Raw genomic sequence first — 144,179 nt, forward strand, 5'->3', positions numbered from 1 at the left:
AAGGTTTTGATGCTTAGCAGCTCTTCGACCCATTTCCTTATATTTCTCCTCCCGCTCTACATCACCCTGAAGCTTTTCATCTATAAAGCTGTGTCCACAGTTGCAGAAATGTCGACGAACACTAATGGCATTACTGCAGATGGGACAACACTGCTGGAAAGGTTTCTTCTGGCCTGTAAATAAAGGTAATCTGGGCAATCATAAAAAAGAGTAAAATGTTTAAAATGTAATACAGTGGTACAAAAAACACAGTAGCAGCATAATGAAAGACCACAAAGCAGTACAGTGCTACAGAAGACTGAGCGGAGAATTGTGATTGTATTATTGAGAACCTGTACAGCACCAGATTTTATTAATTACACAAGTAAACCAAATTTAATATGTTTAATTAAGAGAAGAATAATCTGGAATTTTCAATGTAAATCAAAATTGCAATTTGTGAACTGCAAATAATTGAATTGGGACTCAAATACTTATTTGACTAAGTTTTTTGATCTTCCAATAATATTAAATTAATATTCAACTTAACTAACATTTTGTGGTATTAATAAAGTTTGAAATAGATATGCAATTCTAACAGACAAAATTGACAAAACAAAATTAAGATTTTATACTCTATATCTAATGATAATATGAACTTACACCCAAATAAAATTAATAACATACAAAAATAAAATTTAAAGTATATATTATAAACAAATCACAATTATAATGTAACTTACTTGAATTACTGGAAGCCATTGCTGTAATGTTCTCTCAGATAGAATTGTTGACAATGTTGTAATGTTGCAATTGATAATGTTGTCTGATTTAAATTTTACCTAAAAAAAACAAAAATAAATTATTAACAGATATACAATAGCATCAGTTTAGATTAATTATAAAAAACAAAAATGCATATTTTTCATATATATTTTTTCATGCATATTTTTCTACCTTGCATATAAATGCAAGGTGGAATGCATATATGCACCACTAAGATGGTGGTGCATGTATTTTATAACACATTTGAACAATGAAACTCTACAGATGATACAGAAGACACAAGAAAATTGGCACTGTAGGAGACATTGAAAAAAACAGAAATAACATGATTTTAACAGTGATAAGTTACTGGTGCTGAAGTATGGTAGAAACGAGGAAATTAAATGAAACAAGGAACACAGGACAATCAGACCTACTCTAAGAAGGAAAAAACATGCAACAGATCTGAGAATTACGACGTCTGACGACCTCACACTTTGTGAACATAACCGAGCAAATATAGTGGTGGCCAGAAAAATAATGGAATGGTTTATGAGAATGTTAAAATTCAAAGACCCCACCCACAGTAATGCTAATACTATTCAAATAACTGGTGCTGTCCCATCTTGAGTATTGCTCGGTACTGACTCCCACTTTCTGAACAGGAGAAATCTCTGAATTAGAGGAAATAAAGAGACCATAAACAGCAAACATATAAATGATAAAACATCTAAATAATTGAGACCGTCTCAAAGCTCTCAAAATGTACTCTCTGGACAGGAGACAAGAATGGTATCAAATAATACATATATGTAAGATACTAGAGGGCCAGGTCCCAAATTTGCACAGCATAATATAACAACATACTGGAGCAAAAGATACAGAAGGAAATTAATAATAGGTGTCATAGGTACAATCAGAGAGCAGAGTCTTAACAGTAGGGGGTTCAAGGGCTGTTTGCTAGGCTAGGCAAGGGTAGACTAGGCTTGGCTAGTGTTGGCTAGGTTATGCTAGGAAGAAGTAGGCTAGGCTGATTTACTCCATCAGTAATTGGCGGTCTGTCTAATTACAAGCTACCACAAGCTACACAAGCTTCACATAGCTTCCTGGCAATATGTTAGTAATGAATAAATAAGATATATTTACTCATTATAATGTTGGTACTGAATGTACAACACGAAAAAACATAATTTTAATCTGAAAAAGTATCTCTTTATAAAGAAATTAGACGAAAATAAAGAAATGGTGACACCAAATCAAGTCGACGATCCAAGCATCGGTTAGGTTAGGTTAGGTTTGGTTTGGTTAAGCTAGGTTAGATTTGGTTAGGTTAGATTTGGTTAGGTTTGATTTGGTTAGGTTATATTTGGTTAGGTTAGATTTGGTTAGGTTTGATTAGGTTAGGTTAGGTTAGGTCAGGTCAGCCTAACATCATATTTATTCATTACTAACGTATTGCCAGGAAGCTTTGTGAAGCTTGTGTAGCTTGTGGTAGCTTGTGGTAATTAGACAGACCTGTAATTGGGGGGAAAGGGGGGAGGGGGGAACCTCAATATAAGCCTAATTTGTAGCTTCCTGTTCTCCGACACAATGATTTATTTTACGTCAGGCTTTCAGCGCAGCCGCATAAAAAAACCTGGTTATTTATTTATTAATATACGAGATGGTACACTGGGGGTTAAGAGAGAAAATAGGAATAATGATGATTTTACAATCTTGCCCGAAACGCTATGCGTACTAGTGGCTTTAGGTATTGTATGTACTACCTCTATATATAAATCAAACAGAATGTTTGTACTGTAACTCTGCATCTATGTATATATTTTTCCTAAATAAATTATTATTATTATTGTAAAGCCACTAGCACGCATAGCGTTTCGGGCAAAGATCCCGTACCCAGAAGCTGGGTATCTTTGGTTGCCCTGTGACTACTCTTATGACATTCCCTAACTCTTATGACATTCCATAACAGTATTGTTAAACTAATAACAATGAACAGTAGTTCAATATTACCGGAATAATCCAACTCATGTGGCCATGTTTTTGTTGTGAAGCCCGGTCGATCAGTTCGTATACATCATACCTTCTTACGAAGGTTAGAGTCTTAAAAATGTCTTACCATTGCTGAGAAATCATAAGATATAATTATTTACAATAATACACTGGTTGTTTTTGTTGATTTAGGGGCGATGACATGAGTAAACTGGTTATGTTGTGATGATTTAGGGGCAACGAACTGTGGTTATTAGACTATGTTTTGTACATAAGCAAAAAACAAGATGTAATTCTTTTAATTATAACAATAATAACGACAAAAAGTTAATAATTAATGTACTTGTTAAGAAAAATTATCTTATCATATCTTAGTTTTATCAATATCTTAGTTTTCTTTAGGAAAAAAAAAAAAGACATCTGGAAAAAGATCTGCATACTATGTCTTACATTTTATTCCGTTATTTACACTAAAAGAACAATTAAACGTACACTATCGCACGTGCCTGGTGCACGAGCACCAGGCACGGGCACCGGGAGCATCCCAAACACTGACTTAATCGACTGAGATTAAGGCAGTGTTATTTTCATTCCTTTAGAACAAGGAAATCTCATTCTTAAACTGTATAATATGAGCTGCGCAGTAATTTTTTGCTGATCTTCAATAAAGAAATTCTGGAGGGCTTGTGCAAGGATTAGGGCTTGTGCAAGGATTTGCCTAGTTTTTACTGTATATCCGTTTCTGGTTACTCAAGGGTGACAGTGGCGGGCAACACGAGAATAAATATTTGTATAAATTCCAATTTCGATCAGAATCTACTTGGGGATAGTTTACAAATGTTCGCCATGAAATTTACGTTTTCTCTAATAGCCGAAGAGCTTATTTGAGAAAACAGTATGGCATTGAATCAGCGTGGTAAAACAATTGTATTATTGACACGACGAGTATAATCGACGTAGTTTTTATATATGTTGCCGGTCGAACACATCCTTATGTGACGTTTTATACTTATGTTCTTCTAGAACATTCTATTGCGAACACATTGGTACAAAAATGAAATACGTACATCGAAAACTAATGTCAGAACAGTGACAAGAGTATACACTTTTAAATATGGCCGCTCGATCGCCGATACACTAATTTCATTTGGGGAAATTTATTTTTTCATACGCCGTTTCGCGACAATTATTTATAACTGATATAAATGTTGCAAAAGAAGTTTAGGATTAAGTAACATATTACACATTAAAAAAAATGAATACATTAATACCTAAACAGTTTGTAAATACAGTGATAAATTGTGCCAAACATTACACAATATTATTTACTTATGAAGCGTATGACAACTCAAAACGGCATGATTTCAACAGGATTTTTTATAGTTGTCAAAAAACTCTGATTTTAATTATCAAGTATTTGTCACAATGTATTTTATATAATTATGAGGCAGTGGAACGACCAAATTGTTCTGTATTATAAATGCATAATGCTAAATTTCTATATACATAACAGTAAAATAATGACCACCCACATTTAAGGATAACTAGGAAATAGTAACTGGAAACTTTATTTGAACGAAAATTCAATACCAAATTTCTTAGATGTTTTTCTTAATATAAAGATCAACAGTAACGAATCTTATTCATTATGGACAAATTAACAAAAAAAAACATAATTTTCATTGAGGACCATGTATTAGAGCATACTTAGTCACTTATATATTAAAAGTATTGTGTTTTTTGAAACATTGGGGTTGTAAACAAACAGAACGGCCTACCCGAAAAGTCGTAACATAAGAAGTTGTACATGTTTGCTAATTTATTATTTGAAAAATGATTATTACTAATTTACGACGACTATAAAGGTTTCCCATTAGTTACATTACTGTAGTGTGACTAAATGCTACTACAAAACATAAATAAATCCTGGGAAAGTCACAATGACCAGCGACATTAAAGCATAAAAGACTAAATAGTAACAGGAAACTGTCGGCGAACGATAAATTCATTTCCAAATTTATTAGATGTTTTCCTAAATATAAAGATCGATGGGCTGGAATTTTCTGGATTATGTCCTAATTAAGGCAAAAATATATGTATTTTTTTTACTTGAAGAACAAGAGATAGTCCATGGAAGCGAAAATAGACGTAGTTTAAGACAAAATAACGTCCAAAAACAGCCGTAGAGTCAAACGGCAACAGTTGACGTTCTTTTTAAGAGGACAGGTTGCTCAGACAGCAGGATACCCGTGCGGAAAATGACAGCGACACCGAGTCTACCCTATATATATCGAATACGTTAAGGTGATGTAGTTACATCGTTCAAATGAGTTTCAAATCGTCGCCCAATAAGCACCCTGCTCTGAACATATAAAGAACACTTAGTAAGCCAACGAGAGGCTTAGGGCCCGCGCAGGAATATCCCTCCTAAAAAAATTCTTTTAATAAAGCACAGTACTTCAGCTTTGCAGCTTACATGTGCATACCTCACCGATTGCAATTCATCCACTTTTCATGGTGTTGTATTCAGTGTATTTTGAATTTTGTATTTGAAGTCTTTAAATCTTTGCGCTGCATAAGATTTAATGAGGCATTAATGATTCAACAAATTTTACTCCATTAAACATTGGATGAGGGAAGTTTTTACTCAGTCTAAGCATACTCCATTGTTAATTGTGTTAAGAACATTTATATTGCGACATGGAATTGATAAGCTCTTTATTTTGAGGATGGGATGCAAACATAGTGTATAATATAGTTTATGTTTGAATTGAGATTCCCACCAAAGTTTCCCACAACGAGACAAATGTTGCCAATACGCCAATATCCGTCAGAAGGCTCCCTCGCATGGTTCTCTCAGACAGCAGGTTACCCGTGCGGAAAATGGCAGCGACACCGAGTCTACCCTATATATATCTAATACGTGAAGGTGATGTCGTTACATCGTTCAAATTAGTTTCAAATGGTCCGTCAGAAGGCTCTCTTGCATGGTTCTCTAAAACAGCAGATTACCCATGAGGAATGTGCAAAAAAACACCGAGTCTACCCTATATGTATCGATTACGTTAAGGTCATGACAATAAATCGTTCATTTGAGTTTCAAATGTTCGGCCAGTAAGCACCCTGCTCAGAACATATAACGAAAAAGTGTGATGTACCACATTCGATTTCTGGAGAAAGGTAAATTTTTCGGCTCGATTTCCTCCAGAATAAGCACATCTAAGTGAGGTGAGCACATGATCGCGAATGCACCGTAACCGAGAACAAACACCTTGCATTAAGGGAAAATACTGGAGCCAAAAAAACGAAAATTGAAACATTTGCTCCTTTTCTCTCGAAACAACGAGCCACTATGTCGAAAATTCGTCAATACTCGTCTGTAGGCTCTTCCCATGGTTCTCTAAAGCAGCAGATTACCCATGAGGAATGTGCAAAAAACACCGAGTCTACCCTATATGTATCGAATACGTTAAGGTGATGTCATTACATCGTTCATTTGAGTTTCAAATGTTCGGCCAGGATGGGATGCAAACATAGTGTATAATATAGTTTATGTTTGAATTGAGATTCCCACCAAAGTTTACCACAACTAAACAAATGTTGCCAATACGCTAGTATCCGTCAGAAGGCTCCCTCGCATGGTTCTCTCAGACAGCAGGTTACCCGTGCGGAAAATGACACCAACACCGAGTCTACCCTATATAAATCGAATAAGTTAAGGTGATGTCGTTACATCGTTCAAATGAGTTTCAAATGGTCGCCCAATATGCACCCTGCTCTGAACATATAAAGAACACTTAGTAAGCCAACCAGAGGCTTAGGGCCCGCGCAGGAATATCCCTCCAAAAAAAAATTCTTTTAATAGAGCACAGTACTTCAGCTTTGTAGCTTACATGTGCATACCTCACCGATTGCAATTCATCCACTTTTCATGGTGTTGTATTCAGTGTATTTTGAATTTTGTATTTGAAGTCTTTAAATCTTTGCGCTGCATAAGATTTAATGAGGCATTAATGATTCAACAAATTTTACTCCATTAAACGTTGGATGAGGGAAGTTTTTACTCAGTCTAAGCATACTCCATTGTTAATTGTGTTAAGAACATTTATATTGCGACATGGAATTGATAAGCTCTTTATTTTGAGGATGGGATGCAAACATAGTGTATAATATAGTTTATGTTTGAATTGAGATTCCCACCAAAGTTTCCCACGAGACAAATGTTGCCAATACGCCAATATCCGTCAGAAGGCTCCCTCGCATGGTTCTCTCAGACAGCAGGTTACCCGTGCGGAAAATGGCAGCGACACCGAGTCTACCCTATATATATCTAATACGTTAAGGTGATGTCGTTACATCGTTCAAATTAGTTTCAAATGGTCCGTCAGAAGGCTCCCTCGCATGGTTCTCTCAGACAGCAGGTTACCCGTGCGGAAAATGACAGTGACACCGAGTCTACCCTATATATATCTAATACGTTAAGGTGATGTCGTTACATCGTTCAAATTAGTTTCAATTAGGTCGCCCAATAAGCACCCTGCTCTGAACATATAAAGAAAAAGACTGATGTACCACACCCGATTTCTGCAGAAAGGTAAATTTTTCCGCTCGATTTTCTCCAGAATATGCACATCTTAGTGAGGTGAGCACATGATCGCGAATGCACCGTAACCGAGAACAAACACCTTGCATTAAGGGAAAATACTGGAGCCAAAAAACGAAAATTGAAACATTTGCTCCTTTTCTCTCGAAACAACGAGACACTATGTCGACAATTCGTCAATACTCGTCTGTAGGCTCCTTCGCACGGTTCTCTAAAACAGCAGATTACCCATGAGGAATGTGCAAAAAACACCGAGTCTACCCTATATGTATCGATTACGTTAAGGTCATGACATTAAATCGTTCATTTGAGTTTCAAATGTTCGGCCAGGATGGGATGCAAACATAGTGTATAATATAGTTTATGTTTGAATTGAGATTCCCACCAAAGTTTACCACAACGAGACATATGTTGCCAATACGCGAATATCCGTCAGAAGGCTCCCTCGCATGGTTCTCTCAGACAGTAGGTTACCCGTGCGGAAAATGACAGCGACACCGAGTCTACCCTATATATATCTAATACGTTAAGGTGATGTCGTTACATCGTTCAAATTAGTTTCAAATGGTCCATCAGAAGGCTCCCTCGCATGGTTCTCTCAGACAGCAGGTTACCCGTGCGGAAAATGACAGCGACACCGAGTCTACCCTATATATATCTAATACGTTAAGGTGATGTCGTTACATCGTTCAAATTAGTTTCAAATGGTAAGTCAGAAGGCTCCCTCGCATGGTTCTCTCAGACAGCAGGATACCCGTGCGGAAATAGACAGCGACAACGAGTCTTCCCTATATATATCTAATACGTTAAGGTGATGTCGTTACATCGTTCAAATTAGTTTCAAATGGTCCGTCAGAAGGCTCCCTCGCATGGTTCTCTCAGACAGCAGGTTACCCGTGAGGAAATGACAACGACACTGAGTCTACCCTATATATATCTAATAAGTTAAGGTGATGTCGTTACATCGTTCAAATGAGTTTCAAATGGTCGCCCAATATGCACCCTGCTCTGAACATATAAAGAACACTTAGTAAGCCAACCAGAGGCTTAGGGCCTGCACAGGAATATCCCTAGCAATAAAATTCTTTTAATAAAGCACAGTACTTCAGCTTTGCAGCTTACATGTGCATACCTCACCGATTGCAATTCATCCACTTTTCATGGTGTTGTATTCAGTGTATTTTGAATTTTGTATTTGAAGTCTTTAAATCTTTGCGCTGCATAAGATTTAATGAGGCATTAATGATTCAACAAATTTTACTCCATTAAACGTTGGATGAGGGAAGTTTTTACTCAGTCTAAGCATACTCCATTGTTAATTGTGTTAAGAACATTTATATTGCGACATGGAATTGATAAGCTCTTTATTTTGAGGATGGGATGCAAACATAGTGTATAATATAGTTTATGTTTGAATTGAGATTCCCACCAAAGTTTCCCACGAGACAAATGTTGCCAATACGCCAATATCCGTCAGAAGGCTCCCTCGCATGGTTCTCTCAGACAGCAGGTTACCCGTGCGGAAAATGGCAGCGACACCGAGTCTACCCTATATATATCTAATACGTTAAGGTGATGTCGTTACATCGTTCAAATGAGTTTCAAATGGTCGCCCAATATGCACCCTGCTCTGAACATATAAAGAACACTTAGTAAGCCAACCAGAGGCTTAGGGCCTGCACAGGAATATCCCTAGCAATAAAATTCTTTTAATAAAGCACAGTACTTCAGCTTTGCAGCTTACATGTGCATACCTCACCGATTGCAATTCATCCACTTTTCATGGTGTTGTATTCAGTGTATTTTGAACTTTGTATTTGAAGTCTTTAATGCTTTGCGCTGCATAAGATTTAATGAGGCATTAATGATTCAACAAATTTTACTCCACTGAACATTGGATGAGGGAAGTTTTTACTCAGTCTAAGCATACTCCATTGTGAATTGTGTTAAGAACATTTATAATGCGACATGGAATTGATAAGCTCTTTATTTTGAGGATGGGATGCAAACATAGTATATAGTATAGTTAATGTTTGAATTCAGATTCCCACCAAATTTTCCTACGACGAGACAAATGTTGCCAATACGCCAATATCCGTCAGAAGGCTCCCTGGCATGGTTCTCTCAGACAGCAGGTTACCCGTGCGGAAAATGACACCGACACCGAGTCTACCCTATATATATCTAATACGTTAAGGTGATGTCGTTACATCGTTCAAATGAGTTTCAAATGGTCGCCCAATAAGCACCCTGCTCTGAACATATAAAGAACACTTAGTAGCCAACCAGAGGCTTTGGGCCCACGCAGGAATATCCCTCCCAAAAAAATTCATTTAATAAAGCACAGTACTTCAGCTTTGCAGCTTACATGTGTATACCTCACCGATTGCAATTCATCCTTTTTTCATGGTGTTGTATTCAGAGTATTTTGAACTTTGTATTTGAAGTATTTATATCTTTGCGCTGCATAAGATTTAATGAGGCATTAATGATTCAACAAATTTAACTCCATTAAACATTGGATGAGGGAAGATTTTATTCAGTCTAAGCATACTCCATTGTGTGTTAAGAACATTTATATTGCGACATGGAATTGATAAGCTCTTTATTTTGAGGATGGGATGCAAACATAGTGTATAATATAGTTAATGTTTGAATTGAGATTCCCACCAAAGTTTCCCACAACGAGATAAATGTTGCCAATACGCCAATATCCGTCAGAAGGCTCCCTCGCATGGTTCTCTCAGACAGCAGGTTACCCGTGCGGAAAATGACAGCGACACCGAGTCTACCCTATATATATCTAATACGTTAAGGTGATGTCGTTACATCGTTCAAATTAGTTTCAAATGGTCGCCCAATAAGCACCCTGCTCTGAACATATAAAGAAAAAGACTGATGTACCACACCCGATTTCTGCAGAAAGGTAAATTTTTCCGCTCGATTTTCTCCAGAATATGCACATCTTAGTGAGGTGAGCACATGATCGCGAATGCACCGTAACCGAGAACAAACACCTTGCATTAAGGGAAAATACTGGAGCCAAAAAACGAAAATTGAAACATTTGCTCCTTTTCTCTCGAAACAACGAGACACTATGTCGACAATTCGTCAATACTCGTCTGTAGGCTCCTTCGCACGGTTCTCTAAAACAGCAGATTACCCATGAGGAATGTGCAAAAAACACCGAGTCTACCCTATATGTATCGATTACGTTAAGGTCATGACATTAAATCGTTCATTTGAGTTTCAAATGTTCGGCCAGGATGGGATGCAAACATAGTGTATAATATAGTTTATGTTTGAATTGAGATTCCCACCAAAGTTTACCACAACGAGACATATGTTGCCAATACGCGAATATCCGTCAGAAGGCTCCCTCGCATGGTTCTCTCAGACAGTAGGTTACCCGTGCGGAAAATGACAGCGACACCGAGTCTACCCTATATATATCTAATACGTTAAGGTGATGTCGTTACATCGTTCAAATTAGTTTCAAATGGTCCATCAGAAGGCTCCCTCGCATGGTTCTCTCAGACAGCAGGTTACCCGTGCGGAAAATGACAGCGACACCGAGTCTACCCTATATATATCTAATACGTTAAGGTGATGTCGTTACATCGTTCAAATTAGTTTCAAATGGTAAGTCAGAAGGCTCCCTCGCATGGTTCTCTCAGACAGCAGGATACCCGTGCGGAAATAGACAGCGACAACGAGTCTACCCTATATATATCTAATACGTTAAGGTGATGTCGTTACATCGTTCAAATTAGTTTCAAATGGTCCGTCAGAAGGCTCCCTCGCATGGTTCTCTCAGACAGCAGGTTACCCGTGAGGAAATGACAACGACACTGAGTCTACCCTATATATATCTAATAAGTTAAGGTGATGTCGTTACATCGTTCAAATGAGTTTCAAATGGTCGCCCAATATGCACCCTGCTCTGAACATATAAAGAACACTTAGTAAGCCAACCAGAGGCTTAGGGCCTGCACAGGAATATCCCTAGCAATAAAATTCTTTTAATAAAGCACAGTACTTCAGCTTTGCAGCTTACATGTGCATACCTCACCGATTGCAATTCATCCACTTTTCATGGTGTTGTATTCAGTGTATTTTGAATTTTGTATTTGAAGTCTTTAAATCTTTGCGCTGCATAAGATTTAATGAGGCATTAATGATTCAACAAATTTTACTCCATTAAACGTTGGATGAGGGAAGTTTTTACTCAGTCTAAGCATACTCCATTGTTAATTGTTTTAAGAACATTTATATTGCGACATGGAATTGATAAGCTCTTTATTTTGAGGATGGGATGCAAACATAGTGTATAATATAGTTTATGTTTGAATTGAGATTCCCACCAAAGTTTCCCACGAGACAAATGTTGCCAATACGCCAATATCCGTCAGAAGGCTCCCTCGCATGGTTCTCTCAGACAGCAGGTTACCCGTGCGGAAAATGGCAGCGACACCGAGTCTACCCTATATATATCTAATACGTTAAGGTGATGTCGTTACATCGTTCAAATTAGTTTCAAATGGTCCGTCAGAAGGCTCCCTCGCATGGTTCTCTCAGACAGCAGGTTACCCGTGCGGAAAATGACAGTGACACCGAGTCTACCCTATATATATCTAATACGTTAAGGTGATGTCGTTACATCGTTCAAATTAGTTTCAAATGGTCGCCCAATAAGCACCCTGCTCTGAACATATAAAGAAAAAGACTGATGTACCACACCCGATTTCTGCAGAAAGGTAAATTTTTCCGCTCGATTTTCTCCAGAATATGCACATCTTAGTGAGGTGAGCACATGATCGCGAATGCACCGTAACCGAGAACAAACACCTTGCATTAAGGGAAAATACTGGAGCCAAAAAACGAAAATTGAAACATTTGCTCCTTTTCTCTCGAAACAACGAGACACTATGTCGACAATTCGTCAATACTCGTCTGTAGGCTCCTTCGCACGGTTCTCTAAAACAGCAGATTACCCATGAGGAATGTGCAAAAAACACCGAGTCTACCCTATATGTATCGATTACGTTAAGGTCATGACATTAAATCGTTCATTTGAGTTTCAAATGTTCGGCCAGGATGGGATGCAAACATAGTGTATAATATAGTTTATGTTTGAATTGAGATTCCCACCAAAGTTTACCACAACGAGACATATGTTGCCAATACGCGAATATCCGTCAGAAGGCTCCCTCGCATGGTTCTCTCAGACAGTAGGTTACCCGTGCGGAAAATGACAGCGACACCGAGTCTACCCTATATATATCTAATACGTTAAGGTGATGTCGTTACATCGTTCAAATTAGTTTCAAATGGTAAGTCAGAAGGCTCCCTCGCATGGTTCTCTCAGACAGCAGGATACCCGTGCGGAAATAGACAGCGACAACGAGTCTACCCTATATATATCTAATACGTTAAGGTGATGTCGTTACATCGTTCAAATTAGTTTCAAATGGTCCGTCAGAAGGCTCCCTCGCATGGTTCTCTCAGACAGCAGGTTACCCGTGAGGAAATGACAACGACACCGAGTCTACCCTATATATATCTAATACGTTAAGGTGATGTCGTTACATCGTTCAAATGAGTTTCAAATGGTCGCCCAATATGCACCCTGCTCTGAACATATAAAGAACACTTAGTAAGCCAACCAGAGACTTAGGGCCTGCACAGGAATATCCCTAGCAATAAAATTCTTTTAATAAAGCACAGTACTTCAGCTTTGCAGCTTACATGTGCATACCTCACCGATTGCAATTCATCCACTTTTCATGGTGTTGTATTCAGTGTATTTTGAACTTTGTATTTGAAGTCTTTAATGCTTTGCGCTGCATAAGATTTAATGAGGCATTAATGATTCAACAAATTTTACTCCACTGAACATTGGATGAGGGAAGTTTTTACTCAGTCTAAGCATACTCCATTGTGAATTGTGTTAAGAACATTTATAATGCGACATGGAATTGATAAGCTCTTTATTTTGAGGATGGGATGCAAACATAGTATATAGTATAGTTAATGTTTGAATTCAGATTCCCACCAAATTTTCCTACGACGAGACAAATGTTGCCAATACGCCAATATCCGTCAGAAGGCTCCCTGGCATGGTTCTCTCAGACAGCAGGTTACCCGTGCGGAAAATGACACCGACACCGAGTCTACCCTATATATATCTAATACGTTAAGGTGATGTCGTTACATCGTTCAAATGAGTTTCAAATGGTCGCCCAATATGCACCCTGCTCTGAACATATAAAGAACACTTAGTAAGCCAACCAGAGGCTTAGGGCCTGCACAGGAATATCCCTAGCAATAAAATTCTTTTAATAAAGCACAGTACTTCAGCTTTGCAGCTTACATGTGCATACCTCACCGATTGCAATTCATCCACTTTTCATGGTGTTGTATTCAGTGTATTTTGAACTTTGTATTTGAAGTCTTTAATGCTTTGCGCTGCATAAGATTTAATGAGGCATTAATGATTCAACAAATTTTACTCCACTGAACATTGGATGAGGGAAGTTTTTACTCAGTCTAAGCATACTCCATTGTGAATTGTGTTAAGAACATTTATAATGCGACATGGAATTGATAAGCTCTTTATTTTGAGGATGGGATGCAAACATAGTATATAGTATAGTTAATGTTTGAATTCAGATTCCCACCAAATTTTCCTACGACGAGACAAATGTTGCCAATACGCCAATATCCGTCAGAAGGCTCCCTGGCATGGTTCTCTCAGACAGCAGGTTACCCGTGCGGAAAATGACACCGACACCGAGTCTACCCTATATATATCTAATACGTTAAGGTGATGTCGTTACATCGTTCAAATGAGTTTCAAATGGTCGCCCAATAAGCACCCTGCTCTGAACATATAAAGAACACTTAGTAGCCAACCAGAGGCTTTGGGCCCACGCAGGAATATCCCTCCCAAAAAAATTCATTTAATAAAGCACAGTACTTCAGCTTTGCAGCTTACATGTGTATACCTCACCGATTGCAATTCATCCTTTTTTCATGGTGTTGTATTCAGAGTATTTTGAACTTTGTATTTGAAGTATTTATATCTTTGCGCTGCATAAGATTTAATGAGGCATTAATGATTCAACAAATTTAACTCCATTAAACATTGGATGAGGGAAGATTTTATTCAGTCTAAGCATACTCCATTGTGTGTTAAGAACATTTATATTGCGACATGGAATTGATAAGCTCTTTATTTTGAGGATGGGATGCAAACATAGTGTATAATATAGTTAATGTTTGAATTGAGATTCCCACCAAAGTTTCCCACAACGAGATAAATGTTGCCAATACGCCAATATCCGTCAGAAGGCTCCCTCGCATGGTTCTCTCAGACAGCAGGTTACCCGTGCGGAAAATGACAGCGACACCGAGTCTACCCTATATATATCTAATACGTTAAGGTGATGTCGTTACATCGTTCAAATTAGTTTCAAATGGTCGCCCAATAAGCACCCTGCTCTGAACATATAAAGAAAAAGACTGATGTACCACACCCGATTTCTGCAGAAAGGTAAATTTTTCCGCTCGATTTTCTCCAGAATATGCACATCTTAGTGAGGTGAGCACATGATCGCGAATGCACCGTAACCGAGAACAAACACCTTGCATTAAGGGAAAATACTGGAGCCAAAAAACGAAAATTGAAACATTTGCTCCTTTTCTCTCGAAACAACGAGACACTATGTCGACAATTCGTCAATACTCGTCTGTAGGCTCCTTCGCACGGTTCTCTAAAACAGCAGATTACCCATGAGGAATGTGCAAAAAACACCGAGTCTACCCTATATGTATCGATTACGTTAAGGTCATGACATTAAATCGTTCATTTGAGTTTCAAATGTTCGGCCAGGATGGGATGCAAACATAGTGTATAATATAGTTTATGTTTGAATTGAGATTCCCACCAAAGTTTACCACAACGAGACATATGTTGCCAATACGCGAATATCCGTCAGAAGGCTCCCTCGCATGGTTCTCTCAGACAGTAGGTTACCCGTGCGGAAAATGACAGCGACACCGAGTCTACCCTATATATATCTAATACGTTAAGGTGATGTCGTTACATCGTTCAAATTAGTTTCAAATGGTCCATCAGAAGGCTCCCTCGCATGGTTCTCTCAGACAGCAGGTTACCCGTGCGGAAAATGACAGCGACACCGAGTCTACCCTATATATATCTAATACGTTAAGGTGATGTCGTTACATCGTTCAAATTAGTTTCAAATGGTAAGTCAGAAGGCTCCCTCGCATGGTTCTCTCAGACAGCAGGATACCCGTGCGGAAATAGACAGCGACAACGAGTCTACCCTATATATATCTAATACGTTAAGGTGATGTCGTTACATCGTTCAAATTAGTTTCAAATGGTCCGTCAGAAGGCTCCCTCGCATGGTTCTCTCAGACAGCAGGTTACCCGTGAGGAAATGACAACGACACTGAGTCTACCCTATATATATCTAATAAGTTAAGGTGATGTCGTTACATCGTTCAAATGAGTTTCAAATGGTCGCCCAATATGCACCCTGCTCTGAACATATAAAGAACACTTAGTAAGCCAACCAGAGGCTTAGGGCCTGCACAGGAATATCCCTAGCAATAAAATTCTTTTAATAAAGCACAGTACTTCAGCTTTGCAGCTTACATGTGCATACCTCACCGATTGCAATTCATCCACTTTTCATGGTGTTGTATTCAGTGTATTTTGAATTTTGTATTTGAAGTCTTTAAATCTTTGCGCTGCATAAGATTTAATGAGGCATTAATGATTCAACAAATTTTACTCCATTAAACGTTGGATGAGGGAAGTTTTTACTCAGTCTAAGCATACTCCATTGTTAATTGTTTTAAGAACATTTATATTGCGACATGGAATTGATAAGCTCTTTATTTTGAGGATGGGATGCAAACATAGTGTATAATATAGTTTATGTTTGAATTGAGATTCCCACCAAAGTTTCCCACGAGACAAATGTTGCCAATACGCCAATATCCGTCAGAAGGCTCCCTCGCATGGTTCTCTCAGACAGCAGGTTACCCGTGCGGAAAATGGCAGCGACACCGAGTCTACCCTATATATATCTAATACGTTAAGGTGATGTCGTTACATCGTTCAAATTAGTTTCAAATGGTCCGTCAGAAGGCTCCCTCGCATGGTTCTCTCAGACAGCAGGTTACCCGTGCGGAAAATGACAGTGACACCGAGTCTACCCTATATATATCTAATACGTTAAGGTGATGTCGTTACATCGTTCAAATTAGTTTCAAATGGTCGCCCAATAAGCACCCTGCTCTGAACATATAAAGAAAAAGACTGATGTACCACACCCGATTTCTGCAGAAAGGTAAATTTTTCCGCTCGATTTTCTCCAGAATATGCACATCTTAGTGAGGTGAGCACATGATCGCGAATGCACCGTAACCGAGAACAAACACCTTGCATTAAGGGAAAATACTGGAGCCAAAAAACGAAAATTGAAACATTTGCTCCTTTTCTCTCGAAACAACGAGACACTATGTCGACAATTCGTCAATACTCGTCTGTAGGCTCCTTCGCACGGTTCTCTAAAACAGCAGATTACCCATGAGGAATGTGCAAAAAACACCGAGTCTACCCTATATGTATCGATTACGTTAAGGTCATGACATTAAATCGTTCATTTGAGTTTCAAATGTTCGGCCAGGATGGGATGCAAACATAGTGTATAATATAGTTTATGTTTGAATTGAGATTCCCACCAAAGTTTACCACAACGAGACATATGTTGCCAATACGCGAATATCCGTCAGAAGGCTCCCTCGCATGGTTCTCTCAGACAGTAGGTTACCCGTGCGGAAAATGACAGCGACACCGAGTCTACCCTATATATATCTAATACGTTAAGGTGATGTCGTTACATCGTTCAAATTAGTTTCAAATGGTAAGTCAGAAGGCTCCCTCGCATGGTTCTCTCAGACAGCAGGATACCCGTGCGGAAATAGACAGCGACAACGAGTCTACCCTATATATATCTAATACGTTAAGGTGATGTCGTTACATCGTTCAAATTAGTTTCAAATGGTCCGTCAGAAGGCTCCCTCGCATGGTTCTCTCAGACAGCAGGTTACCCGTGAGGAAATGACAACGACACCGAGTCTACCCTATATATATCTAATACGTTAAGGTGATGTCGTTACATCGTTCAAATGAGTTTCAAATGGTCGCCCAATATGCACCCTGCTCTGAACATATAAAGAACACTTAGTAAGCCAACCAGAGGCTTAGGGCCTGCACAGGAATATCCCTAGCAATAAAATTCTTTTAATAAAGCACAGTACTTCAGCTTTGCAGCTTACATGTGCATACCTCACCGATTGCAATTCATCCACTTTTCATGGTGTTGTATTCAGTGTATTTTGAATTTTGTATTTGAAGTCTTTAAATCTTTGCGCTGCATAAGATTTAATGAGGCATTAATGATTCAACAAATTTTACTCCATTAAACGTTGGATGAGGGAAGTTTTTACTCAGTCTAAGCATACTCCATTGTTAATTGTTTTAAGAACATTTATATTGCGACATGGAATTGATAAGCTCTTTATTTTGAGGATGGGATGCAAACATAGTGTATAATATAGTTTATGTTTGAATTGAGATTCCCACCAAAGTTTCCCACGAGACAAATGTTGCCAATACGCCAATATCCGTCAGAAGGCTCCCTCACATGGTTCTCTCAGACAGCAGGTTACCCGTGCGGAAAATGGCAGCGACACCGAGTCTACCCTATATATATCTAATACGTTAAGGTGATGTCGTTACATCGTTCAAATTAGTTTCAAATGGTCCGTCAGAAGGCTCCCTCGCATGGTTCTCTCAGACAGCAGGTTACCCGTGCGGAAAATGACAGTGACACCGAGTCTACCCTATATATATCTAATACGTTAAGGTGATGTCGTTACATCGTTCAAATTAGTTTCAAATGGTCGCCCAATAAGCACCCTGCTCTGAACATATAAAGAAAAAGACTGATGTACCACACCCGATTTCTGCAGAAAGGTAAATTTTTCCGCTCGATTTTCTCCAGAATATGCACATCTTAGTGAGGTGAGCACATGATCGCGAATGCACCGTAACCGAGAACAAACACCTTGCATTAAGGGAAAATACTGGAGCCAAAAAACGAAAATTGAAACATTTGCTCCTTTTCTCTCGAAACAACGAGACACTATGTCGACAATTCGTCAATACTCGTCTGTAGGCTCCTTCGCACGGTTCTCTAAAACAGCAGATTACCCATGAGGAATGTGCAAAAAACACCGAGTCTACCCTATATGTATCGATTACGTTAAGGTCATGACATTAAATCGTTCATTTGAGTTTCAAATGTTCGGCCAGGATGGGATGCAAACATAGTGTATAATATAGTTTATGTTTGAATTGAGATTCCCACCAAAGTTTACCACAACGAGACATATGTTGCCAATACGCGAATATCCGTCAGAAGGCTCCCTCGCATGGTTCTCTCAGACAGTAGGTTACCCGTGCGGAAAATGACAGCGACACCGAGTCTACCCTATATATATCTAATACGTTAAGGTGATGTCGTTACATCGTTCAAATTAGTTTCAAATGGTCCATCAGAAGGCTCCCTCGCATGGTTCTCTCAGACAGCAGGTTACCCGTGCGGAAAATGACAGCGACACCGAGTCTACCCTATATATATCTAATACGTTAAGGTGATGTCGTTACATCGTTCAAATTAGTTTCAAATGGTAAGTCAGAAGGCTCCCTCGCATGGTTCTCTCAGACAGCAGGATACCCGTGCGGAAATAGACAGCGACAACGAGTCTACCCTATATATATCTAATACGTTAAGGTGATGTCGTTACATCGTTCAAATTAGTTTCAAATGGTCCGTCAGAAGGCTCCCTCGCATGGTTCTCTCAGACAGCAGGTTACCCGTGAGGAAATGACAACGACACTGAGTCTACCCTATATATATCTAATAAGTTAAGGTGATGTCGTTACATCGTTCAAATGAGTTTCAAATGGTCGCCCAATATGCACCCTGCTCTGAACATATAAAGAACACTTAGTAAGCCAACCAGAGGCTTAGGGCCTGCACAGGAATATCCCTAGCAATAAAATTCTTTTAATAAAGCACAGTACTTCAGCTTTGCAGCTTACATGTGCATACCTCACCGATTGCAATTCATCCACTTTTCATGGTGTTGTATTCAGTGTATTTTGAATTTTGTATTTGAAGTCTTTAAATCTTTGCGCTGCATAAGATTTAATGAGGCATTAATGATTCAACAAATTTTACTCCATTAAACGTTGGATGAGGGAAGTTTTTACTCAGTCTAAGCATACTCCATTGTTAATTGTTTTAAGAACATTTATATTGCGACATGGAATTGATAAGCTCTTTATTTTGAGGATGGGATGCAAACATAGTGTATAATATAGTTTATGTTTGAATTGAGATTCCCACCAAAGTTTCCCACGAGACAAATGTTGCCAATACGCCAATATCCGTCAGAAGGCTCCCTCGCATGGTTCTCTCAGACAGCAGGTTACCCGTGCGGAAAATGGCAGCGACACCGAGTCTACCCTATATATATCTAATACGTTAAGGTGATGTCGTTACATCGTTCAAATTAGTTTCAAATGGTCCGTCAGAAGGCTCCCTCGCATGGTTCTCTCAGACAGCAGGTTACCCGTGCGGAAAATGACAGTGACACCGAGTCTACCCTATATATATCTAATACGTTAAGGTGATGTCGTTACATCGTTCAAATTAGTTTCAAATGGTCGCCCAATAAGCACCCTGCTCTGAACATATAAAGAAAAAGACTGATGTACCACACCCGATTTCTGCAGAAAGGTAAATTTTTCCGCTCGATTTTCTCCAGAATATGCACATCTTAGTGAGGTGAGCACATGATCGCGAATGCACCGTAACCGAGAACAAACACCTTGCATTAAGGGAAAATACTGGAGCCAAAAAACGAAAATTGAAACATTTGCTCCTTTTCTCTCGAAACAACGAGACACTATGTCGACAATTCGTCAATACTCGTCTGTAGGCTCCTTCGCACGGTTCTCTAAAACAGCAGATTACCCATGAGGAATGTGCAAAAAACACCGAGTCTACCCTATATGTATCGATTACGTTAAGGTCATGACATTAAATCGTTCATTTGAGTTTCAAATGTTCGGCCAGGATGGGATGCAAACATAGTGTATAATATAGTTTATGTTTGAATTGAGATTCCCACCAAAGTTTACCACAACGAGACATATGTTGCCAATACGCGAATATCCGTCAGAAGGCTCCCTCGCATGGTTCTCTCAGACAGTAGGTTACCCGTGCGGAAAATGACAGCGACACCGAGTCTACCCTATATATATCTAATACGTTAAGGTGATGTCGTTACATCGTTCAAATGAGTTTCAAATGGTCGCCCAATAAGCACCCTGCTCTGAACATATAAAGAACACTTAGTAGCCAACCAGAGGCTTTGGGCCCACGCAGGAATATCCCTCCCAAAAAAATTCATTTAATAAAGCACAGTACTTCAGCTTTGCAGCTTACATGTGTATACCTCACCGATTGCAATTCATCCTTTTTTCATGGTGTTGTATTCAGAGTATTTTGAACTTTGTATTTGAAGTATTTATATCTTTGCGCTGCATAAGATTTAATGAGGCATTAATGATTCAACAAATTTAACTCCATTAAACATTGGATGAGGGAAGATTTTATTCAGTCTAAGCATACTCCATTGTGAATTGTGTTAAGAACATTTATATTGCGACATGGAATTGATAAGCTCTTTATTTTGAGGATGGGATGCAAACATAGTGTATAATATAGTTAATGTTTGAATTGAGATTCCCACCAAAGTTTCCCACAACGAGATAAATGTTGCCAATACGCCAATATCCGTCAGAAGGCTCCCTCGCATGGTTCTCTCAGACAGCAGGTTACCCGTGCGGAAAATGACAGCGACACCGAGTCTACCCTATATATATCTAATACGTTAAGGTGATGTCGTTACATCGTTCAAATTAGTTTCAAATGATCCGTCAGAAGGCTCCCTCGCATGGTTCTCTCAGACAGCAGGTTACCCGTGCGGAAAATGACAGCGACACCGAGTCTACCCTATATATATCTAATACGTTAAGGTGATATCGTTACATCGTTCAAATTAGTTTCAAATGGTAAGTCAGAAGGCTCCCTCGCATGGTTCTCTCAGACAGCAGGATACCCGTGCGGAAATAGACAGCGACAACGAGTCTACCCTATATATATCTAATACGTTAAGGTGATGTCGTTACATCGTTCAAATTAGTTTCAAATGGTCCGTCAGAAGGCTCCCTCGCATGGTTCTCTCAGACAGCAGGTTACCCGTGAGGAAATGACAACGACACCGAGTCTACCCTATATATATCTAATACGTTAAGGTGATGTCGTTACATCGTTCAAATGAGTTTCAAATGGTCGCCCAATATGCACCCTGCTCTGAACATATAAAGAACACTTAGTAAGCCAACCAGAGGCTTAGGGCCTGCACAGGAATATCCCTAGCAATAAAATTCTTTTAATAAAGCACAGTACTTCAGCTTTGCAGCTTACATGTGCATACCTCACCGATTGCAATTCTTCCACTTTTAATGGTGTTGTATTCAGTGTATTTTGAACTTTGTATTTGAAGTCTTTAAATCTTTGCGCTGCATAAGATTTAATAAGGCATTAATGATTCAACAAATTTTACTCCATTAAACATTGGATGAGGGAAGTTTTTACTCAGTCTAAGCAGACTCCATTGTGAATTGTGTTAAGAACATTTATATTGCGACATGGAATTGATAAGCTCTTTATTTTGAGGATGGGATGCAAACATAGTGTATAATATAGTTAATGTTTGAATTGAGATTCCCACCAAAGTTTCCCACAACGAGACAAATGTTGCTAATACGCCAATATCCGTCAGAATGCTCCGGGCATGGTTCTCTCAGACAGCAGGTTACCCGTGCGGAAAATGACACCAACACCGAGTCTACCCTATATATATCGAATACGTTAAGGTGATGTCGTTACATCGTTCAAATGAGTTTCAAATGGTCGCCCAATAAGCACCCTGCTCTGAACATATAAAGAAAACGTCTGATGCACCAAACCCGATTTCTGGAGAAAGGTAAATTTTTCGGCTCGATTTTCTCCAGAATAAGCACATCTAAGTGAGGTGAGCACATGATCGCGAATGCACGGTAACCGAGAACAAACACCTTGCATTAAGGGAAAATACTGGAGCCAAAAAACGAAAATTGAAACATTTGCTCCTTTTCTCTCGAAACAACGAGTAACTATGTCGACAATTCGTCAATACTCGTCTGTAGGCTCCTTCCCATGGTTCTCTAAAACAGCAGATTACCCATGAGGAATGTGCAAAAAACACCGAGTCTACCCTATATGTATCGATTACGTTAAGGTCATGTCATTAAATCGTTCATTTGAGTTTCAAATGTTCGGCCAGTAAGCACCCTGCTCTGAACATACAACGAAAAGTGTGATGTACCACATCCGATTTCTGGACAAAGGTAAATTTTTCGGCTCGATTTCCTCCATCTAAGTGAGGTTAGGACATGATCGCGACCGCACCGGAAGCGAGAACTAGCACCTTGCATTGAGGGAAAAGACTGGAGCCTAAAAACAAATAATGGGAAACATTTGCTCCTTTTCTCTGTCAACGAGACACTATGTCGACAATTCGTCAATACTCGTCTGTAGGCTCTTTCGCATGGTTCTCTAAAACAGCAGATTACCCATGAGGAATGTGCAAAAAACACCGAGTCTACCCTATATGTATCGAATACGTTAAGGTGATGTCATTACATCGTTCATTTGAGTTTCAAATGTTCAGCCAGGATGGGATGCAAACATAGTGTATAATATAGTTTATGTTTGAATTGAGATTCCCACCAAAGTTTACCACAACTAGACAAATGTTGCCAATACGCTAGTATCCGTCAGAAGGCTCCCTCGCATGGTTCTCTCAGATAGCAGGTTACCCGTGCGGAAAATGACACCAACACCGAGTCTACCCTATATAAATCGAATAAGTTAAGGTGATGTCGTTACATCGTTCAAATGAGTTTCAAATGGTCGCCCAATATGCACCCTGCTCTGAACATATAAAGAACACTTAGTAAGCCAACCAGAGGCTTAGGGCCTGCACAGGAATATCCCTCACAAAAAAATTCTTTTAATAAAGCACAGTACTTCAGCTTTGCAGCTTACATGTGCATACCTCACCTATTGCAATTCATCCATTTTTCATGATGTTGTATTCAGTGTATTTTGAACTTTGTATTTGAAGTCTTTAAATCTTTGCGCTGCATAAGATTTAATAAGGCATTAATGATTCAACAAATTTTACTCCATTAAACATTGGATGAGGGAAGTTTTTACTCAGTCTAAGCAGACTCCATTGTGAATTGTGTTAAGAACATTTACATTGCGACATGGAATTGATAAGCTCTTTATTTTGAGGATGGGATGCAAACATAGTGTATAATATAGTTAATGTTTGAATTGAGATTCCCACCAAAGTTTCCCACAACGAGACAAATGTTGCCAATACGCCAATATCCGTCAGAATGCTCCGGGCATGGTTCTCTCAGACAGCAGGTTACCCTTGCGGAAAATGACACCAACACCGAGTCTACCCTATATATATCGAATACGTTAAGGTGATGTCGTTACATCGTTCAAATGAGTTTCAAATGGTCGCCCAATAAGCACCCTGCTCTGAACATATAAAGAAAACGTCTGATGCACCAAACCCGATTTCTGGAGAAAGGTAAATTTTTCGGCTCGATTTTCTCCAGAATAAGCACATCTAAGTGAGGTGAGCACATGATCGCGAATGCACCGTAACCGAGAACAAACACCTAGCATTAAGGGAAAATATTGGAGCCAAAAAACGAAAATTGAAACATTTCCTCCTTTTCTCTCGAAACAACGAGACACTATGTCGAAAATTCGTCAATACTCGTCTGTAGGCTCTTCCCATGGTTCTCTAAAGCAGCAGATTACCCATGAGGAATGTGCAAAAAACACCGAGTCTACCCTATATGTATCGAATACGTTAAGGTGATGTCATTACATCGTTCATTTGAGTTTCAAATGTTCGGCCAGGATGGGATGCAAACATAGTGTATAATATAGCTTATGTTTGAATTGAGATTCCCACCAAAGTTTACCACAACGAGACATATGTTGCCAATACGCGATTATCCGTCAGAAGGCTCCCTCGCATGGTTCTCTCAGACAGTAGGTTACCCGTGCGGAAAATGACAGCGACACCGAGTCTACCCTATATATATCTAATACGTTAAGGTGATGTCGTTACATCGTTCAAATTAGTTTCAAATGGTCCATCAGAAGGCTCCCTCGCATGGTTCTCTCAGACAGCAGGTTACCCGTGCGGAAAATGACAGCGACACCGAGTCTACCCTATATATATCTAATACGTTAAGGTGATGTCGTTACATCGTTCAAATTAGTTTCAAATGGTAAGTCAGAAGGCTCCCTCGCATGGTTCTCTCAGACAGCAGGATACCCGTGCGGAAATAGACAGCGACAACGAGTCTACCCTATATATATCTAATACGTTAAGGTGATGTCGTTACATCGTTCAAATTAGTTTCAAATGGTCCGTCAGAAGGCTCCCTCGCATGGTTCTCTCAGACAGCAGGTTACCCGTGAGGAAATGACAACGACACTGAGTCTACCCTATATATATCTAATAAGTTAAGGTGATGTCGTTACATCGTTCAAATGAGTTTCAAATGGTCGCCCAATATGCACCCTGCTCTGAACATATAAAGAACACTTAGTAAGCCAACCAGAGGCTTAGGGCCTGCACAGGAATATCCCTAGCAATAAAATTCTTTTAATAAAGCACAGTACTTCAGCTTTGCAGCTTACATGTGCATACCTCACCGATTGCAATTCATCCACTTTTCATGGTGTTGTATTCAGTGTATTTTGAATTTTGTATTTGAAGTCTTTAAATCTTTGCGCTGCATAAGATTTAATGAGGCATTAATGATTCAACAAATTTTACTCCATTAAACGTTGGATGAGGGAAGTTTTTACTCAGTCTAAGCATACTCCATTGTTAATTGTTTTAAGAACATTTATATTGCGACATGGAATTGATAAGCTCTTTATTTTGAGGATGGGATGCAAACATAGTGTATAATATAGTTTATGTTTGAATTGAGATTCCCACCAAAGTTTCCCACGAGACAAATGTTGCCAATACGCCTATATCCGTCAGAAGGCTCCCTCGCATGGTTCTCTCAGACAGCAGGTTACCCGTGCGGAAAATGGCAGCGACACCGAGTCTACCCTATATATATCTAATACGTTAAGGTGATGTCGTTACATCGTTCAAATTAGTTTCAAATGGTCCGTCAGAAGGCTCCCTCGCATGGTTCTCTCAGACAGCAGGTTACCCGTGCGGAAAATGACAGTGACACCGAGTCTACCCTATATATATCTAATACGTTAAGGTGATGTCGTTACATCGTTCAAATTAGTTTCAAATGGTCGCCCAATAAGCACCCTGCTCTGAACATATAAAGAAAAAGACTGATGTACCACACCCGATTTCTGCAGAAAGGTAAATTTTTCCGCTCGATTTTCTCCAGAATATGCACATCTTAGTGAGGTGAGCACATGATCGCGAATGCACCGTAACCGAGAACAAACACCTTGCATTAAGGGAAAATACTGGAGCCAAAAAACGAAAATTGAAACATTTGCTCCTTTTCTCTCGAAACAACGAGACACTATGTCGACAATTCGTCAATACTCGTCTGTAGGCTCCTTCGCACGGTTCTCTAAAACAGCAGATTACCCATGAGGAATGTGCAAAAAACACCGAGTCTACCCTATATGTATCGATTACGTTAAGGTCATGACATTAAATCGTTCATTTGAGTTTCAAATGTTCGGCCAGGATGGGATGCAAACATAGTGTATAATATAGTTTATGTTTGAATTGAGATTCCCACCAAAGTTTACCACAACGAGACATATGTTGCCAATACGCGAATATCCGTCAGAAGGCTCCCTCGCATGGTTCTCTCAGACAGTAGGTTACCCGTGCGGAAAATGACAGCGACACCGAGTCTACCCTATATATATCTAATACGTTAAGGTGATGTCGTTACATCGTTCAAATTAGTTTCAAATGGTCCATCAGAAGGCTCCCTCGCATGGTTCTCTCAGACAGCAGGTTACCCGTGCGGAAAATGACAGCGACACCGAGTCTACCCTATATATATCTAATACGTTAAGGTGATGTCGTTACATCGTTCAAATTAGTTTCAAATGGTAAGTCAGAAGGCTCCCTCGCATGGTTCTCTCAGACAGCAGGATACCCGTGCGGAAATAGACAGCGACAACGAGTCTACCCTATATATATCTAATACGTTAAGGTGATGTCGTTACATCGTTCAAATTAGTTTCAAATGGTCCGTCAGAAGGCTCCCTCGCATGGTTCTCTCAGACAGCAGGTTACCCGTGAGGAAATGACAACGACACTGAGTCTACCCTATATATATCTAATAAGTTAAGGTGATGTCGTTACATCGTTCAAATGAGTTTCAAATGGTCGCCCAATATGCACCCTGCTCTGAACATATAAAGAACACTTAGTAAGCCAACCAGAGGCTTAGGGCCTGCACAGGAATATCCCTAGCAATAAAATTCTTTTAATAAAGCACAGTACTTCAGCTTTGCAGCTTACATGTGCATACCTCACCGATTGCAATTCATCCACTTTTCATGGTGTTGTATTCAGTGTATTTTGAATTTTGTATTTGAAGTCTTTAAATCTTTGCGCTGCATAAGATTTAATGAGGCATTAATGATTCAACAAATTTTACTCCATTAAACGTTGGATGAGGGAAGTTTTTACTCAGTCTAAGCATACTCCATTGTTAATTGTTTTAAGAACATTTATATTGCGACATGGAATTGATAAGCTCTTTATTTTGAGGATGGGATGCAAACATAGTGTATAATATAGTTTATGTTTGAATTGAGATTCCCACCAAAGTTTCCCACGAGACAAATGTTGCCAATACGCCAATATCCGTCAGAAGGCTCCCTCGCATGGTTCTCTCAGACAGCAGGTTACCCGTGCGGAAAATGGCAGCGACACCGAGTCTACCCTATATATATCTAATACGTTAAGGTGATGTCGTTACATCGTTCAAATTAGTTTCAAATGGTCCGTCAGAAGGCTCCCTCGCATGGTTCTCTCAGACAGCAGGTTACCCGTGCGGAAAATGACAGTGACACCGAGTCTACCCTATATATATCTAATACGTTAAGGTGATGTCGTTACATCGTTCAAATTAGTTTCAAATGGTCGCCCAATAAGCACCCTGCTCTGAACATATAAAGAAAAAGACTGATGTACCACACCCGATTTCTGCAGAAAGGTAAATTTTTCCGCTCGATTTTCTCCAGAATATGCACATCTTAGTGAGGTGAGCACATGATCGCGAATGCACCGTAACCGAGAACAAACACCTTGCATTAAGGGAAAATACTGGAGCCAAAAAACGAAAATTGAAACATTTGCTCCTTTTCTCTCGAAACAACGAGACACTATGTCGACAATTCGTCAATACTCGTCTGTAGGCTCCTTCGCACGGTTCTCTAAAACAGCAGATTACCCATGAGGAATGTGCAAAAAACACCGAGTCTACCCTATATGTATCGATTACGTTAAGGTCATGACATTAAATCGTTCATTTGAGTTTCAAATGTTCGGCCAGGATGGGATGCAAACATAGTGTATAATATAGTTTATGTTTGAATTGAGATTCCCACCAAAGTTTACCACAACGAGACATATGTTGCCAATACGCGAATATCCGTCAGAAGGCTCCCTCGCATGGTTCTCTCAGACAGTAGGTTACCCGTGCGGAAAATGACAGCGACACCGAGTCTACCCTATATATATCTAATACGTTAAGGTGATGTCGTTACATCGTTCAAATTAGTTTCAAATGGTAAGTCAGAAGGCTCCCTCGCATGGTTCTCTCAGACAGCAGGATACCCGTGCGGAAATAGACAGCGACAACGAGTCTACCCTATATATATCTAATACGTTAAGGTGATGTCGTTACATCGTTCAAATTAGTTTCAAATGGTCCGTCAGAAGGCTCCCTCGCATGGTTCTCTCAGACAGCAGGTTACCCGTGAGGAAATGACAACGACACCGAGTCTACCCTATATATATCTAATACGTTAAGGTGATGTCGTTACATCGTTCAAATGAGTTTCAAATGGTCGCCCAATATGCACCCTGCTCTGAACATATAAAGAACACTTAGTAAGCCAACCAGAGGCTTAGGGCCTGCACAGGAATATCCCTAGCAATAAAATTCTTTTAATAAAGCACAGTACTTCAGCTTTGCAGCTTACATGTGCATACCTCACCGATTGCAATTCATCCACTTTTCATGGTGTTGTATTCAGTGTATTTTGAATTTTGTATTTGAAGTCTTTAAATCTTTGCGCTGCATAAGATTTAATGAGGCATTAATGATTCAACAAATTTTACTCCATTAAACGTTGGATGAGGGAAGTTTTTACTCAGTCTAAGCATACTCCATTGTGAATTGTGTTAAGAACATTTATAATGCGACATGGAATTGATAAGCTCTTTATTTTGAGGATGGGATGCAAACATAGTATATAGTATAGTTAATGTTTCAATTCAGATTCCCACCAAATTTTCCTACGACGAGACAAATGTTGCCAATACGCCAATATCCGTCAGAAGGCTCCCTGGCATGGTTCTCTCAGACAGCAGGTTACCCGTGCGGAAAATGACACCGACACCGAGTCTACCCTATATATATCTAATACGTTAAGGTGATGTCGTTACATCGTTCAAATGAGTTTCAAATGGTCGCCCAATAAGCACCCTGCTCTGAACATATAAAGAACACTTAGTAGCCAACCAGAGGCTTTGGGCCCACGCAGGAATATCCCTCCCAAAAAAATTCATTTAATAAAGCACAGTACTTCAGCTTTGCAGCTTACATGTGTATACCTCACCGATTGCAATTCATCCTTTTTTCATGGTGTTGTATTCAGAGTATTTTGAACTTTGTATTTGAAGTATTTATATCTTTGCGCTGCATAAGATTTAATGAGGCATTAATGATTCAACAAATTTAACTCCATTAAACATTGGATGAGGGAAGATTTTATTCAGTCTAAGCATACTCCATTGTGAATTGTGTTAAGAACATTTATATTGCGACATGGAATTGATAAGCTCTTTATTTTGAGGATGGGATGCAAACATAGTGTATAATATAGTTAATGTTTGAATTGAGATTCCCACCAAAGTTTCCCACAACGAGATAAATGTTGCCAATACGCCAATATCCGTCAGAAGGCTCCCTCGCATGGTTCTCTCAGACAGCAGGTTACCCGTGCGGAAAATGACAGCGACACCGAGTCTACCCTATATATATCTAATACGTTAAGGTGATGTCGTTACATCGTTCAAATTAGTTTCAAATGATCCGTCAGAAGGCTCCCTCGCATGGTTCTCTCAGACAGCAGGTTACCCGTGCGGAAAATGACAGCGACACCGAGTCTACCCTATATATATCTAATACGTTAAGGTGATGTCGTTACATCGTTCAAATTAGTTTCAAATGGTAAGTCAGAAGGCTCCCTCGCATGGTTCTCTCAGACAGCAGGATACCCGTGCGGAAATAGACAGCGACAACGAGTCTACCCTATATATATCTAATACGTTAAGGTGATGTCGTTACATCGTTCAAATTAGTTTCAAATGGTCCGTCAGAAGGCTCCCTCGCATGGTTCTCTCAGACAGCAGGTTACCCGTGAGGAAATGACAACGACACCGAGTCTACCCTATATATATCTAATACGTTAAGGTGATGTCGTTACATCGTTCAAATGAGTTTCAAATGGTCGCCCAATATGCACCCTGCTCTGAACATATAAAGAACACTTAGTAAGCCAACCAGAGGCTTAGGGCCTGCACAGGAATATCCCTAGCAATAAAATTCTTTTAATAAAGCACAGTACTTCAGCTTTGCAGCTTACATGTGCATACCTCACCGATTGCAATTCATCCACTTTTCATGGTGTTGTATTCAGTGTATTTTGAACTTTGTATTTGAAGTCTTTAATGCTTTGCGCTGCATAAGATTTAATGAGGCATTAATGATTCAACAAATTTTACTCCACTGAACATTGGATGAGGGAAGTTTTTACTCAGTCTAAGCATACTCCATTGTGAATTGTGTTAAGAACATTTATATTGCGACATGGAATTGATAAGCTCTTTATTTTGAGGATGGGATGCAAACATAGTATATAGTATAGTTAATGTTTGAATTCAGATTCCCACCAAATTTTCCTACGACGAGACAAATGTTGCCAATACGCTAATATCCGTCAGAAGGCTCCCTGGCATGGTTCTCTCAGACAGCAGGTTACCCGTGCGGAAAATGACACCAACACCGAGTCTACCCTATATATATCTAATACGTTAAGGTGATGTCGTTACATCGTTCAAGTGAGTTTCAAATGGTCGCCCAATATGCACCCTGCTCTGAACATATAAAGAACACTTAGTAAGCCAACCAGAGGCTTAGGGCCTGCACAGGAATATCCCTAGCAATAAAATTCTTTTAATAAAGCACAGTACTTCAGCTTTGCAGCTTACATGTGCATACCTCACCGATTGCAATTCATCCACTTTTCATGGTGTTGTATTCAGTGTATTTTGAACTTTGTATTTGAAGTCTTTAATGCTTTGCTCTGCATAAGATTTAATGAGGCATTAATGATTCAACAAATTTTACTCCACTGAACATTGGATGAGGGAAGTTTTTACTCAGTCTAAGCATACTCCATTGTGAATTGTGTTAAGAACATTTATAATGCGACATGGAATTGATAAGCTCTTTAATTTGAGGATGGGATGCAAACATAGTATATAGTATAGTTAATGTTTGAATTCAGATTCCCACCAAATTTTCCTACGACAAGACAAATGTTGCCAATACGCCAATATCCGTCAGAAGGCTCCCTGGCATGGTTCTCTCAGACAGCAGGTTACCCGTGCGGAAAATGACACCAACACCGAGTCTACCCTATATATATCTAATACGTTAAGGTGATGTCGTTACATCGTTCAAATGAGTTTCAAATGGTCGCCCAATAAGCACCCTGCTCTGAACATATAAAGAACACTTAGTAGCCAACCAGAGGCTTTGGGCCCACGCAGGAATATCCCTCCCAAAAAAATTCATTTAATAAAGCACAGTACTTCAGCTTTGCAGCTTACATGTGTATACCTCACCGATTGCAATTCATCCTTTTTTCATGGTGTTGTATTCAGAGTATTTTGAACTTTGTATTTGAAGTATTTATATCTTTGCGCTGCATAAGATTTATTGAGGCATTAATGATTCAACAAATTTAACTCCATTAAACATTGGATGAGGGAAGATTTTATTCAGTCTAAGCATACTCCATTGTGAATTGTGTTAAGAACATTTATATTGCGACATGGAATTGATAAGCTCTTTATTTTGAGGATGGGATGCAAACATAGTGTATAATATAGTTAATGTTTGAATTGAGATTCCCACCAAAGTTTCCCACAACGAGACAAATGTTGCCAATACGCGAATATCCGTCAGAAGGCTCCCTCGCATGGTTCTCTCAGACAGTAGGTTACCCGTGCGGAAAATGACAGCGACACCGAGTCTACCCTATATATATCTAATACGTTAAGGTGATGTCGTTACATCGTTCAAATTAGTTTCAAATGGTCCATCAGAAGGCTCCCTCGCATGGTTCTCTCAGACAGCAGGTTACCCGTGCGGAAAATGACAGCGACACCGAGTCTACCCTATATATATCTAATACGTTAAGGTGATGTCGTTACATCGTTCAAATTAGTTTCAAATGGTAAGTCAGAAGGCTCCCTCGCATGGTTCTCTCAGACAGCAGGATACCCGTGCGGAAATAGACAGCGACAACGAGTCTACCCTATATATATCTAATACGTTAAGGTGATGTCGTTACATCGTTCAAATTAGTTTCAAATGGTCCGTCAGAAGGCTCCCTCGCATGGTTCTCTCAGACAGCAGGTTACCCGTGAGGAAATGACAACGACACTGAGTCTACCCTATATATAACTAATAAGTTAAGGTGATGTCGTTACATCGTTCAAATGAGTTTCAAATGGTCGCCCAATATGCACCCTGCTCTGAACATATAAAGAACACTTAGTAAGCCAACCAGAGGCTTAGGGCCTGCACAGGAATATCCCTAGCAATAAAATTCTTTTAATAAAGCACAGTACTTCAGCTTTGCAGCTTACATGTGCATACCTCACCGATTGCAATTCATCCACTTTTCATGGTGTTGTATTCAGTGTATTTTGAATTTTGTATTTGAAGTCTTTAAATCTTTGCGCTGCATAAGATTTAATGAGGCATTAATGATTCAACAAATTTTACTCCATTAAACGTTGGATGAGGGAAGTTTTTACTCAGTCTAAGCATACTCCATTGTTAATTGTTTTAAGAACATTTATATTGCGACATGGAATTGATAAGCTCTTTATTTTGAGGATGGGATGCAAACATAGTGTATAATATAGTTTATGTTTGAATTGAGATTCCCACCAAAGTTTCCCACGAGACAAATGTTGCCAATACGCCAATATCCGTCAGAAGGCTCCCTCGCATGGTTCTCTCAGACAGCAGGTTACCCGTGCGGAAAATGGCAGCGACACCGAGTCTACCCTATATATATCTAATACGTTAAGGTGATGTCGTTACATCGTTCAAATTAGTTTCAAATGGTCCGTCAGAAGGCTCCCTCGCATGGTTCTCTCAGACAGCAGGTTACCCGTGCGGAAAATGACAGTGACACCGAGTCTACCCTATATATATCTAATACGTTAAGGTGATGTCGTTACATCGTTCAAATTAGTTTCAAATGGTCGCCCAATAAGCACCCTGCTCTGAACATATAAAGAAAAAGACTGATGTACCACACCCGATTTCTGCAGAAAGGTAAATTTTTCCGCTCGATTTTCTCCAGAATATGCACATCTTAGTGAGGTGAGCACATGATCGCGAATGCACCGTAACCGAGAACAAACACCTTGCATTAAGGGAAAATACTGGAGCCAAAAAACGAAAATTGAAACATTTGCTCCTTTTCTCTCGAAACAACGAGACACTATGTCGACAATTCGTCAATACTCGTCTGTAGGCTCCTTCGCACGGTTCTCTAAAACAGCAGATTACCCATGAGGAATGTGCAAAAAACACCGAGTCTACCCTATATGTATCGATTACGTTAAGGTCATGACATTAAATCGTTCATTTGAGTTTCAAATGTTCGGCCAGGATGGGATGCAAACATAGTGTATAATATAGTTTATGTTTGAATTGAGATTCCCACCAAAGTTTACCACAACGAGACATATGTTGCCAATACGCGAATATCCGTCAGAAGGCTCCCTCGCATGGTTCTCTCAGACAGTAGGTTACCCGTGCGGAAAATGACAGCGACACCGAGTCTACCCTATATATATCTAATACGTTAAGGTGATGTCGTTACATCGTTCAAATTAGTTTCAAATGGTAAGTCAGAAGGCTCCCTCGCATGGTTCTCTCAGACAGCAGGATACCCGTGCGGAAATAGACAGCGACAACGAGTCTACCCTATATATATCTAATACGTTAAGGTGATGTCGTTACATCGTTCAAATTAGTTTCAAATGGTCCGTCAGAAGGCTCCCTCGCATGGTTCTCTCAGACAGCAGGTTACCCGTGAGGAAATGACAACGACACCGAGTCTACCCTATATATATCTAATACGTTAAGGTGATGTCGTTACATCGTTCAAATGAGTTTCAAATGGTCGCCCAATATGCACCCTGCTCTGAACATATAAAGAACACTTAGTAAGCCAACCAGAGACTTAGGGCCTGCACAGGAATATCCCTAGCAATAAAATTCTTTTAATAAAGCACAGTACTTCAGCTTTGCAGCTTACATGTGCATACCTCACCGATTGCAATTCATCCACTTTTCATGGTGTTGTATTCAGTGTATTTTGAACTTTGTATTTGAAGTCTTTAATGCTTTGCGCTGCATAAGATTTAATGAGGCATTAATGATTCAACAAATTTTACTCCATTAAACGTTGGATGAGGGAAGTTTTTACTCAGTCTAAGCATACTCCATTGTTAATTGTGTTAAGAACATTTATATTGCGACATGGAATTGATAAGCTCTTTATTTTGAGGATGGGATGCAAACATAGTGTATAATATAGTTTATGTTTGAATTGAGATTCCCACCAAAGTTTCCCACGAGACAAATGTTGCCAATACGCCTATATCCGTCAGAAGGCTCCCTCGCATGGTTCTCTCAGACAGCAGGTTACCCGTGCGGAAAATGGCAGCGACACCGAGTCTACCCTATATATATCTAATACGTTAAGGTGATGTCGTTACATCGTTCAAATTAGTTTCAAATGGTCCGTCAGAAGGCTCCCTCGCATGGTTCTCTCAGACAGCAGGATACCCGTGCGGAAATAGACAGCGACAACGAGTCTACCCTATATATATCTAATACGTTAAGGTGATGTCGTTACATCGTTCAAATTAGTTTCAAATGGTCCGTCAGAAGGCTCCCTCGCATGGTTCTCTCAGACAGCAGGTTACCCGTGAGGAAATGACAACGACACCGAGTCTACCCTATATATATCTAATACGTTAAGGTGATGTCGTTTCATCGTTCAAATGAGTTTCAAATGGTCGCCCAATATGCACCCTGCTCTGAACATATAAAGAACACTTAGTAAGCCAACCAGAGACTTAGGGCCTGCACAGGAATATCCCTAGCAATAAAATTCTTTTAATAAAGCACAGTACTTCAGCTTTGCAGCTTACATGTGCATACCTCACCGATTGCAATTCATCCACTTTTCATGGTGTTGTATTCAGTGTATTTTGAACTTTGTATTTGAAGTCTTTAATGCTTTGCGCTGCATAAGATTTAATGAGGCATTAATGATTCAACAAATTTTACTCCATTAAACGTTGGATGAGGGAAGTTTTTACTCAGTCTAAGCATACTCCATTGTTAATTGTGTTAAGAACATTTATATTGCGACATGGAATTGATAAGCTCTTTATTTTGAGGATGGGATGCAAACATAGTGTATAATATAGTTTATGTTTGAATTGAGATTCCCACCAAAGTTTCCCACGAGACAAATGTTGCCAATACGCCTATATCCGTCAGAAGGCTCCCTCGCATGGTTCTCTCAGACAGCAGGTTACCCGTGCGGAAAATGACAGTGACACCGAGTCTACCCTATATATATCTAATACGTTAAGGTGATGTCGTTACATCGTTCAAATTAGTTTCAAATGGTCGCCCAATAAGCACCCTGCTCTGAACATATAAAGAAAAAGACTGATGTACCACACCCGATTTCTGCAGAAAGGTAAATTTTTCCGCTCGATTTTCTCCAGAATATGCACATCTTAGTGAGGTGAGCACATGATCGCGAATGCACCGTAACCGAGAACAAACACCTTGCATTAAGGGAAAATACTGGAGCCAAAAAACGAAAATTGAAACATTTGCTCCTTTTCTCTCGAAACAACGAGACACTATGTCGACAATTCGTCAATACTCGTCTGTAGGCTCCTTCGCACGGTTCTCTAAAACAGCAGATTACCCATGAGGAATGTGCAAAAAACACCGAGTCTACCCTATATGTATCGATTACGTTAAGGTCATGACATTAAATCGTTCATTTGAGTTTCAAATGTTCGGCCAGGATGGGATGCAAACATAGTGTATAATATAGTTTATGTTTGAATTGAGATTCCCACCAAAGTTTACCACAACGAGACATATGTTGCCAATACGCGAATATCCGTCAGAAGGCTCCCTCGCATGGTTCTCTCAGACAGTAGGTTACCCGTGCGGAAAATGACAGCGACACCGAGTCTACCCTATATATATCTAATACGTTAAGGTGATGTCGTTACATCGTTCAAATTAGTTTCAAATGGTAAGTCAGAAGGCTCCCTCGCATGGTTCTCTCAGACAGCAGGATACCCGTGCGGAAATAGACAGCGACAACGAGTCTACCCTATATATATCTAATACGTTAAGGTGATGTCGTTACATCGTTCAAATTAGTTTCAAATGGTCCGTCAGAAGGCTCCCTCGCATGGTTCTCTCAGACAGCAGGATACCCGTGCGGAAATAGACAGCGACAACGAGTCTACCCTATATATATCTAATACGTTAAGGTGATGTCGTTACATCGTTCAAATTAGTTTCAAATGGTCCGTCAGAAGGCTCCCTCGCATGGTTCTCTCAGACAGCAGGTTACCCGTGAGGAAATGACAACGACACTGAGTCTACCCTATATATAACTAATAAGTTAAGGTGATGTCGTTACATCGTTCAAATGAGTTTCAAATGGTCGCCCAATATGCACCCTGCTCTGAACATATAAAGAACACTTAGTAAGCCAACCAGAGGCTTAGGGCCTGCACAGGAATATCCCTAGCAATAAAATTCTTTTAATAAAGCACAGTACTTCAGCTTTGCAGCTTACATGTGCATACCTCACCGATTGCAATTCATCCACTTTTCATGGTGTTGTATTCAGTGTATTTTGAATTTTGTATTTGAAGTCTTTAAATCTTTGCGCTGCATAAGATTTAATGAGGCATTAATGATTCAACAAATTTTACTCCATTAAACGTTGGATGAGGGAAGTTTTTACTCAGTCTAAGCATACTCCATTGTTAATTGTTTTAAGAACATTTATATTGCGACATGGAATTGATAAGCTCTTTATTTTGAGGATGGGATGCAAACATAGTGTATAATATAGTTTATGTTTGAATTGAGATTCCCACCAAAGTTTCCCACGAGACAAATGTTGCCAATACGCCAATATCCGTCAGAAGGCTCCCTCGCATGGTTCTCTCAGACAGCAGGTTACCCGTGCGGAAAATGGCAGCGACACCGAGTCTACCCTATATATATCTAATACGTTAAGGTGATGTCGTTACATCGTTCAAATTAGTTTCAAATGGTCCGTCAGAAGGCTCCCTCGCATGGTTCTCTCAGACAGCAGGTTACCCGTGCGGAAAATGACAGTGACACCGAGTCTACCCTATATATATCTAATACGTTAAGGTGATGTCGTTACATCGTTCAAATTAGTTTCAAATGGTCGCCCAATAAGCACCCTGCTCTGAACATATAAAGAAAAAGACTGATGTACCACACCCGATTTCTGCAGAAAGGTAAATTTTTCCGCTCGATTTTCTCCAGAATATGCACATCTTAGTGAGGTGAGCACATGATCGCGAATGCACCGTAACCGAGAACAAACACCTTGCATTAAGGGAAAATACTGGAGCCAAAAAACGAAAATTGAAACATTTGCTCCTTTTCTCTCGAAACAACGAGACACTATGTCGACAATTCGTCAATACTCGTCTGTAGGCTCCTTCGCACGGTTCTCTAAAACAGCAGATTACCCATGAGGAATGTGCAAAAAACACCGAGTCTACCCTATATGTATCGATTACGTTAAGGTCATGACATTAAATCGTTCATTTGAGTTTCAAATGTTCGGCCAGGATGGGATGCAAACATAGTGTATAATATAGTTTATGTTTGAATTGAGATTCCCACCAAAGTTTACCACAACGAGACATATGTTGCCAATACGCGAATATCCGTCAGAAGGCTCCCTCGCATGGTTCTCTCAGACAGTAGGTTACCCGTGCGGAAAATGACAGCGACACCGAGTCTACCCTATATATATCTAATACGTTAAGGTGATGTCGTTACATCGTTCAAATTAGTTTCAAATGGTAAGTCAGAAGGCTCCCTCGCATGGTTCTCTCAGACAGCAGGATACCCGTGCGGAAATAGACAGCGACAACGAGTCTACCCTATATATATCTAATACGTTAAGGTGATGTCGTTACATCGTTCAAATTAGTTTCAAATGGTCCGTCAGAAGGCTCCCTCGCATGGTTCTCTCAGACAGCAGGTTACCCGTGAGGAAATGACAACGACACCGAGTCTACCCTATATATATCTAATACGTTAAGGTGATGTCGTTACATCGTTCAAATGAGTTTCAAATGGTCGCCCAATATGCACCCTGCTCTGAACATATAAAGAACACTTAGTAAGCCAACCAGAGACTTAGGGCCTGCACAGGAATATCCCTAGCAATAAAATTCTTTTAATAAAGCACAGTACTTCAGCTTTGCAGCTTACATGTGCATACCTCACCGATTGCAATTCATCCACTTTTCATGGTGTTGTATTCAGTGTATTTTGAACTTTGTATTTGAAGTCTTTAATGCTTTGCGCTGCATAAGATTTAATGAGGCATTAATGATTCAACAAATTTTACTCCACTGAACATTGGATGAGGGAAGTTTTTACTCAGTCTAAGCATACTCCATTGTGAATTGTGTTAAGAACATTTATAATGCGACATGGAATTGATAAGCTCTTTATTTTGAGGATGGGATGCAAACATAGTATATAGTATAGTTAATGTTTGAATTCAGATTCCCACCAAATTTTCCTACGACGAGACAAATGTTGCCAATACGCCAATATCCGTCAGAAGGCTCCCTGGCATGGTTCTCTCAGACAGCAGGTTACCCGTGCGGAAAATGACACCGACACCGAGTCTACCCTATATATATCTAATACGTTAAGGTGATGTCGTTACATCGTTCAAATGAGTTTCAAATGGTCGCCCAATAAGCACCCTGCTCTGAACATATAAAGAACACTTAGTAGCCAACCAGAGGCTTTGGGCCCACGCAGGAATATCCCTCCCAAAAAAATTCATTTAATAAAGCACAGTACTTCAGCTTTGCAGCTTACATGTGTATACCTCACCGATTGCAATTCATCCTTTTTTCATGGTGTTGTATTCAGAGTATTTTGAACTTTGTATTTGAAGTATTTATATCTTTGCGCTGCATAAGATTTATTGAGGCATTAATGATTCAACAAATTTAACTCCATTAAACATTGGATGAGGGAAGATTTTATTCAGTCTAAGCATACTCCATTGTGAATTGTGTTAAGAACATTTATATTGCGACATGGAATTGATAAGCTCTTTATTTTGAGGATGGGATGCAAACATAGTGTATAATATAGTTAATGTTTGAATTGAGATTCCCACCAAAGTTTCCCACAACGAGACAAATGTTGCCAATACGCCAATATCCGTCAGAAGGCTCCCTCGCATGGTTCTCTCAGACAGCAGGTTACCCGTGCGGAAAATGACAGCGACACAGAGTCTACCCTATATATATCTAATACGTTAAGGTGATGTCGTTACATCGTTCAAATTAGTTTCAAATGGTCCGTCAGAAGGCTCCCTCGCATGGTTCTCTCAGACAGCAGGATACCCGTGCGGAAATAGACAGCGACAACGAGTCTACCCTATATATATCTAATACGTTAAGGTGATGTCGTTACATCGTTCAAATTAGTTTCAAATGGTCCGTCAGAAGGCTCCCTCGCATGGTTCTCTCAGACAGCAGGTTACCCGTGAGGAAATGACAACGACACCGAGTCTACCCTATATATATCTAATACGTTAAGGTGATGTCGTTTCATCGTTCAAATGAGTTTCAAATGGTCGCCCAATATGCACCCTGCTCTGAACATATAAAGAACACTTAGTAAGCCAACCAGAGACTTAGGGCCTGCACAGGAATATCCCTAGCAATAAAATTCTTTTAATAAAGCACAGTACTTCAGCTTTGCAGCTTACATGTGCATACCTCACCGATTGCAATTCATCCACTTTTCATGGTGTTGTATTCAGTGTATTTTGAACTTTGTATTTGAAGTCTTTAATGCTTTGCGCTGCATAAGATTTAATGAGGCATTAATGATTCAACAAATTTTACTCCATTAAACGTTGGATGAGGGAAGTTTTTACTCAGTCTAAGCATACTCCATTGTTAATTGTGTTAAGAACATTTATATTGCGACATGGAATTGATAAGCTCTTTATTTTGAGGATGGGATGCAAACATAGTGTATAATATAGTTTATGTTTGAATTGAGATTCCCACCAAAGTTTCCCACAACGAGATAAATGTTGCCAATACGCCAATATCCGTCAGAAGGCTCCCTCGCATGGTTCTCTCAGACAGCAGGTTACCCGTGAGGAAATGACAACGACACCGAGTCTACCCTATATATATCTAATACGTTAAGGTGATGTCGTTACATCGTTCAAATGAGTTTCAAATGGTCGCCCAATATGCACCCTGCTCTGAACATATAAAGAACACTTAGTAAGCCAACCAGAGGCTTAGGGCCTGCACAGGAATATCCCTAGCAATAAAATTCTTTTAATAAAGCACAGTACTTCAGCTTTGCAGCTTACATGTGCATACCTCACCGATTGCAATTCATCCACTTTTCATGGTGTTGTATTCAGTGTATTTTGAACTTTGTATTTGAAGTCTTTAATGCTTTGCGCTGCATAAGATTTAATGAGGCATTAATGATTCAACAAATTTTACTCCACTGAACATTGGATGAGGGAAGTTTTTACTCAGTCTAAGCATACTCCATTGTGAATTGTGTTAAGAACATTTATAATGCGACATGGAATTGATAAGCTCTTTAATTTGAGGATGGGATGCAAACATAGTATATAGTATAGTTAATGTTTGAATTCAGATTCCCACCAAATTTTCCTACGACAAGACAAATGTTGCCAATACGCCAATATCCGTCAGAAGGCTCCCTGGCATGGTTCTCTCAGACAGCAGGTTACCCGTGCGGAAAATGACACCAACACCGAGTCTACCCTATATATATCTAATACGTTAAGGTGATGTCGTTACATCGTTCAAATGAGTTTCAAATGGTCGCCCAATAAGCACCCTGCTCTGAACATATAAAGAACACTTAGTAGCCAACCAGAGGCTTTGGGCCCACGCAGGAATATCCCTCCCAAAAAAATTCATTTAATAAAGCACAGTACTTCAGCTTTGCAGCTTACATGTGTATACCTCACCGATTGCAATTCATCCTTTTTTCATGGTGTTGTATTCAGAGTATTTTGAACTTTGTATTTGAAGTATTTATATCTTTGCGCTGCATAAGATTTATTGAGGCATTAATGATTCAACAAATTTAACTCCATTAAACATTGGATGAGGGAAGATTTTATTCAGTCTAAGCATACTCCATTGTGAATTGTGTTAAGAACATTTATATTGCGACATGGAATTGATAAGCTCTTTATTTTGAGGATGGGATGCAAACATAGTGTATAATATAGTTAATGTTTGAATTGAGATTCCCACCAAAGTTTCCCACAACGAGACAAATGTTGCCAATACGCCAATATCCGTCAGAAGGCTCCCTCGCATGGTTCTCTCAGACAGCAGGTTACCCGTGCGGAAAATGACAGCGACACAGAGTCTACCCTATATATATCTAATACGTTAAGGTGATGTCGTTACATCGTTCAAATTAGTTTCAAATGGTCCGTCAGAAGGCTCCCTCGCATGGTTCTCTCAGACAGCAGGATACCCGTGCGGAAATAGACAGCGACAACGAGTCTACCCTATATATATCTAATACGTTAAGGTGATGTCGTTACATCGTTCAAATTAGTTTCAAATGGTCCGTCAGAAGGCTCCCTCGCATGGTTCTCTCAGACAGCAGGTTACCCGTGCGGAAAATGACAGTGACACCGAGTCTACCCTATATATATCTAATACGTTAAGGTGATGTCGTTACATCGTTCAAATTAGTTTCAAATGGTCGCCCAATAAGCACCCTGCTCTGAACATATAAAGAAAAAGACTGATGTACCACACCCGATTTCTGCAGAAAGGTAAATTTTTCCGCTCGATTTTCTCCAGAATATGCACATCTTAGTGAGGTGAGCACATGATCGCGAATGCACCGTAACCGAGAACAAACACCTTGCATTAAGGGAAAATACTGGAGCCAAAAAACGAAAATTGAAACATTTGCTCCTTTTCTCTCGAAACAACGAGACACTATGTCGACAATTCGTCAATACTCGTCTGTAGGCTCCTTCGCACGGTTCTCTAAAACAGCAGATTACCCATGAGGAATGTGCAAAAAACACCGAGTCTACCCTATATGTATCGATTACGTTAAGGTCATGACATTAAATCGTTCATTTGAGTTTCAAATGTTCGGCCAGGATGGGATGCAAACATAGTGTATAATATAGTTTATGTTTGAATTGAGATTCCCACCAAAGTTTACCACAACGAGACATATGTTGCCAATACGCGAATATCCGTCAGAAGGCTCCCTCGCATGGTTCTCTCAGACAGTAGGTTACCCGTGCGGAAAATGACAGCGACACCGAGTCTACCCTATATATATCTAATACGTTAAGGTGATGTCGTTACATCGTTCAAATTAGTTTCAAATGGTCCATCAGAAGGCTCCCTCGCATGGTTCTCTCAGACAGCAGGTTACCCGTGCGGAAAATGACAGCGACACCGAGTCTACCCTATATATATCTAATACGTTAAGGTGATGTCGTTACATCGTTCAAATTAGTTTCAAATGGTAAGTCAGAAGGCTCCCTCGCATGGTTCTCTCAGACAGCAGGATACCCGTGCGGAAATAGACAGCGACAACGAGTCTACCCTATATATATCTAATACGTTAAGGTGATGTCGTTACATCGTTCAAATTAGTTTCAAATGGTCCGTCAGAAGGCTCCCTCGCATGGTTCTCTCAGACAGCAGGTTACCCGTGAGGAAATGACAACGACACTGAGTCTACCCTATATATATCTAATAAGTTAAGGTGATGTCGTTACATCGTTCAAATGAGTTTCAAATGGTCGCCCAATATGCACCCTGCTCTGAACATATAAAGAACACTTAGTAAGCCAACCAGAGGCTTAGGGCCTGCACAGGAATATCCCTAGCAATAAAATTCTTTTAATAAATCACAGTACTTCAGCTTTGCAGCTTACATGTGCATACCTCACCGATTGCAATTCATCCACTTTTCATGGTGTTGTATTCAGTGTATTTTGAATTTTGTATTTGAAGTCTTTAAATCTTTGCGCTGCATAAGATTTAATGAGGCATTAATGATTCAACAAATTTTACTCCATTAAACGTTGGATGAGGGAAGTTTTTACTCAGTCTAAGCATACTCCATTGTTAATTGTTTTAAGAACATTTATATTGCGACATGGAATTGATAAGCTCTTTATTTTGAGGATGGGATGCAAACATAGTGTATAATATAGTTTATGTTTGAATTGAGATTCCCACCAAAGTTTCCCACGAGACAAATGTTGCCAATACGCCAATATCCGTCAGAAGGCTCCCTCGCATGGTTCTCTCAGACAGCAGGTTACCCGTGCGGAAAATGGCAGCGACACCGAGTCTACCCTATATATATCTAATACGTTAAGGTGATGTCGTTACATCGTTCAAATTAGTTTCAAATGGTCCGTCAGAAGGCTCCCTCGCATGGTTCTCTCAGACAGCAGGTTACCCGTGCGGAAAATGACAGTGACACCGAGTCTACCCTATATATATCTAATACGTTAAGGTGATGTCGTTACATCGTTCAAATTAGTTTCAAATGGTCGCCCAATAAGCACCCTGCTCTGAACATATAAAGAAAAAGACTGATGTACCACACCCGATTTCTGCAGAAAGGTAAATTTTTCCGCTCGATTTTCTCCAGAATATGCACATCTTAGTGAGGTGAGCACATGATCGCGAATGCACCGTAACCGAGAACAAACACCTTGCATTAAGGGAAAATACTGGAGCCAAAAAACGAAAATTGAAACATTTGCTCCTTTTCTCTCGAAACAACGAGACACTATGTCGACAATTCGTCAATACTCGTCTGTAGGCTCCTTCGCACGGTTCTCTAAAACAGCAGATTACCCATGAGGAATGTGCAAAAAACACCGAGTCTACCCTATATGTATCGATTACGTTAAGGTCATGACATTAAATCGTTCATTTGAGTTTCAAATGTTCGGCCAGGATGGGATGCAAACATAGTGTATAATATAGTTTATGTTTGAATTGAGATTCCCACCAAAGTTTACCACAACGAGACATATGTTGCCAATACGCGAATATCCGTCAGAAGGCTCCCTCGCATGGTTCTCTCAGACAGTAGGTTACCCGTGCGGAAAATGACAGCGACACCGAGTCTACCCTATATATATCTAATACGTTAAGGTGATGTCGTTACATCGTTCAAATTAGTTTCAAATGGTAAGTCAGAAGGCTCCCTCGCATGGTTCTCTCAGACAGCAGGATACCCGTGCGGAAATAGACAGCGACAACGAGTCTACCCTATATATATCTAATACGTTAAGGTGATGTCGTTACATCGTTCAAATTAGTTTCAAATGGTCCGTCAGAAGGCTCCCTCGCATGGTTCTCTCAGACAGCAGGTTACCCGTGAGGAAATGACAACGACACCGAGTCTACCCTATATATATCTAATACGTTAAGGTGATGTCGTTACATCGTTCAAATGAGTTTCAAATGGTCGCCCAATATGCACCCTGCTCTGAACATATAAAGAACACTTAGTAAGCCAACCAGAGACTTAGGGCCTGCACAGGAATATCCCTAGCAATAAAATTCTTTTAATAAAGCACAGTACTTCAGCTTTGCAGCTTACATGTGCATACCTCACCGATTGCAATTCATCCACTTTTCATGGTGTTGTATTCAGTGTATTTTGAACTTTGTATTTGAAGTCTTTAATGCTTTGCGCTGCATAAGATTTAATGAGGCATTAATGATTCAACAAATTTTACTCCATTAAACGTTGGATGAGGGAAGTTTTTACTCAGTCTAAGCATACTCCATTGTTAATTGTGTTAAGAACATTTATATTGCGACATGGAATTGATAAGCTCTTTATTTTGAGGATGGGATGCAAACATAGTGTATAATATAGTTTATGTTTGAATTGAGATTCCCACCAAAGTTTCCCACGAGACAAATGTTGCCAATACGCCTATATCCGTCAGAAGGCTCCCTCGCATGGTTCTCTCAGACAGCAGGTTACCCGTGCGGAAAATGGCAGCGACACCGAGTCTACCCTATATATATCTAATACGTTAAGGTGATGTCGTTACATCGTTCAAATTAGTTTCAAATGGTCCGTCAGAAGGCTCCCTCGCATGGTTCTCTCAGACAGCAGGATACCCGTGCGGAAATAGACAGCGACAACGAGTCTACCCTATATATATCTAATACGTTAAGGTGATGTCGTTACATCGTTCAAATTAGTTTCAAATGGTCCGTCAGAAGGCTCCCTCGCATGGTTCTCTCAGACAGCAGGTTACCCGTGAGGAAATGACAACGACACCGAGTCTACCCTATATATATCTAATACGTTAAGGTGATGTCGTTTCATCGTTCAAATGAGTTTCAAATGGTCGCCCAATATGCACCCTGCTCTGAACATATAAAGAACACTTAGTAAGCCAACCAGAGACTTAGGGCCTGCACAGGAATATCCCTAGCAATAAAATTCTTTTAATAAAGCACAGTACTTCAGCTTTGCAGCTTACATGTGCATACCTCACCGATTGCAATTCATCCACTTTTCATGGTGTTGTATTCAGTGTATTTTGAACTTTGTATTTGAAGTCTTTAATGCTTTGCGCTGCATAAGATTTAATGAGGCATTAATGATTCAACAAATTTTACTCCATTAAACGTTGGATGAGGGAAGTTTTTACTCAGTCTAAGCATACTCCATTGTTAATTGTGTTAAGAACATTTATATTGCGACATGGAATTGATAAGCTCTTTATTTTGAGGATGGGATGCAAACATAGTGTATAATATAGTTTATGTTTGAATTGAGATTCCCACCAAAGTTTCCCACGAGACAAATGTTGCCAATACGCCTATATCCGTCAGAAGGCTCCCTCGCATGGTTCTCTCAGACAGCAGGTTACCCGTGCGGAAAATGGCAGCGACACCGAGTCTACCCTATATATATCTAATACGTTAAGGTGATGTCGTTACATCGTTCAAATTAGTTTCAAATGGTCCGTCAGAAGGCTCCCTCGCATGGTTCTCTCAGACAGCAGGTTACCCGTGCGGAAAATGACAGTGACACCGAGTCTACCCTATATATATCTAATACGTTAAGGTGATGTCGTTACATCGTTCAAATTAGTTTCAAATGGTCGCCCAATAAGCACCCTGCTCTGAACATATAAAGAAAAAGACTGATGTACCACACCCGATTTCTGCAGAAAGGTAAATTTTTCCGCTCGATTTTCTCCAGAATATGCACATCTTAGTGAGGTGAGCACATGATCGCGAATGCACCGTAACCGAGAACAAACACCTTGCATTAAGGGAAAATACTGGAGCCAAAAAACGAAAATTGAAACATTTGCTCCTTTTCTCTCGAAACAACGAGACACTATGTCGACAATTCGTCAATACTCGTCTGTAGGCTCCTTCGCACGGTTCTCTAAAACAGCAGATTACCCATGAGGAATGTGCAAAAAACACCGAGTCTACCCTATATGTATCGATTACGTTAAGGTCATGACATTAAATCGTTCATTTGAGTTTCAAATGTTCGGCCAGGATGGGATGCAAACATAGTGTATAATATAGTTTATGTTTGAATTGAGATTCCCACCAAAGTTTACCACAACGAGACATATGTTGCCAATACGCGAATATCCGTCAGAAGGCTCCCTCGCATGGTTCTCTCAGACAGTAGGTTACCCGTGCGGAAAATGACAGCGACACCGAGTCTACCCTATATATATCTAATACGTTAAGGTGATGTCGTTACATCGTTCAAATTAGTTTCAAATGGTAAGTCAGAAGGCTCCCTCGCATGGTTCTCTCAGACAGCAGGATACCCGTGCGGAAATAGACAGCGACAACGAGTCTACCCTATATATATCTAATACGTTAAGGTGATGTCGTTACATCGTTCAAATTAGTTTCAAATGGTCCGTCAGAAGGCTCCCTCGCATGGTTCTCTCAGACAGCAGGTTACCCGTGAGGAAATGACAACGACACCGAGTCTACCCTATATATATCTAATACGTTAAGGTGATGTCGTTACATCGTTCAAATGAGTTTCAAATGGTCGCCCAATATGCACCCTGCTCTGAACATATAAAGAACACTTAGTAAGCCAACCAGAGACTTAGGGCCTGCACAGGAATATCCCTAGCAATAAAATTCTTTTAATAAAGCACAGTACTTCAGCTTTGCAGCTTACATGTGCATACCTCACCGATTGCAATTCATCCACTTTTCATGGTGTTGTATTCAGTGTATTTTGAACTTTGTATTTGAAGTCTTTAATGCTTTGCGCTGCATAAGATTTAATGAGGCATTAATGATTCAACAAATTTTACTCCACTGAACATTGGATGAGGGAAGTTTTTACTCAGTCTAAGCATACTCCATTGTGAATTGTGTTAAGAACATTTATAATGCGACATGGAATTGATAAGCTCTTTATTTTGAGGATGGGATGCAAACATAGTATATAGTATAGTTAATGTTTGAATTCAGATTCCCACCAAATTTTCCTACGACGAGACAAATGTTGCCAATACGCCAATATCCGTCAGAAGGCTCCCTGGCATGGTTCTCTCAGACAGCAGGTTACCCGTGCGGAAAATGACACCGACACCGAGTCTACCCTATATATATCTAATACGTTAAGGTGATGTCGTTACATCGTTCAAATGAGTTTCAAATGGTCGCCCAATAAGCACCCTGCTCTGAACATATAAAGAACACTTAGTAGCCAACCAGAGGCTTTGGGCCCACGCAGGAATATCCCTCCCAAAAAAATTCATTTAATAAAGCACAGTACTTCAGCTTTGCAGCTTACATGTGTATACCTCACCGATTGCAATTCATCCTTTTTTCATGGTGTTGTATTCAGAGTATTTTGAACTTTGTATTTGAAGTATTTATATCTTTGCGCTGCATAAGATTTATTGAGGCATTAATGATTCAACAAATTTAACTCCATTAAACATTGGATGAGGGAAGATTTTATTCAGTCTAAGCATACTCCATTGTGAATTGTGTTAAGAACATTTATATTGCGACATGGAATTGATAAGCTCTTTATTTTGAGGATGGGATGCAAACATAGTGTATAATATAGTTAATGTTTGAATTGAGATTCCCACCAAAGTTTCCCACAACGAGACAAATGTTGCCAATACGCCAATATCCGTCAGAAGGCTCCCTCGCATGGTTCTCTCAGACAGCAGGTTACCCGTGCGGAAAATGACAGCGACACAGAGTCTACCCTATATATATCTAATACGTTAAGGTGATGTCGTTACATCGTTCAAATTAGTTTCAAATGGTCCGTCAGAAGGCTCCCTCGCATGGTTCTCTCAGACAGCAGGATACCCGTGCGGAAATAGACAGCGACAACGAGTCTACCCTATATATATCTAATACGTTAAGGTGATGTCGTTACATCGTTCAAATTAGTTTCAAATGGTCCGTCAGAAGGCTCCCTCGCATGGTTCTCTCAGACAGCAGGTTACCCGTGAGGAAATGACAACGACACCGAGTCTACCCTATATATATCTAATACGTTAAGGTGATGTCGTTTCATCGTTCAAATGAGTTTCAAATGGTCGCCCAATATGCACCCTGCTCTGAACATATAAAGAACACTTAGTAAGCCAACCAGAGACTTAGGGCCTGCACAGGAATATCCCTAGCAATAAAATTCTTTTAATAAAGCACAGTACTTCAGCTTTGCAGCTTACATGTGCATACCTCACCGATTGCAATTCATCCACTTTTCATGGTGTTGTATTCAGTGTATTTTGAACTTTGTATTTGAAGTCTTTAATGCTTTGCGCTGCATAAGATTTAATGAGGCATTAATGATTCAACAAATTTTACTCCATTAAACGTTGGATGAGGGAAGTTTTTACTCAGTCTAAGCATACTCCATTGTTAATTGTGTTAAGAACATTTATATTGCGACATGGAATTGATAAGCTCTTTATTTTGAGGATGGGATGCAAACATAGTGTATAATATAGTTTATGTTTGAATTGAGATTCCCACCAAAGTTTCCCACAACGAGATAAATGTTGCCAATACGCCAATATCCGTCAGAAGGCTCCCTCGCATGGTTCTCTCAGACAGCAGGTTACCCGTGAGGAAATGACAACGACACCGAGTCTACCCTATATATATCTAATACGTTAAGGTGATGTCGTTACATCGTTCAAATGAGTTTCAAATGGTCGCCCAATATGCACCCTGCTCTGAACATATAAAGAACACTTAGTAAGCCAACCAGAGGCTTAGGGCCTGCACAGGAATATCCCTAGCAATAAAATTCTTTTAATAAAGCACAGTACTTCAGCTTTGCAGCTTACATGTGCATACCTCACCGATTGCAATTCATCCACTTTTCATGGTGTTGTATTCAGTGTATTTTGAACTTTGTATTTGAAGTCTTTAATGCTTTGCGCTGCATAAGATTTAATGAGGCATTAATGATTCAACAAATTTTACTCCACTGAACATTGGATGAGGGAAGTTTTTACTCAGTCTAAGCATACTCCATTGTGAATTGTGTTAAGAACATTTATAATGCGACATGGAATTGATAAGCTCTTTAATTTGAGGATGGGATGCAAACATAGTATATAGTATAGTTAATGTTTGAATTCAGATTCCCACCAAATTTTCCTACGACAAGACAAATGTTGCCAATACGCCAATATCCGTCAGAAGGCTCCCTGGCATGGTTCTCTCAGACAGCAGGTTACCCGTGCGGAAAATGACACCAACACCGAGTCTACCCTATATATATCTAATACGTTAAGGTGATGTCGTTACATCGTTCAAATGAGTTTCAAATGGTCGCCCAATAAGCACCCTGCTCTGAACATATAAAGAACACTTAGTAGCCAACCAGAGGCTTTGGGCCCACGCAGGAATATCCCTCCCAAAAAAATTCATTTAATAAAGCACAGTACTTCAGCTTTGCAGCTTACATGTGTATACCTCACCGATTGCAATTCATCCTTTTTTCATGGTGTTGTATTCAGAGTATTTTGAACTTTGTATTTGAAGTATTTATATCTTTGCGCTGCATAAGATTTATTGAGGCATTAATGATTCAACAAATTTAACTCCATTAAACATTGGATGAGGGAAGATTTTATTCAGTCTAAGCATACTCCATTGTGAATTGTGTTAAGAACATTTATATTGCGACATGGAATTGATAAGCTCTTTATTTTGAGGATGGGATGCAAACATAGTGTATAATATAGTTAATGTTTGAATTGAGATTCCCACCAAAGTTTCCCACAACGAGACAAATGTTGCCAATACGCCAATATCCGTCAGAAGGCTCCCTCGCATGGTTCTCTCAGACAGCAGGTTACCCGTGCGGAAAATGACAGCGACACAGAGTCTACCCTATATATATCTAATACGTTAAGGTGATGTCGTTACATCGTTCAAATTAGTTTCAAATGGTCCGTCAGAAGGCTCCCTCGCATGGTTCTCTCAGACAGCAGGATACCCGTGCGGAAATAGACAGCGACAACGAGTCTACCCTATATATATCTAATACGTTAAGGTGATGTCGTTACATCGTTCAAATTAGTTTCAAATGGTCCGTCAGAAGGCTCCCTCGCATGGTTCTCTCAGACAGCAGGTTACCCGTGCGGAAAATGACAGTGACACCGAGTCTACCCTATATATATCTAATACGTTAAGGTGATGTCGTTACATCGTTCAAATTAGTTTCAAATGGTCGCCCAATAAGCACCCTGCTCTGAACATATAAAGAAAAAGACTGATGTACCACACCCGATTTCTGCAGAAAGGTAAATTTTTCCGCTCGATTTTCTCCAGAATATGCACATCTTAGTGAGGTGAGCACATGATCGCGAATGCACCGTAACCGAGAACAAACACCTTGCATTAAGGGAAAATACTGGAGCCAAAAAACGAAAATTGAAACATTTGCTCCTTTTCTCTCGAAACAACGAGACACTATGTCGACAATTCGTCAATACTCGTCTGTAGGCTCCTTCGCACGGTTCTCTAAAACAGCAGATTACCCATGAGGAATGTGCAAAAAACACCGAGTCTACCCTATATGTATCGATTACGTTAAGGTCATGACATTAAATCGTTCATTTGAGTTTCAAATGTTCGGCCAGGATGGGATGCAAACATAGTGTATAATATAGTTTATGTTTGAATTGAGATTCCCACCAAAGTTTACCACAACGAGACATATGTTGCCAATACGCGAATATCCGTCAGAAGGCTCCCTCGCATGGTTCTCTCAGACAGTAGGTTACCCGTGCGGAAAATGACAGCGACACCGAGTCTACCCTATATATATCTAATACGTTAAGGTGATGTCGTTACATCGTTCAAATTAGTTTCAAATGGTCCATCAGAAGGCTCCCTCGCATGGTTCTCTCAGACAGCAGGTTACCCGTGCGGAAAATGACAGCGACACCGAGTCTACCCTATATATATCTAATACGTTAAGGTGATGTCGTTACATCGTTCAAATTAGTTTCAAATGGTAAGTCAGAAGGCTCCCTCGCATGGTTCTCTCAGACAGCAGGATACCCGTGCGGAAATAGACAGCGACAACGAGTCTACCCTATATATATCTAATACGTTAAGGTGATGTCGTTACATCGTTCAAATTAGTTTCAAATGGTCCGTCAGAAGGCTCCCTCGCATGGTTCTCTCAGACAGCAGGTTACCCGTGAGGAAATGACAACGACACTGAGTCTACCCTATATATATCTAATAAGTTAAGGTGATGTCGTTACATCGTTCAAATGAGTTTCAAATGGTCGCCCAATATGCACCCTGCTCTGAACATATAAAGAACACTTAGTAAGCCAACCAGAGGCTTAGGGCCTGCACAGGAATATCCCTAGCAATAAAATTCTTTTAATAAATCACAGTACTTCAGCTTTGCAGCTTACATGTGCATACCTCACCGATTGCAATTCATCCACTTTTCATGGTGTTGTATTCAGTGTATTTTGAATTTTGTATTTGAAGTCTTTAAATCTTTGCGCTGCATAAGATTTAATGAGGCATTAATGATTCAACAAATTTTACTCCATTAAACGTTGGATGAGGGAAGTTTTTACTCAGTCTAAGCATACTCCATTGTTAATTGTTTTAAGAACATTTATATTGCGACATGGAATTGATAAGCTCTTTATTTTGAGGATGGGATGCAAACATAGTGTATAATATAGTTTATGTTTGAATTGAGATTCCCACCAAAGTTTCCCACGAGACAAATGTTGCCAATACGCCAATATCCGTCAGAAGGCTCCCTCGCATGGTTCTCTCAGACAGCAGGTTACCCGTGCGGAAAATGGCAGCGACACCGAGTCTACCCTATATATATCTAATACGTTAAGGTGATGTCGTTACATCGTTCAAATTAGTTTCAAATGGTCCGTCAGAAGGCTCCCTCGCATGGTTCTCTCAGACAGCAGGTTACCCGTGCGGAAAATGACAGTGACACCGAGTCTACCCTATATATATCTAATACGTTAAGGTGATGTCGTTACATCGTTCAAATTAGTTTCAAATGGTCGCCCAATAAGCACCCTGCTCTGAACATATAAAGAAAAAGACTGATGTACCACACCCGATTTCTGCAGAAAGGTAAATTTTTCCGCTCGATTTTCTCCAGAATATGCACATCTTAGTGAGGTGAGCACATGATCGCGAATGCACCGTAACCGAGAACAAACACCTTGCATTAAGGGAAAATACTGGAGCCAAAAAACGAAAATTGAAACATTTGCTCCTTTTCTCTCGAAACAACGAGACACTATGTCGACAATTCGTCAATACTCGTCTGTAGGCTCCTTCGCACGGTTCTCTAAAACAGCAGATTACCCATGAGGAATGTGCAAAAAACACCGAGTCTACCCTATATGTATCGATTACGTTAAGGTCATGACATTAAATCGTTCATTTGAGTTTCAAATGTTCGGCCAGGATGGGATGCAAACATAGTGTATAATATAGTTTATGTTTGAATTGAGATTCCCACCAAAGTTTACCACAACGAGACATATGTTGCCAATACGCGAATATCCGTCAGAAGGCTCCCTCGCATGGTTCTCTCAGACAGTAGGTTACCCGTGCGGAAAATGACAGCGACACCGAGTCTACCCTATATATATCTAATACGTTAAGGTGATGTCGTTACATCGTTCAAATTAGTTTCAAATGGTAAGTCAGAAGGCTCCCTCGCATGGTTCTCTCAGACAGCAGGATACCCGTGCGGAAATAGACAGCGACAACGAGTCTACCCTATATATATCTAATACGTTAAGGTGATGTCGTTACATCGTTCAAATTAGTTTCAAATGGTCCGTCAGAAGGCTCCCTCGCATGGTTCTCTCAGACAGCAGGTTACCCGTGAGGAAATGACAACGACACCGAGTCTACCCTATATATATCTAATACGTTAAGGTGATGTCGTTACATCGTTCAAATGAGTTTCAAATGGTCGCCCAATATGCACCCTGCTCTGAACATATAAAGAACACTTAGTAAGCCAACCAGAGACTTAGGGCCTGCACAGGAATATCCCTAGCAATAAAATTCTTTTAATAAAGCACAGTACTTCAGCTTTGCAGCTTACATGTGCATACCTCACCGATTGCAATTCATCCACTTTTCATGGTGTTGTATTCAGTGTATTTTGAACTTTGTATTTGAAGTCTTTAATGCTTTGCGCTGCATAAGATTTAATGAGGCATTAATGATTCAACAAATTTTACTCCATTAAACGTTGGATGAGGGAAGTTTTTACTCAGTCTAAGCATACTCCATTGTTAATTGTGTTAAGAACATTTATATTGCGACATGGAATTGATAAGCTCTTTATTTTGAGGATGGGATGCAAACATAGTGTATAATATAGTTTATGTTTGAATTGAGATTCCCACCAAAGTTTCCCACGAGACAAATGTTGCCAATACGCCTATATCCGTCAGAAGGCTCCCTCGCATGGTTCTCTCAGACAGCAGGTTACCCGTGCGGAAAATGGCAGCGACACCGAGTCTACCCTATATATATCTAATACGTTAAGGTGATGTCGTTACATCGTTCAAATTAGTTTCAAATGGTCCGTCAGAAGGCTCCCTCGCATGGTTCTCTCAGACAGCAGGATACCCGTGCGGAAATAGACAGCGACAACGAGTCTACCCTATATATATCTAATACGTTAAGGTGATGTCGTTACATCGTTCAAATTAGTTTCAAATGGTCCGTCAGAAGGCTCCCTCGCATGGTTCTCTCAGACAGCAGGTTACCCGTGAGGAAATGACAACGACACCGAGTCTACCCTATATATATCTAATACGTTAAGGTGATGTCGTTTCATCGTTCAAATGAGTTTCAAATGGTCGCCCAATATGCACCCTGCTCTGAACATATAAAGAACACTTAGTAAGCCAACCAGAGACTTAGGGCCTGCACAGGAATATCCCTAGCAATAAAATTCTTTTAATAAAGCACAGTACTTCAGCTTTGCAGCTTACATGTGCATACCTCACCGATTGCAATTCATCCACTTTTCATGGTGTTGTATTCAGTGTATTTTGAACTTTGTATTTGAAGTCTTTAATGCTTTGCGCTGCATAAGATTTAATGAGGCATTAATGATTCAACAAATTTTACTCCATTAAACGTTGGATGAGGGAAGTTTTTACTCAGTCTAAGCATACTCCATTGTTAATTGTGTTAAGAACATTTATATTGCGACATGGAATTGATAAGCTCTTTATTTTGAGGATGGGATGCAAACATAGTGTATAATATAGTTTATGTTTGAATTGAGATTCCCACCAAAGTTTCCCACGAGACAAATGTTGCCAATACGCCTATATCCGTCAGAAGGCTCCCTCGCATGGTTCTCTCAGACAGCAGGTTACCCGTGCGGAAAATGGCAGCGACACCGAGTCTACCCTATATATATCTAATACGTTAAGGTGATGTCGTTACATCGTTCAAATTAGTTTCAAATGGTCCGTCAGAAGGCTCCCTCGCATGGTTCTCTCAGACAGCAGGTTACCCGTGCGGAAAATGACAGTGACACCGAGTCTACCCTATATATATCTAATACGTTAAGGTGATGTCGTTACATCGTTCAAATTAGTTTCAAATGGTCGCCCAATAAGCACCCTGCTCTGAACATATAAAGAAAAAGACTGATGTACCACACCCGATTTCTGCAGAAAGGTAAATTTTTCCGCTCGATTTTCTCCAGAATATGCACATCTTAGTGAGGTGAGCACATGATCGCGAATGCACCGTAACCGAGAACAAACACCTTGCATTAAGGGAAAATACTGGAGCCAAAAAACGAAAATTGAAACATTTGCTCCTTTTCTCTCGAAACAACGAGACACTATGTCGACAATTCGTCAATACTCGTCTGTAGGCTCCTTCGCACGGTTCTCTAAAACAGCAGATTACCCATGAGGAATGTGCAAAAAACACCGAGTCTACCCTATATGTATCGATTACGTTAAGGTCATGACATTAAATCGTTCATTTGAGTTTCAAATGTTCGGCCAGGATGGGATGCAAACATAGTGTATAATATAGTTTATGTTTGAATTGAGATTCCCACCAAAGTTTACCACAACGAGACATATGTTGCCAATACGCGAATATCCGTCAGAAGGCTCCCTCGCATGGTTCTCTCAGACAGTAGGTTACCCGTGCGGAAAATGACAGCGACACCGAGTCTACCCTATATATATCTAATACGTTAAGGTGATGTCGTTACATCGTTCAAATTAGTTTCAAATGGTAAGTCAGAAGGCTCCCTCGCATGGTTCTCTCAGACAGCAGGATACCCGTGCGGAAATAGACAGCGACAACGAGTCTACCCTATATATATCTAATACGTTAAGGTGATGTCGTTACATCGTTCAAATTAGTTTCAAATGGTCCGTCAGAAGGCTCCCTCGCATGGTTCTCTCAGACAGCAGGTTACCCGTGAGGAAATGACAACGACACCGAGTCTACCCTATATATATCTAATACGTTAAGGTGATGTCGTTACATCGTTCAAATGAGTTTCAAATGGTCGCCCAATATGCACCCTGCTCTGAACATATAAAGAACACTTAGTAAGCCAACCAGAGACTTAGGGCCTGCACAGGAATATCCCTAGCAATAAAATTCTTTTAATAAAGCACAGTACTTCAGCTTTGCAGCTTACATGTGCATACCTCACCGATTGCAATTCATCCACTTTTCATGGTGTTGTATTCAGTGTATTTTGAACTTTGTATTTGAAGTCTTTAATGCTTTGCGCTGCATAAGATTTAATGAGGCATTAATGATTCAACAAATTTTACTCCACTGAACATTGGATGAGGGAAGTTTTTACTCAGTCTAAGCATACTCCATTGTGAATTGTGTTAAGAACATTTATAATGCGACATGGAATTGATAAGCTCTTTATTTTGAGGATGGGATGCAAACATAGTATATAGTATAGTTAATGTTTGAATTCAGATTCCCACCAAATTTTCCTACGACGAGACAAATGTTGCCAATACGCCAATATCCGTCAGAAGGCTCCCTGGCATGGTTCTCTCAGACAGCAGGTTACCCGTGCGGAAAATGACACCGACACCGAGTCTACCCTATATATATCTAATACGTTAAGGTGATGTCGTTACATCGTTCAAATGAGTTTCAAATGGTCGCCCAATAAGCACCCTGCTCTGAACATATAAAGAACACTTAGTAGCCAACCAGAGGCTTTGGGCCCACGCAGGAATATCCCTCCCAAAAAAATTCATTTAATAAAGCACAGTACTTCAGCTTTGCAGCTTACATGTGTATACCTCACCGATTGCAATTCATCCTTTTTTCATGGTGTTGTATTCAGAGTATTTTGAACTTTGTATTTGAAGTATTTATATCTTTGCGCTGCATAAGATTTATTGAGGCATTAATGATTCAACAAATTTAACTCCATTAAACATTGGATGAGGGAAGATTTTATTCAGTCTAAGCATACTCCATTGTGAATTGTGTTAAGAACATTTATATTGCGACATGGAATTGATAAGCTCTTTATTTTGAGGATGGGATGCAAACATAGTGTATAATATAGTTAATGTTTGAATTGAGATTCCCACCAAAGTTTCCCACAACGAGACAAATGTTGCCAATACGCCAATATCCGTCAGAAGGCTCCCTCGCATGGTTCTCTCAGACAGCAGGTTACCCGTGCGGAAAATGACAGCGACACAGAGTCTACCCTATATATATCTAATACGTTAAGGTGATGTCGTTACATCGTTCAAATTAGTTTCAAATGGTCCGTCAGAAGGCTCCCTCGCATGGTTCTCTCAGACAGCAGGATACCCGTGCGGAAATAGACAGCGACAACGAGTCTACCCTATATATATCTAATACGTTAAGGTGATGTCGTTACATCGTTCAAATTAGTTTCAAATGGTCCGTCAGAAGGCTCCCTCGCATGGTTCTCTCAGACAGCAGGTTACCCGTGAGGAAATGACAACGACACCGAGTCTACCCTATATATATCTAATACGTTAAGGTGATGTCGTTTCATCGTTCAAATGAGTTTCAAATGGTCGCCCAATATGCACCCTGCTCTGAACATATAAAGAACACTTAGTAAGCCAACCAGAGACTTAGGGCCTGCACAGGAATATCCCTAGCAATAAAATTCTTTTAATAAAGCACAGTACTTCAGCTTTGCAGCTTACATGTGCATACCTCACCGATTGCAATTCATCCACTTTTCATGGTGTTGTATTCAGTGTATTTTGAACTTTGTATTTGAAGTCTTTAATGCTTTGCGCTGCATAAGATTTAATGAGGCATTAATGATTCAACAAATTTTACTCCATTAAACGTTGGATGAGGGAAGTTTTTACTCAGTCTAAGCATACTCCATTGTTAATTGTGTTAAGAACATTTATATTGCGACATGGAATTGATAAGCTCTTTATTTTGAGGATGGGATGCAAACATAGTGTATAATATAGTTTATGTTTGAATTGAGATTCCCACCAAAGTTTCCCACAACGAGATAAATGTTGCCAATACGCCAATATCCGTCAGAAGGCTCCCTCGCATGGTTCTCTCAGACAGCAGGTTACCCGTGAGGAAATGACAACGACACCGAGTCTACCCTATATATATCTAATACGTTAAGGTGATGTCGTTACATCGTTCAAATGAGTTTCAAATGGTCGCCCAATATGCACCCTGCTCTGAACATATAAAGAACACTTAGTAAGCCAACCAGAGGCTTAGGGCCTGCACAGGAATATCCCTAGCAATAAAATTCTTTTAATAAAGCACAGTACTTCAGCTTTGCAGCTTACATGTGCATACCTCACCGATTGCAATTCATCCACTTTTCATGGTGTTGTATTCAGTGTATTTTGAACTTTGTATTTGAAGTCTTTAATGCTTTGCGCTGCATAAGATTTAATGAGGCATTAATGATTCAACAAATTTTACTCCACTGAACATTGGATGAGGGAAGTTTTTACTCAGTCTAAGCATACTCCATTGTGAATTGTGTTAAGAACATTTATATTGCGACATGGAATTGATAAGCTCTTTATTTTGAGGATGGGATGCAAACATAGTATATAGTATAGTTAATGTTTGAATTCAGATTCCCACCAAATTTTCCTACGACGAGACAAATGTTGCCAATACGCTAATATCCGTCAGAAGGCTCCCTGGCATGGTTCTCTCAGACAGCAGGTTACCCGTGCGGAAAATGACACCAACACCGAGTCTACCCTATATATATCTAATACGTTAAGGTGATGTCGTTACATCGTTCAAGTGAGTTTCAAATGGTCGCCCAATATGCACCCTGCTCTGAACATATAAAGAACACTTAGTAAGCCAACCAGAGGCTTAGGGCCTGCACAGGAATATCCCTAGCAATAAAATTCTTTTAATAAAGCACAGTACTTCAGCTTTGCAGCTTACATGTGCATACCTCACCGATTGCAATTCATCCACTTTTCATGGTGTTGTATTCAGTGTATTTTGAACTTTGTATTTGAAGTCTTTAATGCTTTGCGCTGCATAAGATTTAATGAGGCATTAATGATTCAACAAATTTTACTCCACTGAACATTGGATGAGGGAAGTTTTTACTCAGTCTAAGCATACTCCATTGTGAATTGTGTTAAGAACATTTATAATGCGACATGGAATTGATAAGCTCTTTAATTTGAGGATGGGATGCAAACATAGTATATAGTATAGTTAATGTTTGAATTCAGATTCCCACCAAATTTTCCTACGACAAGACAAATGTTGCCAATACGCCAATATCCGTCAGAAGGCTCCCTGGCATGGTTCTCTCAGACAGCAGGTTACCCGTGCGGAAAATGACACCAACACCGAGTCTACCCTATATATATCTAATACGTTAAGGTGATGTCGTTACATCGTTCAAATGAGTTTCAAATGGTCGCCCAATAAGCACCCTGCTCTGAACATATAAAGAACACTTAGTAGCCAACCAGAGGCTTTGGGCCCACGCAGGAATATCCCTCCCAAAAAAATTCATTTAATAAAGCACAGTACTTCAGCTTTGCAGCTTACATGTGTATACCTCACCGATTGCAATTCATCCTTTTTTCATGGTGTTGTATTCAGAGTATTTTGAACTTTGTATTTGAAGTATTTATATCTTTGCGCTGCATAAGATTTATTGAGGCATTAATGATTCAACAAATTTAACTCCATTAAACATTGGATGAGGGAAGATTTTATTCAGTCTAAGCATACTCCATTGTGAATTGTGTTAAGAACATTTATATTGCGACATGGAATTGATAAGCTCTTTATTTTGAGGATGGGATGCAAACATAGTGTATAATATAGTTAATGTTTGAATTGAGATTCCCACCAAAGTTTCCCACAACGAGACAAATGTTGCCAATACGCCAATATCCGTCAGAAGGCTCCCTCGCATGGTTCTCTCAGACAGCAGGTTACCCGTGCGGAAAATGACAGCGACACAGAGTCTACCCTATATATATCTAATACGTTAAGGTGATGTCGTTACATCGTTCAAATTAGTTTCAAATGGTCCGTCAGAAGGCTCCCTCGCATGGTTCTCTCAGACAGCAGGATACCCGTGCGGAAATAGACAGCGACAACGAGTCTACCCTATATATATCTAATACGTTAAGGTGATGTCGTTACATCGTTCAAATTAGTTTCAAATGGTCCGTCAGAAGGCTCCCTCGCATGGTTCTCTCAGACAGCAGGTTACCCGTGCGGAAAATGACAGTGACACCGAGTCTACCCTATATATATCTAATACGTTAAGGTGATGTCGTTACATCGTTCAAATTAGTTTCAAATGGTCGCCCAATAAGCACCCTGCTCTGAACATATAAAGAAAAAGACTGATGTACCACACCCGATTTCTGCAGAAAGGTAAATTTTTCCGCTCGATTTTCTCCAGAATATGCACATCTTAGTGAGGTGAGCACATGATCGCGAATGCACCGTAACCGAGAACAAACACCTTGCATTAAGGGAAAATACTGGAGCCAAAAAACGAAAATTGAAACATTTGCTCCTTTTCTCTCGAAACAACGAGACACTATGTCGACAATTCGTCAATACTCGTCTGTAGGCTCCTTCGCACGGTTCTCTAAAACAGCAGATTACCCATGAGGAATGTGCAAAAAACACCGAGTCTACCCTATATGTATCGATTACGTTAAGGTCATGACATTAAATCGTTCATTTGAGTTTCAAATGTTCGGCCAGGATGGGATGCAAACATAGTGTATAATATAGTTTATGTTTGAATTGAGATTCCCACCAAAGTTTACCACAACGAGACATATGTTGCCAATACGCGAATATCCGTCAGAAGGCTCCCTCGCATGGTTCTCTCAGACAGTAGGTTACCCGTGCGGAAAATGACAGCGACACCGAGTCTACCCTATATATATCTAATACGTTAAGGTGATGTCGTTACATCGTTCAAATTAGTTTCAAATGGTCCATCAGAAGGCTCCCTCGCATGGTTCTCTCAGACAGCAGGTTACCCGTGCGGAAAATGACAGCGACACCGAGTCTACCCTATATATATCTAATACGTTAAGGTGATGTCGTTACATCGTTCAAATTAGTTTCAAATGGTAAGTCAGAAGGCTCCCTCGCATGGTTCTCTCAGACAGCAGGATACCCGTGCGGAAATAGACAGCGACAACGAGTCTACCCTATATATATCTAATACGTTAAGGTGATGTCGTTACATCGTTCAAATTAGTTTCAAATGGTCCGTCAGAAGGCTCCCTCGCATGGTTCTCTCAGACAGCAGGTTACCCGTGAGGAAATGACAACGACACTGAGTCTACCCTATATATATCTAATAAGTTAAGGTGATGTCGTTACATCGTTCAAATGAGTTTCAAATGGTCGCCCAATATGCACCCTGCTCTGAACATATAAAGAACACTTAGTAAGCCAACCAGAGGCTTAGGGCCTGCACAGGAATATCCCTAGCAATAAAATTCTTTTAATAAAGCACAGTACTTCAGCTTTGCAGCTTACATGTGCATACCTCACCGATTGCAATTCATCCACTTTTCATGGTGTTGTATTCAGTGTATTTTGAATTTTGTATTTGAAGTCTTTAAATCTTTGCGCTGCATAAGATTTAATGAGGCATTAATGATTCAACAAATTTTACTCCATTAAACGTTGGATGAGGGAAGTTTTTACTCAGTCTAAGCATACTCCATTGTTAATTGTTTTAAGAACATTTATATTGCGACATGGAATTGATAAGCTCTTTATTTTGAGGATGGGATGCAAACATAGTGTATAATATAGTTTATGTTTGAATTGAGATTCCCACCAAAGTTTCCCACGAGACAAATGTTGCCAATACGCCAATATCCGTCAGAAGGCTCCCTCGCATGGTTCTCTCAGACAGCAGGTTACCCGTGCGGAAAATGGCAGCGACACCGAGTCTACCCTATATATATCTAATACGTTAAGGTGATGTCGTTACATCGTTCAAATTAGTTTCAAATGGTCCGTCAGAAGGCTCCCTCGCATGGTTCTCTCAGACAGCAGGTTACCCGTGCGGAAAATGACAGTGACACCGAGTCTACCCTATATATATCTAATACGTTAAGGTGATGTCGTTACATCGTTCAAATTAGTTTCAAATGGTCGCCCAATAAGCACCCTGCTCTGAACATATAAAGAAAAAGACTGATGTACCACACCCGATTTCTGCAGAAAGGTAAATTTTTCCGCTCGATTTTCTCCAGAATATGCACATCTTAGTGAGGTGAGCACATGATCGCGAATGCACCGTAACCGAGAACAAACACCTTGCATTAAGGGAAAATACTGGAGCCAAAAAACGAAAATTGAAACATTTGCTCCTTTTCTCTCGAAACAACGAGACACTATGTCGACAATTCGTCAATACTCGTCTGTAGGCTCCTTCGCACGGTTCTCTAAAACAGCAGATTACCCATGAGGAATGTGCAAAAAACACCGAGTCTACCCTATATGTATCGATTACGTTAAGGTCATGACATTAAATCGTTCATTTGAGTTTCAAATGTTCGGCCAGGATGGGATGCAAACATAGTGTATAATATAGTTTATGTTTGAATTGAGATTCCCACCAAAGTTTACCACAACGAGACATATGTTGCCAATACGCGAATATCCGTCAGAAGGCTCCCTCGCATGGTTCTCTCAGACAGTAGGTTACCCGTGCGGAAAATGACAGCGACACCGAGTCTACCCTATATATATCTAATACGTTAAGGTGATGTCGTTACATCGTTCAAATTAGTTTCAAATGGTAAGTCAGAAGGCTCCCTCGCATGGTTCTCTCAGACAGCAGGATACCCGTGCGGAAATAGACAGCGACAACGAGTCTACCCTATATATATCTAATACGTTAAGGTGATGTCGTTACATCGTTCAAATTAGTTTCAAATGGTCCGTCAGAAGGCTCCCTCGCATGGTTCTCTCAGACAGCAGGTTACCCGTGAGGAAATGACAACGACACCGAGTCTACCCTATATATATCTAATACGTTAAGGTGATGTCGTTACATCGTTCAAATGAGTTTCAAATGGTCGCCCAATATGCACCCTGCTCTGAACATATAAAGAACACTTAGTAAGCCAACCAGAGGCTTAGGGCCTGCACAGGAATATCCCTAGCAATAAAATTCTTTTAATAAAGCACAGTACTTCAGCTTTGCAGCTTACATGTGCATACCTCACCGATTGCAATTCATCCACTTTTCATGGTGTTGTATTCAGTGTATTTTGAATTTTGTATTTGAAGTCTTTAAATCTTTGCGCTGCATAAGATTTAATGAGGCATTAATGATTCAACAAATTTTACTCCATTAAACGTTGGATGAGGGAAGTTTTTACTCAGTCTAAGCATACTCCATTGTTAATTGTTTTAAGAACATTTATATTGCGACATGGAATTGATAAGCTCTTTATTTTGAGGATGGGATGCAAACATAGTGTATAATATAGTTTATGTTTGAATTGAGATTCCCACCAAAGTTTCCCACGAGACAAATGTTGCCAATACGCCAATATCCGTCAGAAGGCTCCCTCGCATGGTTCTCTCAGACAGCAGGTTACCCGTGCGGAAAATGGCAGCGACACCGAGTCTACCCTATATATATCTAATACGTTAAGGTGATGTCGTTACATCGTTCAAATTAGTTTCAAATGGTCCGTCAGAAGGCTCCCTCGCATGGTTCTCTCAGACAGCAGGTTACCCGTGCGGAAAATGACAGTGACACCGAGTCTACCCTATATATATCTAATACGTTAAGGTGATGTCGTTACATCGTTCAAATTAGTTTCAAATGGTCGCCCAATAAGCACCCTGCTCTGAACATATAAAGAAAAAGACTGATGTACCACACCCGATTTCTGCAGAAAGGTAAATTTTTCCGCTCGATTTTCTCCAGAATATGCACATCTAAGTGAGGTGAGCACATGATCGCGAATGCACGGTAACCGAGAACAAACACCTTGCATTAAGGGAAAATACTGGAGCCAAAAAACGAAAATTGAAACATTTGCTCCTTTTCTCTCGAAACAACGAGTAACTATGTCGACAATTCGTCAATACTCGTCTGTAGGCTCCTTCCCATGGTTCTCTAAAACAGCAGATTACCCATGAGGAATGTGCAAAAAACACCGAGTCTACCCTATATGTATCGATTACGTTAAGGTCATGTCATTAAATCGTTCATTTGAGTTTCAAATGTTCGGCCAGTAAGCACCCTGCTCTGAACATACAACGAAAAGTGTGATGTACCACATCCGATTTCTGGACAAAGGTAAATTTTTCGGCTCGATTTCCTCCATCTAAGTGAGGTTAGGACATGATCGCGACCGCACCGGAAGCGAGAACTAGCACCTTGCATTGAGGGAAAAGACTGGAGCCTAAAAACAAATAATGGGAAACATTTGCTCCTTTTCTCTGTCAACGAGACACTATGTCGACAATTCGTCAATACTCGTCTGTAGGCTCTTTCGCATGGTTCTCTAAAACAGCAGATTACCCATGAGGAATGTGCAAAAAACACCGAGTCTACCCTATATGTATCGAATACGTTAAGGTGATGTCATTACATCGTTCATTTGAGTTTCAAATGTTCAGCCAGGATGGGATGCAAACATAGTGTATAATATAGTTTATGTTTGAATTGAGATTCCCACCAAAGTTTACCACAACTAGACAAATGTTGCCAATACGCTAGTATCCGTCAGAAGGCTCCCTCGCATGGTTCTCTCAGATAGCAGGTTACCCGTGCGGAAAATGACACCAACACCGAGTCTACCCTATATAAATCGAATAAGTTAAGGTGATGTCGTTACATCGTTCAAATGAGTTTCAAATGGTCGCCCAATATGCACCCTGCTCTGAACATATAAAGAACACTTAGTAAGCCAACCAGAGGCTTAGGGCCTGCACAGGAATATCCCTCACAAAAAAATTCTTTTAATAAAGCACAGTACTTCAGCTTTGCAGCTTACATGTGCATACCTCACCTATTGCAATTCATCCATTTTTCATGATGTTGTATTCAGTGTATTTTGAACTTTGTATTTGAAGTCTTTAAATCTTTGCGCTGCATAAGATTTAATAAGGCATTAATGATTCAACAAATTTTACTCCATTAAACATTGGATGAGGGAAGTTTTTACTCAGTCTAAGCAGACTCCATTGTGAATTGTGTTAAGAACATTTACATTGCGACATGGAATTGATAAGCTCTTTATTTTGAGGATGGGATGCAAACATAGTGTATAATATAGTTAATGTTTGAATTGAGATTCCCACCAAAGTTTCCCACAACGAGACAAATGTTGCCAATACGCCAATATCCGTCAGAATGCTCCGGGCATGGTTCTCTCAGACAGCAGGTTACCCTTGCGGAAAATGACACCAACACCGAGTCTACCCTATATATATCGAATACGTTAAGGTGATGTCGTTACATCGTTCAAATGAGTTTCAAATGGTCGCCCAATAAGCACCCTGCTCTGAACATATAAAGAAAACGTCTGATGCACCAAACCCGATTTCTGGAGAAAGGTAAATTTTTCGGCTCGATTTTCTCCAGAATAAGCACATCTAAGTGAGGTGAGCACATGATCGCGAATGCACCGTAACCGAGAACAAACACCTAGCATTAAGGGAAAATATTGGAGCCAAAAAACGAAAATTGAAACATTTCCTCCTTTTCTCTCGAAACAACGAGACACTATGTCGAAAATTCGTCAATACTCGTCTGTAGGCTCTTCCCATGGTTCTCTAAAGCAGCAGATTACCCATGAGGAATGTGCAAAAAACACCGAGTCTACCCTATATGTATCGAATACGTTAAGGTGATGTCATTACATCGTTCATTTGAGTTTCAAATGTTCGGCCAGGATGGGATGCAAACATAGTGTATAATATAGCTTATGTTTGAATTGAGATTCCCACCAAAGTTTACCACAACGAGACATATGTTGCCAATACGCGATTATCCGTCAGAAGGCTCCCTCGCATGGTTCTCTCAGACAGTAGGTTACCCGTGCGGAAAATGACAGCGACACCGAGTCTACCCTATATATATCTAATACGTTAAGGTGATGTCGTTACATCGTTCAAATTAGTTTCAAATGGTCCATCAGAAGGCTCCCTCGCATGGTTCTCTCAGACAGCAGGTTACCCGTGCGGAAAATGACAGCGACACCGAGTCTACCCTATATATATCTAATACGTTAAGGTGATGTCGTTACATCGTTCAAATTAGTTTCAAATGGTAAGTCAGAAGGCTCCCTCGCATGGTTCTCTCAGACAGCAGGATACCCGTGCGGAAATAGACAGCGACAACGAGTCTACCCTATATATATCTAATACGTTAAGGTGATGTCGTTACATCGTTCAAATTAGTTTCAAATGGTCCGTCAGAAGGCTCCCTCGCATGGTTCTCTCAGACAGCAGGTTACCCGTGAGGAAATGACAACGACACTGAGTCTACCCTATATATATCTAATAAGTTAAGGTGATGTCGTTACATCGTTCAAATGAGTTTCAAATGGTCGCCCAATATGCACCCTGCTCTGAACATATAAAGAACACTTAGTAAGCCAACCAGAGGCTTAGGGCCTGCACAGGAATATCCCTAGCAATAAAATTCTTTTAATAAAGCACAGTACTTCAGCTTTGCAGCTTACATGTGCATACCTCACCGATTGCAATTCATCCACTTTTCATGGTGTTGTATTCAGTGTATTTTGAATTTTGTATTTGAAGTCTTTAAATCTTTGCGCTGCATAAGATTTAATGAGGCATTAATGATTCAACAAATTTTACTCCATTAAACGTTGGATGAGGGAAGTTTTTACTCAGTCTAAGCATACTCCATTGTTAATTGTTTTAAGAACATTTATATTGCGACATGGAATTGATAAGCTCTTTATTTTGAGGATGGGATGCAAACATAGTGTATAATATAGTTTATGTTTGAATTGAGATTCCCACCAAAGTTTCCCACAAGACAAATGTTGCCAATACGCCTATATCCGTCAGAAGGCTCCCTCGCATGGTTCTCTCAGACAGCAGGTTACCCGTGCGGAAAATGGCAGCGACACCGAGTCTACCCTATATATATCTAATACGTTAAGGTGATGTCGTTACATCGTTCAAATTAGTTTCAAATGGTCCGTCAGAAGGCTCCCTCGCATGGTTCTCTCAGACAGCAGGTTACCCGTGCGGAAAATGACAGTGACACCGAGTCTACCCTATATATATCTAATACGTTAAGGTGATGTCGTTACATCGTTCAAATTAGTTTCAAATGGTCGCCCAATAAGCACCCTGCTCTGAACATATAAAGAAAAAGACTGATGTACCACACCCGATTTCTGCAGAAAGGTAAATTTTTCCGCTCGATTTTCTCCAGAATATGCACATCTTAGTGAGGTGAGCACATGATCGCGAATGCACCGTAACCGAGAACAAACACCTTGCATTAAGGAAAAAATACTGGAGCCAAAAAACGAAAATTGAAACATTTGCTCCTTTTCTCTCGAAACAACGAGACACTATGTCGACAATTCGTCAATACTCGTCTGTAGGCTCCTTCGCACGGTTCTCTAAAACAGCAGATTACCCATGAGGAATGTGCAAAAAACACCGAGTCTACCCTATATGTATCGATTACGTTAAGGTCATGACATTAAATCGTTCATTTGAGTTTCAAATGTTCGGCCAGGATGGGATGCAAACATAGTGTATAATATAGTTTATGTTTGAATTGAGATTCCCACCAAAGTTTACCACAACGAGACATATGTTGCCAATACGCGAATATCCGTCAGAAGGCTCCCTCGCATGGTTCTCTCAGACAGTAGGTTACCCGTGCGGAAAATGACAGCGACACCGAGTCTACCCTATATATATCTAATACGTTAAGGTGATGTCGTTACATCGTTCAAATTAGTTTCAAATGGTCCATCAGAAGGCTCCCTCGCATGGTTCTCTCAGACAGCAGGTTACCCGTGCGGAAAATGACACCAACACCGAGTCTACCCTATATATATCGAATACGTTAAGGTGATGTCGTTACATCGTTCAAATGAGTTTCAAATGGTCGCCCAATAAGCACCCTGCTCTGAACATATAAAGAAAACGTCTGATGCACCAAACCCGATTTCTGGAGAAAGGTAAATTTTTCGGCTCGATTTTCTCCAGAATAAGCACATCTAAGTGAGGTGAGCACATGATCGCGAATGCACGGTAACCGAGAACAAACACCTTGCATTAAGGGAAAATACTGGAGCCAAAAAACGAAAATTGAAACATTTGCTCCTTTTCTCTCGAAACAACGAGTAACTATGTCGACAATTCGTCAATACTCGTCTGTAGGCTCCTTCCCATGGTTCTCTAAAACAGCAGATTACCCATGAGGAATGTGCAAAAAACACCGAGTCTACCCTATATGTATCGATTACGTTAAGGTCATGTCATTAAATCGTTCATTTGAGTTTCAAATGTTCGGCCAGTAAGCACCCTGCTCTGAACATACAACGAAAAGTGTGATGTACCACATCCGATTTCTGGACAAAGGTAAATTTTTCGGCTCGATTTCCTCCATCTAAGTGAGGTTAGGACATGATCGCGACCGCACCGGAAGCGAGAACTAGCACCTTGCATTGAGGGAAAAGACTGGAGCCTAAAAACAAATAATGGGAAACATTTGCTCCTTTTCTCTGTCAACGAGACACTATGTCGACAATTCGTCAATACTCGTCTGTAGGCTCTTTCGCATGGTTCTCTAAAACAGCAGATTACCCATGAGGAATGTGCAAAAAACACCGAGTCTACCCTATATGTATCGAATACGTTAAGGTGATGTCATTACATCGTTCATTTGAGTTTCAAATGTTCAGCCAGGATGGGATGCAAACATAGTGTATAATATAGTTTATGTTTGAATTGAGATTCCCACCAAAGTTTACCACAACTAGACAAATGTTGCCAATACGCTAGTATCCGTCAGAAGGCTCCCTCGCATGGTTCTCTCAGATAGCAGGTTACCCGTGCGGAAAATGACACCAACACCGAGTCTACCCTATATAAATCGAATAAGTTAAGGTGATGTCGTTACATCGTTCAAATGAGTTTCAAATGGTCGCCCAATATGCACCCTGCTCTGAACATATAAAGAACACTTAGTAAGCCAACCAGAGGCTTAGGGCCTGCACAGGAATATCCCTCACAAAAAAATTCTTTTAATAAAGCACAGTACTTCAGCTTTGCAGCTTACATGTGCATACCTCACCTATTGCAATTCATCCATTTTTCATGATGTTGTATTCAGTGTATTTTGAACTTTGTATTTGAAGTCTTTAAATCTTTGCGCTGCATAAGATTTAATAAGGCATTAATGATTCAACAAATTTTACTCCATTAAACATTGGATGAGGGAAGTTTTTACTCAGTCTAAGCAGACTCCATTGTGAATTGTGTTAAGAACATTTACATTGCGACATGGAATTGATAAGCTCTTTATTTTGAGGATGGGATGCAAACATAGTGTATAATATAGTTAATGTTTGAATTGAGATTCCCACCAAAGTTTCCCACAACGAGACAAATGTTGCCAATACGCCAATATCCGTCAGAATGCTCCGGGCATGGTTCTCTCAGACAGCAGGTTACCCTTGCGGAAAATGACACCAACACCGAGTCTACCCTATATATATCGAATACGTTAAGGTGATGTCGTTACATCGTTCAAATGAGTTTCAAATGGTCGCCCAATAAGCACCCTGCTCTGAACATATAAAGAAAACGTCTGATGCACCAAACCCGATTTCTGGAGAAAGGTAAATTTTTCGGCTCGATTTTCTCCAGAATAAGCACATCTAAGTGAGGTGAGCACATGATCGCGAATGCACCGTAACCGAGAACAAACACCTTGCATTAAGGGAAAATACTGGAGCCAAAAAACGAAAATTGAAACATTTGCTCCTTTTCTCTCGAAACAACGAGACACTATGTCGACAATTCGTCAATACTCGTCTGTAGGCTCCTTCGCACGGTTCTCTAAAACAGCAGATTACCCATGAGGAATGTGCAAAAAACACCGAGTCTACCCTATATGTATCGATTACGTTAAGGTCATGACATTAAATCGTTCATTTGAGTTTCAAATGTTCGGCCAGGATGGGATGCAAACATAGTGTATAATATAGTTAATGTTTGAATTGAGATTCCCACCAAAGTTTCCCACAACGAGACAAATGTTGCCAATACGCCAATATCCGTCAGAATGCTCCGGGCATGGTTCTCTCAGACAGCAGGTTACCCGTGCGGAAAATGACAGTGACACCGAGTCTACCCTATATATATCTAATACGTTAAGGTGATGTCGTTACATCGTTCAAATTAGTTTCAAATGGTCGCCCAATAAGCACCCTGCTCTGAACATATAAAGAAAAAGACTGATGTACCACACCCGATTTCTGCAGAAAGGTAAATTTTTCCGCTCGATTTTCTCCAGAATATGCACATCTTAGTGAGGTGAGCACATGATCGCGAATGCACCGTAACCGAGAACAAACACCTTGCATTAAGGGAAAATACTGGAGCCAAAAAACGAAAATTGAAACATTTGCTCCTTTTCTCTCGAAACAACGAGACACTATGTCGACAATTCGTCAATACTCGTCTGTAGGCTCCTTCGCACGGTTCTCTAAAACAGCAGATTACCCATGAGGAATGTGCAAAAAACACCGAGTCTACCCTATATGTATCGATTACGTTAAGGTCATGACATTAAATCGTTCATTTGAGTTTCAAATGTTCGGCCAGGATGGGATGCAAACATAGTGTATAATATAGTTTATGTTTGAATTGAGATTCCCACCAAAGTTTACCACAACGAGACATATGTTGCCAATACGCGAATATCCGTCAGAAGGCTCCCTCGCATGGTTCTCTCAGACAGTAGGTTACCCGTGCGGAAAATGACAGCGACACCGAGTCTACCCTATATATATCTAATACGTTAAGGTGATGTCGTTACATCGTTCAAATTAGTTTCAAATGGTAAGTCAGAAGGCTCCCTCGCATGGTTCTCTCAGACAGCAGGATACCCGTGCGGAAATAGACAGCGACAACGAGTCTACCCTATATATATCTAATACGTTAAGGTGATGTCGTTACATCGTTCAAATTAGTTTCAAATGGTCCGTCAGAAGGCTCCCTCGCATGGTTCTCTCAGACAGCAGGTTACCCGTGAGGAAATGACAACGACACCGAGTCTACCCTATATATATCTAATACGTTAAGGTGATGTCGTTACATCGTTCAAATGAGTTTCAAATGGTCGCCCAATATGCACCCTGCTCTGAACATATAAAGAACACTTAGTAAGCCAACCAGAGACTTAGGGCCTGCACAGGAATATCCCTAGCAATAAAATTCTTTTAATAAAGCACAGTACTTCAGCTTTGCAGCTTACATGTGCATACCTCACCGATTGCAATTCATCCACTTTTCATGGTGTTGTATTCAGTGTATTTTGAACTTTGTATTTGAAGTCTTTAATGCTTTGCGCTGCATAAGATTTAATGAGGCATTAATGATTCAACAAATTTTACTCCACTGAACATTGGATGAGGGAAGTTTTTACTCAGTCTAAGCATACTCCATTGTGAATTGTGTTAAGAACATTTATAATGCGACATGGAATTGATAAGCTCTTTATTTTGAGGATGGGATGCAAACATAGTATATAGTATAGTTAATGTTTGAATTCAGATTCCCACCAAATTTTCCTACGACGAGACAAATGTTGCCAATACGCCAATATCCGTCAGAAGGCTCCCTGGCATGGTTCTCTCAGACAGCAGGTTACCCGTGCGGAAAATGACACCGACACCGAGTCTACCCTATATATATCTAATACGTTAAGGTGATGTCGTTACATCGTTCAAATGAGTTTCAAATGGTCGCCCAATAAGCACCCTGCTCTGAACATATAAAGAACACTTAGTAGCCAACCAGAGGCTTTGGGCCCACGCAGGAATATCCCTCCCAAAAAAATTCATTTAATAAAGCACAGTACTTCAGCTTTGCAGCTTACATGTGTATACCTCACCGATTGCAATTCATCCTTTTTTCATGGTGTTGTATTCAGAGTATTTTGAACTTTGTATTTGAAGTATTTATATCTTTGCGCTGCATAAGATTTAATGAGGCATTAATGATTCAACAAATTTAACTCCATTAAACATTGGATGAGGGAAGATTTTATTCAGTCTAAGCATACTCCATTGTGAATTGTGTTAAGAACATTTATATTGCGACATGGAATTGATAAGCTCTTTATTTTGAGGATGGGATGCAAACATAGTGTATAATATAGTTAATGTTTGAATTGAGATTCCCACCAAAGTTTCCCACAACGAGATAAATGTTGCCAATACGCCAATATCCGTCAGAAGGCTCCCTCGCATGGTTCTCTCAGACAGCAGGTTACCCGTGCGGAAAATGACAGCGACACCGAGTCTACCCTATATATATCTAATACGTTAAGGTGATGTCGTTACATCGTTCAAATTAGTTTCAAATGATCCGTCAGAAGGCTCCCTCGCATGGTTCTCTCAGACAGCAGGTTACCCGTGCGGAAAATGACAGCGACACCGAGTCTACCCTATATATATCTAATACGTTAAGGTGATATCGTTACATCGTTCAAATTAGTTTCAAATGGTAAGTCAGAAGGCTCCCTCGCATGGTTCTCTCAGACAGCAGGATACCCGTGCGGAAATAGACAGCGACAACGAGTCTACCCTATATATATCTAATACGTTAAGGTGATGTCGTTACATCGTTCAAATTAGTTTCAAATGGTCCGTCAGAAGGCTCCCTCGCATGGTTCTCTCAGACAGCAGGTTACCCGTGAGGAAATGACAACGACACCGAGTCTACCCTATATATATCTAATACGTTAAGGTGATGTCGTTACATCGTTCAAATGAGTTTCAAATGGTCGCCCAATATGCACCCTGCTCTGAACATATAAAGAACACTTAGTAAGCCAACCAGAGGCTTAGGGCCTGCACAGGAATATCCCTAGCAATAAAATTCTTTTAATAAAGCACAGTACTTCAGCTTTGCAGCTTACATGTGCATACCTCACCGATTGCAATTCTTCCACTTTTAATGGTGTTGTATTCAGTGTATTTTGAACTTTGTATTTGAAGTCTTTAAATCTTTGCGCTGCATAAGATTTAATAAGGCATTAATGATTCAACAAATTTTACTCCATTAAACATTGGATGAGGGAAGTTTTTACTCAGTCTAAGCAGACTCCATTGTGAATTGTGTTAAGAACATTTATATTGCGACATGGAATTGATAAGCTCTTTATTTTGAGGATGGGATGCAAACATAGTGTATAATATAGTTAATGTTTGAATTGAGATTCCCACCAAAGTTTCCCACAACGAGACAAATGTTGCTAATACGCCAATATCCGTCAGAATGCTCCGGGCATGGTTCTCTCAGACAGCAGGTTACCCGTGCGGAAAATGACACCAACACCGAGTCTACCCTATATATATCGAATACGTTAAGGTGATGTCGTTACATCGTTCAAATGAGTTTCAAATGGTCGCCCAATAAGCACCCTGCTCTGAACATATAAAGAAAACGTCTGATGCACCAAACCCGATTTCTGGAGAAAGGTAAATTTTTCGGCTCGATTTTCTCCAGAATAAGCACATCTAAGTGAGGTGAGCACATGATCGCGAATGCACGGTAACCGAGAACAAACACCTTGCATTAAGGGAAAATACTGGAGCCAAAAAACGAAAATTGAAACATTTGCTCCTTTTCTCTCGAAACAACGAGTAACTATGTCGACAATTCGTCAATACTCGTCTGTAGGCTCCTTCCCATGGTTCTCTAAAACAGCAGATTACCCATGAGGAATGTGCAAAAAACACCGAGTCTACCCTATATGTATCGATTACGTTAAGGTCATGTCATTAAATCGTTCATTTGAGTTTCAAATGTTCGGCCAGTAAGCACCCTGCTCTGAACATACAACGAAAAGTGTGATGTACCACATCCGATTTCTGGACAAAGGTAAATTTTTCGGCTCGATTTCCTCCATCTAAGTGAGGTTAGGACATGATCGCGACCGCACCGGAAGCGAGAACTAGCACCTTGCATTGAGGGAAAAGACTGGAGCCTAAAAACAAATAATGGGAAACATTTGCTCCTTTTCTCTGTCAACGAGACACTATGTCGACAATTCGTCAATACTCGTCTGTAGGCTCTTTCGCATGGTTCTCTAAAACAGCAGATTACCCATGAGGAATGTGCAAAAAACACCGAGTCTACCCTATATGTATCGAATACGTTAAGGTGATGTCATTACATCGTTCATTTGAGTTTCAAATGTTCAGCCAGGATGGGATGCAAACATAGTGTATAATATAGTTTATGTTTGAATTGAGATTCCCACCAAAGTTTACCACAACTAGACAAATGTTGCCAATACGCTAGTATCCGTCAGAAGGCTCCCTCGCATGGTTCTCTCAGATAGCAGGTTACCCGTGCGGAAAATGACACCAACACCGAGTCTACCCTATATAAATCGAATAAGTTAAGGTGATGTCGTTACATCGTTCAAATGAGTTTCAAATGGTCGCCCAATATGCACCCTGCTCTGAACATATAAAGAACACTTAGTAAGCCAACCAGAGGCTTAGGGCCTGCACAGGAATATCCCTCACAAAAAAATTCTTTTAATAAAGCACAGTACTTCAGCTTTGCAGCTTACATGTGCATACCTCACCTATTGCAATTCATCCATTTTTCATGATGTTGTATTCAGTGTATTTTGAACTTTGTATTTGAAGTCTTTAAATCTTTGCGCTGCATAAGATTTAATAAGGCATTAATGATTCAACAAATTTTACTCCATTAAACATTGGATGAGGGAAGTTTTTACTCAGTCTAAGCAGACTCCATTGTGAATTGTGTTAAGAACATTTACATTGCGACATGGAATTGATAAGCTCTTTATTTTGAGGATGGGATGCAAACATAGTGTATAATATAGTTAATGTTTGAATTGAGATTCCCACCAAAGTTTCCCACAACGAGACAAATGTTGCCAATACGCCAATATCCGTCAGAATGCTCCGGGCATGGTTCTCTCAGACAGCAGGTTACCCTTGCGGAAAATGACACCAACACCGAGTCTTCCCTATATATATCGAATACGTTAAGGTGATGTCGTTACATCGTTCAAATGAGTTTCAAATGGTCGCCCAATAAGCACCCTGCTCTGAACATATAAAGAAAACGTCTGATGCACCAAACCCGATTTCTGGAGAAAGGTAAATTTTTCGGCTCGATTTTCTCCAGAATAAGCACATCTAAGTGAGGTGAGCACATGATCGCGAATGCACCGTAACCGAGAACAAACACCTAGCATTAAGGGAAAATATTGGAGCCAAAAAACGAAAATTGAAACATTTCCTCCTTTTCTCTCGAAACAACGAGACACTATGTCGAAAATTCGTCAATACTCGTCTGTAGGCTCTTCCCATGGTTCTCTAAAGCAGCAGATTACCCATGAGGAATGTGCAAAAAACACCGAGTCTACCCTATATGTATCGAATACGTTAAGGTGATGTCATTACATCGTTCATTTGAGTTTCAAATGTTCGGCCAGGATGGGATGCAAACATAGTGTATAATATAGTTTATGTTTGAATTGAGATTCCCACCAAAGTTTACCACAACTAAACAAATGTTGCCAATACGCTAGTATCCGTCAGAAGGCTCCCTCGCATGGTTCTCTCAGACAGCAGGTTACCCGTGCGGAAAATGACACCAACACCGAGTCTACCCTATATAAATCGAATAAGTTAAGGTGATGTCGTTACATCGTTCAAATGAGTTTCAAATGGTCGCCCAATATGCACCCTGCTCTGAACATATAAAGAACACTTAGTAAGCCAACCAGAGGCTTAGGGCCCGCGCAGGAATATCCCTCCAAAAAAAAATTCTTTTAATAGAGCACAGTACTTCAGCTTTGTAGCTTACATGTGCATACCTCACCGATTGCAATTCATCCACTTTTCATGGTGTTGTATTCAGTGTATTTTGAATTTTGTATTTGAAGTCTTTAAATCTTTGCGCTGCATAAGATTTAATGAGGCATTAATGATTCAACAAATTTTACTCCATTAAACGTTGGATGAGGGAAGTTTTTACTCAGTCTAAGCATACTCCATTGTTAATTGTGTTAAGAACATTTATATTGCGACATGGAATTGATAAGCTCTTTATTTTGAGGATGGGATGCAAACATAGTGTATAATATAGTTTATGTTTGAATTGAGATTCCCACCAAAGTTTCCCACGAGACAAATGTTGCCAATACGCCAATATCCGTCAGAAGGCTCCCTCGCATGGTTCTCTCAGACAGCAGGTTACCCGTGCGGAAAATGGCAGCGACACCGAGTCTACCCTATATATATCTAATACGTTAAGGTGATGTCGTTACATCGTTCAAATTAGTTTCAAATGGTCCGTCAGAAGGCTCCCTCGCATGGTTCTCTCAGACAGCAGGTTACCCGTGCGGAAAATGACAGTGACACCGAGTCTACCCTATATATATCTAATACGTTAAGGTGATGTCGTTACATCGTTCAAATTAGTTTCAAATGGTCGCCCAATAAGCACCCTGCTCTGAACATATAAAGAAAAAGACTGATGTACCACACCCGATTTCTGCAGAAAGGTAAATTTTTCCGCTCGATTTTCTCCAGAATATGCACATCTTAGTGAGGTGAGCACATGATCGCGAATGCACCGTAACCGAGAACAAACACCTTGCATTAAGGGAAAATACTGGAGCCAAAAAACGAAAATTGAAACATTTGCTCCTTTTCTCTCGAAACAACGAGACACTATGTCGACAATTCGTCAATACTCGTCTGTAGGCTCCTTCGCACGGTTCTCAAAAACAGCAGATTACCCATGAGGAATGTGCAAAAAACACCGAGTCTACCCTATATGTATCGATTACGTTAAGGTCATGACATTAAATCGTTCATTTGAGTTTCAAATGTTCGGCCAGGATGGGATGCAAACATAGTGTATAATATAGTTTATGTTTGAATTGAGATTCCCAACAAAGTTTACCACAACGAGACATATGTTGCCAATACGCGAATATCCGTCAGAAGGCTCCCTCGCATGGTTCTCTCAGACAGTAGGTTACCCGTGCGGAAAATGACAGCGACACCGAGTCTACCCTATATATATCTAATACGTTAAGGTGATGTCGTTACATCGTTCAAATTAGTTTCAAATGGTCCATCAGAAGGCTCCCTCGCATGGTTCTCTCAGACAGCAGGTTACCCGTGCGGAAAATGACAGCGACACCGAGTCTACCCTATATATATCTAATACGTTAAGGTGATGTCGTTACATCGTTCAAATTAGTTTCAAATGGTAAGTCAGAAGGCTCCCTCGCATGGTTCTCTCAGACAGCAGGATACCCGTGCGGAAATAGACAGCGACAACGAGTCTACCCTATATATATCTAATACGTTAAGGTGATGTCGTTACATCGTTCAAATTAGTTTCAAATGGTCCGTCAGAAGGCTCCCTCGCATGGTTCTCTCAGACAGCAGGTTACCCGTGAGGAAATGACAACGACACTGAGTCTACCCTATATATATCTAATAAGTTAAGGTGATGTCGTTACATCGTTCAAATGAGTTTCAAATGGTCGCCCAATATGCACCCTGCTCTGAACATATAAAGAACACTTAGTAAGCCAACCAGAGGCTTAGGGCCTGCACAGGAATATCCCTAGCAATAAAATTCTTTTAATAAAGCACAGTACTTCAGCTTTGCAGCTTACATGTGCATACCTCACCGATTGCAATTCATCCACTTTTCATGGTGTTGTATTCAGTGTATTTTGAACTTTGTATTTGAAGTCTTTAATGCTTTGCGCTGCATAAGATTTAATGAGGCATTAATGATTCAACAAATTTTACTCCACTGAACATTGGATGAGGGAAGTTTTTACTCAGTCTAAGCATACTCCATTGTGAATTGTGTTAAGAACATTTATAATGCGACATGGAATTGATAAGCTCTTTATTTTGAGGATGGGATGCAAACATAGTATATAGTATAGTTAATGTTTGAATTCAGATTCCCACCAAATTTTCCTACGACGAGACAAATGTTGCCAATACGCCAATATCCGTCAGAAGGCTCCCTGGCATGGTTCTCTCAGACAGCAGGTTACCCGTGCGGAAAATGACACCGACACCGAGTCTACCCTATATATATCTAATACGTTAAGGTGATGTCGTTACATCGTTCAAATGAGTTTCAAATGGTCGCCCAATAAGCACCCTGCTCTGAACATATAAAGAACACTTAGTAGCCAACCAGAGGCTTTGGGCCCACGCAGGAATATCCCTCCCAAAAAAATTCATTTAATAAAGCACAGTACTTCAGCTTTGCAGCTTACATGTGTATACCTCACCGATTGCAATTCATCCTTTTTTCATGGTGTTGTATTCAGAGTATTTTGAACTTTGTATTTGAAGTATTTATATCTTTGCGCTGCATAAGATTTAATGAGGCATTAATGATTCAACAAATTTAACTCCATTAAACATTGGATGAGGGAAGATTTTATTCAGTCTAAGCATACTCCATTGTGAATTGTGTTAAGAACATTTATATTGCGACATGGAATTGATAAGCTCTTTATTTTGAGGATGGGATGCAAACATAGTGTATAATATAGTTAATGTTTGAATTGAGATTCCCACCAAAGTTTCCCACAACGAGATAAATGTTGCCAATACGCCAATATCCGTCAGAAGGCTCCCTCGCATGGTTCTCTCAGACAGCAGGTTACCCGTGCGGAAAATGACAGCGACACCGAGTCTACCCTATATATATCTAATACGTTAAGGTGATGTCGTTACATCGTTCAAATTAGTTTCAAATGATCCGTCAGAAGGCTCCCTCGCATGGTTCTCTCAGACAGCAGGTTACCCGTGCGGAAAATGGCAGCGACACCGAGTCTACCCTATATATATCTAATACGTTAAGGTGATGTCGTTACATCGTTCAAATTAGTTTCAAATGGTCCGTCAGAAGGCTCCCTCGCATGGTTCTCTCAGACAGCAGGTTACCCGTGCGGAAAATGACAGTGACACCGAGTCTACCCTATATATATCTAATACGTTAAGGTGATGTCGTTACATCGTTCAAATTAGTTTCAATTAGGTCGCCCAATAAGCACCCTGCTCTGAACATATAAAGAAAAAGACTGATGTACCACACCCGATTTCTGCAGAAAGGTAAATTTTCCGCTCGATTTTCTCCGGAATATGCACATCTTAGTGAGGTGAGCACATGATCGCGAATGCACCGTAACCGAGAACAAACACCTTGCATTAAGGGAAAATACTGGAGCCAAAAAACGAAAATTGAAACATTTGCTCCTTTTCTCTCGAAACAACGAGACACTATGTCGACAATTCGTCAATACTCGTCTGTAGGCTCCTTCGCACGGTTCTCTAAAACAGCAGATTACCCATGAGGAATGTGCAAAAAACACCGAGTCTACCCTATATGTATCGATTACGTTAAGGTCATGACATTAAATCGTTCATTTGAGTTTCAAATGTTCGGCCAGGATGGGATGCAAACATAATGTATAATATAGTTTATGTTTGAATTGAGATTCCCACCAAAGTTTACCACAACGAGACATATGTTGCCAATACGCGAATATCCGTCAGAAGGCTCCCTCGCATGGTTCTCTCAGACAGTAGGTTACCCGTGCGGAAAATGACAGCGACACCGAGTCTACCCTATATATATCTAATACGTTAAGGTGATGTCGTTACATCGTTCAAATTAGTTTCAAATGGTCCATCAGAAGGCTCCCTCGCATGGTTCTCTCAGACAGCAGGTTACCCGTGCGGAAAATGACAGCGACACCGAGTCTACCCTATATATATCTAATACGTTAAGGTGATGTCGTTACATCGTTCAAATTAGTTTCAAATGGTCCGTCAGAAGGCTCCCTCGCATGGTTCTCTCAGACAGCAGGATACCCGTGCGGAAATAGACAGCGACAACGAGTCTACCCTATATATATCTAATACGTTAAGGTGATGTCGTTACATCGTTCAAATTAGTTTCAAATGGTCCGTCAGAAGGCTCCCTCGCATGGTTCTCTCAGACAGCAGGTTACCCGTGAGGAAATGACAACGACACTGAGTCTACCCTATATATATCTAATAAGTTAAGGTGATGTCGTTACATCGTTCAAATGAGTTTCAAATGGTCGCCCAATATGCACCCTGCTCTGAACATATAAAGAACACTTAGTAAGCCAACCAGAGGCTTAGGGCCTGCACAGGAATATCCCTAGCAATAAAATTCTTTTAATAAAGCACAGTACTTCAGCTTTGCAGCTTACATGTGCATACCTCACCGATTGCAATTCATCCACTTTTCATGGTGTTGTATTCAGTGTATTTTGAATTTTGTATTTGAAGTCTTTAAATCTTTGCGCTGCATAAGATTTAATGAGGCATTAATGATTCAACAAATTTTACTCCATTAAACGTTGGATGAGGGAAGTTTTTACTCAGTCTAAGCATACTCCATTGTTAATTGTGTTAAGAACATTTATATTGCGACATGGAATTGATAAGCTCTTTATTTTGAGGATGGGATGCAAACATAGTGTATAATATAGTTTATGTTTGAATTGAGATTCCCACCAAAGTTTCCCACGAGACAAATGTTGCCAATACGCCAATATCCGTCAGAAGGCTCCCTCGCATGGTTCTCTCAGACAGCAGGTTACCCGTGCGGAAAATGGCAGCGACACCGAGTCTACCCTATATATATCTAATACGTTAAGGTGATGTCGTTACATCGTTCAAATGAGTTTCAAATGGTCGCCCAATATGCACCCTGCTCTGAACATATAAAGAACACTTAGTAAGCCAACCAGAGGCTTAGGGCCTGCACAGGAATATCCCTAGCAATAAAATTCTTTTAATAAAGCACAGTACTTCAGCTTTGCAGCTTACATGTGCATACCTCACCGATTGCAATTCATCCACTTTTCATGGTGTTGTATTCAGTGTATTTTGAACTTTGTATTTGAAGTCTTTAATGCTTTGCGCTGCATAAGATTTAATGAGGCATTAATGATTCAACAAATTTTACTCCACTGAACATTGGATGAGGGAAGTTTTTACTCAGTCTAAGCATACTCCATTGTGAATTGTGTTAAGAACATTTATAATGCGACATGGAATTGATAAGCTCTTTATTTTGAGGATGGGATGCAAACATAGTATATAGTATAGTTAATGTTTGAATTCAGATTCCCACCAAATTTTCCTACGACGAGACAAATGTTGCCAATACGCCAATATCCGTCAGAAGGCTCCCTGGCATGGTTCTCTCAGACAGCAGGTTACCCGTGCGGAAAATGACACCGACACCGAGTCTACCCTATATATATCTAATACGTTAAGGTGATGTCGTTACATCGTTCAAATGAGTTTCAAATGGTCGCCCAATAAGCACCCTGCTCTGAACATATAAAGAACACTTAGTAGCCAACCAGAGGCTTTGGGCCCACGCAGGAATATCCCTCCCAAAAAAATTCATTTAATAAAGCACAGTACTTCAGCTTTGCAGCTTACATGTGTATACCTCACCGATTGCAATTCATCCTTTTTTCATGGTGTTGTATTCAGAGTATTTTGAACTTTGTATTTGAAGTATTTATATCTTTGCGCTGCATAAGATTTAATGAGGCATTAATGATTCAACAAATTTAACTCCATTAAACATTGGATGAGGGAAGATTTTATTCAGTCTAAGCATACTCCATTGTGTGTTAAGAACATTTATATTGCGACATGGAATTGATAAGCTCTTTATTTTGAGGATGGGATGCAAACATAGTGTATAATATAGTTAATGTTTGAATTGAGATTCCCACCAAAGTTTCCCACAACGAGATAAATGTTGCCAATACGCCAATATCCGTCAGAAGGCTCCCTCGCATGGTTCTCTCAGACAGCAGGTTACCCGTGCGGAAAATGACAGCGACACCGAGTCTACCCTATATATATCTAATACGTTAAGGTGATGTCGTTACATCGTTCAAATTAGTTTCAAATGGTCGCCCAATAAGCACCCTGCTCTGAACATATAAAGAAAAAGACTGATGTACCACACCCGATTTCTGCAGAAAGGTAAATTTTTCCGCTCGATTTTCTCCAGAATATGCACATCTTAGTGAGGTGAGCACATGATCGCGAATGCACCGTAACCGAGAACAAACACCTTGCATTAAGGGAAAATACTGGAGCCAAAAAACGAAAATTGAAACATTTGCTCCTTTTCTCTCGAAACAACGAGACACTATGTCGACAATTCGTCAATACTCGTCTGTAGGCTCCTTCGCACGGTTCTCTAAAACAGCAGATTACCCATGAGGAATGTGCAAAAAACACCGAGTCTACCCTATATGTATCGATTACGTTAAGGTCATGACATTAAATCGTTCATTTGAGTTTCAAATGTTCGGCCAGGATGGGATGCAAACATAGTGTATAATATAGTTTATGTTTGAATTGAGATTCCCACCAAAGTTTACCACAACGAGACATATGTTGCCAATACGCGAATATCCGTCAGAAGGCTCCCTCGCATGGTTCTCTCAGACAGTAGGTTACCCGTGCGGAAAATGACAGCGACACCGAGTCTACCCTATATATATCTAATACGTTAAGGTGATGTCGTTACATCGTTCAAATTAGTTTCAAATGGTCCGTCAGAAGGCTCCCTCGCATGGTTCTCTCAGACAGCAGGTTACCCGTGAGGAAATGACAACGACACTGAGTCTACCCTATATATATCTAATAAGTTAAGGTGATGTCGTTACATCGTTCAAATGAGTTTCAAATGGTCGCCCAATATGCACCCTGCTCTGAACATATAAAGAACACTTAGTAAGCCAACCAGAGGCTTAGGGCCTGCACAGGAATATCCCTAGCAATAAAATTCTTTTAATAAAGCACAGTACTTCAGCTTTGCAGCTTACATGTGCATACCTCACCGATTGCAATTCATCCACTTTTCATGGTGTTGTATTCAGTGTATTTTGAATTTTGTATTTGAAGTCTTTAAATCTTTGCGCTGCATAAGATTTAATGAGGCATTAATGATTCAACAAATTTTACTCCATTAAACGTTGGATGAGGGAAGTTTTTACTCAGTCTAAGCATACTCCATTGTTAATTGTTTTAAGAACATTTATATTGCGACATGGAATTGATAAGCTCTTTATTTTGAGGATGGGATGCAAACATAGTGTATAATATAGTTTATGTTTGAATTGAGATTCCCACCAAAGTTTCCCACGAGACAAATGTTGCCAATACGCCAATATCCGTCAGAAGGCTCCCTCGCATGGTTCTCTCAGACAGCAGGTTACCCGTGCGGAAAATGGCAGCGACACCGAGTCTACCCTATATATATCTAATACGTTAAGGTGATGTCGTTACATCGTTCAAATTAGTTTCAAATGGTCCGTCAGAAGGCTCCCTCGCATGGTTCTCTCAGACAGCAGGTTACCCGTGCGGAAAATGACAGTGACACCGAGTCTACCCTATATATATCTAATACGTTAAGGTGATGTCGTTACATCGTTCAAATTAGTTTCAAATGGTCGCCCAATAAGCACCCTGCTCTGAACATATAAAGAAAAAGACTGATGTACCACACCCGATTTCTGCAGAAAGGTAAATTTTTCCGCTCGATTTTCTCCAGAATATGCACATCTTAGTGAGGTGAGCACATGATCGCGAATGCACCGTAACCGAGAACAAACACCTTGCATTAAGGGAAAATACTGGAGCCAAAAAACGAAAATTGAAACATTTGCTCCTTTTCTCTCGAAACAACGAGACACTATGTCGACAATTCGTCAATACTCGTCTGTAGGCTCCTTCGCACGGTTCTCTAAAACAGCAGATTACCCATGAGGAATGTGCAAAAAACACCGAGTCTACCCTATATGTATCGATTACGTTAAGGTCATGACATTAAATCGTTCATTTGAGTTTCAAATGTTCGGCCAGGATGGGATGCAAACATAGTGTATAATATAGTTTATGTTTGAATTGAGATTCCCACCAAAGTTTACCACAACGAGACATATGTTGCCAATACGCGAATATCCGTCAGAAGGCTCCCTCGCATGGTTCTCTCAGACAGTAGGTTACCCGTGCGGAAAATGACAGCGACACCGAGTCTACCCTATATATATCTAATACGTTAAGGTGATGTCGTTACATCGTTCAAATTAGTTTCAAATGGTAAGTCAGAAGGCTCCCTCGCATGGTTCTCTCAGACAGCAGGATACCCGTGCGGAAATAGACAGCGACAACGAGTCTACCCTATATATATCTAATACGTTAAGGTGATGTCGTTACATCGTTCAAATTAGTTTCAAATGGTCCGTCAGAAGGCTCCCTCGCATGGTTCTCTCAGACAGCAGGTTACCCGTGAGGAAATGACAACGACACCGAGTCTACCCTATATATATCTAATACGTTAAGGTGATGTCGTTACATCGTTCAAATGAGTTTCAAATGGTCGCCCAATATGCACCCTGCTCTGAACATATAAAGAACACTTAGTAAGCCAACCAGAGGCTTAGGGCCTGCACAGGAATATCCCTAGCAATAAAATTCTTTTAATAAAGCACAGTACTTCAGCTTTGCAGCTTACATGTGCATACCTCACCGATTGCAATTCATCCACTTTTCATGGTGTTGTATTCAGTGTATTTTGAATTTTGTATTTGAAGTCTTTAAATCTTTGCGCTGCATAAGATTTAATGAGGCATTAATGATTCAACAAATTTTACTCCATTAAACGTTGGATGAGGGAAGTTTTTACTCAGTCTAAGCATACTCCATTGTTAATTGTTTTAAGAACATTTATATTGCGACATGGAATTGATAAGCTCTTTATTTTGAGGATGGGATGCAAACATAGTGTATAATATAGTTTATGTTTGAATTGAGATTCCCACCAAAGTTTCCCACGAGACAAATGTTGCCAATACGCCAATATCCGTCAGAAGGCTCCCTCGCATGGTTCTCTCAGACAGCAGGTTACCCGTGCGGAAAATGGCAGCGACACCGAGTCTACCCTATATATATCTAATACGTTAAGGTGATGTCGTTACATCGTTCAAATTAGTTTCAAATGGTCCGTCAGAAGGCTCCCTCGCATGGTTCTCTCAGACAGCAGGTTACCCGTGCGGAAAATGACAGTGACACCGAGTCTACCCTATATATATCTAATACGTTAAGGTGATGTCGTTACATCGTTCAAATTAGTTTCAAATGGTCGCCCAATAAGCACCCTGCTCTGAACATATAAAGAAAAAGACTGATGTACCACACCCGATTTCTGCAGAAAGGTAAATTTTTCCGCTCGATTTTCTCCAGAATATGCACATCTTAGTGAGGTGAGCACATGATCGCGAATGCACCGTAACCGAGAACAAACACCTTGCATTAAGGGAAAATACTGGAGCCAAAAAACGAAAATTGAAACATTTGCTCCTTTTCTCTCGAAACAACGAGACACTATGTCGACAATTCGTCAATACTCGTCTGTAGGCTCCTTCGCACGGTTCTCTAAAACAGCAGATTACCCATGAGGAATGTGCAAAAAACACCGAGTCTACCCTATATGTATCGATTACGTTAAGGTCATGACATTAAATCGTTCATTTGAGTTTCAAATGTTCGGCCAGGATGGGATGCAAACATAGTGTATAATATAGTTTATGTTTGAATTGAGATTCCCACCAAAGTTTACCACAACGAGACATATGTTGCCAATACGCGAATATCCGTCAGAAGGCTCCCTCGCATGGTTCTCTCAGACAGTAGGTTACCCGTGCGGAAAATGACAGCGACACCGAGTCTACCCTATATATATCTAATACGTTAAGGTGATGTCGTTACATCGTTCAAATTAGTTTCAAATGGTAAGTCAGAAGGCTCCCTCGCATGGTTCTCTCAGACAGCAGGATACCCGTGCGGAAATAGACAGCGACAACGAGTCTACCCTATATATATCTAATACGTTAAGGTGATGTCGTTACATCGTTCAAATTAGTTTCAAATGGTCCGTCAGAAGGCTCCCTCGCATGGTTCTCTCAGACAGCAGGTTACCCGTGAGGAAATGACAACGACACCGAGTCTACCCTATATATATCTAATACGTTAAGGTGATGTCGTTACATCGTTCAAATGAGTTTCAAATGGTCGCCCAATATGCACCCTGCTCTGAACATATAAAGAACACTTAGTAAGCCAACCAGAGACTTAGGGCCTGCACAGGAATATCCCTAGCAATAAAATTCTTTTAATAAAGCACAGTACTTCAGCTTTGCAGCTTACATGTGCATACCTCACCGATTGCAATTCATCCACTTTTCATGGTGTTGTTTTCAGTGTATTTTGAACTTTGTATTTGAAGTCTTTAATGCTTTGCGCTGCATAAGATTTAATGAGGCATTAATGATTCAACAAATTTTACTCCACTGAACATTGGATGAGGGAAGTTTTTACTCAGTCTAAGCATACTCCATTGTGAATTGTGTTAAGAACATTTATAATGCGACATGGAATTGATAAGCTCTTTATTTTGAGGATGGGATGCAAACATAGTATATAGTATAGTTAATGTTTGAATTCAGATTCCCACCAAATTTTCCTACGACGAGACAAATGTTGCCAATACGCCAATATCCGTCAGAAGGCTCCCTGGCATGGTTCTCTCAGACAGCAGGTTACCCGTGCGGAAAATGACACCGACACCGAGTCTACCCTATATATATCTAATACGTTAAGGTGATGTCGTTACATCGTTCAAATGAGTTTCAAATGGTCGCCCAATAAGCACCCTGCTCTGAACATATAAAGAACACTTAGTAGCCAACCAGAGGCTTTGGGCCCACGCAGGAATATCCCTCCCAAAAAAATTCATTTAATAAAGCACAGTACTTCAGCTTTGCAGCTTACATGTGTATACCTCACCGATTGCAATTCATCCTTTTTTCATGGTGTTGTATTCAGAGTATTTTGAACTTTGTATTTGAAGTATTTATATCTTTGCGCTGCATAAGATTTAATGAGGCATTAATGATTCAACAAATTTAACTCCATTAAACATTGGATGAGGGAAGATTTTATTCAGTCTAAGCATACTCCATTGTGAATTGTGTTAAGAACATTTATATTGCGACATGGAATTGATAAGCTCTTTATTTTGAGGATGGGATGCAAACATAGTGTATAATATAGTTAATGTTTGAATTGAGATTCCCACCAAAGTTTCCCACAACGAGATAAATGTTGCCAATACGCCAATATCCGTCAGAAGGCTCCCTCGCATGGTTCTCTCAGACAGCAGGTTACCCGTGCGGAAAATGACAGCGACACCGAGTCTACCCTATATATATCTAATACGTTAAGGTGATGTCGTTACATCGTTCAAATTAGTTTCAAATGATCCGTCAGAAGGCTCCCTCGCATGGTTCTCTCAGACAGCAGGTTACCCGTGCGGAAAATGACAGCGACACCGAGTCTACCCTATATATATCTAATACGTTAAGGTGATATCGTTACATCGTTCAAATTAGTTTCAAATGGTAAGTCAGAAGGCTCCCTCGCATGGTTCTCTCAGACAGCAGGATACCCGTGCGGAAATAGACAGCGACAACGAGTCTACCCTATATATATCTAATACGTTAAGGTGATGTCGTTACATCGTTCAAATTAGTTTCAAATGGTCCGTCAGAAGGCTCCCTCGCATGGTTCTCTCAGACAGCAGGTTACCCGTGAGGAAATGACAACGACACCGAGTCTACCCTATATATATCTAATACGTTAAGGTGATGTCGTTACATCGTTCAAATGAGTTTCAAATGGTCGCCCAATATGCACCCTGCTCTGAACATATAAAGAACACTTAGTAAGCCAACCAGAGGCTTAGGGCCTGCACAGGAATATCCCTAGCAATAAAATTCTTTTAATAAAGCACAGTACTTCAGCTTTGCAGCTTACATGTGCATACCTCACCGATTGCAATTCTTCCACTTTTAATGGTGTTGTATTCAGTGTATTTTGAACTTTGTATTTGAAGTCTTTAAATCTTTGCGCTGCATAAGATTTAATAAGGCATTAATGATTCAACAAATTTTACTCCATTAAACATTGGATGAGGGAAGTTTTTACTCAGTCTAAGCAGACTCCATTGTGAATTGTGTTAAGAACATTTATATTGCGACATGGAATTGATAAGCTCTTTATTTTGAGGATGGGATGCAAACATAGTGTATAATATAGTTAATGTTTGAATTGAGATTCCCACCAAAGTTTCCCACAACGAGACAAATGTTGCTAATACGCCAATATCCGTCAGAATGCTCCGGGCATGGTTCTCTCAGACAGCAGGTTACCCGTGCGGAAAATGACACCAACACCGAGTCTACCCTATATATATCGAATACGTTAAGGTGATGTCGTTACATCGTTCAAATGAGTTTCAAATGGTCGCCCAATAAGCACCCTGCTCTGAACATATAAAGAAAACGTCTGATGCACCAAACCCGATTTCTGGAGAAAGGTAAATTTTTCGGCTCGATTTTCTCCAGAATAAGCACATCTAAGTGAGGTGAGCACATGATCGCGAATGCACGGTAACCGAGAACAAACACCTTGCATTAAGGGAAAATACTGGAGCCAAAAAACGAAAATTGAAACATTTGCTCCTTTTCTCTCGAAACAACGAGTAACTATGTCGACAATTCGTCAATACTCGTCTGTAGGCTCCTTCCCATGGTTCTCTAAAACAGCAGATTACCCATGAGGAATGTGCAAAAAACACCGAGTCTACCCTATATGTATCGATTACGTTAAGGTCATGTCATTAAATCGTTCATTTGAGTTTCAAATGTTCGGCCAGTAAGCACCCTGCTCTGAACATACAACGAAAAGTGTGATGTACCACATCCGATTTCTGGACAAAGGTAAATTTTTCGGCTCGATTTCCTCCATCTAAGTGAGGTTAGGACATGATCGCGACCGCACCGGAAGCGAGAACTAGCACCTTGCATTGAGGGAAAAGACTGGAGCCTAAAAACAAATAATGGGAAACATTTGCTCCTTTTCTCTGTCAACGAGACACTATGTCGACAATTCGTCAATACTCGTCTGTAGGCTCTTTCGCATGGTTCTCTAAAACAGCAGATTACCCATGAGGAATGTGCAAAAAACACCGAGTCTACCCTATATGTATCGAATACGTTAAGGTGATGTCATTACATCGTTCATTTGAGTTTCAAATGTTCAGCCAGGATGGGATGCAAACATAGTGTATAATATAGTTTATGTTTGAATTGAGATTCCCACCAAAGTTTACCACAACTAGACAAATGTTGCCAATACGCTAGTATCCGTCAGAAGGCTCCCTCGCATGGTTCTCTCAGATAGCAGGTTACCCGTGCGGAAAATGACACCAACACCGAGTCTACCCTATATAAATCGAATAAGTTAAGGTGATGTCGTTACATCGTTCAAATGAGTTTCAAATGGTCGCCCAATATGCACCCTGCTCTGAACATATAAAGAACACTTAGTAAGCCAACCAGAGGCTTAGGGCCTGCACAGGAATATCCCTCACAAAAAAATTCTTTTAATAAAGCACAGTACTTCAGCTTTGCAGCTTACATGTGCATACCTCACCTATTGCAATTCATCCATTTTTCATGATGTTGTATTCAGTGTATTTTGAACTTTGTATTTGAAGTCTTTAAATCTTTGCGCTGCATAAGATTTAATAAGGCATTAATGATTCAACAAATTTTACTCCATTAAACATTGGATGAGGGAAGTTTTTACTCAGTCTAAGCAGACTCCATTGTGAATTGTGTTAAGAACATTTACATTGCGACATGGAATTGATAAGCTCTTTATTTTGAGGATGGGATGCAAACATAGTGTATAATATAGTTAATGTTTGAATTGAGATTCCCACCAAAGTTTCCCACAACGAGACAAATGTTGCCAATACGCCAATATCCGTCAGAATGCTCCGGGCATGGTTCTCTCAGACAGCAGGTTACCCTTGCGGAAAATGACACCAACACCGAGTCTACCCTATATATATCGAATACGTTAAGGTGATGTCGTTACATCGTTCAAATGAGTTTCAAATGGTCGCCCAATAAGCACCCTGCTCTGAACATATAAAGAAAACGTCTGATGCACCAAACCCGATTTCTGGAGAAAGGTAAATTTTTCGGCTCGATTTTCTCCAGAATAAGCACATCTAAGTGAGGTGAGCACATGATCGCGAATGCACCGTAACCGAGAACAAACACCTAGCATTAAGGGAAAATATTGGAGCCAAAAAACGAAAATTGAAACATTTCCTCCTTTTCCCTCGAAACAACGAGACACTATGTCGAAAATTCGTCAATACTCGTCTGTAGGCTCTTCCCATGGTTCTCTAAAGCAGCAGATTACCCATGAGGAATGTGCAAAAAACACCGAGTCTACCCTATATGTATCGAATACGTTAAGGTGATGTCATTACATCGTTCATTTGAGTTTCAAATGTTCGGCCAGGATGGGATGCAAACATAGTGTATAATATAGTTTATGTTTGAATTGAGATTCCCACCAAAGTTTACCACAACGAGACATGTTGCCAATACGCGAATATCCGTCAGAAGGCTCCCTCGCATGGTTCTCTCAGACAGTAGGTTACCCGTGCGGAAAATGACAGCGACACCGAGTCTACCCTATATATATCTAATACGTTAAGGTGATGTCGTTACATCGTTCAAATTAGTTTCAAATGGTCCATCAGAAGGCTCCCTCGCATGGTTCTCTCAGACAGCAGGTTACCCGTGCGGAAAATGACAGCGACACCGAGTCTACCCTATATATATCTAATACGTTAAGGTGATGTCGTTACATCGTTCAAATTAGTTTCAAATGGTAAGTCAGAAGGCTCCCTCGCATGGTTCTCTCAGACAGCAGGATACCCGTGCGGAAATAGACAGCGACAACGAGTCTACCCTATATATATCTAATACGTTAAGGTGATGTCGTTACATCGTTCAAATTAGTTTCAAATGGTCCGTCAGAAGGCTCCCTCGCATGGTTCTCTCAGACAGCAGGTTACCCGTGAGGAAATGACAACGACACTGAGTCTACCCTATATATATCTAATAAGTTAAGGTGATGTCGTTACATCGTTCAAATGAGTTTCAAATGGTCGCCCAATATGCACCCTGCTCTGAACATATAAAGAACACTTAGTAAGCCAACCAGAGGCTTAGGGCCTGCACAGGAATATCCCTAGCAATAAAATTCTTTTAATAAAGCACAGTACTTCAGCTTTGCAGCTTACATGTGCATACCTCACCGATTGCAATTCATCCACTTTTCATGGTGTTGTATTCAGTGTATTTTGAATTTTGTATTTGAAGTCTTTAAATCTTTGCGCTGCATAAGATTTAATGAGGCATTAATGATTCAACAAATTTTACTCCATTAAACGTTGGATGAGGGAAGTTTTTACTCAGTCTAAGCATACTCCATTGTTAATTGTTTTAAGAACATTTATATTGCGACATGGAATTGATAAGCTCTTTATTTTGAGGATGGGATGCAAACATAGTGTATAATATAGTTTATGTTTGAATTGAGATTCCCACCAAAGTTTCCCACGAGACAAATGTTGCCAATACGCCTATATCCGTCAGAAGGCTCCCTCGCATGGTTCTCTCAGACAGCAGGTTACCCGTGCGGAAAATGGCAGCGACACCGAGTCTACCCTATATATATCTAATACGTTAAGGTGATGTCGTTACATCGTTCAAATTAGTTTCAAATGGTCCGTCAGAAGGCTCCCTCGCATGGTTCTCTCAGACAGCAGGTTACCCGTGCGGAAAATGACAGTGACACCGAGTCTACCCTATATATATCTAATACGTTAAGGTGATGTCGTTACATCGTTCAAATTAGTTTCAAATGGTCGCCCAATAAGCACCCTGCTCTGAACATATAAAGAAAAAGACTGATGTACCACACCCGATTTCTGCAGAAAGGTAAATTTTTCCGCTCGATTTTCTCCAGAATATGCACATCTTAGTGAGGTGAGCACATGATCGCGAATGCACCGTAACCGAGAACAAACACCTTGCATTAAGGGAAAATACTGGAGCCAAAAAACGAAAATTGAAACATTTGCTCCTTTTCTCTCGAAACAACGAGACACTATGTCGACAATTCGTCAATACTCGTCTGTAGGCTCCTTCGCACGGTTCTCTAAAACAGCAGATTACCCATGAGGAATGTGCAAAAAACACCGAGTCTACCCTATATGTATCGATTACGTTAAGGTCATGACATTAAATCGTTCATTTGAGTTTCAAATGTTCGGCCAGGATGGGATGCAAACATAGTGTATAATATAGTTTATGTTTGAATTGAGATTCCCACCAAAGTTTACCACAACGAGACATATGTTGCCAATACGCGAATATCCGTCAGAAGGCTCCCTCGCATGGTTCTCTCAGACAGTAGGTTACCCGTGCGGAAAATGACAGCGACACCGAGTCTACCCTATATATATCTAATACGTTAAGGTGATGTCGTTACATCGTTCAAATTAGTTTCAAATGGTAAGTCAGAAGGCTCCCTCGCATGGTTCTCTCAGACAGCAGGATACCCGTGCGGAAATAGACAGCGACAACGAGTCTACCCTATATATATCTAATACGTTAAGGTGATGTCGTTACATCCTTCAAATTAGTTTCAAATGGTCCGTCAGAAGGCTCCCTCGCATGGTTCTCTCAGACAGCAGGTTACCCGTGAGGAAATGACAACGACACCGAGTCTACCCTATATATATCTAATACGTTAAGGTGATGTCGTTACATCGTTCAAATGAGTTTCAAATGGTCGCCCAATATGCACCCTGCTCTGAACATATAAAGAACACTTAGTAAGCCAACCAGAGGCTTAGGGCCTGCACAGGAATATCCCTAGCAATAAAATTCTTTTAATAAAGCACAGTACTTCAGCTTTGCAGCTTACATGTGCATACCTCACCGATTGCAATTCATCCACTTTTCATGGTGTTGTATTCAGTGTATTTTGAATTTTGTATTTGAAGTCTTTAAATCTTTGCGCTGCATAAGATTTAATGAGGCATTAATGATTCAACAAATTTTACTCCATTAAACGTTGGATGAGGGAAGTTTTTACTCAGTCTAAGCATACTCCATTGTGAATTGTGTTAAGAACATTTATAATGCGACATGGAATTGATAAGCTCTTTATTTTGAGGATGGGATGCAAACATAGTATATAGTATAGTTAATGTTTGAATTCAGATTCCCACCAAATTTTCCTACGACGAGACAAATGTTGCCAATACGCCAATATCCGTCAGAAGGCTCCCTGGCATGGTTCTCTCAGACAGCAGGTTACCCGTGCGGAAAATGACACCGACACCGAGTCTACCCTATATATATCTAATACGTTAAGGTGATGTCGTTACATCGTTCAAATGAGTTTCAAATGGTCGCCCAATAAGCACCCTGCTCTGAACATATAAAGAACACTTAGTAGCCAACCAGAGGCTTTGGGCCCACGCAGGAATATCCCTCCCAAAAAAATTCATTTAATAAAGCACAGTACTTCAGCTTTGCAGCTTACATGTGTATACCTCACCGATTGCAATTCATCCTTTTTTCATGGTGTTGTATTCAGAGTATTTTGAACTTTGTATTTGAAGTATTTATATCTTTGCGCTGCATAAGATTTAATGAGGCATTAATGATTCAACAAATTTAACTCCATTAAACATTGGATGAGGGAAGATTTTATTCAGTCTAAGCATACTCCATTGTGAATTGTGTTAAGAACATTTATATTGCGACATGGAATTGATAAGCTCTTTATTTTGAGGATGGGATGCAAACATAGTGTATAATATAGTTAATGTTTGAATTGAGATTCCCACCAAAGTTTCCCACAACGAGATAAATGTTGCCAATACGCCAATATCCGTCAGAAGGCTCCCTCGCATGGTTCTCTCAGACAGCAGGTTACCCGTGCGGAAAATGACAGCGACACCGAGTCTACCCTATATATATCTAATACGTTAAGGTGATGTCGTTACATCGTTCAAATGAGTTTCAAATGGTCGCCCAATAAGCACCCTGCTCTGAACATATAAAGAACACTTAGTAGCCAACCAGAGGCTTTGGGCCCACGCAGGAATATCCCTCCCAAAAAAATTCATTTAATAAAGCACAGTACTTCAGCTTTGCAGCTTACATGTGTATACCTCACCGATTGCAATTCATCCTTTTTTCATGGTGTTGTATTCAGAGTATTTTGAACTTTGTATTTGAAGTATTTATATCTTTGCGCTGCATAAGATTTAATGAGGCATTAATGATTCAACAAATTTAACTCCATTAAACATTGGATGAGGGAAGATTTTATTCAGTCTAAGCATACTCCATTGTGAATTGTGTTAAGAACATTTATATTGCGACATGGAATTGATAAGCTCTTTATTTTGAGGATGGGATGCAAACATAGTGTATAATATAGTTAATGTTTGAATTGAGATTCCCACCAAAGTTTCCCACAACGAGATAAATGTTGCCAATACGCCAATATCCGTCAGAAGGCTCCCTCGCATGGTTCTCTCAGACAGCAGGTTACCCGTGCGGAAAATGACAGCGACACCGAGTCTACCCTATATATATCTAATACGTTAAGGTGATGTCGTTACATCGTTCAAATTAGTTTCAAATGGTAAGTCAGAAGGCTCCCTCGCATGGTTCTCTCAGACAGCAGGATACCCGTGCGGAAATAGACAGCGACAACGAGTCTACCCTATATATATCTAATACGTTAAGGTGATGTCGTTACATCGTTCAAATTAGTTTCAAATGGTCCGTCAGAAGGCTCCCTCGCATGGTTCTCTCAGACAGCAGGTTACCCGTGAGGAAATGACAACGACACCGAGTCTACCCTATATATATCTAATACGTTAAGGTGATGTCGTTACATCGTTCAAATGAGTTTCAAATGGTCGCCCAATATGCACCCTGCTCTGAACATATAAAGAACACTTAGTAAGCCAACCAGAGGCTTAGGGCCTGCACAGGAATATCCCTAGCAATAAAATTCTTTTAATAAAGCACAGTACTTCAGCTTTGCAGCTTACATGTGCATACCTCACCGATTGCAATTCATCCACTTTTCATGGTGTTGTATTCAGTGTATTTTGAACTTTGTATTTGAAGTCTTTAATGCTTTGCGCTGCATAAGATTTAATGAGGCATTAATGATTCAACAAATTTTACTCCACTGAACATTGGATGAGGGAAGTTTTTACTCAGTCTAAGCATACTCCATTGTGAATTGTGTTAAGAACATTTATATTGCGACATGGAATTGATAAGCTCTTTATTTTGAGGATGGGATGCAAACATAGTATATAGTATAGTTAATGTTTGAATTCAGATTCCCACCAAATTTTCCTACGACGAGACAAATGTTGCCAATACGCTAATATCCGTCAGAAGGCTCCCTGGCATGGTTCTCTCAGACAGCAGGTTACCCGTGCGGAAAATGACACCAACACCGAGTCTACCCTATATATATCTAATACGTTAAGGTGATGTCGTTACATCGTTCAAGTGAGTTTCAAATGGTCGCCCAATATGCACCCTGCTCTGAACATATAAAGAACACTTAGTAAGAAACCAGAGGCTTAGGGCCTGCACAGGAATATCCCTAGCAATAAAATTCTTTTAATAAAGCACAGTACTTCAGCTTTGCAGCTTACATGTGCATACCTCACCGATTGCAATTCATCCACTTTTCATGGTGTTGTATTCAGTGTATTTTGAACTTTGTATTTGAAGTCTTTAATGCTTTGCGCTGCATAAGATTTAATGAGGCATTAATGATTCAACAAATTTTACTCCACTGAACATTGGATGAGGGAAGTTTTTACTCAGTCTAAGCATACTCCATTGTGAATTGTGTTAAGAACATTTATAATGCGACATGGAATTGATAAGCTCTTTAATTTGAGGATGGGATGCAAACATAGTATATAGTATAGTTAATGTTTGAATTCAGATTCCCACCAAATTTTCCTACGACAAGACAAATGTTGCCAATACGCCAATATCCGTCAGAAGGCTCCCTGGCATGGTTCTCTCAGACAGCAGGTTACCCGTGCGGAAAATGACACCAACACCGAGTCTACCCTATATATATCTAATACGTTAAGGTGATGTCGTTACATCGTTCAAATGAGTTTCAAATGGTCGCCCAATAAGCACCCTGCTCTGAACATATAAAGAACACTTAGTAGCCAACCAGAGGCTTTGGGCCCACGCAGGAATATCCCTCCCAAAAAAATTCATTTAATAAAGCACAGTACTTCAGCTTTGCAGCTTACATGTGTATACCTCACCGATTGCAATTCATCCTTTTTTCATGGTGTTGTATTCAGAGTATTTTGAACTTTGTATTTGAAGTATTTATATCTTTGCGCTGCATAAGATTTATTGAGGCATTAATGATTCAACAAATTTAACTCCATTAAACATTGGATGAGGGAAGATTTTATTCAGTCTAAGCATACTCCATTGTGAATTGTGTTAAGAACATTTATATTGCGACATGGAATTGATAAGCTCTTTATTTTGAGGATGGGATGCAAACATAGTGTATAATATAGTTAATGTTTGAATTGAGATTCCCACCAAAGTTTCCCACAACGAGACAAATGTTGCCAATACGCCAATATCCGTCAGAAGGCTCCCTCGCATGGTTCTCTCAGACAGCAGGTTACCCGTGCGGAAAATGACAGCGACACAGAGTCTACCCTATATATATCTAATACGTTAAGGTGATGTCGTTACATCGTTCAAATTAGTTTCAAATGGTCCGTCAGAAGGCTCCCTCGCATGGTTCTCTCAGACAGCAGGATACCCGTGCGGAAATAGACAGCGACAACGAGTCTACCCTATATATATCTAATACGTTAAGGTGATGTCGTTACATCGTTCAAATTAGTTTCAAATGGTCCGTCAGAAGGCTCCCTCGCATGGTTCTCTCAGACAGCAGGTTACCCGTGAGGAAATGACAACGACACCGAGTCTACCCTATATATATCTAATACGTTAAGGTGATGTCGTTTCATCGTTCAAATGAGTTTCAAATGGTCGCCCAATATGCACCCTGCTCTGAACATATAAAGAACACTTAGTAAGCCAACCAGAGACTTAGGGCCTGCACAGGAATATCCCTAGCAATAAAATTCTTTTAATAAAGCACAGTACTTCAGCTTTGCAGCTTACATGTGCATACCTCACCGATTGCAATTCATCCACTTTTCATGGTGTTGTATTCAGTGTATTTTGAACTTTGTATTTGAAGTCTTTAATGCTTTGCGCTGCATAAGATTTAATGAGGCATTAATGATTCAACAAATTTTACTCCATTAAACGTTGGATGAGGGAAGTTTTTACTCAGTCTAAGCATACTCCATTGTTAATTGTGTTAAGAACATTTATATTGCGACATGGAATTGATAAGCTCTTTATTTTGAGGATGGGATGCAAACATAGTATATAGTATAGTTAATGTTTGAATTCAGATTCCCACCAAATTTTCCTACGACGAGACAAATGTTGCCAATACGCCAATATCCGTCAGAAGGCTCCCTGGCATGGTTCTCTCAGACAGCAGGTTACCCGTGCGGAAAATGACACCGACACCGAGTCTACCCTATATATATCTAATACGTTAAGGTGATGTCGTTACATCGTTCAAATGAGTTTCAAATGGTCGCCCAATAAGCACCCTGCTCTGAACATATAAAGAACACTTAGTAGCCAACCAGAGGCTTTGGGCCCACGCAGGAATATCCCTCCCAAAAAAATTCATTTAATAAAGCACAGTACTTCAGCTTTGCAGCTTACATGTGTATACCTCACCGATTGCAATTCATCCTTTTTTCATGGTGTTGTATTCAGAGTATTTTGAACTTTGTATTTGAAGTATTTATATCTTTGCGCTGCATAAGATTTAATGAGGCATTAATGATTCAACAAATTTAACTCCATTAAACATTGGATGAGGGAAGATTTTATTCAGTCTAAGCATACTCCATTGTGAATTGTGTTAAGAACATTTATATTGCGACATGGAATTGATAAGCTCTTTATTTTGAGGATGGGATGCAAACATAGTGTATAATATAGTTAATGTTTGAATTGAGATTCCCACCAAAGTTTCCCACAACGAGATAAATGTTGCCAATACGCCAATATCCGTCAGAAGGCTCCCTCGCATGGTTCTCTCAGACAGCAGGTTACCCGTGCGGAAAATGACAGCGACACCGAGTCTACCCTATATATATCTAATACGTTAAGGTGATGTCGTTACATCGTTCAAATGAGTTTCAAATGGTCGCCCAATAAGCACCCTGCTCTGAACATATAAAGAACACTTAGTAGCCAACCAGAGGCTTTGGGCCCACGCAGGAATATCCCTCCCAAAAAAATTCATTTAATAAAGCACAGTACTTCAGCTTTGCAGCTTACATGTGTATACCTCACCGATTGCAATTCATCCTTTTTTCATGGTGTTGTATTCAGAGTATTTTGAACTTTGTATTTGAAGTATTTATATCTTTGCGCTGCATAAGATTTAATGAGGCATTAATGATTCAACAAATTTAACTCCATTAAACATTGGATGAGGGAAGATTTTATTCAGTCTAAGCATACTCCATTGTGAATTGTGTTAAGAACATTTATATTGCGACATGGAATTGATAAGCTCTTTATTTTGAGGATGGGATGCAAACATAGTGTATAATATAGTTAATGTTTGAATTGAGATTCCCACCAAAGTTTCCCACAACGAGATAAATGTTGCCAATACGCCAATATCCGTCAGAAGGCTCCCTCGCATGGTTCTCTCAGACAGCAGGTTACCCGTGCGGAAAATGACAGCGACACCGAGTCTACCCTATATATATCTAATACGTTAAGGTGATGTCGTTACATCGTTCAAATTAGTTTCAAATGGTAAGTCAGAAGGCTCCCTCGCATGGTTCTCTCAGACAGCAGGATACCCGTGCGGAAATAGACAGCGACAACGAGTCTACCCTATATATATCTAATACGTTAAGGTGATGTCGTTACATCGTTCAAATTAGTTTCAAATGGTCCGTCAGAAGGCTCCCTCGCATGGTTCTCTCAGACAGCAGGTTACCCGTGAGGAAATGACAACGACACCGAGTCTACCCTATATATATCTAATACGTTAAGGTGATGTCGTTACATCGTTCAAATGAGTTTCAAATGGTCGCCCAATATGCACCCTGCTCTGAACATATAAAGAACACTTAGTAAGCCAACCAGAGGCTTAGGGCCTGCACAGGAATATCCCTAGCAATAAAATTCTTTTAATAAAGCACAGTACTTCAGCTTTGCAGCTTACATGTGCATACCTCACCGATTGCAATTCATCCACTTTTCATGGTGTTGTATTCAGTGTATTTTGAACTTTGTATTTGAAGTCTTTAATGCTTTGCGCTGCATAAGATTTAATGAGGCATTAATGATTCAACAAATTTTACTCCACTGAACATTGGATGAGGGAAGTTTTTACTCAGTCTAAGCATACTCCATTGTGAATTGTGTTAAGAACATTTATATTGCGACATGGAATTGATAAGCTCTTTATTTTGAGGATGGGATGCAAACATAGTATATAGTATAGTTAATGTTTGAATTCAGATTCCCACCAAATTTTCCTACGACGAGACAAATGTTGCCAATACGCTAATATCCGTCAGAAGGCTCCCTGGCATGGTTCTCTCAGACAGCAGGTTACCCGTGCGGAAAATGACACCAACACCGAGTCTACCCTATATATATCTAATACGTTAAGGTGATGTCGTTACATCGTTCAAGTGAGTTTCAAATGGTCGCCCAATATGCACCCTGCTCTGAACATATAAAGAACACTTAGTAAGAAACCAGAGGCTTAGGGCCTGCACAGGAATATCCCTAGCAATAAAATTCTTTTAATAAAGCACAGTACTTCAGCTTTGCAGCTTACATGTGCATACCTCACCGATTGCAATTCATCCACTTTTCATGGTGTTGTATTCAGTGTATTTTGAACTTTGTATTTGAAGTCTTTAATGCTTTGCGCTGCATAAGATTTAATGAGGCATTAATGATTCAACAAATTTTACTCCACTGAACATTGGATGAGGGAAGTTTTTACTCAGTCTAAGCATACTCCATTGTGAATTGTGTTAAGAACATTTATAATGCGACATGGAATTGATAAGCTCTTTAATTTGAGGATGGGATGCAAACATAGTATATAGTATAGTTAATGTTTGAATTCAGATTCCCACCAAATTTTCCTACGACAAGACAAATGTTGCCAATACGCCAATATCCGTCAGAAGGCTCCCTGGCATGGTTCTCTCAGACAGCAGGTTACCCGTGCGGAAAATTCACCGAGTCTACCCTATATATATCTAATACGTTAAGGTGATGTCGTTACATCGTTCAAATGAGTTTCAAATGGTCGCCCAATAAGCACCCTGCTCTGAACATATAAAGAACACTTAGTAGCCAACCAGAGGCTTTGGGCCCACGCAGGAATATCCCTCCCAAAAAAATTCATTTAATAAAGCACAGTACTTCAGCTTTGCAGCTTACATGTGTATACCTCACCGATTGCAATTCATCCTTTTTTCATGGTGTTGTATTCAGAGTATTTTGAACTTTGTATTTGAAGTATTTATATCTTTGCGCTGCATAAGATTTATTGAGGCATTAATGATTCAACAAATTTAACTCCATTAAACATTGGATGAGGGAAGATTTTATTCAGTCTAAGCATACTCCATTGTGAATTGTGTTAAGAACATTTATATTGCGACATGGAATTGATAAGCTCTTTATTTTGAGGATGGGATGCAAACATAGTGTATAATATAGTTAATGTTTGAATTGAGATTCCCACCAAAGTTTCCCACAACGAGACAAATGTTGCCAATACGCCAATATCCGTCAGAAGGCTCCCTCGCATGGTTCTCTCAGACAGCAGGTTACCCGTGCGGAAAATGACAGCGACACAGAGTCTACCCTATATATATCTAATACGTTAAGGTGATGTCGTTACATCGTTCAAATTAGTTTCAAATGGTCCGTCAGAAGGCTCCCTCGCATGGTTCTCTCAGACAGCAGGATACCCGTGCGGAAATAGACAGCGACAACGAGTCTACCCTATATATATCTAATACGTTAAGGTGATGTCGTTACATCGTTCAAATTAGTTTCAAATGGTCCGTCAGAAGGCTCCCTCGCATGGTTCTCTCAGACAGCAGGTTACCCGTGAGGAAATGACAACGACACCGAGTCTACCCTATATATATCTAATACGTTAAGGTGATGTCGTTTCATCGTTCAAATGAGTTTCAAATGGTCGCCCAATATGCACCCTGCTCTGAACATATAAAGAACACTTAGTAAGCCAACCAGAGACTTAGGGCCTGCACAGGAATATCCCTAGCAATAAAATTCTTTTAATAAAGCACAGTACTTCAGCTTTGCAGCTTACATGTGCATACCTCACCGATTGCAATTCATCCACTTTTCATGGTGTTGTATTCAGTGTATTTTGAACTTTGTATTTGAAGTCTTTAATGCTTTGCGCTGCATAAGATTTAATGAGGCATTAATGATTCAACAAATTTTACTCCATTAAACGTTGGATGAGGGAAGTTTTTACTCAGTCTAAGCATACTCCATTGTTAATTGTGTTAAGAACATTTATATTGCGACATGGAATTGATAAGCTCTTTATTTTGAGGATGGGATGCAAACATAGTGTATAATATAGTTTATGTTTGAATTGAGATTCCCACCAAAGTTTCCCACGAGACAAATGTTGCCAATACGCCTATATCCGTCAGAAGGCTCCCTCGCATGGTTCTCTCAGACAGCAGGTTACCCGTGCGGAAAATGGCAGCGACACCGAGTCTACCCTATATATATCTAATACGTTAAGGTGATGTCGTTACATCGTTCAAATTAGTTTCAAATGGTCCGTCAGAAGGCTCCCTCGCATGGTTCTCTCAGACAGCAGGTTACCCGTGCGGAAAATGACAGTGACACCGAGTCTACCCTATATATATCTAATACGTTAAGGTGATGTCGTTACATCGTTCAAATTAGTTTCAAATGGTCGCCCAATAAGCACCCTGCTCTGAACATATAAAGAAAAAGACTGATGTACCACACCCGATTTCTGCAGAAAGGTAAATTTTTCCGCTCGATTTTCTCCAGAATATGCACATCTTAGTGAGGTGAGCACATGATCGCGAATGCACCGTAACCGAGAACAAACACCTTGCATTAAGGGAAAATACTGGAGCCAAAAAACGAAAATTGAAACATTTGCTCCTTTTCTCTCGAAACAACGAGACACTATGTCGACAATTCGTCAATACTCGTCTGTAGGCTCCTTCGCACGGTTCTCTAAAACAGCAGATTACCCATGAGGAATGTGCAAAAAACACCGAGTCTACCCTATATGTATCGATTACGTTAAGGTCATGACATTAAATCGTTCATTTGAGTTTCAAATGTTCGGCCAGGATGGGATGCAAACATAGTGTATAATATAGTTTATGTTTGAATTGAGATTCCCACCAAAGTTTACCACAACGAGACATATGTTGCCAATACGCGAATATCCGTCAGAAGGCTCCCTCGCATGGTTCTCTCAGACAGTAGGTTACCCGTGCGGAAAATGACAGCGACACCGAGTCTACCCTATATATATCTAATACGTTAAGGTGATGTCGTTACATCGTTCAAATTAGTTTCAAATGGTCCATCAGAAGGCTCCCTCGCATGGTTCTCTCAGACAGCAGGTTACCCGTGCGGAAAATGACAGCGACACCGAGTCTACCCTATATATATCTAATACGTTAAGGTGATGTCGTTACATCGTTCAAATTAGTTTCAAATGGTAAGTCAGAAGGCTCCCTCGCATGGTTCTCTCAGACAGCAGGATACCCGTGCGGAAATAGACAGCGACAACGAGTCTACCCTATATATATCTAATACGTTAAGGTGATGTCGTTACATCGTTCAAATTAGTTTCAAATGGTCCGTCAGAAGGCTCCCTCGCATGGTTCTCTCAGACAGCAGGTTACCCGTGAGGAAATGACAACGACACTGAGTCTACCCTATATATATCTAATAAGTTAAGGTGATGTCGTTACATCGTTCAAATGAGTTTCAAATGGTCGCCCAATATGCACCCTGCTCTGAACATATAAAGAACACTTAGTAAGCCAACCAGAGGCTTAGGGCCTGCACAGGAATATCCCTAGCAATAAAATTCTTTTAATAAAGCACAGTACTTCAGCTTTGCAGCTTACATGTGCATACCTCACCGATTGCAATTCATCCACTTTTCATGGTGTTGTATTCAGTGTATTTTGAATTTTGTATTTGAAGTCTTTAAATCTTTGCGCTGCATAAGATTTAATGAGGCATTAATGATTCAACAAATTTTACTCCATTAAACGTTGGATGAGGGAAGTTTTTACTCAGTCTAAGCATACTCCATTGTTAATTGTTTTAAGAACATTTATATTGCGACATGGAATTGATAAGCTCTTTATTTTGAGGATGGGATGCAAACATAGTGTATAATATAGTTTATGTTTGAATTGAGATTCCCACCAAAGTTTCCCACGAGACAAATGTTGCCAATACGCCAATATCCGTCAGAAGGCTCCCTCGCATGGTTCTCTCAGACAGCAGGTTACCCGTGCGGAAAATGGCAGCGACACCGAGTCTACCCTATATATATCTAATACGTTAAGGTGATGTCGTTACATCGTTCAAATTAGTTTCAAATGGTCCGTCAGAAGGCTCCCTCGCATGGTTCTCTCAGACAGCAGGTTACCCGTGCGGAAAATGACAGTGACACCGAGTCTACCCTATATATATCTAATACGTTAAGGTGATGTCGTTACATCGTTCAAATTAGTTTCAAATGGTCGCCCAATAAGCACCCTGCTCTGAACATATAAAGAAAAAGACTGATGTACCACACCCGATTTCTGCAGAAAGGTAAATTTTTCCGCTCGATTTTCTCCAGAATATGCACATCTTAGTGAGGTGAGCACATGATCGCGAATGCACCGTAACCGAGAACAAACACCTTGCATTAAGGGAAAATACTGGAGCCAAAAAACGAAAATTGAAACATTTGCTCCTTTTCTCTCGAAACAACGAGACACTATGTCGACAATTCGTCAATACTCGTCTGTAGGCTCCTTCGCACGGTTCTCTAAAACAGCAGATTACCCATGAGGAATGTGCAAAAAACACCGAGTCTACCCTATATGTATCGATTACGTTAAGGTCATGACATTAAATCGTTCATTTGAGTTTCAAATGTTCGGCCAGGATGGGATGCAAACATAGTGTATAATATAGTTTATGTTTGAATTGAGATTCCCACCAAAGTTTACCACAACGAGACATATGTTGCCAATACGCGAATATCCGTCAGAAGGCTCCCTCGCATGGTTCTCTCAGACAGTAGGTTACCCGTGCGGAAAATGACAGCGACACCGAGTCTACCCTATATATATCTAATACGTTAAGGTGATGTCGTTACATCGTTCAAATTAGTTTCAAATGGTAAGTCAGAAGGCTCCCTCGCATGGTTCTCTCAGACAGCAGGATACCCGTGCGGAAATAGACAGCGACAACGAGTCTACCCTATATATATCTAATACGTTAAGGTGATGTCGTTACATCGTTCAAATTAGTTTCAAATGGTCCGTCAGAAGGCTCCCTCGCATGGTTCTCTCAGACAGCAGGTTACCCGTGAGGAAATGACAACGACACCGAGTCTACCCTATATATATCTAATACGTTAAGGTGATGTCGTTACATCGTTCAAATGAGTTTCAAATGGTCGCCCAATATGCACCCTGCTCTGAACATATAAAGAACACTTAGTAAGCCAACCAGAGACTTAGGGCCTGCACAGGAATATCCCTAGCAATAAAATTCTTTTAATAAAGCACAGTACTTCAGCTTTGCAGCTTACATGTGCATACCTCACCGATTGCAATTCATCCACTTTTCATGGTGTTGTTTTCAGTGTATTTTGAACTTTGTATTTGAAGTCTTTAATGCTTTGCGCTGCATAAGATTTAATGAGGCATTAATGATTCAACAAATTTTACTCCACTGAACATTGGATGAGGGAAGTTTTTACTCAGTCTAAGCATACTCCATTGTGAATTGTGTTAAGAACATTTATAATGCGACATGGAATTGATAAGCTCTTTATTTTGAGGATGGGATGCAAACATAGTATATAGTATAGTTAATGTTTGAATTCAGATTCCCACCAAATTTTCCTACGACGAGACAAATGTTGCCAATACGCCAATATCCGTCAGAAGGCTCCCTGGCATGGTTCTCTCAGACAGCAGGTTACCCGTGCGGAAAATGACACCGACACCGAGTCTACCCTATATATATCTAATACGTTAAGGTGATGTCGTTACATCGTTCAAATGAGTTTCAAATGGTCGCCCAATAAGCACCCTGCTCTGAACATATAAAGAACACTTAGTAGCCAACCAGAGGCTTTGGGCCCACGCAGGAATATCCCTCCCAAAAAAATTCATTTAATAAAGCACAGTACTTCAGCTTTGCAGCTTACATGTGTATACCTCACCGATTGCAATTCATCCTTTTTTCATGGTGTTGTATTCAGAGTATTTTGAACTTTGTATTTGAAGTATTTATATCTTTGCGCTGCATAAGATTTAATGAGGCATTAATGATTCAACAAATTTAACTCCATTAAACATTGGATGAGGGAAGATTTTATTCAGTCTAAGCATACTCCATTGTGAATTGTGTTAAGAACATTTATATTGCGACATGGAATTGATAAGCTCTTTATTTTGAGGATGGGATGCAAACATAGTGTATAATATAGTTAATGTTTGAATTGAGATTCCCACCAAAGTTTCCCACAACGAGATAAATGTTGCCAATACGCCAATATCCGTCAGAAGGCTCCCTCGCATGGTTCTCTCAGACAGCAGGTTACCCGTGCGGAAAATGACAGCGACACCGAGTCTACCCTATATATATCTAATACGTTAAGGTGATGTCGTTACATCGTTCAAATTAGTTTCAAATGATCCGTCAGAAGGCTCCCTCGCATGGTTCTCTCAGACAGCAGGTTACCCGTGCGGAAAATGACAGCGACACCGAGTCTACCCTATATATATCTAATACGTTAAGGTGATATCGTTACATCGTTCAAATTAGTTTCAAATGGTAAGTCAGAAGGCTCCCTCGCATGGTTCTCTCAGACAGCAGGATACCCGTGCGGAAATAGACAGCGACAACGAGTCTACCCTATATATATCTAATACGTTAAGGTGATGTCGTTACATCGTTCAAATTAGTTTCAAATGGTCCGTCAGAAGGCTCCCTCGCATGGTTCTCTCAGACAGCAGGTTACCCGTGAGGAAATGACAACGACACCGAGTCTACCCTATATATATCTAATACGTTAAGGTGATGTCGTTACATCGTTCAAATGAGTTTCAAATGGTCGCCCAATATGCACCCTGCTCTGAACATATAAAGAACACTTAGTAAGCCAACCAGAGGCTTAGGGCCTGCACAGGAATATCCCTAGCAATAAAATTCTTTTAATAAAGCACAGTACTTCAGCTTTGCAGCTTACATGTGCATACCTCACCGATTGCAATTCTTCCACTTTTAATGGTGTTGTATTCAGTGTATTTTGAACTTTGTATTTGAAGTCTTTAAATCTTTGCGCTGCATAAGATTTAATAAGGCATTAATGATTCAACAAATTTTACTCCATTAAACATTGGATGAGGGAAGTTTTTACTCAGTCTAAGCAGACTCCATTGTGAATTGTGTTAAGAACATTTATATTGCGACATGGAATTGATAAGCTCTTTATTTTGAGGATGGGATGCAAACATAGTGTATAATATAGTTAATGTTTGAATTGAGATTCCCACCAAAGTTTCCCACAACGAGACAAATGTTGCTAATACGCCAATATCCGTCAGAATGCTCCGGGCATGGTTCTCTCAGACAGCAGGTTACCCGTGCGGAAAATGACACCAACACCGAGTCTACCCTATATATATCGAATACGTTAAGGTGATGTCGTTACATCGTTCAAATGAGTTTCAAATGGTCGCCCAATAAGCACCCTGCTCTGAACATATAAAGAAAACGTCTGATGCACCAAACCCGATTTCTGGAGAAAGGTAAATTTTTCGGCTCGATTTTCTCCAGAATAAGCACATCTAAGTGAGGTGAGCACATGATCGCGAATGCACGGTAACCGAGAACAAACACCTTGCATTAAGGGAAAATACTGGAGCCAAAAAACGAAAATTGAAACATTTGCTCCTTTTCTCTCGAAACAACGAGTAACTATGTCGACAATTCGTCAATACTCGTCTGTAGGCTCCTTCCCATGGTTCTCTAAAACAGCAGATTACCCATGAGGAATGTGCAAAAAACACCGAGTCTACCCTATATGTATCGATTACGTTAAGGTCATGTCATTAAATCGTTCATTTGAGTTTCAAATGTTCGGCCAGTAAGCACCCTGCTCTGAACATACAACGAAAAGTGTGATGTACCACATCCGATTTCTGGACAAAGGTAAATTTTTCGGCTCGATTTCCTCCATCTAAGTGAGGTTAGGACATGATCGCGACCGCACCGGAAGCGAGAACTAGCACCTTGCATTGAGGGAAAAGACTGGAGCCTAAAAACAAATAATGGGAAACATTTGCTCCTTTTCTCTGTCAACGAGACACTATGTCGACAATTCGTCAATACTCGTCTGTAGGCTCTTTCGCATGGTTCTCTAAAACAGCAGATTACCCATGAGGAATGTGCAAAAAACACCGAGTCTACCCTATATGTATCGAATACGTTAAGGTGATGTCATTACATCGTTCATTTGAGTTTCAAATGTTCAGCCAGGATGGGATGCAAACATAGTGTATAATATAGTTTATGTTTGAATTGAGATTCCCACCAAAGTTTACCACAACTAGACAAATGTTGCCAATACGCTAGTATCCGTCAGAAGGCTCCCTCGCATGGTTCTCTCAGATAGCAGGTTACCCGTGCGGAAAATGACACCAACACCGAGTCTACCCTATATAAATCGAATAAGTTAAGGTGATGTCGTTACATCGTTCAAATGAGTTTCAAATGGTCACCCAATATGCACCCTGCTCTGAACATATAAAGAACACTTAGTAAGCCAACCAGAGGCTTAGGGCCTGCACAGGAATATCCCTCACAAAAAAATTCTTTTAATAAAGCACAGTACTTCAGCTTTGCAGCTTACATGTGCATACCTCACCTATTGCAATTCATCCATTTTTCATGATGTTGTATTCAGTGTATTTTGAACTTTGTATTTGAAGTCTTTAAATCTTTGCGCTGCATAAGATTTAATAAGGCATTAATGATTCAACAAATTTTACTCCATTAAACATTGGATGAGGGAAGTTTTTACTCAGTCTAAGCAGACTCCATTGTGAATTGTGTTAAGAACATTTACATTGCGACATGGAATTGATAAGCTCTTTATTTTGAGGATGGGATGCAAACATAGTGTATAATATAGTTAATGTTTGAATTGAGATTCCCACCAAAGTTTCCCACAACGAGACAAATGTTGCCAATACGCCAATATCCGTCAGAATGCTCCGGGCATGGTTCTCTCAGACAGCAGGTTACCCTTGCGGAAAATGACACCAACACCGAGTCTACCCTATATATATCGAATACGTTAAGGTGATGTCGTTACATCGTTCAAATGAGTTTCAAATGGTCGCCCAATAAGCACCCTGCTCTGAACATATAAAGAAAACGTCTGATGCACCAAACCCGATTTCTGGAGAAAGGTAAATTTTTCGGCTCGATTTTCTCCAGAATAAGCACATCTAAGTGAGGTGAGCACATGATCGCGAATGCACCGTAACCGAGAACAAACACCTAGCATTAAGGGAAAATATTGGAGCCAAAAAACGAAAATTGAAACATTTCCTCCTTTTCCCTCGAAACAACGAGACACTATGTCGAAAATTCGTCAATACTCGTCTGTAGGCTCTTCCCATGGTTCTCTAAAGCAGCAGATTACCCATGAGGAATGTGCAAAAAACACCGAGTCTACCCTATATGTATCGAATACGTTAAGGTGATGTCATTACATCGTTCATTTGAGTTTCAAATGTTCGGCCAGGATGGGATGCAAACATAGTGTATAATATAGTTTATGTTTGAATTGAGATTCCCACCAAAGTTTACCACAACGAGACATATGTTGCCAATACGCGAATATCCGTCAGAAGGCTCCCTCGCATGGTTCTCTCAGACAGTAGGTTACCCGTGCGGAAAATGACAGCGACACCGAGTCTACCCTATATATCTAATACGTTAAGGTGATGTCGTTACATCGTTCAAATTAGTTTCAAATGGTAAGTCAGAAGGCTCCCTCGCATGGTTCTCTCAGACAGCAGGATACCCGTGCGGAAATAGACAGCGACAACGAGTCTACCCTATATATATCTAATACGTTAAGGTGATGTCGTTACATCGTTCAAATTAGTTTCAAATGGTCCGTCAGAAGGCTCCCTCGCATGGTTCTCTCAGACAGCAGGTTACCCGTGAGGAAATGACAACGACACTGAGTCTACCCTATATATATCTAATAAGTTAAGGTGATGTCGTTACATCGTTCAAATGAGTTTCAAATGGTCGCCCAATATGCACCCTGCTCTGAACATATAAAGAACACTTAGTAAGCCAACCAGAGGCTTAGGGCCTGCACAGGAATATCCCTAGCAATAAAATTCTTTTAATAAAGCACAGTACTTCAGCTTTGCAGCTTACATGTGCATACCTCACCGATTGCAATTCATCCACTTTTCATGGTGTTGTATTCAGTGTATTTTGAATTTTGTATTTGAAGTCTTTAAATCTTTGCGCTGCATAAGATTTAATGAGGCATTAATGATTCAACAAATTTTACTCCATTAAACGTTGGATGAGGGAAGTTTTTACTCAGTCTAAGCATACTCCATTGTTAATTGTTTTAAGAACATTTATATTGCGACATGGAATTGATAAGCTCTTTATTTTGAGGATGGGATGCAAACATAGTGTATAATATAGTTTATGTTTGAATTGAGATTCCCACCAAAGTTTCCCACGAGACAAATGTTGCCAATACGCCTATATCCGTCAGAAGGCTCCCTCGCATGGTTCTCTCAGACAGCAGGTTACCCGTGCGGAAAATGGCAGCGACACCGAGTCTACCCTATATATATCTAATACGTTAAGGTGATGTCGTTACATCGTTCAAATTAGTTTCAAATGGTCCGTCAGAAGGCTCCCTCGCATGGTTCTCTCAGACAGCAGGTTACCCGTGCGGAAAATGACAGTGACACCGAGTCTACCCTATATATATCTAATACGTTAAGGTGATGTCGTTACATCGTTCAAATTAGTTTCAAATGGTCGCCCAATAAGCACCCTGCTCTGAACATATAAAGAAAAAGACTGATGTACCACACCCGATTTCTGCAGAAAGGTAAATTTTTCCGCTCGATTTTCTCCAGAATATGCACATCTTAGTGAGGTGAGCACATGATCGCGAATGCACCGTAACCGAGAACAAACACCTTGCATTAAGGGAAAATACTGGAGCCAAAAAACGAAAATTGAAACATTTGCTCCTTTTCTCTCGAAACAACGAGACACTATGTCGACAATTCGTCAATACTCGTCTGTAGGCTCCTTCGCACGGTTCTCTAAAACAGCAGATTACCCATGAGGAATGTGCAAAAAACACCGAGTCTACCCTATATGTATCGATTACGTTAAGGTCATGACATTAAATCGTTCATTTGAGTTTCAAATGTTCGGCCAGGATGGGATGCAAACATAGTGTATAATATAGTTTATGTTTGAATTGAGATTCCCACCAAAGTTTACCACAACGAGACATATGTTGCCAATACGCGAATATCCGTCAGAAGGCTCCCTCGCATGGTTCTCTCAGACAGTAGGTTACCCGTGCGGAAAATGACAGCGACACCGAGTCTACCCTATATATATCTAATACGTTAAGGTGATGTCGTTACATCGTTCAAATTAGTTTCAAATGGTAAGTCAGAAGGCTCCCTCGCATGGTTCTCTCAGACAGCAGGATACCCGTGCGGAAATAGACAGCGACAACGAGTCTACCCTATATATATCTAATACGTTAAGGTGATGTCGTTACATCGTTCAAATTAGTTTCAAATGGTCCGTCAGAAGGCTCCCTCGCATGGTTCTCTCAGACAGCAGGTTACCCGTGAGGAAATGACAACGACACCGAGTCTACCCTATATATATCTAATACGTTAAGGTGATGTCGTTACATCGTTCAAATGAGTTTCAAATGGTCGCCCAATATGCACCCTGCTCTGAACATATAAAGAACACTTAGTAAGCCAACCAGAGGCTTAGGGCCTGCACAGGAATATCCCTAGCAATAAAATTCTTTTAATAAAGCACAGTACTTCAGCTTTGCAGCTTACATGTGCATACCTCACCGATTGCAATTCATCCACTTTTCATGGTGTTGTATTCAGTGTATTTTGAATTTTGTATTTGAAGTCTTTAAATCTTTGCGCTGCATAAGATTTAATGAGGCATTAATGATTCAACAAATTTTACTCCATTAAACGTTGGATGAGGGAAGTTTTTACTCAGTCTAAGCATACTCCATTGTGAATTGTGTTAAGAACATTTATAATGCGACATGGAATTGATAAGCTCTTTATTTTGAGGATGGGATGCAAACATAGTATATAGTATAGTTAATGTTTGAATTCAGATTCCCACCAAATTTTCCTACGACGAGACAAATGTTGCCAATACGCCAATATCCGTCAGAAGGCTCCCTGGCATGGTTCTCTCAGACAGCAGGTTACCCGTGCGGAAAATGACACCGACACCGAGTCTACCCTATATATATCTAATACGTTAAGGTGATGTCGTTACATCGTTCAAATGAGTTTCAAATGGTCGCCCAATAAGCACCCTGCTCTGAACATATAAAGAACACTTAGTAGCCAACCAGAGGCTTTGGGCCCACGCAGGAATATCCCTCCCAAAAAAATTCATTTAATAAAGCACAGTACTTCAGCTTTGCAGCTTACATGTGTATACCTCACCGATTGCAATTCATCCTTTTTTCATGGTGTTGTATTCAGAGTATTTTGAACTTTGTATTTGAAGTATTTATATCTTTGCGCTGCATAAGATTTAATGAGGCATTAATGATTCAACAAATTTAACTCCATTAAACATTGGATGAGGGAAGATTTTATTCAGTCTAAGCATACTCCATTGTGAATTGTGTTAAGAACATTTATATTGCGACATGGAATTGATAAGCTCTTTATTTTGAGGATGGGATGCAAACATAGTGTATAATATAGTTAATGTTTGAATTGAGATTCCCACCAAAGTTTCCCACAACGAGATAAATGTTGCCAATACGCCAATATCCGTCAGAAGGCTCCCTCGCATGGTTCTCTCAGACAGCAGGTTACCCGTGCGGAAAATGACAGCGACACCGAGTCTACCCTATATATATCTAATACGTTAAGGTGATGTCGTTACATCGTTCAAATGAGTTTCAAATGGTCGCCCAATAAGCACCCTGCTCTGAACATATAAAGAACACTTAGTAGCCAACCAGAGGCTTTGGGCCCACGCAGGAATATCCCTCCCAAAAAAATTCATTTAATAAAGCACAGTACTTCAGCTTTGCAGCTTACATGTGTATACCTCACCGATTGCAATTCATCCTTTTTTCATGGTGTTGTATTCAGAGTATTTTGAACTTTGTATTTGAAGTATTTATATCTTTGCGCTGCATAAGATTTAATGAGGCATTAATGATTCAACAAATTTAACTCCATTAAACATTGGATGAGGGAAGATTTTATTCAGTCTAAGCATACTCCATTGTGAATTGTGTTAAGAACATTTATATTGCGACATGGAATTGATAAGCTCTTTATTTTGAGGATGGGATGCAAACATAGTGTATAATATAGTTAATGTTTGAATTGAGATTCCCACCAAAGTTTCCCACAACGAGATAAATGTTGCCAATACGCCAATATCCGTCAGAAGGCTCCCTCGCATGGTTCTCTCAGACAGCAGGTTACCCGTGCGGAAAATGACAGCGACACCGAGTCTACCCTATATATATCTAATACGTTAAGGTGATGTCGTTACATCGTTCAAATTAGTTTCAAATGGTAAGTCAGAAGGCTCCCTCGCATGGTTCTCTCAGACAGCAGGATACCCGTGCGGAAATAGACAGCGACAACGAGTCTACCCTATATATATCTAATACGTTAAGGTGATGTCGTTACATCGTTCAAATTAGTTTCAAATGGTCCGTCAGAAGGCTCCCTCGCATGGTTCTCTCAGACAGCAGGTTACCCGTGAGGAAATGACAACGACACCGAGTCTACCCTATATATATCTAATACGTTAAGGTGATGTCGTTACATCGTTCAAATGAGTTTCAAATGGTCGCCCAATATGCACCCTGCTCTGAACATATAAAGAACACTTAGTAAGCCAACCAGAGGCTTAGGGCCTGCACAGGAATATCCCTAGCAATAAAATTCTTTTAATAAAGCACAGTACTTCAGCTTTGCAGCTTACATGTGCATACCTCACCGATTGCAATTCATCCACTTTTCATGGTGTTGTATTCAGTGTATTTTGAACTTTGTATTTGAAGTCTTTAATGCTTTGCGCTGCATAAGATTTAATGAGGCATTAATGATTCAACAAATTTTACTCCACTGAACATTGGATGAGGGAAGTTTTTACTCAGTCTAAGCATACTCCATTGTGAATTGTGTTAAGAACATTTATATTGCGACATGGAATTGATAAGCTCTTTATTTTGAGGATGGGATGCAAACATAGTATATAGTATAGTTAATGTTTGAATTCAGATTCCCACCAAATTTTCCTACGACGAGACAAATGTTGCCAATACGCTAATATCCGTCAGAAGGCTCCCTGGCATGGTTCTCTCAGACAGCAGGTTACCCGTGCGGAAAATGACACCAACACCGAGTCTACCCTATATATATCTAATACGTTAAGGTGATGTCGTTACATCGTTCAAGTGAGTTTCAAATGGTCGCCCAATATGCACCCTGCTCTGAACATATAAAGAACACTTAGTAAGAAACCAGAGGCTTAGGGCCTGCACAGGAATATCCCTAGCAATAAAATTCTTTTAATAAAGCACAGTACTTCAGCTTTGCAGCTTACATGTGCATACCTCACCGATTGCAATTCATCCACTTTTCATGGTGTTGTATTCAGTGTATTTTGAACTTTGTATTTGAAGTCTTTAATGCTTTGCGCTGCATAAGATTTAATGAGGCATTAATGATTCAACAAATTTTACTCCACTGAACATTGGATGAGGGAAGTTTTTACTCAGTCTAAGCATACTCCATTGTGAATTGTGTTAAGAACATTTATAATGCGACATGGAATTGATAAGCTCTTTAATTTGAGGATGGGATGCAAACATAGTATATAGTATAGTTAATGTTTGAATTCAGATTCCCACCAAATTTTCCTACGACAAGACAAATGTTGCCAATACGCCAATATCCGTCAGAAGGCTCCCTGGCATGGTTCTCTCAGACAGCAGGTTACCCGTGCGGAAAATGACACCAACACCGAGTCTACCCTATATATATCTAATACGTTAAGGTGATGTCGTTACATCGTTCAAATGAGTTTCAAATGGTCGCCCAATAAGCACCCTGCTCTGAACATATAAAGAACACTTAGTAGCCAACCAGAGGCTTTGGGCCCACGCAGGAATATCCCTCCCAAAAAAATTCATTTAATAAAGCACAGTACTTCAGCTTTGCAGCTTACATGTGTATACCTCACCGATTGCAATTCATCCTTTTTTCATGGTGTTGTATTCAGAGTATTTTGAACTTTGTATTTGAAGTATTTATATCTTTGCGCTGCATAAGATTTATTGAGGCATTAATGATTCAACAAATTTAACTCCATTAAACATTGGATGAGGGAAGATTTTATTCAGTCTAAGCATACTCCATTGTGAATTGTGTTAAGAACATTTATATTGCGACATGGAATTGATAAGCTCTTTATTTTGAGGATGGGATGCAAACATAGTGTATAATATAGTTAATGTTTGAATTGAGATTCCCACCAAAGTTTCCCACAACGAGACAAATGTTGCCAATACGCCAATATCCGTCAGAAGGCTCCCTCGCATGGTTCTCTCAGACAGCAGGTTACCCGTGCGGAAAATGACAGCGACACAGAGTCTACCCTATATATATCTAATACGTTAAGGTGATGTCGTTACATCGTTCAAATTAGTTTCAAATGGTCCGTCAGAAGGCTCCCTCGCATGGTTCTCTCAGACAGCAGGATACCCGTGCGGAAATAGACAGCGACAACGAGTCTACCCTATATATATCTAATACGTTAAGGTGATGTCGTTACATCGTTCAAATTAGTTTCAAATGGTCCGTCAGAAGGCTCCCTCGCATGGTTCTCTCAGACAGCAGGTTACCCGTGAGGAAATGACAACGACACCGAGTCTACCCTATATATATCTAATACGTTAAGGTGATGTCGTTTCATCGTTCAAATGAGTTTCAAATGGTCGCCCAATATGCACCCTGCTCTGAACATATAAAGAACACTTAGTAAGCCAACCAGAGACTTAGGGCCTGCACAGGAATATCCCTAGCAATAAAATTCTTTTAATAAAGCACAGTACTTCAGCTTTGCAGCTTACATGTGCATACCTCACCGATTGCAATTCATCCACTTTTCATGGTGTTGTATTCAGTGTATTTTGAACTTTGTATTTGAAGTCTTTAATGCTTTGCGCTGCATAAGATTTAATGAGGCATTAATGATTCAACAAATTTTACTCCATTAAACGTTGGATGAGGGAAGTTTTTACTCAGTCTAAGCATACTCCATTGTTAATTGTGTTAAGAACATTTATATTGCGACATGGAATTGATAAGCTCTTTATTTTGAGGATGGGATGCAAACATAGTATATAGTATAGTTAATGTTTTGAATTCAGATTCCCACCAAATTTTCCTACGACGAGACAAATGTTGCCAATACGCCAATATCCGTCAGAAGGCTCCCTGGCATGGTTCTCTCAGACAGCAGGTTACCCGTGCGGAAAATGACACCGACACCGAGTCTACCCTATATATATCTAATACGTTAAGGTGATGTCGTTACATCGTTCAAATGAGTTTCAAATGGTCGCCCAATAAGCACCCTGCTCTGAACATATAAAGAACACTTAGTAGCCAACCAGAGGCTTTGGGCCCACGCAGGAATATCCCTCCCAAAAAAATTCATTTAATAAAGCACAGTACTTCAGCTTTGCAGCTTACATGTGTATACCTCACCGATTGCAATTCATCCTTTTTTCATGGTGTTGTATTCAGAGTATTTTGAACTTTGTATTTGAAGTATTTATATCTTTGCGCTGCATAAGATTTAATGAGGCATTAATGATTCAACAAATTTAACTCCATTAAACATTGGATGAGGGAAGATTTTATTCAGTCTAAGCATACTCCATTGTGAATTGTGTTAAGAACATTTATATTGCGACATGGAATTGATAAGCTCTTTATTTTGAGGATGGGATGCAAACATAGTGTATAATATAGTTAATGTTTGAATTGAGATTCCCACCAAAGTTTCCCACAACGAGATAAATGTTGCCAATACGCCAATATCCGTCAGAAGGCTCCCTCGCATGGTTCTCTCAGACAGCAGGTTACCCGTGCGGAAAATGACAGCGACACCGAGTCTACCCTATATATATCTAATACGTTAAGGTGATGTCGTTACATCGTTCAAATGAGTTTCAAATGGTCGCCCAATAAGCACCCTGCTCTGAACATATAAAGAACACTTAGTAGCCAACCAGAGGCTTTGGGCCCACGCAGGAATATCCCTCCCAAAAAAATTCATTTAATAAAGCACAGTACTTCAGCTTTGCAGCTTACATGTGTATACCTCACCGATTGCAATTCATCCTTTTTTCATGGTGTTGTATTCAGAGTATTTTGAACTTTGTATTTGAAGTATTTATATCTTTGCGCTGCATAAGATTTAATGAGGCATTAATGATTCAACAAATTTAACTCCATTAAACATTGGATGAGGGAAGATTTTATTCAGTCTAAGCATACTCCATTGTGAATTGTGTTAAGAACATTTATATTGCGACATGGAATTGATAAGCTCTTTATTTTGAGGATGGGATGCAAACATAGTGTATAATATAGTTAATGTTTGAATTGAGATTCCCACCAAAGTTTCCCACAACGAGATAAATGTTGCCAATACGCCAATATCCGTCAGAAGGCTCCCTCGCATGGTTCTCTCAGACAGCAGGTTACCCGTGCGGAAAATGACAGCGACACCGAGTCTACCCTATATATATCTAATACGTTAAGGTGATGTCGTTACATCGTTCAAATTAGTTTCAAATGGTAAGTCAGAAGGCTCCCTCGCATGGTTCTCTCAGACAGCAGGATACCCGTGCGGAAATAGACAGCGACAACGAGTCTACCCTATATATATCTAATACGTTAAGGTGATGTCGTTACATCGTTCAAATTAGTTTCAAATGGTCCGTCAGAAGGCTCCCTCGCATGGTTCTCTCAGACAGCAGGTTACCCGTGAGGAAATGACAACGACACCGAGTCTACCCTATATATATCTAATACGTTAAGGTGATGTCGTTACATCGTTCAAATGAGTTTCAAATGGTCGCCCAATATGCACCCTGCTCTGAACATATAAAGAACACTTAGTAAGCCAACCAGAGGCTTAGGGCCTGCACAGGAATATCCCTAGCAATAAAATTCTTTTAATAAAGCACAGTACTTCAGCTTTGCAGCTTACATGTGCATACCTCACCGATTGCAATTCATCCACTTTTCATGGTGTTGTATTCAGTGTATTTTGAACTTTGTATTTGAAGTCTTTAATGCTTTGCGCTGCATAAGATTTAATGAGGCATTAATGATTCAACAAATTTTACTCCACTGAACATTGGATGAGGGAAGTTTTTACTCAGTCTAAGCATACTCCATTGTGAATTGTGTTAAGAACATTTATATTGCGACATGGAATTGATAAGCTCTTTATTTGAGGATGGGATGCAAACATAGTATATAGTATAGTTAATGTTTGAATTCAGATTCCCACCAAATTTTCCTACGACGAGACAAATGTTGCCAATACGCTAATATCCGTCAGAAGGCTCCCTGGCATGGTTCTCTCAGACAGCAGGTTACCCGTGCGGAAAATGACACCAACACCGAGTCTACCCTATATATATCTAATACGTTAAGGTGATGTCGTTACATCGTTCAAGTGAGTTTTCAAATGGTCGCCCAATATGCACCCTGCTCTGAACATATAAAGAACACTTAGTAAGAAACCAGAGGCTTAGGGCCTGCACAGGAATATCCCTAGCAATAAAATTCTTTTAATAAAGCACAGTACTTCAGCTTTGCAGCTTACATGTGCATACCTCACCGATTGCAATTCATCCACTTTTCATGGTGTTGTATTCAGTGTATTTTGAACTTTGTATTTGAAGTCTTTAATGCTTTGCGCTGCATAAGATTTAATGAGGCATTAATGATTCAACAAATTTTACTCCACTGAACATTGGATGAGGGAAGTTTTTACTCAGTCTAAGCATACTCCATTGTGAATTGTGGTTAAGAACATTTATAATGCGACATGGAATTGATAAGCTCTTTAATTTGAGGATGGGATGCAAACATAGTATATAGTATAGTTAATGTTTGAATTCAGATTCCCACCAAATTTTCCTACGACAAGACAAATGTTGCCAATACGCCAATATCCGTCAGAAGGCTCCCTGGCATGGTTCTCTCAGACAGCAGGTTACCCGTGCGGAAAATTCACCGAGTCTACCCTATATATATCTAATACGTTAAGGTGATGTCGTTACATCGTTCAAATGAGTTTCAAATGGTCGCCCAATAAGCACCCTGCTCTGAACATATAAAGAACACTTAGTAGCCAACCAGAGGCTTTGGGCCCACGCAGGAATATCCCTCCCAAAAAAATTCATTTAATAAAGCACAGTACTTCAGCTTTGCAGCTTACATGTGTATACCTCACCGATTGCAATTCATCCTTTTTTCATGGTGTTGTATTCAGAGTATTTTGAACTTTGTATTTGAAGTATTTATATCTTTGCGCTGCATAAGATTTATTGAGGCATTAATGATTCAACAAATTTAACTCCATTAAACATTGGATGAGGGAAGATTTTATTCAGTCTAAGCATACTCCATTGTGAATTGTGTTAAGAACATTTATATTGCGACATGGAATTGATAAGCTCTTTATTTGAGGATGGGATGCAAACATAGTGTATAATATAGTTAATGTTTGAATTGAGATTCCCACCAAAGTTTCCCACAACGAGACAAATGTTGCCAATACGCCAATATCCGTCAGAAGGCTCCCTCGCATGGTTCTCTCAGACAGCAGGTTACCCGTGCGGAAAATGACAGCGACACAGAGTCTACCCTATATATATCTAATACGTTAAGGTGATGTCGTTACATCGTTCAAATTAGTTTCAAATGGTCCGTCAGAAGGCTCCCTCGCATGGTTCTCTCAGACAGCAGGATACCCGTGCGGAAATAGACAGCGACAACGAGTCTACCCTATATATATCTAATACGTTAAGGTGATGTCGTTACATCGTTCAAATTAGTTTCAAATGGTCCGTCAGAAGGCTCCTCGCATGGTTCTCTCAGACAGCAGGTTACCCGTGAGGAAATGACAACGACACCGAGTCTACCCTATATATATCTAATACGTTAAGGTGATGTCGTTTCATCGTTCAAATGAGTTTCAAATGGTCGCCCAATATGCACCCTGCTCTGAACATATAAAGAACACTTAGTAAGCCAACCAGAGACTTAGGGCCTGCACAGGAATATCCCTAGCAATAAAATTCTTTTAATAAAGCACAGTACTTCAGCTTTGCAGCTTACATGTGCATACCTCACCGATTGCAATTCATCCACTTTTCATGGTGTTGTATTCAGTGTATTTTGAACTTTGTATTTGAAGTCTTTAATGCTTTGCGCTGCATAAGATTTAATGAGGCATTAATGATTCAACAAATTTTACTCCATTAAACGTTGGATGAGGGAAGTTTTACTCAGTCTAAGCATACTCCATTGTTAATTGTGTTAAGAACATTTATATTGCGACATGGAATTGATAAGCTCTTTATTTTGAGGATGGGATGCAAACATAGTGTATAATATAGTTTATGTTTGAATTGAGATTCCCACCAAAGTTTCCCACGAGACAAATGTTGCCAATACGCCTATATCCGTCAGAAGGCTCCCTCGCATGGTTCTCTCAGACAGCAGGTTACCCGTGCGGAAAATGGCAGCGACACCGAGTCTACCCTATATATATCTAATACGTTAAGGTGATGTCGTTACATCGTTCAAATTAGTTTCAAATGGTCCGTCAGAAGGCTCCCTCGCATGGTTCTCTCAGACAGCAGGTTACCCGTGCGGAAAATGACAGTGACACCGAGTCTACCCTATATATATCTAATACGTTAAGGTGATGTCGTTACATCGTTCAAATTAGTTTCAAATGGTCGCCCAATAAGCACCCTGCTCTGAACATATAAAGAAAAAGACTGATGTACCACACCCGATTTCTGCAGAAAGGTAAATTTTTCCGCTCGATTTTCTCCAGAATATGCACATCTTAGTGAGGTGAGCACATGATCGCGAATGCACCGTAACCGAGAACAAACACCTTGCATTAAGGGAAAATACTGGAGCCAAAAAACGAAAATTGAAACATTTGCTCCTTTTCTCTCGAAACAACGAGACACTATGTCGACAATTCGTCAATACTCGTCTGTAGGCTCCTTCGCACGGTTCTCTAAAACAGCAGATTACCCATGAGGAATGTGCAAAAAACACCGAGTCTACCCTATATGTATCGATTACGTTAAGGTCATGACATTAAATCGTTCATTTGAGTTTCAAATGTTCGGCCAGGGATGGGATGCAAACATAGTGTATAATATAGTTTATGTTTGAATTGAGATTCCCACCAAAGTTTACCACAACGAGACATATGTTGCCAATACGCGAATATCCGTCAGAAGGCTCCCTCGCATGGTTCTCTCAGACAGTAGGTTACCCGTGCGGAAAATGACAGCGACACCGAGTCTACCCTATATATATCTAATACGTTAAGGTGATGTCGTTACATCGTTCAAATTAGTTTCAAATGGTAAGTCAGAAGGCTCCCTCGCATGGTTCTCTCAGACAGCAGGATACCCGTGCGGAAATAGACAGCGACAACGAGTCTACCCTATATATATCTAATACGTTAAGGTGATGTCGTTACATCGTTCAAATTAGTTTCAAATGGTCCGTCAGAAGGCTCCCTCGCATGGTTCTCTCAGACAGCAGGTTACCCGTGAGGAAATGACAACGACACCGAGTCTACCCTATATATATCTAATACGTTAAGGTGATGTCGTTACATCGTTCAAATGAGTTTCAATGGTCGCCCAATATGCACCCTGCTCTGAACATATAAAGAACACTTAGTAAGCCACCAGAGACTTAGGGCCTGCACAGGAATATCCCTAGCAATAAAATTCTTTTAATAAAGCACAGTACTTCAGCTTTGCAGCTTACATGTGCATACCTCACCGATTGCAATTCATCCACTTTTCATGGTGTTGTATTCAGTGTATTTTGAACTTTGTATTTGAAGTCTTTAATGCTTTGCGCTGCATAAGATTTAATGAGGCATTAATGATTCAACAAATTTTACTCCACTGAACATTGGATGAGGGAAGTTTTTACTCAGTCTAAGGCATACTCCATTGTGAATTGTGTTAAGAACATTTATAATGCGACATGGAATTGATAAGCTCTTTATTTGAGGATGGGATGCAAACATAGTATATAGTATAGTTAATGTTTGAATTCAGATTCCCACCAAATTTTCCTACGACGAGACAAATGTTGCCAATACGCCAATATCCGTCAGAAGGCTCCCTGGCATGGTTCTCTCAGACAGCAGGTTACCCGTGCGGAAAATGACACCGACACCGAGTCTACCCTATATATATCTAATACGTTAAGGTGATGTCGTTACATCGTTCAAATGAGTTTCAAATGGTCGCCCAATAAGCACCCTGCTCTGAACATATAAAGAACACTTAGTAGCCAACCAGAGGCTTTGGGCCCACGCAGGAATATCCCTCCCAAAAAAATTCATTTAATAAAGCACAGTACTTCAGCTTTGCAGCTTACATGTGTATACCTCACCGATTGCAATTCATCCTTTTTTCATGGTGTTGTATTCAGAGTATTTGAACTTTGTATTTGAAGTATTTATATCTTATGCGCTGCATAAGATTTATTGAGGCATTAATGATTCACAAATTTAACTCCATTAAACATTGGATGAGGGAAGATTTTATTCAGTCTAAGCATACTCCATTGTGAATTGTGTTAAGAACATTTATATTGCGACATGGAATTGATAAGCCTCTTTATTTTGAGGATGGGATGCAAAACATAGTGTATAATATAGTTAATGTTTGAATTGAGATTCCCACCAAAGTTTCCCACAACGAGACAAATGTTGCCAATACGCCATATCCGTCAGAAGGCTCCCTCGCATGGTTCTCTCAGACAGCAGGTTACCCGTGCGGAAAATGACAGCGACACAGAGTCTACCCTATATATATCTAATACGTTAAGGTGATGTCGTTACATCGTTCAAATTAGTTTCAAATGGTCCGTCAGAAGGCTCCCTCGCATGGTTCTCTCAGACAGCAGGATACCCGTGCGGAAATAGACAGCGACAACGAGTCTACCCTATATATATCTAATACGTTAAGGTGATGTCGTTACATCGTTCAAATTAGTTTCAAATGGTCCGTCAGAAGGCTCCCTCGCATGGTTCTCTCAGACAGCAGGTACCCGTGAGGAAATGACAACGACACCGAGTCTACCCTATATATCTAATACGTTAAGGTGATGTCGTTTCATCGTTCAATGAGTTTCAAATGGTCGCCCAATATGCACCCTGCTCTGAACATATAAAGAACACTTAGTAAGCCAACCAGAGACTTAGGGCCTGCACAGGAATATCCCTAGCAATAAAATTCTTTTAATAAAGCACAGTACTTCAGCTTTGCAGCTTACATGTGCATACCTCACCGATTGCAATTCATCCACTTTTCATGGTGTTGTATTCAGTGTATTTTGAACTTTGTATTTGAAGTCTTTAATGCTTTGCGCTGCATAAGATTTAATGAGGCATTAATGATTCAACAAATTTTACTCCATTAAACGTTGGATGAGGGAAGTTTTTACTCAGTCTAAGCATACTCCATTGTTAATTGTGTTAAGAACATTTATATTGCGACATGGAATTGATAAGCTCTTTATTTTGAGGATGGGATGCAAACATAGTGTATAATATAGTTTATGTTTGAATTGAGATTCCCACCAAAGTTTCCCACAACGAGATAAATGTTGCCAATACGCCAATATCCGTCAGAAGGCTCCCTCGCATGGTTCTCTCAGACAGCAGGTTACCCGTGAGGAAATGACAACGACACCGAGTCTACCCTATATATATCTAATACGTTAAGGTGATGTCGTTACATCGTTCAAATGAGTTTCAAATGGTCGCCCAATATGCACCCTGCTCTGAACATATAAAGAACACTTAGTAAGCCAACCAGAGGCTTAGGGCCTGCACAGGAATATCCCTAGCAATAAAATTCTTTTAATAAAGCACAGTACTTCAGCTTTGCAGCTTACATGTGCATACCTCACCGATTGCAATTCATCCACTTTTCATGGTGTTGTATTCAGTGTATTTTGAACTTTGTATTTGAAGTCTTTAATGCTTTGCGCTGCATAAGATTTAATGAGGCATTAATGATTCAACAAATTTTACTCCACTGAACATTGGATGAGGGAAGTTTTTACTCAGTCTAAGCATACTCCATTGTGAATTGTGTTAAGAACATTTATAATGCGACATGGAATTGATAAGCTCTTTAATTTGAGGATGGGATGCAAACATAGTATATAGTATAGTTAATGTTTGAATTCAGATTCCCACCAAATTTTCCTACGACAAGACAAATGTTGCCAATACGCCAATATCCGTCAGAAGGCTCCCTGGCATGGTTCTCTCAGACAGCAGGTTACCCGTGCGGAAAATGACACCAACACCGAGTCTACCCTATATATATCTAATACGTTAAGGTGATGTCGTTACATCGTTCAAATGAGTTTCAAATGGTCGCCCAATAAGCACCCTGCTCTGAACATATAAAGAACACTTAGTAGCCAACCAGAGGCTTTGGGCCCACGCAGGAATATCCCTCCCAAAAAAATTCATTTAATAAAGCACAGTACTTCAGCTTTGCAGCTTACATGTGTATACCTCACCGATTGCAATTCATCCTTTTTTCATGGTGTTGTATTCAGAGTATTTTGAACTTTGTATTTGAAGTATTTATATCTTTGCGCTGCATAAGATTTATTGAGGCATTAATGATTCAACAAATTTAACTCCATTAAACATTGGATGAGGGAAGATTTTATTCAGTCTAAGCATACTCCATTGTGAATTGTGTTAAGAACATTTATATTGCGACATGGAATTGATAAGCTCTTTATTTTGAGGATGGGATGCAAACATAGTGTATAATATAGTTAATGTTTGAATTGAGATTCCCACCAAAGTTTCCCACAACGAGACAAATGTTGCCAATACGCCAATATCCGTCAGAAGGCTCCCTCGCATGGTTCTCTCAGACAGCAGGTTACCCGTGCGGAAAATGACAGCGACACAGAGTCTACCCTATATATATCTAATACGTTAAGGTGATGTCGTTACATCGTTCAAATTAGTTTCAAATGGTCCGTCAGAAGGCTCCCTCGCATGGTTCTCTCAGACAGCAGGATACCCGTGCGGAAATAGACAGCGACAACGAGTCTACCCTATATATATCTAATACGTTAAGGTGATGTCGTTACATCGTTCAAATTAGTTTCAAATGGTCCGTCAGAAGGCTCCCTCGCATGGTTCTCTCAGACAGCAGGTTACCCGTGAGGAAATGACAACGACACCGAGTCTACCCTATATATATCTAATACGTTAAGGTGATGTCGTTTCATCGTTCAAATGAGTTTCAAATGGTCGCCCAATATGCACCCTGCTCTGAACATATAAAGAACACTTAGTAAGCCAACCAGAGACTTAGGGCCTGCACAGGAATATCCCTAGCAATAAAATTCTTTTAATAAAGCACAGTACTTCAGCTTTGCAGCTTACATGTGCATACCTCACCGATTGCAATTCATCCACTTTTCATGGTGTTGTATTCAGTGTATTTTGAACTTTGTATTTGAAGTCTTTAATGCTTTGCGCTGCATAAGATTTAATGAGGCATTAATGATTCAACAAATTTTACTCCATTAAACGTTGGATGAGGGAAGTTTTTACTCAGTCTAAGCATACTCCATTGTTAATTGTGTTAAGAACATTTATATTGCGACATGGAATTGATAAGCTCTTTATTTTGAGGATGGGATGCAAACATAGTGTATAATATAGTTTATGTTTGAATTGAGATTCCCACCAAAGTTTCCCACGAGACAAATGTTGCCAATACGCCTATATCCGTCAGAAGGCTCCCTCGCATGGTTCTCTCAGACAGCAGGTTACCCGTGCGGAAAATGGCAGCGACACCGAGTCTACCCTATATATATCTAATACGTTAAGGTGATGTCGTTACATCGTTCAAATTAGTTTCAAATGGTCCGTCAGAAGGCTCCCTCGCATGGTTCTCTCAGACAGCAGGTTACCCGTGCGGAAAATGACAGTGACACCGAGTCTACCCTATATATATCTAATACGTTAAGGTGATGTCGTTACATCGTTCAAATTAGTTTCAAATGGTCGCCCAATAAGCACCCTGCTCTGAACATATAAAGAAAAAGACTGATGTACCACACCCGATTTCTGCAGAAAGGTAAATTTTTCCGCTCGATTTTCTCCAGAATATGCACATCTTAGTGAGGTGAGCACATGATCGCGAATGCACCGTAACCGAGAACAAACACCTTGCATTAAGGGAAAATACTGGAGCCAAAAAACGAAAATTGAAACATTTGCTCCTTTTCTCTCGAAACAACGAGACACTATGTCGACAATTCGTCAATACTCGTCTGTAGGCTCCTTCGCACGGTTCTCTAAAACAGCAGATTACCCATGAGGAATGTGCAAAAAACACCGAGTCTACCCTATATGTATCGATTACGTTAAGGTCATGACATTAAATCGTTCATTTGAGTTTCAAATGTTCGGCCAGGATGGGATGCAAACATAGTGTATAATATAGTTTATGTTTGAATTGAGATTCCCACCAAAGTTTACCACAACGAGACATATGTTGCCAATACGCGAATATCCGTCAGAAGGCTCCCTCGCATGGTTCTCTCAGACAGTAGGTTACCCGTGCGGAAAATGACAGCGACACCGAGTCTACCCTATATATATCTAATACGTTAAGGTGATGTCGTTACATCGTTCAAATTAGTTTCAAATGGTCCATCAGAAGGCTCCCTCGCATGGTTCTCTCAGACAGCAGGTTACCCGTGCGGAAAATGACAGCGACACCGAGTCTACCCTATATATATCTAATACGTTAAGGTGATGTCGTTACATCGTTCAAATTAGTTTCAAATGGTAAGTCAGAAGGCTCCCTCGCATGGTTCTCTCAGACAGCAGGATACCCGTGCGGAAATAGACAGCGACAACGAGTCTACCCTATATATATCTAATACGTTAAGGTGATGTCGTTACATCGTTCAAATTAGTTTCAAATGGTCCGTCAGAAGGCTCCCTCGCATGGTTCTCTCAGACAGCAGGTTACCCGTGAGGAAATGACAACGACACTGAGTCTACCCTATATATCTAATAAGTTAAGGTGATGTCGTTACATCGTTCAAATGAGTTTCAAATGGTCGCCCAATATGCACCCTGCTCTGAACATATAAAGAACACTTAGTAAGCCAACCAGAGGCTTAGGGCCTGCACAGGAATATCCCTAGCAATAAAATTCTTTTAATAAAGCACAGTACTTCAGCTTTGCAGCTTACATGTGCATACCTCACCGATTGCAATTCATCCACTTTTCATGGTGTTGTATTCAGTGTATTTTGAATTTTGTATTTGAAGTCTTTAAATCTTTGCGCTGCATAAGATTTAATGAGGCATTAATGATTCAACAAATTTTACTCCATTAAACGTTGGATGAGGGAAGTTTTTACTCAGTCTAAGCATACTCCATTGTTAATTGTTTTAAGAACATTTATATTGCGACATGGAATTGATAAGCTCTTTATTTTGAGGATGGGATGCAAACATAGTGTATAATATAGTTTATGTTTGAATTGAGATTCCCACCAAAGTTTCCCACGAGACAAATGTTGCCAATACGCCAATATCCGTCAGAAGGCTCCCTCGCATGGTTCTCTCAGACAGCAGGTTACCCGTGCGGAAAATGGCAGCGACACCGAGTCTACCCTATATATATCTAATACGTTAAGGTGATGTCGTTACATCGTTCAAATTAGTTTCAAATGGTCCGTCAGAAGGCTCCCTCGCATGGTTCTCTCAGACAGCAGGTTACCCGTGCGGAAAATGACAGTGACACCGAGTCTACCCTATATATATCTAATACGTTAAGGTGATGTCGTTACATCGTTCAAATTAGTTTCAAATGGTCGCCCAATAAGCACCCTGCTCTGAACATATAAAGAAAAAGACTGATGTACCACACCCGATTTCTGCAGAAAGGTAAATTTTTCCGCTCGATTTTCTCCAGAATATGCACATCTTAGTGAGGTGAGCACATGATCGCGAATGCACCGTAACCGAGAACAAACACCTTGCATTAAGGGAAAATACTGGAGCCAAAAAACGAAAATTGAAACATTTGCTCCTTTTCTCTCGAAACAACGAGACACTATGTCGACAATTCGTCAATACTCGTCTGTAGGCTCCTTCGCACGGTTCTCTAAAACAGCAGATTACCCATGAGGAATGTGCAAAAAACACCGAGTCTACCCTATATGTATCGATTACGTTAAGGTCATGACATTAAATCGTTCATTTGAGTTTCAAATGTTCGGCCAGGATGGGATGCAAACATAGTGTATAATATAGTTTATGTTTGAATTGAGATTCCCACCAAAGTTTACCACAACGAGACATATGTTGCCAATACGCGAATATCCGTCAGAAGGCTCCCTCGCATGGTTCTCTCAGACAGTAGGTTACCCGTGCGGAAAATGACAGCGACACCGAGTCTACCCTATATATATCTAATACGTTAAGGTGATGTCGTTACATCGTTCAAATTAGTTTCAAATGGTAAGTCAGAAGGCTCCCTCGCATGGTTCTCTCAGACAGCAGGATACCCGTGCGGAAATAGACAGCGACAACGAGTCTACCCTATATATATCTAATACGTTAAGGTGATGTCGTTACATCGTTCAAATTAGTTTCAAATGGTCCGTCAGAAGGCTCCCTCGCATGGTTCTCTCAGACAGCAGGTTACCCGTGAGGAAATGACAACGACACCGAGTCTACCCTATATATATCTAATACGTTAAGGTGATGTCGTTACATCGTTCAAATGAGTTTCAAATGGTCGCCCAATATGCACCCTGCTCTGAACATATAAAGAACACTTAGTAAGCCAACCAGAGGCTTAGGGCCTGCACAGGAATATCCCTAGCAATAAAATTCTTTTAATAAAGCACAGTACTTCAGCTTTGCAGCTTACATGTGCATACCTCACCGATTGCAATTCATCCACTTTTCATGGTGTTGTATTCAGTGTATTTTGAATTTTGTATTTGAAGTCTTTAAATCTTTGCGCTGCATAAGATTTAATGAGGCATTAATGATTCAACAAATTTTACTCCATTAAACGTTGGATGAGGGAAGTTTTTACTCAGTCTAAGCATACTCCATTGTTAATTGTTTTAAGAACATTTATATTGCGACATGGAATTGATAAGCTCTTTATTTTGAGGATGGGATGCAAACATAGTGTATAATATAGTTTATGTTTGAATTGAGATTCCCACCAAAGTTTCCCACGAGACAAATGTTGCCAATACGCCAATATCCGTCAGAAGGCTCCCTCGCATGGTTCTCTCAGACAGCAGGTTACCCGTGCGGAAAATGGCAGCGACACCGAGTCTACCCTATATATATCTAATACGTTAAGGTGATGTCGTTACATCGTTCAAATTAGTTTCAAATGGTCCGTCAGAAGGCTCCCTCGCATGGTTCTCTCAGACAGCAGGTTACCCGTGCGGAAAATGACAGTGACACCGAGTCTACCCTATATATATCTAATACGTTAAGGTGATGTCGTTACATCGTTCAAATTAGTTTCAAATGGTCGCCCAATAAGCACCCTGCTCTGAACATATAAAGAAAAAGACTGATGTACCACACCCGATTTCTGCAGAAAGGTAAATTTTTCCGCTCGATTTTCTCCAGAATATGCACATCTTAGTGAGGTGAGCACATGATCGCGAATGCACCGTAACCGAGAACAAACACCTTGCATTAAGGGAAAATACTGGAGCCAAAAAACGAAAATTGAAACATTTGCTCCTTTTCTCTCGAAACAACGAGACACTATGTCGACAATTCGTCAATACTCGTCTGTAGGCTCCTTCGCACGGTTCTCTAAAACAGCAGATTACCCATGAGGAATGTGCAAAAAACACCGAGTCTACCCTATATGTATCGATTACGTTAAGGTCATGACATTAAATCGTTCATTTGAGTTTCAAATGTTCGGCCAGGATGGGATGCAAACATAGTGTATAATATAGTTTATGTTTGAATTGAGATTCCCACCAAAGTTTACCACAACGAGACATATGTTGCCAATACGCGAATATCCGTCAGAAGGCTCCCTCGCATGGTTCTCTCAGACAGTAGGTTACCCGTGCGGAAAATGACAGCGACACCGAGTCTACCCTATATATATCTAATACGTTAAGGTGATGTCGTTACATCGTTCAAATTAGTTTCAAATGGTAAGTCAGAAGGCTCCCTCGCATGGTTCTCTCAGACAGCAGGATACCCGTGCGGAAATAGACAGCGACAACGAGTCTACCCTATATATATCTAATACGTTAAGGTGATGTCGTTACATCGTTCAAATTAGTTTCAAATGGTCCGTCAGAAGGCTCCCTCGCATGGTTCTCTCAGACAGCAGGTTACCCGTGAGGAAATGACAACGACACCGAGTCTACCCTATATATATCTAATACGTTAAGGTGATGTCGTTACATCGTTCAAATGAGTTTCAAATGGTCGCCCAATATGCACCCTGCTCTGAACATATAAAGAACACTTAGTAAGCCAACCAGAGACTTAGGGCCTGCACAGGAATATCCCTAGCAATAAAATTCTTTTAATAAAGCACAGTACTTCAGCTTTGCAGCTTACATGTGCATACCTCACCGATTGCAATTCATCCACTTTTCATGGTGTTGTATTCAGTGTATTTTGAACTTTGTATTTGAAGTCTTTAATGCTTTGCGCTGCATAAGATTTAATGAGGCATTAATGATTCAACAAATTTTACTCCACTGAACATTGGATGAGGGAAGTTTTTACTCAGTCTAAGCATACTCCATTGTGAATTGTGTTAAGAACATTTATAATGCGACATGGAATGGAATGATAAGCTCTTTATTTTGAGGATGGGATGCAAACATAGTATATAGTATAGTTAATGTTTGAATTCAGATTCCCACCAAATTTTCCTACGACGAGACAAATGTTGCCAATACGCCAATATCCGTCAGAAGGCTCCCTGGCATGGTTCTCTCAGACAGCAGGTTACCCGTGCGGAAAATGACACCGACACCGAGTCTACCCTATATATATCTAATACGTTAAGGTGATGTCGTTACATCGTTCAAATGAGTTTCAAATGGTCGCCCAATAAGCACCCTGCTCTGAACATATAAAGAACACTTAGTAGCCAACCAGAGGCTTTGGGCCCACGCAGGAATATCCCTCCCAAAAAAATTCATTTAATAAAGCACAGTACTTCAGCTTTGCAGCTTACATGTGTATACCTCACCGATTGCAATTCATCCTTTTTTCATGGTGTTGTATTCAGAGTATTTTGAACTTTGTATTTGAAGTATTTATATCTTTGCGCTGCATAAGATTTATTGAGGCATTAATGATTCAACAAATTTAACTCCATTAAACATTGGATGAGGGAAGATTTTATTCAGTCTAAGCATACTCCATTGTGAATTGTGTTAAGAACATTTATATTGCGACATGGAATTGATAAGCTCTTTATTTTGAGGATGGGATGCAAACATAGTGTATAATATAGTTAATGTTTGAATTGAGATTCCCACCAAAGTTTCCCACAACGAGACAAATGTTGCCAATACGCCAATATCCGTCAGAAGGCTCCCTCGCATGGTTCTCTCAGACAGCAGGTTACCCGTGCGGAAAATGACAGCGACACGAGTCTACCCTATATATATCTAATACGTTAAGGTGATGTCGTTACATCGTTCAAATTAGTTTCAAATGGTAAGTCAGAAGGCTCCCTCGCATGGTTCTCTCAGACAGCAGGATACCCGTGCGGAAATAGACAGCGACAACGAGTCTACCCTATATATATCTAATACGTTAAGGTGATGTCGTTACATCGTTCAAATTAGTTTCAAATGGTCCGTCAGAAGGCTCCCTCGCATGGTTCTCTCAGACAGCAGGTTACCCGTGAGGAAATGACAACGACACTGAGTCTACCCTATATATATCTAATAAGTTAAGGTGATGTCGTTACATCGTTCAAATGAGTTTCAAATGGTCGCCCAATATGCACCCTGCTCTGAACATATAAAGAACACTTAGTAAGCCAACCAGAGGCTTAGGGCCTGCACAGGAATATCCCTAGCAATAAAATTCTTTTAATAAAGCACAGTACTTCAGCTTTGCAGCTTACATGTGCATACCTCACCGATTGCAATTCATCCACTTTTCATGGTGTTGTATTCAGTGTATTTTGAATTTTGTATTTGAAGTCTTTAAATCTTTGCGCTGCATAAGATTTAATGAGGCATTAATGATTCAACAAATTTTACTCCATTAAACGTTGGATGAGGGAAGTTTTTACTCAGTCTAAGCATACTCCATTGTTAATTGTTTTAAGAACATTTATATTGCGACATGGAATTGATAAGCTCTTTATTTTGAGGATGGGATGCAAACATAGTGTATAATATAGTTTATGTTTGAATTGAGATTCCCACCAAAGTTTCCCACGAGACAAATGTTGCCAATACGCCAATATCCGTCAGAAGGCTCCCTCGCATGGTTCTCTCAGACAGCAGGTTACCCGTGCGGAAAATGGCAGCGACACCGAGTCTACCCTATATATATCTAATACGTTAAGGTGATGTCGTTACATCGTTCAAATTAGTTTCAAATGGTCCGTCAGAAGGCTCCCTCGCATGGTTCTCTCAGACAGCAGGTTACCCGTGCGGAAAATGACAGTGACACCGAGTCTACCCTATATATATCTAATACGTTAAGGTGATGTCGTTACATCGTTCAAATTAGTTTCAAATGGTCGCCCAATAAGCACCCTGCTCTGAACATATAAAGAAAAAGACTGATGTACCACACCCGATTTCTGCAGAAAGGTAAATTTTTCCGCTCGATTTTCTCCAGAATATGCACATCTTAGTGAGGTGAGCACATGATCGCGAATGCACCGTAACCGAGAACAAACACCTTGCATTAAGGGAAAATACTGGAGCCAAAAAACGAAAATTGAAACATTTGCTCCTTTTCTCTCGAAACAACGAGACACTATGTCGACAATTCGTCAATACTCGTCTGTAGGCTCCTTCGCACGGTTCTCTAAAACAGCAGATTACCCATGAGGAATGTGCAAAAAACACCGAGTCTACCCTATATGTATCGATTACGTTAAGGTCATGACATTAAATCGTTCATTTGAGTTTCAAATGTTCGGCCAGGATGGGATGCAAACATAGTGTATAATATAGTTTATGTTTGAATTGAGATTCCCACCAAAGTTTACCACAACGAGACATATGTTGCCAATACGCGAATATCCGTCAGAAGGCTCCCTCGCATGGTTCTCTCAGACAGTAGGTTACCCGTGCGGAAAATGACAGCGACACCGAGTCTACCCTATATATATCTAATACGTTAAGGTGATGTCGTTACATCGTTCAAATTAGTTTCAAATGGTAAGTCAGAAGGCTCCCTCGCATGGTTCTCTCAGACAGCAGGATACCCGTGCGGAAATAGACAGCGACAACGAGTCTACCCTATATATATCTAATACGTTAAGGTGATGTCGTTACATCGTTCAAATTAGTTTCAAATGGTCCGTCAGAAGGCTCCCTCGCATGGTTCTCTCAGACAGCAGGTTACCCGTGAGGAAATGACAACGACACCGAGTCTACCCTATATATATCTAATACGTTAAGGTGATGTCGTTACATCGTTCAAATGAGTTTCAAATGGTCGCCCAATATGCACCCTGCTCTGAACATATAAAGAACACTTAGTAAGCCAACCAGAGACTTAGGGCCTGCACAGGAATATCCCTAGCAATAAAATTCTTTTAATAAAGCACAGTACTTCAGCTTTGCAGCTTACATGTGCATACCTCACCGATTGCAATTCATCCACTTTTCATGGTGTTGTTTTCAGTGTATTTTGAACTTTGTATTTGAAGTCTTTAATGCTTTGCGCTGCATAAGATTTAATGAGGCATTAATGATTCAACAAATTTTACTCCACTGAACATTGGATGAGGGAAGTTTTTACTCAGTCTAAGCATACTCCATTGTGAATTGTGTTAAGAACATTTATAATGCGACATGGAATTGATAAGCTCTTTATTTTGAGGATGGGATGCAAACATAGTATATAGTATAGTTAATGTTTGAATTCAGATTCCCACCAAATTTTCCTACGACGAGACAAATGTTGCCAATACGCCAATATCCGTCAGAAGGCTCCCTGGCATGGTTCTCTCAGACAGCAGGTTACCCGTGCGGAAAATGACACCGACACCGAGTCTACCCTATATATATCTAATACGTTAAGGTGATGTCGTTACATCGTTCAAATGAGTTTCAAATGGTCGCCCAATAAGCACCCTGCTCTGAACATATAAAGAACACTTAGTAGCCAACCAGAGGCTTTGGGCCCACGCAGGAATATCCCTCCCAAAAAATTCATTTAATAAAGCACAGTACTTCAGCTTTGCAGCTTACATGTGTATACCTCACCGATTGCAATTCATCCTTTTTTCATGGTGTTGTATTCAGAGTATTTTGAACTTTGTATTTGAAGTATTTATATCTTTGCGCTGCATAAGATTTAATGAGGCATTAATGATTCAACAAATTTAACTCCATTAAACATTGGATGAGGGAAGATTTTATTCAGTCTAAGCATACTCCATTGTGAATTGTGTTAAGAACATTTATATTGCGACATGGAATTGATAAGCTCTTTATTTTGAGGATGGGATGCAAACATAGTGTATAATATAGTTAATGTTTGAATTGAGATTCCCACCAAAGTTTCCCACAACGAGATAAATGTTGCCAATACGCCAATATCCGTCAGAAGGCTCCCTCGCATGGTTCTCTCAGACAGCAGGTTACCCGTGCGGAAAATGACAGCGACACCGAGTCTACCCTATATATATCTAATACGTTAAGGTGATGTCGTTACATCGTTCAAATTAGTTTCAAATGATCCGTCAGAAGGCTCCCTCGCATGGTTCTCTCAGACAGCAGGTTACCCGTGCGGAAAATGACAGCGACACCGAGTCTACCCTATATATATCTAATACGTTAAGGTGATATCGTTACATCGTTCAAATTAGTTTCAAATGGTAAGTCAGAAGGCTCCCTCGCATGGTTCTCTCAGACAGCAGGATACCCGTGCGGAAATAGACAGCGACAACGAGTCTACCCTATATATATCTAATACGTTAAGGTGATGTCGTTACATCGTTCAAATTAGTTTCAAATGGTCCGTCAGAAGGCTCCCTCGCATGGTTCTCTCAGACAGCAGGTTACCCGTGAGGAAATGACAACGACACCGAGTCTACCCTATATATATCTAATACGTTAAGGTGATGTCGTTACATCGTTCAAATGAGTTTCAAATGGTCGCCCAATATGCACCCTGCTCTGAACATATAAAGAACACTTAGTAAGCCAACCAGAGGCTTAGGGCCTGCACAGGAATATCCCTAGCAATAAAATTCTTTTAATAAAGCACAGTACTTCAGCTTTGCAGCTTACATGTGCATACCTCACCGATTGCAATTCTTCCACTTTTAATGGTGTTGTATTCAGTGTATTTTGAACTTTGTATTTGAAGTCTTTAAATCTTTGCGCTGCATAAGATTTAATAAGGCATTAATGATTCAACAAATTTTACTCCATTAAACATTGGATGAGGGAAGTTTTTACTCAGTCTAAGCAGACTCCATTGTGAATTGTGTTAAGAACATTTATATTGCGACATGGAATTGATAAGCTCTTTATTTTGAGGATGGGATGCAAACATAGTGTATAATATAGTTAATGTTTGAATTGAGATTCCCACCAAAGTTTCCCACAACGAGACAAATGTTGCTAATACGCCAATATCCGTCAGAATGCTCCGGGCATGGTTCTCTCAGACAGCAGGTTACCCGTGCGGAAAATGACACCAACACCGAGTCTACCCTATATATATCGAATACGTTAAGGTGATGTCGTTACATCGTTCAAATGAGTTTCAAATGGTCGCCCAATAAGCACCCTGCTCTGAACATATAAAGAAAACGTCTGATGCACCAAACCCGATTTCTGGAGAAAGGTAAATTTTTCGGCTCGATTTTCTCCAGAATAAGCACATCTAAGTGAGGTGAGCACATGATCGCGAATGCACGGTAACCGAGAACAAACACCTTGCATTAAGGGAAAATACTGGAGCCAAAAAACGAAAATTGAAACATTTGCTCCTTTTCTCTCGAAACAACGAGTAACTATGTCGACAATTCGTCAATACTCGTCTGTAGGCTCCTTCCCATGGTTCTCTAAAACAGCAGATTACCCATGAGGAATGTGCAAAAAACACCGAGTCTACCCTATATGTATCGATTACGTTAAGGTCATGTCATTAAATCGTTCATTTGAGTTTCAAATGTTCGGCCAGTAAGCACCCTGCTCTGAACATACAACGAAAAGTGTGATGTACCACATCCGATTTCTGGACAAAGGTAAATTTTTCGGCTCGATTTCCTCCATCTAAGTGAGGTTAGGACATGATCGCGACCGCACCGGAAGCGAGAACTAGCACCTTGCATTGAGGGAAAAGACTGGAGCCTAAAAACAAATAATGGGAAACATTTGCTCCTTTTCTCTGTCAACGAGACACTATGTCGACAATTCGTCAATACTCGTCTGTAGGCTCTTTCGCATGGTTCTCTAAAACAGCAGATTACCCATGAGGAATGTGCAAAAAACACCGAGTCTACCCTATATGTATCGAATACGTTAAGGTGATGTCATTACATCGTTCATTTGAGTTTCAAATGTTCAGCCAGGATGGGATGCAAACATAGTGTATAATATAGTTTATGTTTGAATTGAGATTCCCACCAAAGTTTACCACAACTAGACAAATGTTGCCAATACGCTAGTATCCGTCAGAAGGCTCCCTCGCATGGTTCTCTCAGATAGCAGGTTACCCGTGCGGAAAATGACACCAACACCGAGTCTACCCTATATAAATCGAATAAGTTAAGGTGATGTCGTTACATCGTTCAAATGAGTTTCAAATGGTCACCCAATATGCACCCTGCTCTGAACATATAAAGAACACTTAGTAAGCCAACCAGAGGCTTAGGGCCTGCACAGGAATATCCCTCACAAAAAAATTCTTTTAATAAAGCACAGTACTTCAGCTTTGCAGCTTACATGTGCATACCTCACCTATTGCAATTCATCCATTTTTCATGATGTTGTATTCAGTGTATTTTGAACTTTGTATTTGAAGTCTTTAAATCTTTGCGCTGCATAAGATTTAATAAGGCATTAATGATTCAACAAATTTTACTCCATTAAACATTGGATGAGGGAAGTTTTTACTCAGTCTAAGCAGACTCCATTGTGAATTGTGTTAAGAACATTTACATTGCGACATGGAATTGATAAGCTCTTTATTTTGAGGATGGGATGCAAACATAGTGTATAATATAGTTAATGTTTGAATTGAGATTCCCACCAAAGTTTCCCACAACGAGACAAATGTTGCCAATACGCCAATATCCGTCAGAATGCTCCGGGCATGGTTCTCTCAGACAGCAGGTTACCCTTGCGGAAAATGACACCAACACCGAGTCTACCCTATATATATCGAATACGTTAAGGTGATGTCGTTACATCGTTCAAATGAGTTTCAAATGGTCGCCCAATAAGCACCCTGCTCTGAACATATAAAGAAAACGTCTGATGCACCAAACCCGATTTCTGGAGAAAGGTAAATTTTTCGGCTCGATTTTCTCCAGAATAAGCACATCTAAGTGAGGTGAGCACATGATCGCGAATGCACCGTAACCGAGAACAAACACCTAGCATTAAGGGAAAATATTGGAGCCAAAAAACGAAAATTGAAACATTTCCTCCTTTTCCCTCGAAACAACGAGACACTATGTCGAAAATTCGTCAATACTCGTCTGTAGGCTCTTCCCATGGTTCTCTAAAGCAGCAGATTACCCATGAGGAATGTGCAAAAAACACCGAGTCTACCCTATATGTATCGAATACGTTAAGGTGATGTCATTACATCGTTCATTTGAGTTTCAAATGTTCGGCCAGGATGGGATGCAAACATAGTGTATAATATAGTTTATGTTTGAATTGAGATTCCCACCAAAGTTTACCACAACGAGACATATGTTGCCAATACGCGAATATCCGTCAGAAGGCTCCCTCGCATGGTTCTCTCAGACAGTAGGTTACCCGTGCGGAAAATGACAGCGACACCGAGTCTACCCTATATATATCTAATACGTTAAGGTGATGTCGTTACATCGTTCAAATTAGTTTCAAATGGTAAGTCAGAAGGCTCCCTCGCATGGTTCTCTCAGACAGCAGGATACCCGTGCGGAAATAGACAGCGACAACGAGTCTACCCTATATATATCTAATACGTTAAGGTGATGTCGTTACATCGTTCAAATTAGTTTCAAATGGTCCGTCAGAAGGCTCCCTCGCATGGTTCTCTCAGACAGCAGGTTACCCGTGAGGAAATGACAACGACACTGAGTCTACCCTATATATATCTAATAAGTTAAGGTGATGTCGTTACATCGTTCAAATGAGTTTCAAATGGTCGCCCAATATGCACCCTGCTCTGAACATATAAAGAACACTTAGTAAGCCAACCAGAGGCTTAGGGCCTGCACAGGAATATCCCTAGCAATAAAATTCTTTTAATAAAGCACAGTACTTCAGCTTTGCAGCTTACATGTGCATACCTCACCGATTGCAATTCATCCACTTTTCATGGTGTTGTATTCAGTGTATTTTGAATTTTGTATTTGAAGTCTTTAAATCTTTGCGCTGCATAAGATTTAATGAGGCATTAATGATTCAACAAATTTTACTCCATTAAACGTTGGATGAGGGAAGTTTTTACTCAGTCTAAGCATACTCCATTGTTAATTGTTTTAAGAACATTTATATTGCGACATGGAATTGATAAGCTCTTTATTTTGAGGATGGGATGCAAACATAGTGTATAATATAGTTTATGTTTGAATTGAGATTCCCACCAAAGTTTCCCACGAGACAAATGTTGCCAATACGCCTATATCCGTCAGAAGGCTCCCTCGCATGGTTCTCTCAGACAGCAGGTTACCCGTGCGGAAAATGGCAGCGACACCGAGTCTACCCTATATATATCTAATACGTTAAGGTGATGTCGTTACATCGTTCAAATTAGTTTCAAATGGTCCGTCAGAAGGCTCCCTCGCATGGTTCTCTCAGACAGCAGGTTACCCGTGCGGAAAATGACAGTGACACCGAGTCTACCCTATATATATCTAATACGTTAAGGTGATGTCGTTACATCGTTCAAATTAGTTTCAAATGGTCGCCCAATAAGCACCCTGCTCTGAACATATAAAGAAAAAGACTGATGTACCACACCCGATTTCTGCAGAAAGGTAAATTTTTCCGCTCGATTTTCTCCAGAATATGCACATCTTAGTGAGGTGAGCACATGATCGCGAATGCACCGTAACCGAGAACAAACACCTTGCATTAAGGGAAAATACTGGAGCCAAAAAACGAAAATTGAAACATTTGCTCCTTTTCTCTCGAAACAACGAGACACTATGTCGACAATTCGTCAATACTCGTCTGTAGGCTCCTTCGCACGGTTCTCTAAAACAGCAGATTACCCATGAGGAATGTGCAAAAAACACCGAGTCTACCCTATATGTATCGATTACGTTAAGGTCATGACATTAAATCGTTCATTTGAGTTTCAAATGTTCGGCCAGGATGGGATGCAAACATAGTGTATAATATAGTTTATGTTTGAATTGAGATTCCCACCAAAGTTTACCACAACGAGACATATGTTGCCAATACGCGAATATCCGTCAGAAGGCTCCCTCGCATGGTTCTCTCAGACAGTAGGTTACCCGTGCGGAAAATGACAGCGACACCGAGTCTACCCTATATATATCTAATACGTTAAGGTGATGTCGTTACATCGTTCAAATTAGTTTCAAATGGTAAGTCAGAAGGCTCCCTCGCATGGTTCTCTCAGACAGCAGGATACCCGTGCGGAAATAGACAGCGACAACGAGTCTACCCTATATATATCTAATACGTTAAGGTGATGTCGTTACATCGTTCAAATTAGTTTCAAATGGTCCGTCAGAAGGCTCCCTCGCATGGTTCTCTCAGACAGCAGGTTACCCGTGAGGAAATGACAACGACACCGAGTCTACCCTATATATATCTAATACGTTAAGGTGATGTCGTTACATCGTTCAAATGAGTTTCAAATGGTCGCCCAATATGCACCCTGCTCTGAACATATAAAGAACACTTAGTAAGCCAACCAGAGGCTTAGGGCCTGCACAGGAATATCCCTAGCAATAAAATTCTTTTAATAAAGCACAGTACTTCAGCTTTGCAGCTTACATGTGCATACCTCACCGATTGCAATTCATCCACTTTTCATGGTGTTGTATTCAGTGTATTTTGAATTTTGTATTTGAAGTCTTTAAATCTTTGCGCTGCATAAGATTTAATGAGGCATTAATGATTCAACAAATTTTACTCCATTAAACGTTGGATGAGGGAAGTTTTTACTCAGTCTAAGCATACTCCATTGTGAATTGTGTTAAGAACATTTATAATGCGACATGGAATTGATAAGCTCTTTATTTTGAGGATGGGATGCAAACATAGTATATAGTATAGTTAATGTTTGAATTCAGATTCCCACCAAATTTTCCTACGACGAGACAAATGTTGCCAATACGCCAATATCCGTCAGAAGGCTCCCTGGCATGGTTCTCTCAGACAGCAGGTTACCCGTGCGGAAAATGACACCGACACCGAGTCTACCCTATATATATCTAATACGTTAAGGTGATGTCGTTACATCGTTCAAATGAGTTTCAAATGGTCGCCCAATAAGCACCCTGCTCTGAACATATAAAGAACACTTAGTAGCCAACCAGAGGCTTTGGGCCCACGCAGGAATATCCCTCCCAAAAAAATTCATTTAATAAAGCACAGTACTTCAGCTTTGCAGCTTACATGTGTATACCTCACCGATTGCAATTCATCCTTTTTTCATGGTGTTGTATTCAGAGTATTTTGAACTTTGTATTTGAAGTATTTATATCTTTGCGCTGCATAAGATTTAATGAGGCATTAATGATTCAACAAATTTAACTCCATTAAACATTGGATGAGGGAAGATTTTATTCAGTCTAAGCATACTCCATTGTGAATTGTGTTAAGAACATTTATATTGCGACATGGAATTGATAAGCTCTTTATTTTGAGGATGGGATGCAAACATAGTGTATAATATAGTTAATGTTTGAATTGAGATTCCCACCAAAGTTTCCCACAACGAGATAAATGTTGCCAATACGCCAATATCCGTCAGAAGGCTCCCTCGCATGGTTCTCTCAGACAGCAGGTTACCCGTGCGGAAAATGACAGCGACACCGAGTCTACCCTATATATATCTAATACGTTAAGGTGATGTCGTTACATCGTTCAAATGAGTTTCAAATGGTCGCCCAATAAGCACCCTGCTCTGAACATATAAAGAACACTTAGTAGCCAACCAGAGGCTTTGGGCCCACGCAGGAATATCCCTCCCAAAAAAATTCATTTAATAAAGCACAGTACTTCAGCTTTGCAGCTTACATGTGTATACCTCACCGATTGCAATTCATCCTTTTTTCATGGTGTTGTATTCAGAGTATTTTGAACTTTGTATTTGAAGTATTTATATCTTTGCGCTGCATAAGATTTAATGAGGCATTAATGATTCAACAAATTTAACTCCATTAAACATTGGATGAGGGAAGATTTTATTCAGTCTAAGCATACTCCATTGTGAATTGTGTTAAGAACATTTATATTGCGACATGGAATTGATAAGCTCTTTATTTTGAGGATGGGATGCAAACATAGTGTATAATATAGTTAATGTTTGAATTGAGATTCCCACCAAAGTTTCCCACAACGAGATAAATGTTGCCAATACGCCAATATCCGTCAGAAGGCTCCCTCGCATGGTTCTCTCAGACAGCAGGTTACCCGTGCGGAAAATGACAGCGACACCGAGTCTACCCTATATATATCTAATACGTTAAGGTGATGTCGTTACATCGTTCAAATTAGTTTCAAATGGTAAGTCAGAAGGCTCCCTCGCATGGTTCTCTCAGACAGCAGGATACCCGTGCGGAAATAGACAGCGACAACGAGTCTACCCTATATATATCTAATACGTTAAGGTGATGTCGTTACATCGTTCAAATTAGTTTCAAATGGTCCGTCAGAAGGCTCCCTCGCATGGTTCTCTCAGACAGCAGGTTACCCGTGAGGAAATGACAACGACACCGAGTCTACCCTATATATATCTAATACGTTAAGGTGATGTCGTTACATCGTTCAAATGAGTTTCAAATGGTCGCCCAATATGCACCCTGCTCTGAACATATAAAGAACACTTAGTAAGCCAACCAGAGGCTTAGGGCCTGCACAGGAATATCCCTAGCAATAAAATTCTTTTAATAAAGCACAGTACTTCAGCTTTGCAGCTTACATGTGCATACCTCACCGATTGCAATTCATCCACTTTTCATGGTGTTGTATTCAGTGTATTTTGAACTTTGTATTTGAAGTCTTTAATGCTTTGCGCTGCATAAGATTTAATGAGGCATTAATGATTCAACAAATTTTACTCCACTGAACATTGGATGAGGGAAGTTTTTACTCAGTCTAAGCATACTCCATTGTGAATTGTGTTAAGAACATTTATATTGCGACATGGAATTGATAAGCTCTTTATTTTGAGGATGGGATGCAAACATAGTATATAGTATAGTTAATGTTTGAATTCAGATTCCCACCAAATTTTCCTACGACGAGACAA

At 40.0% G+C, this 144,179-nt stretch overlaps 1 long non-coding RNA gene across 1 annotated transcript; it reads right to left on the reverse strand.

Annotated features, from left to right (window-relative positions):
- Positions 1-133: 133 nt before the first annotated feature.
- LOC138361030 (uncharacterized) lies at positions 134-2,997 on the reverse strand. The gene is made up of 3 exons (XR_011226760.1): positions 2,758-2,997; positions 723-821; positions 134-173 (listed from the first exon to the last, which is right to left on the reverse strand). It is a non-coding gene; the product is annotated as an uncharacterized lncRNA (long non-coding RNA).
- Positions 2,998-144,179: the final 141,182 nt, after the last annotated feature.

Source organism: Procambarus clarkii, unplaced genomic scaffold, assembly GCF_040958095.1.
Source record: "Procambarus clarkii isolate CNS0578487 unplaced genomic scaffold, FALCON_Pclarkii_2.0 HiC_scaffold_149, whole genome shotgun sequence".
In the NCBI taxonomy this organism is placed as follows: Eukaryota; Metazoa; Arthropoda; class Malacostraca; order Decapoda; family Cambaridae; genus Procambarus; species Procambarus clarkii.